Source organism: Argopecten irradians, chromosome 14 (assembly GCF_041381155.1).
Source record: "Argopecten irradians isolate NY chromosome 14, Ai_NY, whole genome shotgun sequence".
NCBI classification, from domain to species: domain Eukaryota; kingdom Metazoa; phylum Mollusca; class Bivalvia; order Pectinida; family Pectinidae; genus Argopecten; species Argopecten irradians.
This window is the reverse complement of record NC_091147.1, coordinates 26,664,930-26,809,108: the sequence shown is the minus strand read 5'-3', so window position 1 is coordinate 26,809,108 and position 144,179 is coordinate 26,664,930. Positions and strand designations below refer to the sequence as shown.

At 34.5% G+C, this 144,179-nt stretch overlaps 7 protein-coding genes across 8 annotated transcripts; 6 read left to right on the top strand and 1 right to left on the bottom strand.

Moving 5' to 3' along the window:
- The first annotated feature begins 54,685 nt into the window (after positions 1-54,685).
- LOC138307543 (beta-1,3-galactosyl-O-glycosyl-glycoprotein beta-1,6-N-acetylglucosaminyltransferase-like) lies at positions 54,686-63,424 on the top strand. Of its 2 annotated transcripts, none has more exons than XM_069248345.1 (4): positions 54,686-54,959; positions 56,404-57,327; positions 61,008-61,237; positions 62,075-63,424. In XM_069248345.1, the coding sequence occupies exons 2-4, from the start codon at positions 56,567-56,569 to the stop codon at positions 62,350-62,352; spliced, it is 1,269 nt and encodes a 422-aa protein (XP_069104446.1). In that variant the 5' UTR covers positions 54,686-54,959; positions 56,404-56,566; the 3' UTR covers positions 62,353-63,424. The 2 variants fall into 2 exon arrangements, with proteins under 2 accessions (XP_069104446.1, XP_069104447.1); XM_069248346.1 differs by lacking the exon at positions 54,686-54,959 and adding an exon at positions 54,969-55,817.
- Positions 63,425-63,539: 115 nt separating this feature from the next.
- On the bottom strand, positions 63,540-82,658 carry LOC138307542 (uncharacterized). Its single transcript, XM_069248344.1, has 7 exons — positions 82,401-82,658; positions 76,967-77,249; positions 76,148-76,225; positions 73,563-73,712; positions 71,949-72,305; positions 70,597-70,959; positions 63,540-65,383 (listed from the first exon to the last, which is right to left on the bottom strand). The coding sequence occupies exons 1-7, from the start codon at positions 82,503-82,505 to the stop codon at positions 65,235-65,237; spliced, it is 1,485 nt and encodes a 494-aa protein (XP_069104445.1). The 5' UTR covers positions 82,506-82,658; the 3' UTR covers positions 63,540-65,234.
- A 4,244-nt stretch (positions 82,659-86,902) lies between these two features.
- LOC138307767 (probable glutamate receptor) lies at positions 86,903-100,810 on the top strand. The gene is made up of 7 exons (XM_069248639.1): positions 86,903-87,133; positions 87,738-87,779; positions 90,514-90,690; positions 91,478-91,719; positions 95,501-95,583; positions 99,575-100,284; positions 100,624-100,810. Exons 1-7 carry the CDS (start codon positions 87,071-87,073, stop codon positions 100,681-100,683), a joined length of 1,377 nt encoding a protein of 458 aa, XP_069104740.1. The 5' UTR covers positions 86,903-87,070; the 3' UTR covers positions 100,684-100,810.
- Positions 100,811-106,363: 5,553 nt separating this feature from the next.
- LOC138307853 (uncharacterized) lies at positions 106,364-107,504 on the top strand. Its single transcript, XM_069248763.1, has 3 exons — positions 106,364-106,594; positions 106,850-106,936; positions 107,228-107,504. The coding sequence occupies exons 1-3, from the start codon at positions 106,382-106,384 to the stop codon at positions 107,378-107,380; spliced, it is 453 nt and encodes a 150-aa protein (XP_069104864.1). The 5' UTR covers positions 106,364-106,381; the 3' UTR covers positions 107,381-107,504.
- Positions 107,505-108,605: 1,101 nt separating this feature from the next.
- LOC138307122 (cdc25-like protein phosphatase twine) lies at positions 108,606-110,080 on the top strand. The gene is made up of 4 exons (XM_069247753.1): positions 108,606-108,620; positions 108,662-108,762; positions 109,069-109,186; positions 109,682-110,080. Exons 1-4 carry the CDS (start codon positions 108,606-108,608, stop codon positions 109,814-109,816), a joined length of 369 nt encoding a protein of 122 aa, XP_069103854.1. The 3' UTR covers positions 109,817-110,080.
- A 6,763-nt stretch (positions 110,081-116,843) lies between these two features.
- Positions 116,844-119,631, top strand: LOC138307507 (M-phase inducer phosphatase-like). Its single transcript, XM_069248293.1, has 3 exons — positions 116,844-117,347; positions 118,214-119,001; positions 119,485-119,631. Exons 1-2 carry the CDS (start codon positions 117,228-117,230, stop codon positions 118,580-118,582), a joined length of 489 nt encoding a protein of 162 aa, XP_069104394.1. The 5' UTR covers positions 116,844-117,227; the 3' UTR covers positions 118,583-119,001; positions 119,485-119,631.
- A 7,595-nt stretch (positions 119,632-127,226) lies between these two features.
- LOC138307506 (M-phase inducer phosphatase 1-like) lies at positions 127,227-130,542 on the top strand. The gene is made up of 7 exons (XM_069248292.1): positions 127,227-127,307; positions 127,602-127,745; positions 127,921-128,082; positions 128,734-128,832; positions 128,969-129,099; positions 129,410-129,527; positions 130,021-130,542. Exons 1-7 carry the CDS (start codon positions 127,305-127,307, stop codon positions 130,153-130,155), a joined length of 792 nt encoding a protein of 263 aa, XP_069104393.1. The 5' UTR covers positions 127,227-127,304; the 3' UTR covers positions 130,156-130,542.
- The last annotated feature ends 13,637 nt before the right edge of the window (positions 130,543-144,179 follow it).

The window sequence follows — 144,179 nt, the reverse complement described above, 5'->3', positions numbered from 1 at the left end:
GAGAGGGTATTTTCTACATTTCAATTCAAACCCAATCTACGATTTACTAATTTAAGTCAATTTTTTCACAATATCTAGAGAAAATATTTTTTTTTAAAATTTGGTTCGAAAAAATGGTGTCGGTAGTTTGTGATTTTGTGACCTATCATAATTTCATAGCTTTTTAAAAAAAAAAAAAGCATATCATCATTCCTTTCTGAAAAAAAATACTTCGTGGGGGGATACTTTCTATAGCGACATAAAGTAAACACGGGGTTGTAATTATTAAAGTAAGAACAACTCAAAAGATTATGACGTTTTGAAATATTTTTTCTCTAACAGCAAAACAGTCAATCAAGATCCAGAAAATAGCGAAGTGCTGGAGCAATACTCAAATAAAAATTAATGTTTATTTCTGACTTCTGCAAAACTTAAGAAGTGCGCAAAAGACATATTACATTAGACGCAATAATGGCTCCTGTAACAAGGCAGATGGTGAGTATTGTATTGTTTTTTATGGAAACAACTTCACTTAATGCTATATGAAGCTGATGTAGATCATGATTGAGATACGTCCAAGCATTGCCAGTTCAAAGCAATAACATAACTGGCTCTTGAAAAGGAGAAGGTAACAATGGACACAAGATGGAAATAAATGACTGTCAAAAGAGGAGTTGAATGGAAAAATACACTGTTGATACAATGCATTGAATCTGCAGAATTAAACTCTAAGTTGCTTGGTATATGGAGTGCCATAGACTATTGTCTCCGAATGAAATGAATATATATTTAGTCAAAATGTATGGTCAAGATATTCAATACATTTATAGAAAAGACTAGTATAGGCGCCTAGCCTGTTGTACAAACCAATATTGTTAATATGCGTAATACATTTGTTGTTGACTATAAAATATTCTGAAATGAAATCTATATGGTCAAGTCAAATCCTAATTAAAATATGCAGATGTAGATTCATAATTTACTTTGGGTATGTGTGTGTGTTGCAATATATCATTCAAATGTGCATTACAATGGAGTCTGTGTCATGACAAATAATAATGCATTTCAATTGTGCAACTCAAACTTAAAACAAAATTCTTTAGAGATAATATCTGAGAAAATTAAAAATAAATTTTTAAACAGCATGTAAAAGAAAATCTTAAAACCGTATAATAATATCGTTACAAATCATGATAAAAACTGAACATAACAAATATATACATATCTATATTGATATTTAATATTTTTATTTCTTTGAATGAGAAATGATTTAAATCAGCTTTATCCTTAAAGCATTAAGGTTCAAACATTTATCATATATCTGTCACTTCAATAAAATTATAAATAAGAAGAACATGTGTATGCATATCAATTTATATGGATATTCAATATTTCGAACGACTGCTGAGTGCACTTGTATCAATTTCCTTAACTAAACACATCGATGATACATTTTATCAATGAATAAATCCTACACTAATTTATTCAGATTAGTACTAAATCATGATGTTCCGTTTACATTCACTCTTTAAATAGACAATGTACTTAAACACGTAACTATTTATTTCTAACAGTCCGTCAATTGTACCGACACCTTGGGTATCGTCCCACCCCCGGGGCAAGACATTGAGGAGACGGCAGGACAAGTTATAAGCTACTCGGAGTGGTCGCGTCCTTGTCAATGTGTTATAAGGCAATCAATCAGCACTATTGTACTGACAGATACGACTAATTCAAACGACCTTTGTGTAAATTATTTTGTATTATATTGATAACTAATAATCGTTCTTTAAGGACGGTTGACTGCCATGTTCAAGGTCCAAATAGTATTTCAACGTTGTTAATTTATTCGATATTATTTGCATAACACTTTATCCTGGTATTAAATATTGTAAATGGTTGCTTGTCTGCTCCTGGACCAATACGAACTTGATTTTATTAGACAAAATGCGCTGTTTAGAATTTTTCTTAACAAAAATGTGATTTTGCTTCATTGTATAATTCAACACTCTCTACCGAAATCTTACACAAAGATCACAGGCAACAGGTAAGTTTGTAAATGCTTTATATCGCACAAGAAAACATATAATTTTATTTTGGATATATATATAATACTGGCCTTACCTTTGATAAACAATGACTGTTATGTAAAGGGTACTTCTTTCAATGACTAATATTTTCTAACATACTAAACCTTCAATATTTGTTTTATTCTGTTATAAAAGAAACGTATTAATCTACAATGGATATAGTTTCCCGACAATAGTGTTAGGATTGATATAATACCTCATATTTTTCCCACTCAATCTTGATTTTTGAAAGATTGAAAGAACAATAATTGTTAATATCCAAAAAGTTCAGGATATAGTGGTATTATTACAAGTTATCCATCAATAACAGACCAAATATTTGATCTAGAAGTAAGTGTGTCAAACATTCAACCAGCGGTCTATTTTCTGGGTACGATTGAAAGATGTTTGATGAAAGTTGCTAGATGATGCAGATGCAAATTGTGATAGTACGCAGATGCTGATTTTTATTTCTTCATTGAATTCGCGCGTTTATGTACTTAGCAACTGGGGAAAGTCTTCAAATGATCGCTGCGGATCGAACAGTCAACAAATCTGCATTCCATGTCAAAAAACAATATTTGCAGATATGCTTCACATTGGATCACTTTTAGCATAATAACTTTTATCATATGAACTTTTCTTATTGACCTTTGGAATGTTCATAAACCTACAACAAAATACGGAGACTCTATTAGAGACAGGTTGCTAAGATAAGATAATTAGATAAGATCATCAAATAAAACTGGTGAGCTTATTACAAAAAGACGCTCGGAAATGCTAATCGTAATCAACGCATCTGTAGTACTGTTTGGATCCTGGGAGGTATCTGTATGAAAATTAATATAATATCCAATAATTTCATAAATACTATGTATTGAATTCAAAACGGAATGAAGACTTCGATAATATTCATTTCTTTTTCTCAATTCGCACTTCATCAAACCTTATGACATCTACATGTAGTAGTTTTCATAATAATAATTATTGGTATATACTTGCGTATAATTCGAGAGAGAAACAAATGGAAATAAAGGGAGGTCGCATTCGAACTAATTTGTATCCATCGACATCTCCTTCCGCAGATTTCATTCTCTCGTAAATAATCAAATGATTAGGACATTATTGGTGAATGTACATTATTAAATACCGGAAATTATTAAACCTGTTCAACATTATCAAAATACTTGGGTATGTTTAAACAAATAATTGGTTTTCATGTTTTGAATATTACAAATCTGAAATTGATTTTCTTTAAAGATACAATACATGAATTCAGTGTTGAGCGTTTAGTCGTAAATACACAAAACGTTTTTCTTAAATACGACATCATATAAAACGAGTATTTTCTGATGAGCGGTTAATGTAATAAAACGTTCAATTTATGAAATAATGCAAAATATTTATTGAATAAATCTGCTTTCCTATGAATGTTTTAACCAGTATTTAAATACTTCTGCAAATAAAGCTAAATACAATTGATATTGATAATTACGTTTTGTAGATGGATTTAGTGCTAAGTTGATCAATTAAAATATGTCCTTCTCATTTTCTAGAGAAAATGGTAAATGATAGCAAAATTTAATAGATAGTAATATAGGATTATAAGACGAGGTAGTAGCAGTAGCAAACGAAAAAATATAATAGTTGTACCATAGTTTGTATAATACATGATCCGCCGAAACTTTGCTCGTTCATTCCTATTACGCGTACGGCAGATTTCGTATGGAACCTAATTATGCGACTAAATCATTTGTCTCTTAATTAAATAAATCGTCAAAAACTGATGGATTTGATGAATATTTGTTGTTTATTTAGTCATTATGTTTTTGGTTTTGTTGGAAGAATATCATTTAATGAATAGTTGCTAATTTGTGTCGTACAATTTATGTAAAATGAACATTTGGTAGACGACTAATATAATCGTATAGTCTCAACCTAACAAATAATTTAAATATTTAATAAAGTATAATTCTTAATGAGTAAATATTTACATCAATATACAGAATGCATTTTTCAAAATGACTTATTTCTTTTTTCAACCTTAATAATGTTTCTTCGTGGGTTTTTTCTTAGATAAAGAGATATTTATTAATTTATAAAAGCATTTATAAACTTAAAATTCATTTTAAAGCTTACCTGATTGACAGTGTGGGAAACATTCTGTATCTCTTGTTTATATCCACGGTTGTGTCTTTTAAGTGTCCAGAAAAAAAAATCTGTTGATTAGTAAAAGAAATGAAGATCCTGTGTATGATGTCTTCTTATCCCCTCTGGCGATTTAGTATATCTATTTAATTTTGGACGTTTCTTGTCCTATACTAATCTCAACAGATACTATAAAATATGTGGGCGGCCCTTTTAACCACGTGACAAAATCTATTAATCCCATTAGTCATTGTAAGCAAAGTTATAGAGAAATAACGCCTACTTCTGAACCTGATTTGCATATTGACAAGAACGTCGGCCAAATCGCATGATAAATTCTGAGACGGGTGTCGGTGACAGAGTCAAATCCGGAATTAAGTGGGCAATTATATTTAATTCACATTACGCTGAGTATGTCAGTGAGATCAGCACAGCAATATCTTTAAGCATTTTGTTAGATATTGCATACTGTTTGCTATATTTAGTTCGGGTTTTGTTGCTTTTACGTCCGTCCGGCAAACTATGAAAATTGTAAGGTTTGTTTTTCTTTATCTGCATGCCTATTTTAATATAATGTAAAGTTTCTTTTCTTTATATATACAGTCCGTTTTTCTTCTCATTTTTTTTCATTTGTTTTAGTTTGTTTCTGATTTTATAAATGACTTGAATACACGAATACACCCCCTTTCAGTTCATTCTTTATAATGACGCTCTTCCCCATCTCAAAACCCTTTCCGAATTACTTACATGGGGATTGGGGTTGTCAACTCAACACCATAAACAATAATACAAAGGCAGACGACGTGAAATATTATATGCCATCTTTGTCGTACTATCAGCGGGACAGTCTAATTGCTGGTCGATTAAATTAAATAAATACACTGATACATCCGCCGTGTCTTTCTGCGCTTTTTGTGGCGCTTTTGTGTTCCCCTCCTGGTAGGGCCTGCTCGGCGCTAGGACGAATCGGGAGACCGACATTTCCCAGTGATGAGTAAATTATATCAGTCATGCCCCTGTGGCGTTAATTGCCAAGCAAACTTGTAGAAAATCTCGCCGTTTTCTAAAGATATTATAAAGTAAGGGATGGAAGAAATGAAAACATTTTTATCGTCGTCCTTATTCAATGTATTATGGCGAGCAGGTGAGGCTGGCATCCACTATCATATAAGGGTATATGGTCTTAAACAAAGTTGTTAAATAATAAAAAAATGTTCAATTATACTGAGTGCTCCCGGGGCTTACCAGTGACAAGGATTAATTCGTAAGTTAACTTTCCAAGCATCCCAAGCTGCCATCAGGATTTCCCATAATGCCATGTCCCTCCCCTTCACAGCACGTGACACAGGCGAGACATGCACGCGCGTTTCCATGAATATTTCATTGCCATCATTATAAGTGATCTAATGTAAAATAATAATTTAGTGTCTTAGATTTGACGAAGTTAGGGGACAAATCACTGCCTAAGATAACGCTTCTAACCAGCAGGGAACCTCTAAAGGATACGCCCCCGTACATCTGCCCCTTTTAGGGAGTTTTGTGTTTAAAGAAGATGCGCTTTTGTTGTGGATCAAACAGTATCATTTGAAACATGAAAGCTGAGAAATTAGTGATTCTAAGAATACAAGAGATTTGTAAACACACAATTAATCAATTAGCTACCAATATTGACTCGATAATTTTAAAAGGATATGGACCAGTATCGTTTACAGTTTATTAATTTTCATCTGTTTGGAGAGATATTGCAATTTTATCGTTTACAGATATACGATACGTACGTGTGTCATTTTACTTAAAATCGAATTTTTTACCAGAATGATTTTTTATTGGTATAGCAAACACTACTTCTTGATTTAAAAACTGAAATGTTATTGATGTAGTTGTTGTCTAAATTGTACCAGGAAAGCCATATAAAGTTGAAACAACAAAATATACACTGCAGAATACAAATAATATTTTTTGAAGGAGAAATCATCAATTTAATGATATTTTGTAATCAACGAGGCGAAATCCACGTTCTCGCTTCTTTTCATGTTGTTTGGGCTTTACTGTTTTATGTGTTTTTGTTGTTGTTGTTGTTTTTGTCGAAAAAGATTATTGTAATGGTGGTGAAAGAGGATAATATCGTAAAATACATTATAGCGTAATGACCAAACATTCCTCTAAGTTGATAATTAGCATCAGTTGTATTATCTACCTATCTCTATTTGGTAAATTAAAAATTAAATGTACCTTTATTAAATTGAAATAGCAACATTTGTTTTAATTTACCATGCATTGTTGAAGGCCATTGAGGTTAAACATATTATATTATCTCACGTGGAGTGAGTGGATTACGTAAATAATTTTATAATACATTACCGTTATATGTTGGTGTAATTTAGAGTATAATCATATATGATAGTCGTGCTATCCCTACATATAACAAAATAAGTTCGAGGTAAAACATAGTTTCTATTGCAATAACGTAACCTTAGTATCACTTATGCGTTTGGATGGAAAAATGACTGTCTGAGATGTTTCACGCAAACCATACTGTTTATTCTTTTTCTTTTCGAGATTTAATTAAGAATTAGAACTACTCTTTTGTTGCATACGCTGTATATTTAGGTCACGATCAACCTTTTTCAAAATTCTACAATTTCGCTGCCATTTTTAATAAGAAGACAATACATGTAAATACTTACACGTTAAATTAATTATTACATTTATTGTAATTACCATGTACGTCGTATTTCCTGGACAAAGTACAACTGGATCCCGTTCATGGTTTAATAAGCAGTGATTTTTCATAATTGGGATTATTGTGTGAAATATCTTAAATGCCAATCGTACAACAGATGTGCATGTTTATCTATCAGGTTATACATGTGTTTTCTATATGATTCATATGTTATACCTAAATCTGTTTTCTTGTTCCGAGGTTTTAGTAAATGAATGAGTACAGTACATTCACTGTAATTTACTTGTATAAACTATGTACGAAAACTTGTTTGGCCAGACATATATTTAACAATATTATAATTTCAACATTCCGACATATATTCACACACGTCAAATATATTTTTGATATCTTGTGTCTGAAAGCCATTCGAAATTATCTGTCATTCGATCAAGATTAACAACCATGACACACCTAAAAGATGTGGAGAGGGAGAAGTCGACAGAGGAAGCGGAGCTAAGGATCACCTTGTTACATATAAAAAATAATCACAGTTACATGTATGTACATAGATATCTTAATAAAAAAATACACTGCCTTCCATAATACGTGCTTTTTTACAAACATAGATTAAGAACAGAAATATATATAAAAAAAATTAAGAATAATTAAAAAAAAACCAGCAAAAACAGGCATCAGTATATATATTATTTAACAAGTTATCTTCTTTTTTTTCTGAATTGTCAGGAAATTTTAACATAATTATGTAGCAGAACTTTTGAAAGGCACTGTACACCCTTAATGCATTAAAATATTTGTTTTCATCGCATGCGCAGTTGGTGAGTAAAAATTCTTATTATGTCACATTGGGTGTAGAATTGTTTTGATAATGTTTACATCTTACAGGTACATTACAATAAAATAAAACATTAGATTGACTACATTTACGGGTTTAGAATAAGTTCCAATTAGTTTTTTCAGCGTTTCGCAAAATTCTAGCTGTAATGTTGAAATTATATTATCTTACGGAATCAAAGATTTTTTTACAATGGTAACATGTTTATCCATTCGTGATAAATGAATCAGTGCACCACCGGATGTAAAAATATATATTAGTACTGTATTTCGAAAAATAGTATCTGGTATATATCTAAATACATACATGCTAATTTAAGATAGATATTTTCTTGACATTTTATTGATTTTTCCTGTTTTTCCTTAATTTCGTAAGCGTATAAATAGTATGCATTGGATATAATAATGAAATTTTTGCTTTTTGACATAATTTTATGTATGTACTTAATCTTTAATCTAAATGTGTACCTTCATTTATATCATTTAAGTAATGTCAATATAAATATTTTCTTTAATTTCATATTCCCTTTTTTATTTTTTGTGCTTAAGTAATGTATCGTTCTTGCCACACAATTGGTATCTCCATTATTCATCATCGCAACAAATGCAGATATATGAATATAATGAATCAGAAAACAATATAACAAAGCCTATATTTATTGTTATACTTGGAATATATGTAAGATGCCTTCATAAGTTCATGAAGCAGCGAATAAAATTTCAAGCGACATCGTACGTGTGTAAGCTTAAGTATCATATTTCCCCCAAATCATAGATCGTTGAGTGTATTACTACTGCATTGTTTTTATTGGCGATGGTAAAAAATCGATATATTTGTAGTCAAGATAAATTTCGTGAAATTAAATATGAAAACATAAAAAAATGAAAGGTCGGTTGAATTGTCTGTATGTATTGACTGTTTGATATTGTCGTGTAAAAAAAAATCCCGTGAATGGGACGAAAAATCACATTTCCACCCTCCCCCTCCCGAAGTTCAACAACTACACAGTTTGAATGTTCATTCCCTTTATATATAGATCAAAGATTTTATTATGTTTTTGTTATTTTATTTTCTAGTCAGGAATTGAAACAACAAAAACGTATCATTATATGAAGCATATTATTGCAAAACCTCATACAAATTGATGATATTAAAATTATGATTATGTATAAAATGACTTTTTAAAGAGTAATTATTCGTATACCTATAATTATCATTTTGATTATAACTGGGAAAGCTTTCATTAAAAGTAAAGTCTTCTGCGTCAGTTCATTTACTGGCTCCGGAAACTGAATTTTTCTGGAGGGGAGCCTATGGGAAACTGTAGCTGAGTATTGCTGGCTTCCATTTGATACTCGTGTAGGGTGGTGTGTTCCCGTGCCTGAGTGTTTGCGTGCGGCCCAGGATAAGGCAATCACACCTTTAATTACTATCCTGATACCTGTATTCGGAGCCGTAGAATGTCCTGAAAGGTAACCACGGAATATTGCCACAGACCACGAGACTTACAAACTATACTGAATCACTGATTATCTAAGGTTTTTTTCGTTAAAACGAAATTTGTATTCTAGATGATCAAAAGGAAAAAAAAGAGGTTTTTTTCTGTCTTATACACTGTATCTTACTTTCAGTAAAATATTCTATATACTAATACGATAATCCAATGTTGGATATTTATATCATCAAAGTTTAATTACTGTATACCATGAATTATTCGTGTGCACTTTTCATGATTCGGTTCGGAGCTTTCAAATCATTTCGTGGATAGAAATATGCGTGGTTTGCGAATGGAATTGCCACTAACAATGATGATTAAAACACTTATACTTCTATACTAATCACGAAAAAACCCGAAAATGTCTACATAACGAAAATTTCATTTTATGCAGCATGTAATTTTCCCGTAAATAAATAAACAAAATGATTTAGATAAAATAATAAATGCTAAAGAATAAATTTACAAAAATTAAAAAAAAGATATTTTGAAATAGAAATATAGATATGCATGTAATATTTCAATTTTGAAAGACGCCGTCATATTGATTACAAATAAATTTCTTTTTTTTTATATTTAACAAAAAGATGCTTTCTTTTATCTTTTTTGAATGCAAAATTAGTGCTAATACATATCCAAATAATTATAAAAACTGTAAATTATTCTTCTGCGTCGGGTATCCAAATATCAGGAGAATGTAAGTACCTTTTCCCTGATAGGGTACCCTACCGTATTAACTAACTGTAATTTGGTCGGTCGTAAACTCGTCAGCCGATCTGACATGCGTTTCTGTAGCCAGATTAAAGGCACTCTGGTTTAAATTATTCACAAGCTTTATCTTACGTCCAAGTACAGCGGTCACCTAGCACGCTCAGATGCATTAATAACGACGGTTATGCCCTCTAACGGGACACTAATTATACACGAGCGTTACCCGTGCTACTTACTGATTCATGCACCAGAAAAAAATACTTGTAAGAAAGCATTGTAGATAACCAATAGTGTCTTCCATTGTATTGGCTAGCGCCTTTCATCAGAGAAGATTTGACTAGGAACGAGACTATATAAAACATTCAGATTTGGTTAATTTTGGTTTCACATCCGTTAATGCGTGTCCATATAGTGTATACAATATACATATACAATCATCTCTATACCGCGCAGCCTGTTATATACGCAGCCCAAGATTTTAACTGGAAAAACAGAAGAAAACATATAAACTTAAGCGTTTGTCAATTTTCGCGGCCTGTTCTCATGGTATATATTACTCAATGATTTAATTTCATATGTTTTAAATTATTTTTTCATAGAAAAAAAAAATTGAACGTCACGTGTTATGACGTCATAAGTACAAAACGTTTTCGGGGGGAATTTTAAAAGTGGCACAGTCATTGGCCAAACGGAATTATTGTATAATATATCACTGCGCCACAACTCAATTTGTTTTATTTTAAAAGTAAGTAATATTACGGAAATTTATGTCTAATTAATAACTGAGTGAGTTATCTGAATTAGATTGTAAGCATTATTCTCAATATCTTTTGGTTTATGAAGTCATAGACAAAAAACGGACGAACATTCTTTTTCATAGACGCTTCGAATTCGCAAATTACATGTTCGCGATCATAGTAATGTCCCGCAAAATCGCAAAGTTAACAGACTATACGCTATTATGATGTTGCTAATCTAGTTGATTGTTAAATTGACTTGCCTATGGGTATCTTATGATTTTGGGAAATAGGTAATGAGGGAAAAAACACGGATCAGCATTGGGCAATGACTCAATATTTCCTGGGAAGGTCAATGTGCTCGTTAGATGTCCTTAATCAAAACTCATTTACCCTCTCAGAAACATACTTCTTAAACTCTTCCTTTTACATTTTTCTTCTCTAACGCACACGTGTATTCACTTATCACGTTAATGACACAAGAACATATTAACAATTACAAACATGAAATAGCTTACACACTTACTCATAGTTAAAACAATAAACGGGACATAATACACAGGTGCACTCATTAACATCTATTACAATTAAAATATATGCATTTACATTGTTTCATTAGGCACTGGAATAAGAAGTGTGTTATTCGGAATTAATACTGAATTGTGTATTGAAGTTAAGCATTGAAATCAGAATGTTTCGCATTCTACCTACCTCAAAAGTAGGTGTTAACACTGTGTGTTATGGTACAGTTTCTGACAAGAAGAAACGCAAAAAACTAGTATTCACATAGCCAGGTTAAAGAGGTAAAATGGAACTTCAGGAACGTTTTGGAACCTCAGGAACAGCGTACGTTTGGACCGGTATAAGAAGTAAAGAAATGCCGAAATTGCTGAGAAGTAAGTCAGATACAAGTTAACGGAATCAAGTAATACCTGCCAGCAACACTCATTAAAAGTAACAGACAGACAATTGAGGGATGAACAGAACTATTTTTTTTTCAAAAGGAATCTTCAAATGATGCTTGGGGATGCAAAGGAAATACATTTATGCATTTTGAAAGGCGCCGGCGATAAGGAACAAAGAAGTGAGACAGACAGACAGACAAGATAAAAGAGTAAATATAAAAATATGTTAGCCGGGATAATTAAATTTAAAAAATATTTTCAGGACTAGCAATTTCATTATATTTTGAATCTTCTGAACGTTAACAAAACTACATTAATATGTAATAGATTCATAAACTGAGTAGACATAATTAAATAAACCTTACGTGCGCATCGTATTTCGAAACTTTAATATGTAAATGAAAAAAAGATGACACCGTCGCTAAAGTTCATTAATTTTTAATTTTGAGGTAAAAATAGGTTATTCCTAAACTCAAGCCCATGTGAATTCGTTTGCGCTTGTGGAAGTGTTTTTATACCACACTTTCTGAATCTATGGTTTATTCGGCGTTTATTTACTCGTTCAGTGAACAAATTCACTCAATTAAAAATGAACATAAATCAATTAATCTAACAGGTACTCGGCTGGAGGGTTGGTAATTTATCGATTTCAGTATCTATTCACTATTCTAATTATAAGTCATACTCGATATGTTTATCTTCGTTAGAGAAAACATAAATGTAATTCGGACAAATCGGTCGAGTTCCGGTCGCCTTTGATATCTATTTACCTGGACGAGGTTATTAAAATATCATCATATTTATCTTAAATCGCAGAGTTGATTCTCCTAGGTCACGATGTAAAACAAAATGGCGGTAATTTGATAGCGTCACCACGTTAGGTAAGCAAAATTTTGTTTTTGTTTTGGAATACCAGAGCTATCACTGGTATTACACAAACAACCACCGACACGATTATGGACACATGCCAAAAGAACATCCACGGTTTGTGGCTTATACTTCCGAAAAAAGGCTGCATTGGTACTGAACTAGATGTGCTTCAATCATTTAATCAATTTCAATCAGCGTAGCGGATTCTCACAAAAGTTTGCCAACAATACTTATTTCATAACCCGATGAAATGGCAAAAATAGTGACATCATTAATTTCCCAGACTACTTAATCAAATCAAATACGTTTACATGTACGATTATATTTTCCGTCGGTTTTTTTCAAAGTGGTATGAAAAAAATGAATCGGCCAATCAAAAAGCCAGATTCAGTTTGAAGCAAAGAAAAAAAATAATTGTTTCAAATTGATCCGACTTTCTGAATTGCTAATTCAGATTTTTTTCTTGATTTTAATATGAAAACAATCTTTCGAGAAAACTTGACGGTACGTTTTGATTCAGAAAAAAATCTCTATGCTATGTTAAATGTCTTTTTTGTTAGTATTTTCGTAGTTACGGTGTGGCCCAAACGAAAGCAGGTTTTCGATACAAAAATCATTTGATCAGCTTAGAACTAGGTTGATGAAACGTGTATGAAGAAAATTATGTAAATAGAGATTTATAATAAAAATTCTACATGTAAAAATCATCAAAAGTACGTTTGTGCTACAACTATTATTTTCTAAAATTATAACTCAGTCTGCATTTACAGTACATTTGACCACATAAATTTCCTTCGGTCTTATCAATATATTGTGGGTATTTCATCTTCTATCTAGCAATGCATGGGTCTTTTGAAACTTCATTTTCAATGGAGGTGACATAACCATTTCTGTAGTGACACTTACTATCGCAAAACCGTTATACATTGAGATATCAAAGGGATTTATTTCTTCCGTCGATTCTCCGTAGCTGGAAATAACTGGAGTTACCTGTTTATATCTGCGACCCCCTCCTCCCCCGCATTAAATATTTAAAATACTTTTATTCTGCGACGAATTCGAACATTTCGAATTCATTATACAACATCCGCGATCAAATATTTAATGTCAGTTGTTCTAGAATCAGACACCAGTACTTGTGCAGTTTTATAAATGTTTATATTTTCAGAATAAATCTTTTGAATATACATATGAGCATATATGACATGTTTTGAGAAAAATCGATACGGGATATAAAAACGTGTTTTATCTCAATATTTATGTAATTAAAGAACATATATGAACCTAGATTACTTTTGTTTGGTAATTTCTAGTATTTAGACGAGCACACAAGCTGATACACTAGTAACATATTTTTATTTCTACTGAGTCATTCATCAATTAATGTCTATCTAGCGATCAGCATAAATGGAGTAGGACGACTGGTTCGCCCGTTGTCAGTACAATGTGACCGGGTGGGTGTGTTGCTTGGTGTCTTCGGCGGCATACTTCAGTGATACAGCACTATAAAAAGGGCAACAGTTCCACTATACAAGAAGACACATGAATATACCGCAGTCTCCTAAAACACGCACCTCGCACAATATACATGCAACACACCGGTTACATGGGAAGGCCGTCCGTTGACCATAGCTGTTAACAGGACGTTAATTAATCAAACAAACAACTCCATCTCCATCCCGCCTCTATTTCTGCTTTTCATATAAATCATCTTGATAGGAATTCCGTTCGTGCAATAATTGTTGCATTAATGATGTTTTATACTTTTTATTATATAATGTGTTATGGCGGGGACTAAATGAGATTTCATTGACCTTTTCGTCGTATTTAATAAAACATGTTTAGCGTATGTACTATTCAAAAAGATAATTTAGTGTGTGACTTTAGCGCAATTTTCTCTGCATCAGCTCTTTTCATTATACAGCATTATCAAGGAGACCCCATCGTTCTCGGCCACCGCGGCCTCTCTCTCTAGGGGCCGCGGTGGTTAAGATGTACCGACATATTATCACATGCCCTCCCCCTCTGGGTCGCGAGTTCGAATCCCATGTGGGGCAGTTGCCAGGTACTGAGCGCTGGTCGGTGGTTTTTCTCCGGGTACTCCGGCTTTCCTTCAACAACAAACGTGGCACGTCCTAAAATGACCCTGGCTGTTAATAGGACGTTAAACTAATCAAACCCATCGTTCTCGAATTTAAGCTCTGGTATAATTTGATATCATTTCTTATATTTTGTTTATTTATGCGACAGATTTCAAAAGTAATTTTCCGTTTTTATTTTTTTCACTTTGTAGTTTTTGGCATATGTCATTCTTTCATTGTTTCTTAGTTTTCTGATTTATGAGTAGTCATAATTTACTTGATAAAATAAAAGTTAAATTGCGCACTTGTTTTATTCTAACAGTATATTTGTTTATAGAAATTCCGAATCACTAAGTGTAATGTTTCTTAATTTGTTATATTATGCGCTTATGATATAATATCTTTACTTTATAGATTTTGGGTGTTGTCATTCAATTATTGTTTGTAAGTTCATTTGATTTATGAGTGATTCCAATCTACGTGATATAGAACAAGAAATAAAATACACTGATTTTATTTTACTATTGACTTTCATATTAAAAATTGTGTCAATTCGACAATTATCTATCCCATTTAACATTTGTAAATGTTTTGCACAATGCCGTTATTTTTTCTTATTATTTTCATTTGAAATTCCGTGCGGAAATGTATAATGAGCTTTTCGATTAATTGATTAATGACTGTATTTAATAGTATTTCTAACTAAATATTTAAAAAATATATCTTAAAAGCTACATTTGCACACAATGTAACTTTAGTAAGTGGTGGCTCACAGGCATTTAAATCTCTTTAAACACTCATTGAATTCAACGTATAACAAAGAGAACTTGGGTAAGGCTACATTTCAGCTGAGTCGCGGGGACGAGCCTCGGGCTAGACACACTCATGCGATTCTTGATCTTCCAAAGAAATGCTATCTGATCTAGGTAAACATAGAAATTTCTTGGGTTGCACCGGCAAATTATTTAATTGATGGATATATACAGGTAACATAAGGTCGATGTTGGTATTGTCACCTAGGCGTGGAGCTGGGATTTGAGAGTACATCTTTAATGTGCCTCACTACGGGAGTCCAACAGTTGAGTTAACATTCCGCCATCTGCACAATGGCCAGGTATAACGTTACAACATGCCTGCCAAGCTGAGGGCCAGCTCGGGACCTCCCGCCCCAGGTGTGTCGGGGTATGTTGACAGCTCCCATTAATGTGAGGCGATTTGAGGTTATGGACATCATGTATCAATGACCGGTAAATACACGTCGCTTCCATCTTTGTAATGTATTTAAAATGTAGCTACTTTGTAGCCACACGCGTGGTCAGACTATCTTAAGCTGTATATTTAAGTATTCCATGCATGTTTAATACTAGTCTGATTTTATTTTTTCTCTTTTCTCTTTTTAGAATGTTTACTACTCGTGTATTTTTTTCTGTCATCCAATATTTGATACATGCTGCATATGGTAAATGATCATTAAAACGTTTTGATTACTCACAAAGTTCCTGATGTATTTGATTAACACAAACAATCAGAAATTATTTCATGATAAATTTCCTTTTGAAAATTACAATCGAAATATAAGATCATGTTTATTAAGAAATAATCAACGATTGTCGCCTATTAATAATAACCCAATGGTGCATGAATGTTCTGTAAGATAAACGAAAGTCTAGAAGGACATTACTCGCGTCTAAACGTTTCGAATCTCAAACATTTCCGACTATCAACAGAACCTGCGTCTTCCCTAATATAAATACTAAAAATTTGAATAGGATATATTGAACATTTGTATTGTTACCGTAATTTTATGTATACCATTCGAACGTACAGACGAAACATTATAATCAAATTTAAAAACTCAAATTGGATTTACATGGTTATATGTTTTCTTGTTATATAGATATTACACAAATATCAGAGTTTTCACTATATCGAATCATCACGCCGTTTTATCAGCCAACCAGAAGCGTCGTTATTTACGTTATGCAATGACAACATAACGTTTAAACCAATAGAAATGTTTGTTACAAGAAGGTTTTAATTATTTATGGAAAGCGAAACTAACCATGTGATTTTGTGGAAACCAAATCGTTTGCTTAATACGAAGACATGATAGAAAAACAATAACCAATAGAAAGTCGCATTTAACCAAGTAAAGTACATATATATATAATGAACACTGTGTTTTTGTCACTGCTACACAATGTTAAAACACATATAGGTCCAATACACACTAAATAATGACTGCTTAGTGATCAATAATACCAAGGACGTATATCTCACTTATAAATCCTTGATAATACATAACATTTTTTTACCTTTTTATTTTCCTTTAGATTATACGATTATACACAAGGATGTTGAAATTGTTAATATGTCGTATGCCATACCAGATGACAAGTTACAATATGACAGATTGCTTGTTGCTGTTGTGGCTGAGGGTGTGACGCCGTGTGGTATGTGTCCAGCGCTACCCTAGCATCCTGTCATATATAATTCACTAGTGTTATGTGTTGTGCCTGTAAGAACGGCGCTGACGGGAGGCGCTGCGTGTGTTTAGCCTATCAACACACCTGTAGTTATTCCGACAATGTCACTACCTGTTATTAACCTTCTTGGCATTTCAGCTGATGATTTCAGAGCCACTTTGAGCTGTCATACTTCCTCGACCAGTCATTGTTATCATACTATCCGATACTCGTGGAAAGTGAAAAGACGTCGTTGAAAACCTCATTGACCAATGTTCCGGCCATATTCCAGGTGAAAATACTCCCGTGTCAGGTTACAAGTAAAATGTGAGAAAACTACAGATCAATCACTGCAAATTGTCATTGACTTGTTCCCTGTCATGCGCGTGAGTGGCAGACGAGCTTTAATTCCCGCGCCAAGTCGTTTGATGTCGTGTTACCACGTGATGTTCGTGTCGTCTGCTTCCACCGTGCTCCTAACCTCTGCCAAGAAACTGTCAACGATCTGAACCTTGAAATGGAAGCAAATCACAGGTCGGGGCGCAGAACTGTCGCTTAATCTTAAATAAATAAGGGTCTAGATTAGAAATACTTCACCATCAAGCACAGGGATTCGGGGTAACAAAATGAGAGAGTTAAATTCCAATGTTTTTATTGCAAGGGCCAAAGCGCGCGACGTATCATTGTGATATGTTACTATGCACAAGTGAAATAAATTTCAATTCAATATTATAAATTCGCTTATATTTTATTACTACTATCAGCTTCACTCATTTATAAATAAAAATATCAAAATATAAATATGAAAAACGGAGCAGACGAATTAGTATTTTTCTTCAGTTACAAAATTTACTTACTTTACACCATTGCCCAATGAGAAGTTTGAGCTTCTTATTTTACTTCAAGATGAAAACATTAAAACTAATGAATTACCACCCGAACAAATCCGTGGCAATATGCCCTATATGGAATGAAGTACTTATTGCACATGCACCAAAAGCAAAACAAATTATTTTATATGTATTTGAGTGATTAATTTACAATTTCATACATAATTTAGCATCAGCTATTGTGCAAATTATGAGAATTGGTTATGCTTTGTCGGCGATTGAGCGCCTTCACAAGTATCGACATTTAAAACGTATTTTTAACTTTCACTTAGTGTTTCAGTGAAATAAGATACATGTTTCGGGATCTGCTTAATACATCTATACAGTCTGCATAATTAATGCAAAGCACTTTATTTTCGCGTATAAAATATTTCGTATCTTTACAATATTCGCCAATACATAAATTCGCACGATCAATAATGACTATCGTGCATCTATATACATACATTTTGATAATTATTTGCGAAACATCTGAATTCTTGTTATCAAGAGATCTCCAGTGCATTTACGCGACAATTTACATCTCGCGAGAAAAAAAGGATTTATAGTAATCAAAGGTCCACTACCTTTTAGAAACATTTTTTTTTATTTTTAGAATGGGAATGTAAAACGAGATTGATAATTTTGTAAAGTTACATAAAATGTTAGTTTTCCGCCTATACTACATTTATAATCAACTTCTTAGCAATGTAATGTTAATAAATTAAATGTTAATATCCATAATGCGGGTCGTTTTATGTTTCCCGCCGTCGTTCTCAATACCGCGCGTTAGTTGCCTATCATTGCGCCAGACGGCAAAACTGCGCCGTTCACATAGATTACGCAGAGAATTTTGCATTTGTTTTATTTTGGTCATCGATATCAATTTTCTTATGTTATCATTGCGTTTTTTTAATTTTGTTTGTAATAGGCCTTTAAGTGTTTTGTCATTACTAAAGCTTCGTTTATGGATCTACAATATCCCATTTTTGTGTCGCCTGCAACGCAAGGGCGACACTTAGGTATCACTATTTCGGCGTGAAACGGTTTCCGTGCGATAACTTAAGTATTTATTGTCCGATTTCAACCAAATTTTGTATATAGCTTTACTATCCTATGAGATGTCGAATGATGTTTGATAATGGTTAAAATCCGTCATTATTTGCAAGAGGTACAGGACTTTGAAATTGTCAAAACAGATAAATCTATTGTTTCCGCTCGATAACTTAAAATATTTATCTAATTTCAAACCAAATTTTATAAATTGTTTTATATCAATGAGATCCCGGATGAGTTAAATAATGGTTCGAAATCCGTGAATATTTGCAAGAGTTACGGGACTTTAAAGTAGTCAAAACAGATAAATCCATGGTTAACTTTAGTATTTATAGTGTGATTTCAGCCAAATTTGGTATGTTGCATTATATCAATGAGATCTTAGATGGCTTCAAAAGTGGTTAATATTTGCAAGAGTTACAGGACTTTGAAACAGTCCAAACATAGTTTCCGCTTGACAATTTTAGTATCTATTGTCCTATTTCAACCAAACAAACTGGTTATTAACAATATTTTCAACTGTAAATAACTATTTTATTGTGATGCTGTGCTGACAATACATACACTTCCGTGGAATTCTTGTTTATCTAAAGTTGTACAACTACTTCTGATGATAACATAGAGAAGTTTAACGTAGTTAATCGAATTGCCCGTGTTGACCCGTGTTTTAAATACTGTTAGATAACGTAACCTTATTGACCCGTAGGGTTATCAAATAACATGGGTTTCAGCACCAGGACCAAAGTGTAACATAAGCTTCTATAAAAGCTTGTATTTCTTGATGAATAATACCAAAACAGCAGGGTTATTTGGAAACAGTTGAACATATTTACTCTTACAGAATATATTCTTGTTCTGATAAGTGCAATTGTTTTGCAACCTCGACTTAAATGATAATTGAAATTACTATCATTATATATGAAACTATGACGTGGTGTGATTTTAGAAAATATCAAATTAAATTAAAAGATAGCATCAACCCATGAGGTATCTACTTAAGGATGTACTCATCTAAGAAGTCAAAATGTCTTTTTTTTACTTTTTTTTTTTTTTTTTTTTATTTTTTTTCTCATAGGATGTTCATGAAAAGAGGAGTACATACCATGGAAAAAAATGGAAGAACAAACACATAACCTGTGTGCTCGTTTTTGAGCTATTGTCACTCAAAAATTCCTAGTTGACAAAATATTGGATTTTATGGGACTTTTGCCGTATACATGAGATATGAAAGATATAATTTCCTGATGAGGTGTTTTATATGTATGAAAATTTATTTTTCATGGTTCTTTAAATTTTGAGCAACTAAGTACTATTTTCAGCCATTTTTGTCAAATTCAACATCCGAGAATGGTACAAACTTTATCGAGACATTGACGTTGTGTATTGATTCGAAAAAAAATCCCTTGAAAAAGCACCAGAATGGTACATTTAAACCTACTTCATTTTATCAAATATATTATGAAATTAATTATAAGCATTGATGTTACTATTTTTTAATTTCATCGGGTAATGAAAAAAAACCTGTTTGCAAACTTTTTGAGAATCCGCTATAAAGTGACAAAAGTGTGGCATTTCACACATTAATATGTTCAATATTATACTTAATACGAATCAAGTAAAGATTATTTACAGCAAAAAATATACCTCTATAAAACTTATAATGGTTTAATAATTATTTAAGTAAAAAATAATTGAAGTAAAAAAAAATGATAAAACCTTGGCTCTACCCAAAGCGAAAAAAGACACATTTTTTAAAATAGACGCCAAATTGATCATTTCCTATTGAATAGAAATGTAATGTTTTGACAAAATTTGCAACTGGCGACTACAGATAATGATAAATTGTATTTGAAAATCTCATAATTTCTTTCATTAATGTCGAAACGATACTTGAAAGGAACTGAAATCTCAGAGCGGTGCATCCTTAGGCATAGCGGATTCTCGAAACGGGTTTTTTTTAAAGCAAACTCTATTTCATAACCCGATGGAATAAAAAAGTGACAGTAATATTGTGATTAATTTTGTTAACTACTTTATAAAATAAAACACGTTTACACATACGATTCCATTGATTTTCCAATGGATTTTTTTAATTCACTCCGTACCGTCGATGTTTCTCTTGTGACGTCACGATACGTCTGACTTATGAGGCATTCTCGTATTTTTACTATAAAGAATAAAGAAAAAGAATGGGCCAATCAGAAAGTCGATTTAAAAAGAAAGAAAAAAATTGATAAAATTAAAAATAAAATATGATATGCACTTAGACAATAATACAAACATCATAAGCGGAAAATGATTTACACATTTTAACAAACTTTCTTTTTAAATATTTCCGACGGTAAAGTGTGACGTAAAATGACATTAATATTGTGTAAAATATTTTCGGTATGTGCGACTATTCCATAAAACGATAAAACAGATATTGTGTTGAAATTTATCCTGATTGAAATTTTACCTCGGCGAGCCAAAAATACACGCTGAACCCATTATACGATAGTTTACGAGAAACACACGTCACCAATGTAAGTGATATCGCTGTCCCCATAGACAGTCACAGACGCATGCATGCTGGGAAGGAGTAATCGGAGTACCGCCCCCTGGTGAGAAGAGGATACCGGAAGACGATCGCATGCTGCGCATAAGACGTATTAATGTTCTTCTATGCATATGTGGGGTATTCGGGTTATCGTATTCAGTGTTAAATGGGTACAAACGCTAGTCTCTATACCATCATATTACCGAACAGTTTGCTGACAAATTTATTGCACCTCATTTCAAATCTTATTAACATATTCGGTGCCATCTTTGTTTACTTGTACTGAGTACAGAGACTTGGGAGATGTCAATAAAAGTCACAGACGTTTGCATAGTACAGACAAAATAATATATATCTATATCAACTCATTTGTTAATTTAAATATCCATTCATTGTTACATTCTCAGGCTTTCCCCGACGGCATAACCTGGCAATATGAGTCCCCATATCTGCTTTTAAAAGAAAAAATGTGCAAGAATCAATAGCTTTTAAAATACATGTGTTATTCACCACTTGGTATCAATATTTTTTAATCAAAATTCTTACATGCATAGGGCTTACTTTATAAAGTAAAAAAATCAAAATGAACTGGCGACAAGTCCATTTCAGTTTTTGTTATTAAACTAGAATTATGTTATTTGCCCGTATACCCACACAAGTTTACAGGTGACAGAAAGATCAAATAATGTAGGTATATTACAACCATATGCATAATTCGAATTCCAATTAGATAAACCATCATCAATTCATTTATTGGAATACATACATATGTATGATTCCTCACAGCGGCTTATAATGAAAGACTATGGGAGGCCAAATGAGTTGCGTAGATCATTTCTAAAGTTTTGATGTTTTGAGTTATGTTTTTTTTTTTTTTTTTTTTGCTAGACATCATTGATGTTGTAAAAAGGTAACGTAATCACTTTGATATATTCCGTCTTTGCATATTACAGAGTTAGCTCCCTTGCGGGTAGGTATCGATTGTTACGTCATTATTTTGTGAGCGCAATTCACGTCATTTTCTCCGAAAAGTATGACGTTACGCTCGCAAAAACATGACGTCACAATCAATACCCATCCGCAAGTGCAGACAACTCTGTAATATGCAATTCCGGAATATGATCTTATAAGAATATTGGCATGTCAAGCACACACTGTAAAAGGATCCGTTATTTTAGATCATGCCAATAATGGTCTCCTAAAGCTTAGTTTCCAGCCACATAAATGTTATCTGAGTAAGAACACTAACACCATAGTACGCAATCACAAATACCACAAACATATTGAGCATATAATGTACAACTCATTACTTAAAACTGAAAAAAATAACAACGAATCTTCCTAACTTGTGCTCTTAAGTTTCTCAAACTTCAATCATAAAGTCGTTTTGACAACATTTTCCAAAACAATAAGGTAACACTTGTCGTTGTGTAAAGGATAAGTTATTTTCATGACGATATCAATTTAACGTTATCTTAGTGTTTTAGTGAAACAATAAGTTTCTTAATCTTAAAAGCATATATGTGTTCTTTAATGAAAATCGTTGCTAAGGTTACCGATATTTTTGTTAAGCTGTTTTTATCGCAAGCATGACATTTTCAAGTGCATGTGTTTTTGCAGTCAAAGTTCTGGTCATTATTTTCTGAGTTTAACAACTTTTATCGAAATTTTAAACTCTAGCGTTATTCACGGGATACTCTGTATAATTAGCAGCTTCAACATCTAATCCATAAATTGATTTATTTTTCCTTCTACATTACCTTGTTCAAAGATTGTGAACTTTTGAATAGCATTGTGACACTTTGCACCCGTGCAGCATCCAGCCTGATCTCTAATTAATTTCAGAGACATGAACCCAAAATGAGTTGTTCTGTGTGTTTATATTATTTTTGATGGTCATGTTTATTGATTATTGTTTTACAAGGATAGATTACATGTATCTTTCTCGTCGGGACAAATAGGAAATGCTTACCCCAAGCATTTTAAAAATAGACTATCATATTCTATTTTTAGAACACACTTCTAAAGCCGTTTGCAAGCGAGGCAATGATGAACATCAAAGTTTTCGGATACCAGCTTCACGGTGCGGAACATATTAGTTTTCCATGTCCTTAGAAACCCTTCAAATTCGATCGATGGCATATGGAGTGTAAAACATATTCTATATAAAACAATTAGGTTTCAGCAGCAGAATTCGAAATTCAAACGAAAGGTTTTTGTTTTATTCTTTGGTTCGCATGTGTAGGATATCATGAAAGTATAAAGTGGGAAGTTGCTTCCATTTCTTTCATTTCCTTCTCTATTGCGCGGATAATTGACCCTTATAAAACTCGTATACACATTTTTAACCACCATCTTGATTTTGGAAAATAGTCTCTAATCGATTTGTAATTGACCTCCATACACCGTTTTTACCCTCCTTGTTTCTGAACATTTCATTCAGAGACAAGTCAAACGTACAAACGTAAAAAATGTGTTTTGTAACTAAATACAGCCATCCCTACCTTTGCGATCACTTCTGTATAAAGACCAACTCTTTAATAGGACCATTTTCGTATGGTGATCAATGTTCAATTTCAACATAATTTATCGTGTGTAGAAATACTACCGGTCAATCAATGACACATTTCCTTGAACCTTTGTGTGGTCTTTTTAGACTGGATTTACTTACAGAAGTATATGCAATTGCAGTTTAGAAGTTTTCCCATAAAGATATGTAGGTGCAGAGTCATTGCTTAACATCTGTTCAGTCAGCTTATGATATCGGCAATAATTCATTAGGTTATTTGTCAGCTAGGCTCTGTTTTCATGTTTTGATTTATCACCTCTCTTCATAAAAGAGTTCCATGGGGGTGGCACGAGCGTTGAAAATAGGAACCAATGAAATTACGCTACACAAATGCCCAGTCATTTGCATTGTTCTGCTAAATGGCAGCCGTGCACTTCCATAATGTGCGTTCGGAGACAACCGCCAGAGGAGTGACAATGCCTCCTGTCAAAATCACTCTTTCAAAGACGACCTCCGGAGAAACAGAATCCAAAGCAAAAGCATTGATCCCTTCAACTGTTATTATGGGGCAGGACCTTTGATATCTCTCTTGGGACGAAAGTCGTGTTTTTCTTCTCCGTTCCGCTAAAGAGTTAATCTGATTAAGGCTAGTGAGGCTGTCGCCTTCCCTTGAAGCGGATGGTCGGTAGTCCTGTTTTCTGTTGTTTTTGAACTGTTATGACAGATAATCTCGGCAGATCTCGTTAAATCCCGTATAACGTATAGTGTGAAGTAACAGACGACTGACCAATTTCACCAGGAGTAAGATGATACGTCAGTATGTGTAACCTTTTGTCGACAATAGTCCCAGTGCGAGATCCCAGATCCGAACCTCGTAACTCTTGTAGAAATGCCACGCTTGCTACATCCTTTAGATATGTGCAGTTAAACATAAATCTTTCATAACATATTCAACCTCATATCTGGCGCTTTTACCCGTATATTTTTTTCACATATGTCACTGGTGTAATATGACCTAAACCAATTTTCATTAGCTGGATATCCATTGTGACGTCTTGGCATAAACAATAAAATGACGTCAGGAAAAATAACACGACGCCAGAATTTTGCGAACGCCGGAACAAAATTGCGGCTGGATACATTTTGACGTGAAATTGTTCTAAAAGTAGGTTACTGTACCTATGAGATAAAAAGTAATCTCAAAATGTGTTCATTTCTTATAATATTGTATGCAACGAGTCTAAAAAGTTTAAACTATTTTGCGAGGCTTGGTGGAATGAACATCTCGTTTAAGATACTATATAAACGTTTGAAATATGCCATTAAAATAAACACGCAACATCAACAGAGTGGGAAAATCAGCCGAGGATTTGAAGTTTTGACTTTTCTTTCTCCCACCATTCACTGATATGTCACCGGTTTTAGCCGTGGGAGATTTCTCTGTCAACACTTAGGTTATGACAGATTGCGCGCGCTAAACTTTTGAACCTGAAGACAGTTACGTGACGTCATGACTTCAAGCGGTGTGACCATGGCGTGCATTTGCGATAACGTCATCAATATTGATGCGCAGACAACGAAACCACGTTCATGTTCGCAGTGAAAATGCTTCTTTCAGGCTATTATATATTCCTTTTTTTCTTTTGTATGTGGGAGAAAAAGCCTCGGGTTGGACGTTTATGAATAACCTCTCGGGTTGTGATTTCGTTATCACACCCTTTAGGTTAGTCCGCTAAACCTGCCTATATCATTAGGCTTTTTTTCTTTTTCATTTTTTTCCTTATATATAGTCAGCTCGCGGTACCTCTTAAAAACGTGAAATCGAAAGACAGATTTGGCCTACGCTACGTCAGCGGTATATTCCTAATATATCGTCCATGCAATGCCTGGAAAACGTACACATACCTTTATATTAGGATCTTATGTACTCCACTGCTCCCATGTTACATCCCATTTATGACATTAAACAACTTTGCACAATGAAATACTTCCGAGACCCTTCTATTTCACACATTTGTAATTGCCGCCGTCTACACATTTAGTTGAGCAAACGGCAGCCAATCACCGTCGCTTCCGGTTTTATTTTTAAAATACCACGTGTAGTTGAGAGGTAAACAAAATGCCAGCCATTTAGAGCTTTTATAGTGGAATCATGGTCGACATACAAGACATGTTGTCAAATATTCAAAATGAACATGACCATCGCTGGTACCGCATCACTTTCGCGATATACACGTTGCATATATACATGTAGCATACACGTGGCTAGCATTTTGTTAGCATTTTGACGTAGCGTAGGCCAAATCTGTCATACGATTTCACGTTTTTAAGAGATACCGCGAGCTGACTATGTATTAGGCAAAAAAAAGCCTAATAATATAGGCAGGTTTAGCGGACTACCTTTAGGTAGGCAAAATTATATTAGTCTACCGAGGCAATTGTCGACATCATACTTTGACTATGGCATATTATTTACCTGTGACGTCACATAAGTGTTATATCATTATACGTGGGTCTTAAGATATTTATGGCATGAACATGACCGAACGGTTCAGATACGTGACCAGCTACATTATATCTACAGTATGAGTGACCAGGAGTGATAACTGAGTGAAACCGAGAATGACAAAAGAGTGAGAGGAAGATATGTGTAATTATGTTATATGCTTAATATGAATAAACTTTAATTCGTGATTGAATATACAGGGCAAATGAATATGGGTGGGGCAATTATTTTCTTAGACCAACAGAAGGCGTTCGATAGGGTCGAATGGGGATGGTTAGAAAAATGTCTGAAGAAATTTGGTTTTGCGACAAAAATGATTAAATGGATTAAAATGACTTACGAATATTCTAAAAGTTGCATACTTACTAACGGCCATCTTTCTAAATTCTTCAATATATCCAGGTCAGTAAAACAGGGAAGTCCAATCGCCCCAGAACATATTACAAGCGGGGCCCTAGCATGTTCAATAAGGAATAACGTAGCTATCAACGGTATTGATTTACCAAGAGTAAATAAAAATATATTCAATTAAAGCTAAATATGTTCGCAGACGACTCTCAATTCTTTGTTAGTTGGAATAGTTTACCAAATATTTTCCACATTCTATCTAGACATGAAAAAGCATCTGGTGCAAAGATTAACTTAGAAAAAAACAAAAGGATTATGTATGGGTATTTAGAAACAGAGACCTACAAATTTTAGAAAAAATTTCATGGGTGAAAGAACAACATCAAAGCACTCAGTGTATATCATGGGTATAATACATGTATCAATGAAGAACAGATATGGGAAAGTAAACTTTTGAAAATTCGAAACATAATAACACAATGGTAAAAAAGAAACCTTGCACTTGAAGGAAAAGTTTAAAGAAAAATGGAAATAAAATCTTTGATCTGTTTCCAGGTAACTTATGAATATTCCGAAAAACTACAAAATTCAAATAAACGATTTAATTTACGAGTTCCTATAGAACAGCTAAATAAGGTCTCCAAACAGTTACGTTATCAGTCAAGAAATCAGAGTGGATTGGATATGTTGGATATAGACGTTATTGATAAAATAAAAAAGTAAAAATGATATATAAGCTTATCCATAGTGAAACATAGGTATGGAATACTTAGGAAAATACTGGCTCCAAACTTACGATAAAACGTTCAAAATTGATTAATTTCTTTGCAAATGTAGCACCACAAAAGAGTTAGACCTTCGGAAAATACCTGATATATTTCAGCAGGCCTTAAATCAATGGCAGTTCATTACAGAATAAATTGTTCTAATCAACAGACAAGGTAACTGGATATCAGAATTTTTTGCTAAATAAAGAAGGCAATACCTAGTAATATGGTTACAAATCTTAAAGGAAGGCTTCACCGAATGAAATAAAAAAGACTACGAAAATAAAGTTTATGTGTATAGATACAATGTTAAGATCATTCTCAATGTATAAAGCGAACAATATAGGTGGTCAGTTGCTCAGCTTGACCAGGGAAATACTTCCCTAAAAATAGAGCGAAGTCAAGTTTTTTATATAGAACATATATTTTTTTTTCAAAAACGAGGCCGCATCAACATATGAGAGCGTGCAACAAAATGAAGCAGGGACATATTTTTTTCCAAAACGAGGCCGCATCAACATATGAGAGCGTGCAACAAAATGATAGTAGGGACAGTCTTGACACTGGTATATTTAGTTAAAACCAACAAATCGAAATGCGATGTATTTTGTATACATATCATATAATCTAAAACGATTCATGCTACTTATATTTGCTCGCGAGCTTAGTACATGTACATGAAACATTTATTGTGGTTATTCTGCTGTTGGTCCGCTGGCATTGTGTTGAAATCTAACTCACCACGTGCAACACAAGTCCAACATAATCCGGGCAAGTTCCGCATAATATGTGGCATCTGTTTCTTCTTTTGCTACATGCCATCTCTGGCTTCCATTCCTTAGTTATATCCTAGGGTGCTAACGATTTCATTCTAATTTCCTCCTCTATGTTGCGGATTCAGATTTTTTTTTTTCTTACACGCTTTCGTTCAGCCATTTCGTTTACTTTTAGTTCACAACAATGCGCAAGTGCGAAACTTCGCCAACCAAATCCATCGCAGCTTCATTTGCATACTATCCGGTCAGTCTGACATCGTACAATATCATGGATATCCTTCAGTTTTGTACTAAAGTCACATTTGTTCAATCTCATATGCACACAGAAATTCAATTGAGATATTTCTAAAATGTTTTTTCATTTCTTCTTCCGTTTATTGAGCTTTTCAAAAAAACATTTATTTGGTTGGGCGAAACCTACCTTGATATAATCAACAAGAAGATGCCCAAGAAATAACTATGATCACCGATGATCTATGTCTAATGTGCAATGAGAAAATTATAAATACACAATGGGGACAGCCTACGTCACCGGAAGTGATATTTGGCAAACAAAAAAACAATGAGAAAAACGCCCGCTTCAAGATAAAAATCGGCTGAAATTATGACATAAAAGCAATGCATCTTCTAAAATTATCGTGCGTCAAAGACAGTGTATTATTAGAGACTCTGTGAAATTATTAGATATCGTCAACCTAGCTCAGATTATACAAACACCTCGACACAATATTTTTCAACAGCAGGGATTTCGGTCACATTTTATTTACTAAAACGTTATAAATTACAAATAAATAAATTTTGCTGCCACAAAATCGTCCCGTTTACTAATATGTAATATATGACTGTTGGAAGAATATATTTCATTCATCATATCTGCTAGTGGAGAATCATATACGGTGATTAATTAAAAATTATGAAAGTGATATCGGTCACACTTAGAACTTTAGGGGTAACGGTCACATCCAAAGTTACGAAAAAATGTGGATAAGACGCCAAAATACTTTTATTGGATTTATCTGATCTTGAAAGACGACTTTTAACCCCCTGTCAGCAAATAGTTAACGAGCTATTGAAATCGATTTCCGTCTATTGCTCGTCATCCGTCCGGTGGCAATTGGTTTTTTTATTCACAGTCAAGTGGCTTTATTGGTCACCTTATATTTAAGTTATTTATCACCGACATAAATATGTCAACAAAGTGTATTTTTTTGAAAGGTTTGTGGCTTCGTACAGCGTTGTTTTCCCCTAACTAATCTTTCACTGAGAATACATGATATTTCATTTTATAACTATTATCGTAACTATTTTTTTTTTGCTGAATACTTTGGTTTTTCGTACACTGTACTTATTGTTTCGTTTTGGTCCTATACTATATACTTGTACCACACCTCTTGTTTTTGCTTGTCTGTGCGTGGAATGAGTAGAACTGAGGCAACCCATTAACAAGCAGACTAATTACATCTCATGGGATAAAACATTGTTCTAATTTTAAAAGTACGTGTGCGTTTCTGTGTTAACATGTAATTATAATTTAAAAAAAACTTCGCAGTGACAATATACATGAATACTACATTACTCTTAAAGATGCAAAAAAGCATTCCGATAGTAAACAAAAGGAAAATCACACTGATCTATAAGCTTCAGAAATTCGGCCGATACATGATAGATAGGATCATTGAGGGTTTTTTTTTAGCTGATAGCAGTTAGATACAGTCAATAGTGTCAGTTCACTAATAATTTCTCCACAGATTTAACACACAATAAACGATTGAAAAGGTACTATTAGAATTATTATCTTACAAAATAACAAGCACAAATGATCATATGCAAATCTCAAATTATATAAAGCAAATATAGTTGATAACAAGAGGGCCAAGAGATATCGTGACGTTTTCCCATTGATTTACAAATCGTCAGTTACATGTCGGTCCAATATCTTTAGCGCTTCTGTTGAAGTAACAGATGTCTAGTTGGCATTATCATCTCCACCAATATTGTCAATGATGTAATTTAATGAACTATATTTTCTTTGATTAACACTTCAAGTAGGAATAACATCCCCAAGATATTTGTATCTATATAAGAATAAACAAATCAATATCGTCAAAGTTCGAAACAGCCATTTTCTGTGATCGTATGGCATCATAATATTATGTATCCACATAAAAATATGCGGATAACAGATCATTGCAATCCTGAATGCCAAATGAGCTTGGTAGTATACATATTAGAAAAGCAAAATGTATGTATATGAATTTTATAAAGCACCGTGGTAGTCAAATAATTTTAAAGATACCCAAATATTCATTATTTTGAAATCTTATCTGTCCTCAAAAATGAGCATTAATAAATACAATCCTATGTAAAAAATGATTATCAATATATCTACATCAAACAAAATATTTGATAATTGTATGTTAACATGGTAACGAACTTACTAGTTTTCAACTACTGCTTTTCCCATTGGTGCATTATGCACAACAAGAGTAAAGAGAGAGATACATGTAGTACTTTATAAAATTCCAGAAAGGTTCGTTTAGTATTAAGCTCACTTGTTGCTTTTGAAACATTAGCAACAAGGTCCATCTATTAGAATCAAGATAAGATGAACTTTCTAAAACAGTGAAAAATTAAGTAAAAAGATCCTAAATACTTTTTTAACTCTGGCAGAATACATGTAGCGGTATCGAAAATACATCGATTTCGGATTGATTCCACGAAAATCATGTTTGTACATAAAATGGATCTACGTATGAAACCTCAGTTACTTTCAGGAGAATAACAGAAATAATAATAGACGGGACGGATGATGGAGAAAATTGGGGGAAGGCGATTTTTATAGCTCGCCCATCCATTTGCTGTAGTGGGGTAAAAAGATCAATTATAATAAGTATCCATTGGAGTGTTGCATGAAGTGCATTAAATAACGACTACGGGTTTCAATGCTGTTAGTATTCAGTTTTCGTACTTTGGACTTAAAACCGGTTACCCCTAAAGTTCTAACGTCTCGTGACCGATATCACTTTTCTATTTAATTCTATTAAGCACCGTTCTATGTTTTCCTCAAGCAGAATTTTAATGAACGTAAATATTTTCTTTCAACTGTAATATATATACATTATTAGTAAAGGAAAACGATTTTGTAAACAGCCAAAATGTTATTCTTTTACAAACTTTTAGCGTTTTTTTTATTGAAGAAAATGTGACGGATATCCCATGCTGTCGAAAAATATTTTGTCGAGGTGTTTTGTATTATCTGAGCTAGTTTGGACGTATATCTTTATACTAATAGCTTCATTGATTGCTTCTAACAATACACTGTCTTTGACGCGCGATAGGTTTAGAAGATGCATTGCTTTTATGTCATTAATTTCAGCCGATTTTCTTTTTGAAGCGGGCGTTTTTTCATTGTTTTTGTGTGTCCGATATCACTTCCGGTGACGTAGGTTATCCCCATTGACTTAGGGCCTCAAAAGTTTTTAAACACATTTTGGTATAGCAATCAGCTTCAAAAACTAAACAAATGAACAATATGGGAAGACTGCTTTAATATCGAGGAGTATATATCGGCAACTTATTTGGCAAAAAACAAATATTCAATTAGCTGAAAAAAATGTAAGGATTTTCAATGGAAAAACTTATACAAGAATAGTAAGGCACAGAACATACACTTAAACAAATGAATAATCAAAAAACGTTCATTCTGATAAAATTAATGAAGAAACCTTAACTCAATTTATTTTGTATCATGCCCACAAAATTGAATTACTATGTCACAAAAAAAATTAAAAAAAAATGTCATTATAAGGCTATTTAACTTACCCCCAAGTTATTATTATGGGAAGAAAAATACATTATGGTTAGGACTGAATACTTATTTTCAACAAAGAAACAGTAGTCACTTAACCAATTTTATTTTATTGACAACGAAAATTGTGGATTTGTAAAACCATATTGATTATTAATGAAAATGTTTTTTGTGGACATAAATTATAATTTCTAGCAGAACAGCAAAACATTTCTTTGCGAAGATGGGGACATTGGAAAAATTGACTAATATAGGATTCAATGAAAGTGGATGTAAACAAAACTATGCAACATAATAAGATTTAAGGAAATATTAGATATTATATTGACATGAATGTTAGAACGAAAGTATTAGAGTCACAACATAAAATTGACGACAGAAAGTTATCAATAATACTACAGATTGGTTGCGAGTGTGAATAACGGAACTACAAGTTCTCGGAGCTACTAAGGTGTTGCCAGACGAGTTCGTTTAATCCGAGAATACACGTACTGTCGAATCATCTCAACGCGAGTTATATCAGCTTACGTCAATTACAACACGAACTCTGTCAACGATACAATTTAAACACAGATTGCTTAAACGATGTGATATAGACCTCAGTTACGTTTAAGGCAAAAATATTGATTTGTTTACCTCACTAATTTGTCAAAGAAAATTGATATTCTGAAAAAAGATCTGTTTCGAGTATTATTTTCCAACTGTTGCATTACGATTACAATTGTCTACGCTCAGTGAACAACACGAGTTTTACAGGATGTAAACAGTATCCCGATAGCTCAACAAATAAGGGAGATATTGTGATTTTTCTAACACCGACATGAAAATGCGTAGACATGCGTAGTTGGGAGTTAAGGGGTTAATGAAATGAAGAGATACTGAACACTGCTCAAGAAAAAAAAATGGGATTGGAGGAAACTACTTCCTTTCGAAATACATTTTATGTTATTATTACTGATACAAAGAACCTTGTAATTTTGGTTTCGGAAACGTAGGTGATTCCTTTAATATATGATAACTGCTTGGGTTGTTTAAGGGGGTTGTGTTGAATGTGTGGATGTGTTGTATATTTCGGGAGACTGTGGAATATTTGTATTGTGTCTCCTTGTGATGTTAGTGGAATGTTTGCTGAGTTTATAGTATTACATTTGTTTCTGATAGACCCATGATGTTAAAGATAAATGAAAGCACTCCCAACCTGTCACATAATTCCGAAAACGGGTAAGTCAAGCTCAGCCGATACATCCCTTTTTTAAAACTGAACGATTCGACAGTAATATACACTACTAATCCTATAGACTGCAAGAGTGGAGGATTGAATGCAGAGCCATCATCGCAAGGAGAAATACTTCAACTCCAAACATGATGGGTGTAAAAGGAGACGTTAGAAGCAAAGACATGATAGATGCCTCTTCACAGTCATACGATGAGGACTACCGCCTCACCTTCAGGACAGTATATTGTGCATTGTTTTGATGTATTACTTAAATTTATCGGATGTTAATAACACATATTCTATTTCATTCAACAACTAAATAATTAAATAATGGTTAAGGTAGGTGATAAAAACCCAACCACTCATATGTAGTGATCTGGCGAGTAACATTCAAATAAAAATATCGACAACAATATGGAAATTTGTATACGGTGTCTCTTTCCAGAAAATCAGAGGAGTAACCGATTTCTACTTCATCCACCGTTCTCATTAAGGTAAAGATTGCTGCGTTTGTTAGTCTGAAGAAAGTCAAATAGTGCCATGGTGTGTATTAAAAAGCCTGAATAACATCAAGGCAGCATATTATAGACTTTATTTACCACCGCCACCGACCCAAAATCCCCTAAACCCCCACCAGAAAAAAAGAAAGATGAAAAAAAAAAAAAAAAAAAAAAAAAAAATACAAAGAGACTAAAGCATAGAAAATAAATGCAAACAAAACACATTTCCATTCTTAAATGATAAAAGTTAAAAGAATACGAGTGCGGGAAGTTCATTGAAACAAAATTTATATTCAATATTGGCAAACAACAAATAAAAATGTGTCTTTTTTCTCTCATTCTCCCTGAAACCACACAAAAAAGATATAAAATGGCGGCGAGTTGATTAGGTACATCCGGAAGTGGCGTGCACCCCAGTTACGAGACTTAATTTAGTATTAATAGTCATTTGTAGGGATGTTAATTTAGAATTAGTCGGTGTTTGTGCCGAACGGACTTTGTGATGATATGTTTGCACGAACGTTCGGTCGTGCGGCTGCGCGTGACAGCCAAGCTGTGGCGGAATCGACTTACACAGAATTACAAATAATTCATACAATTTGTTATTAAGATGAAACGTAATCCGGGATCTGGGAGGCTGAAAAAGATAGCTGGCGAGGTGAGGATCCACTGTAATTATTGCTTTAGATGCAGTGGGTGATGTTAAAGAAATATATTGGGTTATGTCAGAGTACTGCAGATCTCCTACAAGAGCGTCTGTTGACAGTAACATTGAAATCGCAGTGACATGACGTGTCGTCTTCTGTAGAAACACACAGATACTGTAAAAGACAGTAACGTATCTAGTCAAATGTTCTATTTGGTACATTAATTATAACATATGTACACAAAATGGGACGTGATGGCCGAGTGGTTCAATGTTGGGACATATCATAACAAGCCCTCCGCCTCTCAATCGCGATTTCAAATCACTTCTGAGGTAGTTGTCAGGTACCGTCCACTGCCAGTGTTTTTTTCGGGGTACTCCGGCTTTCATTCACCACGTAAGCCTGACAGTCCAGTCATGACGATAACTGTAAAATGGATGTCAAAGTTTGTGTTTGGGCTCTTTTTGGTTATTATATCTTAATGCCTTATACGTTGGTTTTTCAGAAAGTTGTTAAAAATCTATTATATCCCAGTTGCATTTATTATTTTGTATTTATGTTTGCCAAAGTACATTTTAGTAGCAACAATTATGTCAGAAATATGCATAATTTATAGGTTAACAAATATGAAGATTGTTCAAGAATTGATGAAGAATATTTTCTTTTTTTTCTTGTTTGCGATTGATATATGGGAAATTTCAACGAAAGTGACCAATATTGAAAACATGTTCACATGTCGATAAGATCCGTGATAATATCCACCTCTTATATCAAGCATGCATACTCTAAATGCTATAAGTCAATAAATCAATACAGTGCTAATTAAGAAGGGGGAGGGAGTCAAAATGATCGAAGAGATGTGAGAAGGATATCAGAGACAAAAAAGGCATTTACTCGTCATTTAAACAGATGCAATGGAAATAATGTGATGTTAAAGAAATACTCAAAATCTTCAATGGTGGTAATATTGGGTTATGTCAGAGTACTGCAGATCTCCTACAAGAGCGTCTGTTGACAGTAACATTGAAATCGCAGTGACATGACGTGTCGTCTTCTGTAGAAACACACAGATACTGTAAAAGACAGTAACGTATCTAGTCAAATGTTCTATTTGGTACATTAATTATAACATATGTACACAAAATGGGACGTGATGGCCGAGTGGTTGAATGTTGGGACATATCATAACAAGCCCTCCGCCTCTCCATCGCTATTTCAAATCACTTCTGAGGTAGTTGTCAGGTACCGTCCACTGCCAGTGTTTTTTTCGGGGTACTCCGGCTTTCATTCACCACGTAAGCCTGACAGTCTAGTCATGACGATAGCTGTAAAATGGATGTCAAAGTTTGTGTTTGGGCTCATTTTGGTTATTATATCTTAATGCCTTATACGTTGGTTTTTCAGAAAGTTGTTAAAAATCTATTATATCCCAGTTGCATTTATTATTTTGTATTTATGTTTGCCAAAGTACATTTTAGTAGCAACAATTATGTCAGAAATATGCATAATTTATAGGTTAACAAATATGAAGATTGTTCAAGAATTGATGAAGAATATTTTCTTTTTTTCTTGTTTGCGATTGATATATGGGAAATTTCATCGAAAGTGACCAATATTGAAAACATGTTCACATGTCGAGAAGATCCGTGATAATATCGACCTCTTATATCAAGCATGCATACTCTAAATGCTATAAGTCAATAAATCAATACAGTGCTAAAAACTAAGATGGGGGAGGGAGTCAAAATGGCACGAACTTTGCATAGATCGAAGAGATGTGAGAAGGATATCAGAGACAAAAAAGGCATTATCCTTAAAGATGCTCCATCGCCGTCATTTGATACTCGTCATTTAAACAGTAATTAGTGTTTAATCATGTACATATATGTCTAATTAACACACACAAAAAAATAATATGAAATAATGTATTTTGCTTTCGGTGCATGCTCAATCAGTACTTCATTCTATATAGGACATAGCGCCAAGGAATTCTTACGGGGTGCAATTAATTATTTTTAATTTGTTTATCTTGAAGTAAAATTAGGGGCTCAAAATCTTCAATGGTGGTAATGGTGTAAAGTACTTTTGTAACTGAAGAAAAATACTAAATCATCTGCTCCTGTTTTTGATAGTGAAATAATATCATTTGTCAGCGGTGAAGCATTTTTAAATATGAAACAAGAAGACCATACAAACAGTTATTTCTCTCATATCTACAAGTGTAATATTGGGTGGTCCAGGGCAATACACCCATGTCGACTGAATCTGTATTGCATGGATACCCATAATACACCCATGTCGACTGAAGCTGTATTGCATGGATACCCATGCAATAAAGTCTCGTGACGTCACAGCGTCAACAAACGTACTTTTTTCTAGGCACAATTTTAACTATTTCTTTATGAAATTAAGCTGGATTTACTCTAAAAGATAAAATTAAAATTGCAAGAAAACGTCGAGGTATGAGAGAAAATACTCTTTCATTAGTGGATATGAAGGAAAGGGAAATTCTACCCTCGGGATCACGAAATGTTGTAAAAACCCTCGGCAAGCCTTGGGTTTTACAACATTTTGCAACCCGAGGGTAGAATATCCCTATCCTTCATATACACGTATGAAAGAGTCTTATATTCTTAAAATCATGCAATAGCACATGTACCTGTAAAGGCTCTGAAGAGTTAGTAAGCTAAAAAAACCGGTAAATATGCATGTCCATTGGAACCAGGAAGGTTACCAGATTTAGGATGGAAACTGTACAATAACATGGAATGAAAATGTATATATTTCCATTTTCTGATGATGCATGGGAGTTACATCTTTAATTAACAACACTTTTTAAAGTAAATTACATTATTCATGTTTTTCACTATATGAGTTTTTTCAGGCTTATTGTCTCATATCTAAAGGTCCTCTACCGCTAACAAACACCGGTATTTTTTCTCTATCAAAAAACCGGATTCGACTAATTTGTAGTTTCTTAAGCTATTAAAGTTACTTACTTTATACCATGACCACCATTGAACAGATTGAGCTTTTTATTTTAATTCAAGATAAAATATAACAAAAATAATTTATTTTATACCTTATATGGAATTAAGTAATGATTGTACATGCACCAAAAGCAAAATAAGTTATTCTATATATTTCGTTCTATGATATAGACACATACATGTATATACACGATGATCAGTTATGCTCTGTCGGCGATGGTGCATCTTTAATGCGAATGATGGATGTCTAAATAATTATTATTTAGATATTTTTGTATGAAGTAGACATATGTATACACGATTAAACAACAATTGTTGTTCAAATAATTGACATCGTTTATGCTCTGTCGGCGATGGAGGAGGTTTGAAAATACACTAGGCCTAACACGAGAAAATACTCCTCAATGTTGAAATTCGTCGTCGGTTTGGATTCGATTGGTTAAGATATTTCCACCATTGTTGCTGTGTTCAATTTTCTTTATTATTATACTTTTTACATTCTAAAATATATTCTATTTATTTTTTAATTTGCTTTAACTAGCCTTTTCTTATATATCGTAATAAAGATAATTTATGGAGCTTTGTTGAGGTCCATTTGGTGTTTTATCTCCCGCATAGAATAAATAATTTCCGAGGGCGTAGCCAGAGGTCATTATTTTTTAAATTTCTACATGGGCAATATAACACCATATGAACCGAAACAGAGGTCTTAATTTTTTTTTATTACATGTACATATATGTCGTTCCGTTAACAATTGTCAAATACATGTACTATCTCCAATGTGTATATGCATTACAAGAAAATCATTGGTCAAAGAACGTCACAACGAAGAATGCAGCGTTTGGGCAGAGGGATATTGAATCGGTGTTTCTAAAACTGGAAACACCGTGTCAATATGCTATATATTGAACGTCACGTAACCATGTATTAAAAAATAGAATTAGTGGAAAAATCAGAGCATATATAATATACCTATTTATTCACTTCATTTATGTATATATTTTGTTACCTAGGAGTGCACTTACAAAGGCATCGGCTTGCTGTAATGCATGTCAAACGTTGCATTATTAAACAACTGAATATTTACATTTAAAGATGCCCCACCGCTGACAAATGGTACTTTTTTCACTATCAAAAACAACAGCAGACGATTTAGTATTTTTCTTCGGTTACAAAAGTTACTTACTTTACACCATTATCACCATTTAAAAGTTTGAGCGTCTAATTTTACTTCAAGTTAAAAATATAACAAATAATTAATTGCATCCCGAAAAAAATCCGTGACACTATATCCTATATGGAATGAAGTACTGATTGCGCATGCACCAAAGGCAAAATAAATTGTTTTATATTTTTTTTTGTGTTAAGTAGACATATATATACACGATTAAGCACCAATTGTTGTTTAAATGATGAATATCATTTATTCTCTGTCCACGGTGGAGCATCTTTAATATATTTTCATTTAAATGGTATAAATTTCGTTTATATTTAATAATTCTAAATTTGTATTGTATATCGTTTGTTTTTATATTAAATATTTAGCATTTGTATTTAATATTTCGTATTTGTATTTATTAAGTTATTTTTATATGATAAATTGTATTTGCATTCTTAAATGTTCCATTTGTAATCTAATAGTTATAATTTATCTGGTAAAAACGACATTTATATTCCACAACAGCCATTTAAATTGCATCCCTAATTTAACTTGAATCATGGGAAGGATTTGTAACCACTACTTTCATTGGTTGAAATAATTCACAATGGCCGAACACAGAAAACAGCAGCAAAATTACGAGGCTACGTATACAGAACTGTCTCGGTATTAGTAAGCTTGTATTCTTACTGACACAGTCAGGTAACTTCGCAGCTTCGTAACTTTCTTCTTGGTGTAGCCATTGTGGAATTATATCAACCAATAGAAGCCGTCGTTACAAAGTCTTCCCATGAAATTAACAGTCTATAATTAAATCGTTTGTTTTCATGAGTGTCGGTCCTTACGTTGTTTAGTTGGTGTTGTCATGTTAATGGGCTTTGACAGATATATCATCCCTGTAAGTCTAACTCTTATGCAAAGCGAGGTAACTCCGACATATATTAAGGTAATCCGCGGCCGTCATCTCTGATGTTTTATCGTGTATATGTGTGTCTTACTACCATAAATATATTTTGGTCATTTATTTTGCTCTTTGTGCAACATGCACAATCAGTACTTTATTCCATGTGGAATGGATTTTTTCCGGACTTAATTAATTATTTTTAATAACTTTATGTTTAAATAACATGATAAACTCACACTTGTCAGTGATATCAATGCTGTTAAGTAAGTAACGTTTGTAACTGTAAAAAATACTTATTCGTCTGCTCCTGTTTTTGAAAGAGAAAAAAATCCATTCGTCAGCGCTAGAGCATCTTTAACACAAAAACAAAAACCACACTTTAGGAACAGATATATCCGTCAATTTATAGAATTTTATTGAAATAGGACGAACTGTATACATGTACAATGTACTTATAGCCAAGAATGTAATGTAAAAGTGCAATAATTGTGTCTTGGGTATGAAATTATACACAAACAACTTTTAGCTATACAAATTTATGTACTAGCGATTTGGGATGAGGGTCTCAATTTTTGTCTTATCATGGTAAAACTAGGTTGATCTACAGAAAAGAAATTAAAATCCCAATATCTGTATCTGTCTAATTGTTTTCATAATTTAGAGGATTTTTTGATAAAAAAAATAAATAAATATATTTACATTTTGAGTGACAGTTTCGTCACTTTATGAATCAACCAATTATAACTGACGAAAACAAACATTTGACTATGACAACACTATGAATACACTATGAATACAACGATTCTCGTGTATCGATCTGTTGATTTCAAACAATGAGCTAGTTTCATGTCAATAAAAAAATGTCCCGCACATTATTTTAATGTCTATAGCCTCTAATGTATTGTGTCTTAATATAGAATCAACTAAGGTTTACTGTAATCAGTCAATCAAATCTTATTCTCATTATATTTCTTTGTTATCGTTTGTCATTGCAAAAAAAGGTCGACCGGAAGGCAGAAGCTTGAAAACGCGACGTTGTGGAACGACTTTGTCATCCAGTTGTTCCATTTATGTCGTTTCTCGTCGTATTAGGGTGTTATAATAATTTTAAATATAATATAATAACCTGTCAATAATTTTTATTTTCATAAATTATTCTAATATATATTGATTGAATATGTTTTTTCTAATAATCTTAGCTACATATCTTCCAAGGAGCCCTAACGCGCTCCATGGGATGTGTAGATAGCTTCTGCTATTCATAGCCGTCATGAAAATTAGAAAAATACATGCAATTCCTATATGAACATCACAAGGTGGGTCACACTTAGCCAAAGGAAAAACGATGTTAGCCGATGTTGTAACGTCGTTATCGAGAACGTCATGTGACTACCATAACTAAGTAACGTCTGTCTGAAGTCTTCCGGGAACGGGTCATGAACTTTCCGATACTATATAGGCACTCAGGACAATCCATTGATTATAAAAAGTGGCCAAATGGAGATACAGTTGGCTGACCTTCAACACCACATGTAAACGCTTGCAGACAAATAGGTTGTATCTCCATTTGCCCACTTTTTATAATCTGATAATAAGCAAAATGTTGTGACAAGGATTATAGTCTATTTCAGAGAAGTAAGCCTGGATTAACTTGTGCTTTACCTGTGATTTTCACCTATGCCTCTGTACTTATATTATTAGAGTTGAACAGTGTATTGACATATCCTCTAAATACATTGTAGCTGCATAAGTGCACATGTTAGTATTACAAGCATTGCTATTGTCTTGATTGATTTCTCCTAATAATGACAAATGTAGAAGTTTTTAAAATACATGTAATGATAATGGAATATGTGTATTACTTAATTTTGTTTTAACCAGTTCTTGAAATTGCAACAGTTTACAAAAAATAGATTGTTTTTTTAATTTTTTTTCTGAAAGAAGATGTAACATAACATATCTCTTGAAAAATCATGCATATTTATCTGTCAAAATGCATGAAATACAGTACTCTGCCTATACACAGGTAAAAATAATATAGAACTGACTATATTTGGCCTTCCGTTGTTCTCATATACCAACACTTTTCTTTATTCCCTAAAAAATGGGCAAATTGAGAACACACTAGTCAGCCTCGGTAAAATTTTGGGCTCACCAAGGGGTATTTTACGCGTAAATGATTGTTTATGGTGGCGCTGAACTTTTAATGATGGCGATGTATAATTTAACGCTGGCTGCGCGCCATCATAAAATGTCCAGTTAGATTCGGCCCCGATTTTGTTAGTATTTGTAAATGTTGTTGAAATTCAGTTACTTAATTTCAACGACGTCTACAAATACTGACAATTTCGGGGTCGAATCTAACTAGACATTTTGTTGATAGTTATGCGTAGTGTGACTTAAAGGAGATCTATATTTTAGGTTTAACAGAGAATCATCGTCATTTTGTCATCAATGCACCATAACTTTTCAATTCAAATCCTATGAAAGTAGGGAACTTGATTTCTCATCAGAAGACTTTCGTAGACACTCTTGTTGATTGGTTGATTTCATTGTGTATCAACCAATGTGAGCAGTTTGAAGTGAATAGTCGGGCAAAGTAAACCAGTCTAAATGCGTTCTTTGGCCTTCCAAAAGTTATTGCATACCATAATGATAGTCAAATTCTGCTTACGGTGTCCAGTTTTGGCCATTGAAATTATGGGGAAGCCCCGTGTAAATTTAGCACAGTTCTAAATATAAATTCGCCTAACTCTTTGAAAACGAGGCTGCGTGGAAATGTCGTTAAGAGAGAACTGCACTGATAGCCGGTCGGGAAGACGTATTAGGATTCCCATAATATATATTAATTTCTTCGCATACAAAGCAATTTTGATGGGAGATTTCATTTTTCTATTTCATAAGAAATTATACTGGATATATTAACACCATTTTTACCGACTTTAGCCTTTGTTTGTCCGACTATTCGCTTTAACAGTAGTGCCGATCAAATACAGATACAGAAACTTTATATAGTATCGAATATGATACATCTTCAATATAAGCTGAGCAGAGCATGCGTGCCGACAAGCACTTGATTGTATAAATGAATAAACTTAGGAGGTAGCAAGCACATAAAAATAACGTAACTATGATTGCAGAGATACTATATATTACAGTCAACATATAGGTCAACGAAGTAATATCAACAGCTGTTTTCCATATGACACTTGATCCGTATAAACGTATGTCTATTGGATACGAATTACTTGAAGTATTAAACATGGGGGAAGCATTGAAGTATAAAATAAGAAGTCATTCTAACAAAGTGTTGATAAAATATTGTCGAATTTTCGAGGCGATCTGCCCTTTTGTCAAGACATAAACAGAACAAATAGATTTACATATTACAAGGACGGTAACGAATATTCACAAAAACATAAACACTGAACACATATAGTACATACAGATAAACTATAGGGACAATGGCGATGTGTATTATCTGGATGATCCCTTCGATTACCAATGTATTTTTGTCTCTTGTAGACTGGTAGCATTTATATATAATCCGATTTCCACCCAAGCTATTCTGTATTGAAGCTATCAATGTCAGTAATTAAACTTTGCATTTCAAGTGTAAAAACTCAGATTTTACACTTCAATTGTATTAGTGTATAATGGAAGTAGGCTTTCATTAAGTGATTCAATATCGGATAAACGAAAATTAGGCATTTTATACCTATGTTTATTAATCGTTAATAATATCAGGTATTATGTGCGGGTTTCCCTAGGGAGAGACATATGATATTATGTTCCAGGAACTTTAGGTGAGTTGAATAACTGCATTAAATTCGGCTGTGACTTTATCTTCCCTGCCTTCAAGCTAACATATTGTCCCCCTCCAAGTCTCCCCAGCTTTAGCCCCTCCCCATCCCTGACAATGAGTCAAGTACACTTCGCAGGGATAAGGTGTAGGGGCCAGCTTCAGATGTCAGTAGAGCTGAGAAACCATTGATCAACTTTGTTGAATTTATTATCAATACATTGTATGATTGATTAGGTTACTGCAATTTGTATATGGATATTCTACTTAAAGGACACTTAATTATATTCGTTCTTAGACCGATACATACATGACAAACATTCAGCAGCTCAACGGTCATACCACCAATAGGCTTTATCACAGTCACTTTCCTCGGTTGAAAATCAAATATGGCGGCTCGCTTCACTTCGGACCGCATCACTACCCTGACAACGATACATACCGGTAGTCGTTCCGCCTTGGTTATCTCAATTTTTATTCGAAATGGACATTATTAACATATATTATCAAATTGAAAAAAAAATATGTTGAAAATAATTGAAAAGTGTCATTGTTGTATTTCAAACCAAACTGCAGCTATAACATTCAACAATCGGAACTATATCTTCGGTCATCCTGACTACCGTATTACCCAACTTAGCAACCATCACCGTTTTAAATTGTACGTAAAGGTAGATTTATTATGTAAATATATAGACTGAACAGTGTTTTGATTGCGTTAAAGGTGGTATGAACGCAATGGGATACAGACATATTCTACATGTAGCGCTAACGCGCTACATTGAATATGTCTGTATCCCATTGCGTTCATACCACCTTTAACGCAATCAAAACACTATGGATACAGACATATTCTACTGTAGCGCTAACGCGTACATTGAATATTCTGTATCCATTGCGTTCATACCACCTTTAACGCAATCAAACACTGTTCAATCTCTATATATATCCAATTTATATTTATATGCAATATACCTGAAATTACATTGACTGTTTAGTCTCTGTCATTTATTTCAAGTATAAAGCTGACAACGTAATTCAACCCTAATAGAAAGTAGGACCCCCAACCTAGAATCAAGTGTAACAAAATGTATTCATACTCGTCACACATGTTTCTGACCAATTAATTTCAATATTGGGATAAATATTCCATCCTAATTCATGTGTACAATGGCATGTCATAAACCATTTCATACCTGCTTTCTAATTTTACATATTATGCCCGGTAATTCTTTTTTAGCTTAGAAACACCCAGGACTACATTCTGTCGCGCATGTTCACATGAGTGCACAATAATTTCGGGACAAAAAGTAGATGCGATCCCAGAGGTGGAGACTATCACCGAAAATACCTAGTGCAACAACTCGCCCTTGGTAATTCCACTAATTCGACCAAGATTGCCTAACTCCTTGATGTGGTTATCGAAGGGCAACTCATCACTGGCATTACGATGTCAAACAGACGATAGGAAAACTCAACAGCAGCTGAATGGTTGTAAAAAATATTGTTAGCTAGTACAGGAGGTCAGAGAAGAGGTAAAAGAAGAGGTAAAACCATTAATGCTCGTTCATGCCTTGGGTCTGCAGATCCAGAACATTTCCCTTGAAGACGCTTTGTATCTCAAGGGAAAGTAGCCGGTGCATATACATATTAACTTAATATTAAAACCAAGTAAAACAGCATGAATATATACAATCTATAAACTAAACCAATATATAAGACAATGACAAGACATATAAAAGTATAAATAATCAGTACTTAAAAATAAATTAACAAGCAATAGATTGACAGCATACGATTGTAAATAGCAATTTTGTTGTTTCGGGGCTGCAGTTTTATCACGAACCAAGTGTCCGTGTTTGTCTTTATCAACTATATTTATTTATATGCACAAATAATACAAGGCGACATTAAAATTTACTGACATACTATGATCTGATGCATGAATGTTAAACACATTTTTGAAGAAACTGGTTTGAATTATATATCGGACTACCAGAATGTAACTATGTACACATAATAGAGAATATTTAAAATCTATCGTAAAACATAGATTACAAGATCAATTTGTACAAAAATGGTGTAATGATATAGAGAATCATCAGAAGGTCGTTATTATTCTAGTTTTGAAAGTAATTTTGAATTTGAAAAATATCTTGTGAAATTAAAGCCAATAGATAGACAAATCATCATAAAATTCAGAACTTCGAACATGCACTTACCTATAGAAACTGGAAGATGGATTTAGACCCCTGATGTAATTAGAACTTGTAATCTATGTTTTACTGACTTTGGAAACGAATATCATTATTTGTTTCAATGCAGTAATGAAATGCTGAAACGTTTCCGAGAGATATGTATACCAAATTACTATTATAAAACCATAGTGTTATCAAAATGAAAGGCCTATTTACTATATGTAACATAACTGTTCTGACAAATATATGTAAGTTTTTGAGAAAAAAAAAATGAAAAACTACTGATTGAGCATGAACATCACTAATACATATTCCAATGCACTGTCCGCTATGGGCCCAATATACTTGCATGTTTATTACATACTCGTATGTCTGAGAGTGGAATAAAATCTGAAATCTGAAAAAAAATCTGTATTTATTATTTTTTTACCAGCATTTCATTCAACAAAAAAGAACAAAAGAAGTGGATAACATTGATATGATTGCTTTAAAGTTCTAATGTACGGTTCATTTGTGCTAAACAAAGACAGGACCGTCCTTTCAAAGCAAACGTGCAAGTCACGCTGGGACATGTACATTTTATACCCCTTAAGTTATAAACGGTACATGGCTGATGAGCGTTCCTTTCACCTAATTCGGGGAGTTGTATATGAAGTCCAAATATAGGGTGTGGTATTACCCGATAGCTGAGTATCGATAGCAATAATAAATACTTTTGCTATCTACACAGAAACCAAATGACCAAACGGGCCTCCAAGGACCTAACAAGACAGCGGTAAAGTAATAACTACCGCTAAACAAATATTTTCAAACCAATATTTCAATTTAATGATACACATATCAATATTATGTTTTGAGATAACTGCACTAGTAATATATTAACATAATTGTAAAGGATTTGAAAATAAGTTTTGAACGATTGTGAGAATGCCTCCCGATTATTGATGCACATCACATCGATATTTTAGTCTCGTAATTAATTAATTTTCATTTTAATGTCAGTACAGCCGGCTTCCTCTAAGTCGAATGTAAGTTTTTGTAATAATTCTATCCGTTTCCTTTGTAATGTTGTAAGCCAGGTAAGGTCAGCCCTATGTCGAATATATGTGTGTGTAATGTTATCTCCCACTTTTGTAACTTTGTAAGGACTGTCATTACAGCCCGCTCCCTTTAATTTGTTTGTAAAATGTGTACCCAGGGATGTTTAGTGCTTAGATTTTTTTAAAGTTTGAATGTATAATTTTTTGTGTATTACTTTTTCTGTCATTATAAATTCAGTGTTAATTTCGTCTTGTGACTAATGTTTGCCGAGTATGCACAACTATACTTACTTTTTGTCACAGAGACTTCCATTACTCTAATGATAATCGTGATCTCTATATACATGAATGGGAGTCCTGTTTACTGACACCATGTTAGTCCGCGCGGGAAAAATGACATTGTAGTTGAATGAACCAGTTTGGTTATGGAACTATACAAAACAAATCTTTTAAATGTCTGGATAATTAAAAGTAAACTGAAAAGCTATAGAAAAACCTTGACATTTTGTTGTCTTTTAATTTTTTTTTCTAAAATGAACAGTGTTACCTTAGATCAGAGATTTAAATAGTCTCTGCTTAAATACACTCTACAAAATGTTAATGTATACATATCGTGATTTATTACCACGATTATATCGCTTATTGAACCAACAGAAAGTATTAAAAATTCACCGCCACCTAATTATATATAAGTAGATGTATACGATATAGATGTAGGTCGCTATATAATGACCACGCATTGAATTCAAAGCACGCACGTGCTTTCCGACCACGCTAACGACGCCACCTGACGGCTCGTGATACGATAGGAGAAATTAATTTCGTTGTAATTCCGTTTTCAAACGAAAGAAATAATATTTTCATGTGACATTTTCCAAAATGCGACAAACAGCAAAAAAAAAAAAAAAAAAAAAAACACAAAAAAACAAAACCCCAAACATTATTCACTTGTATCTGATTTCCTCCAGATACTCCTTAATTATTCAGACAATATGATTTACAGTTCATGCACGATAAGTATCTTCATCATTTCATAAACAATACTTTTTAATTATAGTTAAAAGTAATAAAAATGCTAATTCAAAGGCTCACATAAGCCTTATCATTGATCGTAAAGTAATGTACATGTAATTGTACAACCAAATCCCTCTTAGCGGTCGCCGTTATATGAAGAACACACGCATAATAAGACAACTTTCCCGGAATCCATAAATTTCATCTAAATTACATCTGAGATTGTGGATTTGTATCTCGCATTCCCCGAGACTCTCGTCGCTGAACGAGAGTCTAGTTTGGTTCGTTTTTTTTTCAGTTTTGTGATTTCAAATTGAGGCTTAATACCGAAATATCGGTAAAGCCTTTCATTGGCTGATGGAATTGCATCCCCAAATATTACAGATACAAGTTTTATAAAAGAGCTGTCTGCTCACTTGAACATCGCAAAATAGATTGTCAATTAAAGATATTACATATCTTTAGAATACCGTTATGTACAAAGAATATGCACGCGGTGTACTTTTCGTGTGCAGCCGGCTATGTTCTGTTCAGCGCGCCATCTCTAGCGATTGCAAAATTCAAACACGACCCAGACCAGGCTATCGTTTAGCTGGTCTCGTTCAGCGGCGATAGTCTAGGGAATGTGAGACTAGTACTTTATCCACGTTGTTTTGGGATTCCAAACCCGTCGTATTAATATTCAACATCCCACAATAGCCAACTGAATAAATTTCAATACTTAATATTCTTTGCGCGTAACTATTTATGACAGGAACTCGACATCACGGTGGAAGAGTGCTGAGCGACCTCCTTTTGGCATCCGACCCATCAAAGGATCCCTTCATATTGTAGGTAGCAAACACTTTGTCGATTATGTGCTCCACAACGGAACAGCTATACAGTTTCTCAAGTGGTGTAACAAAACCGAAAATCCAGATAAAACGTTTTTCTCATCCCTTAATTACAACAGGCATCTGAATATAAAGGGTATCCATACAGGAATGTTCTTTTATTGTCTCATAGAGACCGTTTCAATCACAATTAATTGTTTTAATCTCAGTTTAGCGTTTCAGTCACATATCAGTTTTTCAATCAATCACAAGTAAGCGGGTCAATTACATTTTAGCGTTACAATCAAAGTTTAGCGTTTTAATCACAGTCTAGCGTTGTAATTAAAGTGAAACGTTCCAATTACAGTTAAGCGTTTAATTTAATCACAGTTTAGCGTTACAATCAAAGTTTACTAATCATAAAGTTTACCTAGGTAATCATACATTACTTCAGAGTCGAACTATTAACGCTTACTGTAATTATATTATATGTGTTCTGTGTGCATCTAGATATGCCCCTTCCCTTTGAAGAATGTTAAGGATGGTTTCTGAGTGTTAGACAATGAAGTGGAATCAATGCAGTTTTATATGTCTAGTCCAGGAACTGACTATTAACTGGAATCCTCGAGAATGTTGTACAAGAATTAACACGCGATCTAATCAAAGCCAAAAGACAACGATACCATCTGTAACATAAGATATTGTGCTTGCAATGCAATTGTCAGTGTTTCTAAAATGTTTCTAGAAATAAGGTATCTATACAATTGAATATAAATGCGAGAGATGAGTTCATAAATATCCCTCCTATATATCTGTCTCGGTTTGCTCATGTAGTGTATTTAATATTACATTTTTGTTGGTAACATTTATAATAGTACTTCTTTTAAAACAATATATGAAGAACTGTATTATATATTTTCAGAAGATCAGAAACATCGGAATCAGGAGTTTATTGCGAGATTCAAGATTTGGAATCCGGATTGGTTTTCATGTAAAGGCGAGGTTCTTAGATCAATTTGTATATTTGATGTAGAGGATTTGCCTTCCTTTACGAACAAAACAGAACTATTTGCAAATAAATTTCATCTTGACTTTGAACCGCTGACACTAGAATGTTTAGAGGAAGACATTTATCAGAGATTCCGGAAAGAATATCTTCGACGTAACGATAAAATCGACTTCATGATTATGAATAATACCAAGGATGGACTTTACATCAGAGCTCAATATCCCTTCAAGGTTGACGAATAAAAACAATATTATTTGTGAACAGAATAATCTAATTTTGCAGATTTTGTAGATATCTTTAATAATATCGATTTCTTCGAACCACCTTGCATGTAATTCCTCATCATCATTTCTTTCAAATAGTGTGTATCAATAATTCTTTCGAAGCCCTTTCAACCACGTGCACAGTGCACTTGTTTTCAATACTTTTAATTTACATCAAAACACCAAACAATATGTAATTTCTGTTACCTTCAGTCCTGGTATGATATGTCAAAGAGCTAGATATACGTAATATAGAATCAGTGATGATGACCACAGATGTATCGATGATGGCACCCTACAGATCCATATTTTTAAATCAATAATCATGGAAGCTTTAGAATTTGATAACTATTTGTGTCATAGTTACCTCTCATTTATTGTTAACTTTACCTAAATGTTTATAGCATGTGGACTGTCTTTCCCTATCCTGATGAAAACTAGATATAATTTTTCGTTCGGCTTGTTTCGTTCAGCAGGAAAAATAATGCAAATACGAGACTACGATCATAGGGGAGATACATTTTCTCGTTTGCCATCATTAGTATTTGATCACATTAGAAATGTAAATCAGAAAAACACAGATATATTTCTTCTCCCATACGTCACAGGATTATCCCGTGGTTGCTAGGGAAAAGATATCTCTACATGTATCTTACACAGGGGGTGTAAGACAGCTCACATGCGCCAGACAATAACGTGACGTCATCAATACATGCGGCGTAACTGCGGCGCGATTGTAGATGACGTCATCAATTTTGACGCATAACGACGTTCCTGCGATAATGGCGCGATGAAAAAGCTGGAAACCAAGTGGAATTTCATCATTTTTTTCTACTAAGTATGGGAGAAAAATAATTTTACATGGGTCTGTGAAGAAGACAGGGATATCTCAACCCGAGTGAAAGATTTTGGCCGTCAACCCTCGGCAAGCCTCGGGTTGACCGGCCAAAATCTTTCACTCGGGTTGAGATATCCCTGTCCACCGAGGGTTGACGGCCAAAATCTTTCACTCGGGTTGAGATATCCATGTCCACTTCACAGACCCATGTAAGATTATTTTGTAAGCTGTATGCTTATAAATCAGTTTTCTAAAACATACAGATGTTCACACATAGACAACAGATTGCAAATATTGCAAACAGAGGTGCCCATTTTACAACGATGTTATAATACTAATAGAAGGTGTCATTTGAACAGGTTTTTTTCAATTGATAGCAACGGATGAAATATATATCATAGTTTCTTAGTTTTGGTACGCGGTCCACCGACTCGTCGAACCCTGTATTAGGTATAAAATCCCAGTGCCATATTAGAAAGACAAAGTAGCCAAAGTTTTATTCTTTTATTATTGAGACCAAAGATAGGTTACAGTAATTTGGTTTTTGGTAAAGATCTACGTCACAAACAAACTAACCAAAATGAAACTATACAGTACATTATAAATACTAATGCTTCATTGGATAAAGTCCATACAATACAATATACGCAAGTAAACGATAAAATATGAAGTGTTGGAAGGACGAAAGTTCTGACAGAGTGACGAACAGACTGAAAGAACAACACGACACAAAAATATACCTTTTTCAAGGTTGAGGACTTGAACCCTTAAAGTGCCGTATGGACGATTTGGGCCGATCTTTGGGTTTCCAGAGTGACATATGGCCGATTGGGCCTATCTTCGGGTTTCTAGAGTGCCAGAGGGCCGATTGGGCTGATCTCAAACATACCAGACTCCATTTTGCTTTACTTTGATATTTCCGTATATATGACTGAATTAACGTAATGATTTCCGTATATATGACTGAATTAACCAAATATGACGTAGCATGACGTCATTTACAAAGGATAGACGTCATCTTGATCCAGACATTTCCACCGATTTGTAAGCCTATTACTTGTTTTTCTTTCAGTTTCATATGCATTAGAGAGACAATTCCATAAATGTTATATCACTATATTCTAATTGATATACCGTATACTATGGTGCTCTTTTATCATTTATATGTATAGGAGAAACACCGAAAACTGTAGATTAGTCAAGATAATGGACAAAGGGAGGCCTGCAGACAGAACAAATACTTGAACAATAGTCTAAATAAAGTACTGGGGACAACAAAAGATGACATCATAGCCATGTTTTAAACATAGCATTATATTTATTCTCCTCGTCATCTCTTCAATAAAAACGACATAGGAGAACATGTTTACAGGACGACCGAGATCGTACCGAAACATGCGCCTGCTATATAATTATTTTTAAAGCTTTGTTTGCAAACAAAAAGGTATTCTCCACTTTATTTGGTCACAGTACAACAAACTAATAATTCGCGGCCTTAACACACATATTTTATAGTTCATGTATTATATGGATTCTCCAGAGCGTTAACGGCACACATTCTTATACATATGTACATATATACCAGTCAATATTTCGGTAGATAAATGTCACGTCACGTTTTTGAACTCATAAAAATATTACAATATTGCATGTCCATGTCATTTTTGTACATAATTATGATTTATGAAGTTTGAGTTACACTACACTTGTACATGTATATAGCAATAAGAAAGAAGTTTAATTGACTGTCCACAGAATATGATATCTGACTACAGACCAACAAAATGTGACATATAAATGTGAAACTGCCAAACGGTACCGGCCACATATGAAATTTGGTATGCATAATCAGTTCACTTTGTCAGTATAATGACCGAGGGGATGTGTCTCAGCCGGCATGTTTCAGTGAGATAGCACTATAAATGGACAAGAGATTCCACTTTTGCAAAAATACACAGCACGAATAAAAACTATTAATTAATATGACATAAAACCTAATCAAACAACTGTTAATTGCGCCCAAAATCATTTGGCAACACATGGAAATACTTTAACAACACATTTACGGTAAAAGAAAAAAAAAAAAAAAAAAAGACAGAAACTTCTAGGAGTAAAGAAGAATATGTCCTCGGGAGTCTTCGTAAGGAGATGCCATTCGCAGTATATTGGAGCACTTTTCTGAAGTCTGTCTAGTCCAGAAAGTTATGTCGAGGATCAGAATGTCAAAGAGTGGGTCCAAGAGATGCGTCTCAAACTTTATATAGAATCAGTAATGTTTAAATTTGCATTCAGTTACCCTAAAAATATTCCGTCTTTGCATATTACAGAGTTAGCTCTCTTGCGGGTAGGTATCGATTGTTACGTCATTATTTTGTGAGCGCAATTCACGTCATTTTCTCCGAAAAGTATGACGTTACGCTCGAAAACACATGACGTCACAATCAATACTTATATGTTTAGAATAGATATTAAAACTTTTCATCATTAAGTTCGCAAAATTTTTGTGGCGACCAGTTTGCAAAATGAGCGCTATGGCCATCAGCAGCAAGATCCGCATGGAGGCCCGTTCTCAAATACGTTGTCAGTGGCGTAGCTACCATTGACGCAAAAACACAACTGCGTGCACATCAATCAATCTCTAAAAAAAAAAAAAGATTAATAAATAAAAATAATCATATATTATTTTTTTTTAATCAGAACAACACGTAGAAACCGAAACTAACATTATTAAATTTGTTATCCGGCTCGCTTTTGATTTTTAGGTTTACTTTTTTTCGGAAAATTGTATTTCCGTTCCGTTTCCACGCTTGATATTTTCGATTTGCAAAAACCCAGGAGGATTTTGTTACACTGAACTTTGATGTGTGACTATAGTCTTTGTCGCTATCACAATGAAATTGTGTGCAAATCAAGAACACATTTATACATTCAATTTTCATTGGGTCCTATGCGTTTTCATGCATACAAATGATCCAATGGAGTATCACCACTTACATGTCCTTTAACTTAAACTCTGTTTTCTTACAAAATTATCAAAATTGCTCTACCATTATTCGCATTGTAGTAGGAAAATTACCAAAGACACAGCCGCGGTTGGCAAAAATAATATGTAAACATATGCTTACATACAGATATGGCGACATTTACAATTAGAATTTCTAAATATAGGTAATTTTCAATCTGCAATATGAATTAATCCAGTTCAGTGTTATTTTTTCTTCGCAGCATTACCACGTTAAGAACGCTTTAAAATCATAAAAATACATCGTAAAACTCTCATCTCAGCCATTCTAAATTGTATTTTTTTCCCGGGGGGGGCAACCCCCACCCCCCGGACAACCCACCCCCCTCCAACAATGATATTCTCGCGCCTGAGGCGGTCGGACTCATTACTTTCCTGCTAGCGACGCCACTGGTTGTATTAGGTCATAGGAATGGTGTACCAAATCTTATTATTGTTTCACAAAGTGCACGATTTTATGCTTTAGCCTCCGGACTATAGGTTCTATATAGAGACGTAACTACGTACTGCCATATGATCTGACAACTCAATCCATTAAAATACATTCGTGTATGTCTTGTATGCACATAAGCAATCCGATGATTCAAATAGAAAAGAAATAATGTTGGACTGAAATTGTATCGTAAATCGCTTCGGTTCAAATATATACATCTTGCTATGTTTTTCTCTAGTGAACTGGTATTCTGGCGATAGTCTTCATTTCAAATCAGGATACAAAATATACCTTAGTGAATATATTTAGTTATGGATAGTATAATTCCTTGTAGAATCACTATCGTTATTAGGAATAATAAGGAATTTTCGTTCGGATGAGTGACACTCGAAAATCAGAACGCTATTCTGATATTCCTTTAGGGAATACATTTAATTTATTGGCATAATACATTTGTATATATATTCATGTAAGGAGGTAATACTAGAAATCCTATATAAATATTTGATATACATGTACAGGCACACAGCTATTAAAACGGAGCCGGCCGGTGACTAACCGTAGTGTAAGTCCACCCCTTCACGTGATCACCGTGTAGTACGTACGTGACCAGTCAGCAGAAGCCTTTCTAATTTAAATGTACGAAGCAAATGCAATGCACTAGTCATATCTATTGTCCGATATAGGTTATTGATCGGAGCTTTTTAAAAGGCATTTCAATTTAAATCCTTAATGAATGTATTTATATGAGATATGGATCGGTGACGTGTCCATTGTCGGAATGGAGAATATTTGATCATATATCAATAATCTTCTTTCAAAGAAATGGAGATAACAGAAGCGAAACGACTATTTATCGCTGAGTGGTGATGCGGTTCGAAATGGAGCGACGCGCCATATTTGATTTTCAACCGAGGAAAGTTACTGTGATATAGCCTATTTAGTTCAAGCTTCGGTAAGATTTTGCGTCATATGGTAATCTTAATCAGTTTTAAAAACATTATTTCTATTTCACCTTTTCACAGATGGCAGGTTTGTTTTTAATTCGTAATAAACTAAAGACGTTATCGGTCATTTATTGATCTCAAAACTGACCGTTAGGGGGCGCAGACAATGCTGTGCTTGTCAGTACTCGGTTGAAAGTAGGACATTTAACAATTAAATGTAAACAAATTGTGGGGGCTTTTCTCAGGAATGTTTGGGTAATTACATATTCCATAGTTACGTCACTATACGTGAAGGGTCACTCCTCTCACGTGAATACCTGACTGGAAATCAGTTATGGGAGCTTCTAAGCGAATAATTGATTACGAGATCACATACAGGTTTCCAGAGAAAAAAAAACAAATTATTTGAAACAATGCGTTCAAAATAGGCCTACACATACAATGTACCATGCTAACACTTGTCTATCCTCCGTACAAAAAAAATCAAAGTTAAAGTTATGACTATGAGGAATTAAGTCTTCAGATCTATATCGTGTCGTTTTATACATCCATGACGAACATTCAATAGCTCAACGGTACTACCCGTTTTACAGTGCCTAGTATCATGATAACATCAAAGTTTAAACCAAGGGTTACTGTCATGTACCGAGGGGTGATGGTAGGCAGTGTTCAGGTTTCTACTCGGCTATTTCCGTTTAACCAGTCAGATTCGAGGTGGGCGGGACTTGTTTCCTATCAACTCATCAGTTGCATGCGACGTAACAATTGGACGGGCTAGTTCTCGACCACGCCATCTCCGTTGATGTAATATCGATAGGAAACTTAGTCTACCGGACACGTCGTCATGTTTATCTTGTAAATAAGAGGTATGTGAAAAATGTAATGGGTTCAGAGGACTATACCTTTTATTAGCACATGTACGTACAGTTGTTAAGTACATTTTAGCTTACCTGTAAGTGATTAACGTCTCGGAATTTCAATTATAGCATATATTTATATAAATTTAGTATTATGCCTAGTGGTATACAATGTTGAAATGGAGAAATCATGGCGGAATCAAATTATAACCTGCGGTTTGAATAGAACCAAAACAAAACGAACATGCCCCGAGAATCACAATGATCATCTCGAAATAATTTGAATGTTTTAGCTAAGTTTATGTAGATCTATTACAATGTAAAATTATATCAATCTCTAATGACCATGGCCTACGCGACAGGAATATAAGCTTAGCGTATGAGAGATATAAAATTTAGTCTAATTACAGCTTCTATTTTAAACATTTAAAGTACAGGGGTGAGTGACATAGCAAGTTTCTAGTTTCCCTCGGAAATAGAAAAGTCTCGGGAAACCAGAAACTTATTACATCCCTACACCCCAAAATTTAACTGTATAACATCAAACGTTTAAAAAAACAATACTTGTTTTCTAATATATTCATTTTTATTTCAGCCCATTAACCGAACAGTGTCCCGTCATGCCCCTGAACTATATCTCAAAGCAAACTCCGATTTCTGACTTCAGATCTTAACTATTCAGATATCATTTGCCAAGCGGGATCAGAAGTAGTTTACACAATACTATCACGACTAATTCAAGGCATCCAGTGACAGTCATGATTTGTAATGTGTTTACGCAAAGTATTAAACGCAAATATTTAGTGCTAGCGTTCGTACTTGTGTGTGGACTTACCATAATGGTTTCATACTATAAACCAATATCCCACCGGTATATGTTTTTACCTGATACTCAAGTTGCCAACCTTAACTTTTACGATCAGAATGTGATATCTGGGTTTGTTTTCGGTAAAGGAACTCCAATGGCAGTCAGTTGTCCTTTACTGCTGTCTGGAAATAAGCAGGAGATGTTGGTTGCACAATCGTTCAAAAGAACAACACGTATTCCCTCTTTTTACTATTCATATCTTGCAAAGAACTGTAGTTTGTTTAAAAGTCGGAGAAATTACATAACAAGTTCATTGACTTTAGAAGAAGAGCAGTTCCCCATTGCTTACAGTATGGTGGTATACAAAGATGTAGAACAAGTGGAACGACTATTAAGGTCCATATATAGACCCCAGAACATTTACTGTGTCCACTTGGACAACAAAAGTGAACCAGAATTTCGGGAAACGTTAACAGAAATCACCAATTGTTTTCAAAATGTTTTCGTTTCAAAAGAATCATTAGACGTTCGATGGGGTACCATGTCTGTACTTGAAGCCGACTTGATATGTATGCATGAATTATGGAAATATAAATCCTGGAAATATTTCATAAACCTCACGGGACAAGAGTTCCCGCTTAAAACCAACGCGGAGATTGTTGGAATCCTCAAAAATCTCAATGGGAAGAACAACATCCGCAAATCTGTTTTGTAAGTATCATTGCCGCAACCTTTTGAAATTTTATTTTGATGACATCTTTGAAAAAAAAAACCAAAAAAAAACAAAACAAGACATTGACTATTACATTGCCTAAGAAATCGTTAAGTATATCATTGGTCGAACAATCCTTTATCAATTTTGAATATGGTGAAATAATATTTATTGAAATAATATAATGACTCAATCACTATGTTTGCCAAAGGAGATGTATCACTTTCGGCCGTTTTACGGCTACACTGTGACAAGCAAAATATTTTGCATGAAGATACATTAGGGTCAGCTGCATATTGTATGCTGTTCAGAATATCCATTTTTGTTCTACGCAGATGGTAATTTCAGAGGTCAAAGGGTGAAAATTCACATTTGCATTGTTAAAGTCCTAATTAATTAAATATTAGAATAGAGATAACATTTTTTGCATTTTTTGCCTGTAAATATTGGGTTTGTGAAGTTCAGTGCAGAAAACTGATGAAAAGTTCATAAAGTAGGTCACATTGACCTTGTTAAGCATAAATGCCATTTTAGCATTAAAAACTCTAATATTTTTGCTGAAAACTAGAATTTTTCAAAGACTTCATAGCTTGAAATTGATGTTTAGTACTGCATGAATCTTGACATGACCTGCTTAAGATGATTACATCCTAGGGTCAAATTGATTAGGTCACGTGCATAAATCAGGTCATATTCAAGGAATGGTATCATCTGTGTATTAAGGATATGCTGTGTTCCAATGTTTAAAGTAGGGTTTTAAATTATTAAGACATTTTTTATGAGCTTAATTTCAAGCAACGCCTTCACTAAGGTAGGATTATAGGATTATGCCTGTTGTCCCACTGTATGATAGAGAAAGGCGATCATTCATTAAGGCAGCATGCAGAATTGTAATATCATACTTGCAATGTAGGTGTTGCTTAATATTTTCTCTTACAACGAACGTAAATAGCTTAAACACTTGCTTTAAACAGGGAAAATCCAGAAGATACTTAGATGACAGACAATAACTTTAATTGAATGTGACCTAATTTATACATGTGACCCAGAAAATGTGACCCTAGGATGTAATAATCTAAAGAAGATCGTGACAAAATACAGATCAAGTGCTACACATTATTCCAAAGCATTGAAATGCTTGAAAAAAAAATCAAATAATTTCATCTCAATATCTGTGAAATAACATTCCAAATTTAGTCGTCTTTTACGATCATGCAGTCGGGCAGCAGGCATGATTTTAAATTTCTACTTAAGTGTAGGTGTTGCTTGAAATCAAGATAATAAAACAAGTCTAAATAATTTAAAATCCGACTTAAAAAATGGAAAACAGCTTATGTTTATTGGACAGATGATGATACCATTCATCGAATATGACCTAATTTATGCACGTGACCTATAACCAATAGGACCCTATGATGTAATCTTCTTAAGCAGGTCATGTCAAGATCCTTACGCAGTACTAAACATCAGTTGCAAACTATCAAATCTTTGAAAAATCATAGTTTTCAGCAAAACATTAAAGTTTTTAATGCTAAAAGAGAATAAAAGCTTAACTAGGTCACTGTGACCTTCATTTTGAATTTTTGATGAGTTTTCTGAACTGAACTTACCCAATATTTACAGGCAAAATCTGCAACTTTATAATTACACTTAACCTTACACTTACACGTACCTATTCAATAACGCTAGGGTTAGTGTTAAGTGCTATCTCTATTCTTATATTTATTTGAATATTACTTAAACAATGAAAATGTGAATTTCGAACCTTTGACTTTTGACCTCTGAAATTAACATGAGCGTAGAAAAAGTAGGATATTCTGAATAGCATACGATGATCAGCTGACCCTAATGTATCTTCATGCAAAATATTTTGCTTATCACCAAGTGTCCGTAAAACGTCTCATAGTGATACCCCTCCTATCAACTACACGACTTTATCGTAGGTTATTGTTTCATAAAAAATCAATGTCTTGGCAACGAAAAATCATCCAAAAAGAAAAAATGGTATCTGGAGAAAAAAAAATGCTATGATAATACCCCAAACCCATTGTGGAACTGGAATGACAATGTCCTTATCAAATGTCCAAAATTTAGTCTTGGTTTGTACCGATCATGTTCATTGGCACAAATACTTATACCTTAAAACACTCAAGCTAACATGACTTTGCCGTTCGAAACGTCACGTCTGATTGGTTGATTACACATAGCATTGGGTAATGATTTAATAGGGAAAGAATATATTTCCTTAATGAATTCGTAAATTTGAAGAGATTATCTATTTTGTAAAGTTATAAGGATAGTTTGCATATAGTTTTTTATATGGTTTGACGCGGTTTAATTAGAGTGCAGTAAGATATGTGTGACAAAAGAGAGAATCATACGTTTAAAAGGAATGGATTACAGCAAACATGACTTTGTTACCGCTTATAAACGTAGTTTAGTTAGTTACATATGTAGTTGCGTGAATGTTCTTGGGGATGTTCTCGTCTGCAACCTATAGCTACAGTACATACGACCGATCGCTTCCGGTTACGTCAAGAATCAAATTATATGGTCTAATTACACGATGATCAGTCGATGCCGGTCATTATATGACATAGTCATTTTCTAAAACAATACATGGCTTCGGCTTCTTCATACAGATAATTTACGTTATCCGACAACTACATATGTAAATAAAAAAGAAACGTGTGATTTGAATACGAAACTTTCTCTTTATTACAAGCTCTGCTTGTTTTCCTACAGTAAACAAACCGCGTGCACATGGTAGACTTTCGTTAGATATCTAAACAATAGGCATGATTAAATAATTACACCACCATCTCGGGTATAATTACCGTGTACCTATAGCCTTCACATCTGCATACATGCCCAAGGACATGGCATGCAACAACTATGGTACAGGTACGTGTGTATTTCACGGTCGATTGGTCAGACCTCAATGCAATCTATCGGTGTCGCTCAGGTAAGGCCGGTTTTCAGAAGTGTATTTAAGTTACATTTGACTATTCCGATCTCAAAATTGGTCCGGTATTCGGAATTGGGAGGGATCGGTTTTGGGAAGTCTTATATACTATTAATAAAGAGGAATTCATTCCGTACATGACATTCATGTTCGGTTTCTAGAGGTGATCGGTTTTGAGAAGGTTCGGTTTTGGGAGGTTCCACTGTATATACAAGTCAATACACAAGTAATTTTCTTAAAAAAGTTTTTCCTTTTTTTCCTTTAACTATAATGGCTTTAAAAAAATTATATTTATTGTTTAAATTGATGTATGCTGTGCGAGAGCCCTCCTGTACGAGGACTTTATTGTTCGGGGAGTTGACCCCAGGGCACCCCAACCCTGGCAGCTCTCACCAAATTACCGATGTGTATATACATTTGTTGCAATGCCACAAATGTATATACAAATCATACACAGCTGGGGGGATAAAATATTTGTACTGAGAAAAAAAAGATATCTGTTCCATACAACCATAACATTAAAATATGTTCAATTTATTCCTTAAGAATAAGGTGAACATGGAAACACCAGTTTATTAATTTAAAGTGTTCTATGTCATCGTTATGTATATGTGCAGATAAGTTGTGTCAAATATTTGATTATAATATCGATATTTTAGCATGGATGTTTCCATAATCGATTCTAAAACTTTTTTTTGCTTGCATGTGTCATAGGAATAGATGGGCAACACGCTGGGAGAAGGCAGGGAAAGCCCCTGCAGGTATCATACCAGTGAAGGGAGATCTTCAGATCGCTGTTAACCGAGAGTTTGTCGATTATGTTTTACATAATAAAACAGCGAAAAAGTTTCTGAAGTGGTGTAGCAAAACAAAAGTTCCTGATGAAACGTTTTTTGTTTCTCTTCATTACAACAAGCACCTAAAGATTGGGGGATCATACACAGGTTTGTTCTTATCATTTTATAATTTAAGTCATGCGATAAAAAAAATAAAACTTATCCACTGCTAATTGCATCATCAAATATCAGTCTTACAATGTTAGGTAGATTCGTATTTCTTGTGTAGTATCTTAATTCACAATAACATTTTTTCGTGCAATAAAGCGTTTTGTCACAAAATGTTGGAAGTGTTGAATATTCCATTACGCGCTCTGAATTCTCTCTATATTGAGTAAATAATTATATAATATAATAAGTCAATATAATTCCAACACAATTCAATCTAATTAAAATTCTATGTTCATTATCTACTCCGTAAACCCCGTATGAACACGGAGTTTACGGAGTAGATAATGAACATAGAATTTTAATTAGATTTAACGTGATGAAATGTAGAAATATAAAGAGTCTTTCATAAGTGGATATGAAGCAAGCCTCGGGTTCATTTTGTGACCCTCAGGAAGAATACCCCTATCATTTATATCCACATATGAAAAAGTATGTCACTTTCATACTTCGATATTTAATTGCAGTTGTACGATTTCCACCATTTTGATATAAATTCAATTCCCCATGCATGAAAAAGTGCGTGATATTTTCAACGGAAATCCCGTTGTTTGCATCTTTTAAGTAAAGCCTGCATATATACCGAGAGTAGTAATTTTGTTTACGCTGTGATGTCACAAGGTTGTATTGCATGGTAGCCATGAAATACAGCCTCAGACGACATGAGTGTATTGTTCGAGACTAGCCAGTATCACACCTGTAAGTATGAGAGAATACTGGTTTGTATTTTAAGTACTTTGGGCGATTTTAATTTATTGTCGTATCAAATATTTTCAGACGATCAAGGGAACTCTACCGACCCACCCTACATAACTAGATTCAAGACATGGGAGGGTACAGCGAAGCCTTGTCATGGCAAATACGTTAGACGAGTGTGTGTATACGGTGTCGGGGACCTACCTTTGTTGATTAATAGAAAGGAACTCTTCGTCAATAAATTGCATCTGGACTTTGAACCATTGGCACTAGACTGCTTAGAGGAGACGTTATATAATGTAACAAGAAATGAATATTTTCAAACCTTAGAAGGCAATGGACCACCAAAACACACTTAATCTTTAATTGGAGGTATTAGCACACGGATTGAAAAAAATAATTGAATATCGTCCCAAATTACAACTGTTATGGTGGTATATATGCTTTTTTTTAAATCCGCCAGCAGCTTGCATTATGGCATATATAAGAGTTATTCCCTTTACTATGCACTGCCCTATTAGAGTTACTTTCCTTCGCTTCACTGTCTCAGTACTGACGGAGTGACTATATAAAAAGTAACTCAGAATGAGATTGTTAAGTATATCAATTGGAAAAATAATTTTCGATCGTCGTAAGAAATCACATTTGCATCGAAAAAATTATTATTTATGTAATCAAGCAAATAGCTGATACTTGGCTTCTCATCATGGTATCATCCTTCTCAGCTATCCATCAAACGCATACATTTTGATAAAACACTTGATATTTCAAGCATCATTATATTTGATGTATCACCAAGTCAACAGTGAGCATTAATCATTGTGTTCTTTTCACTCAAATAATTGTCTGAGGGACATATTTTATAGAAATATGTACGAAAAATAACTTAAGATATATTTATTATTTCTATACAATTTTAAATAAATTTAAACATTTAATGGAATGAAAGGTTAAACATACGATCTCCAATGCAATACATACATCATTTAACTGTTTCTGAGTAACAATAGCACACATTTGTAATCCATATTATGACAATGCGAGCGGTTATTTGGTATTGTCCGACAGGTTTAGGGCCTACCGTCTCTGAAATCTAAACTGTTGTCGTAATGTAAAAATATCAATGCTGCTAAAAATAATGCATCAATGCATACTGCAATAATAAGGTTTGGACTATTTGTGTAAGGACAATATCATAATATTTATTGAATTATCATTTAATTATTACACATGACCAAATGAGTTCAACATCCGACCTCCTGAGAGTAACAAGGGAATATAGATCTATATTTTCATATTATATAGTCTTACCATGAAACGTCACTATTCAAGCTTGCTTTCCTAAACATTTACATATTTGATTCTAATAATGAACCACTGATGTTTTCAACTGAAGTTGGTTTCTCGCCTAATAAAAGAATTACTCAATTATTTAAAGTGTCATTATGTTTTTGACAGCAAACACGGAAGTTGTAAATAGTTAATAGTATCTAATAAATACTAAAATAATAATTCTAATTAATATATATTAAATTAATTTTGCTCAGGTTCAACGAACAACGGAAATAGTATACGTTAATCCGCTTGTGTAAAAGTATACTATGTGACTGTACATTCAAAGACCGTAGAATGAAAAGGTTTACAGTCAGGTCATTCATCACTACTTTTGAACAAGCCCTCTTACACATGTGTGAATATGAATTATTAAAGAAGTATCATCTTCCTATACTTTAAGAGGGTAGCTATATTTATGTTCCATCTTGTGTTGATTTCCGCTATAAATATCGACCATAGTTTTCATACAATTGCAATCTTGATTATATCCGGTGTCAGAAACTTAAAGGAACCTCAATATTCCTTTACACAGTTACACCCACATGTATTGCATAACCCACACATTAGACATTTGAAACTGTTGCACCCTGAATACACAACCAGCAGGCATCGAAATTTTCACCTCTCCATAAAATCTTTTGCCCAAAAGAAGATTTCTAGAGATCTATTTTTGGCTGGCAATCTTCAAATATTTACAATTGTTATGTTTCCGAGAAATAAATGTTGTTTTAAAAGACTATATTAACTTAAAAGCATCATATTTGATAGGGAATTGCCAATGGAAAAATAAACTTTTGACATAAAAATGGTGATTTTCAAAATATTGATCCTACATATAAAGGAACATGTATAATAGATTTCAATATCATATATTGTCATATTTTTTGTATTTATTTTCTAATATTATTATTAAATTAATCTTTAAGAACACAACTTCATCTTCGATATCTGCTATATTACACCGTTTTAAACGGTTAAATCAAAGTTTAATCATCAAACCGTCCTTATCTAGTAATGCAATGCATCTGAGATGTTAAATGTAATCCCCTTTCAATAGTAATAATAAGAGTACACTTTGGCAGTTTGAAATGTTTTCTGTGATTGAAACTTACCATAAACAACACATTGTATTGCGAATACGATCTCCATTGATAGAAAGTATCGATACATGCACAAACAGTGCTCGTAATTATTTGCACTTAACAATTTATTTTAAAATTAGCTTTAGCTTTCTTTGCTTAACAGAGTCCAACGTATGGGGAAAATCAATTCCTGAATATACTCGTGATTACAGTGTCAGCATTGAATCACGTGTGTGCACGATAAAAAACAAATGTTGTCACCGCTGTTCTATTTCTAGATGCATATCAGTAAAATAGCCTGATTTTATATAATATTGCCAATCTATGTGTTGTCTTCTTTGGCGTCTTGAAAGCTTTACCACTATGTAAAATACGCAAGTGAAAAGCACTTAACATAAGTCAAATAATGTAACATTATTTCTTTCTTATTCATTTCGTTTCTTACCGACATCTTGAAGACCATTCGTGGAAACTTTTAGAATATGCATTTAATGCAACGTTAGATTTGCGGCATCCCTATCTTTGTAATATATCATAATAATAATTCACACATGTAAAACCGGATGTGAGGTAACAGTATGCCTATTGATGTAGCATTTTGCATGGAGATTAAAATCGAATTGAACCTCGTCAACAGGAACTCACCAACTCGAATGCCATGCTTAATTCGTAATTCCCTGTTGCTCACAACTATATTTTCACTGTATGTTCAAAATGAATTAACTCAGATATTCGGATAACTCGAATGGAAACCATGCTTTCTATGGTGTCGCTGCCCTCGGATTAACGAGGTTTACTGTACAACTAGGTACGAAAGTCGCCAATTATTCACATTGCTTGGTATTCTCCTGGAAGCAGGTCTCCTCTGGACATGGATAGATGAGCATTTTCTCTGGCATACAGCGGACAATCTTAGTACAGGTGTACGGATGGGCAATCCTTGTATCGTTGGTGAAACCATCACAGTGATCAGCTGCAAAAAAAAAACGAAGAAATGTATTCCGTCTTTGCATATAACAGAGTTACTTCCCTTCCGGGTAGGTATCCATTGTGACGTCATTCGTTTATGTGCGCAATTTACGTTGTTTTTTCCGAAACACATGACGTCACAATCAATACCTACCCGCAAGGGCAGATAACTCTGTAATATGCAAATGTATAATATGGGATGATATCATTTAACATTTTTTTCCTTGGTTTGAAAGATTATGTTATCAGCCAATAACATAAAATGTTTTAACGTGGCGTTTAGAACGTCATATTTGATAAGTTGATACGGCAGTGTAATATTTTCCATACTCACATTTTGACGTTTTATCTCCATACAATAACATATTCAACTTGATACTCAAACAGTAAGTAAAGATTAAAATGAAAACTAGGTCTATCTCATAAGATGTTCTTACGGATAACGCTTGCACTTACGAAAACAAGATTTCTGATTCAAAGCCCGTGCATGAATATCATCTAATATGTTCCTATACAATTCATACAGGGGATGAATATTGTAAGATTATAAGAAGGATGTGACAATAAATTTAAATATTCATTGATGTTCTCATTATATCATAATCGAACTTTGAAGTTGATTTCAAAAATATATTATGTTCCTGCCGGATTCCCTCGTCTTCACTAGATACATGGGAGATTTTGCCGATTTTATCTTCGGTACTATATTTTTAATTACTGATTTTATCTTTGGCTAAGTTTAAGCTGTTTCTCGCGCTGTTTTCAATGTATATGACATCAAATACTTTAATAATTGCATCCGATTTTATCATTGGTACTTTTTTCAAATATAGATTTTATCTATGGATATGTAATAGTTTTTCCTCGCGCTGTTTTTAATGTATACGACATAAAAATACTTTGATAATTGCAGTCGGTTGATACATTGTTCATCGACTCATTTAATTCCAATTTTAGAAGAACCTTTTCCTTTTGCAAATGAAGATGTCCATTTACATACACATAAGAAAACTTTATCTTGATCTTAATATGTAATTATATGATATATGTTACAAACAGTGTCCAGGGGATTCGAATATCGTTTCATATCACGCGGGTTTTCATATTAAACGATTCGTACTCAACGGGTTATAAAAACAAGGATAATGAATACAATTTACAATTTCCAATCGTATACAAGAGGCCCATGGGCCATAACGGTCATCTGACTATTAGCACAAAACAACCTAGTCGCTAAAAGATTTAAGCCTATTTGACCTCTGTGACCTTGAATAAAGGTCAAAGTCATTCATTTGAACAAACTTAGCATCCCAGCATGTCAGAGGCCCAAAATCAGGTCTAGGCATTCTTGTTATTGTCAAGAAGTCGTTTGAAGATTTGAACCTATTTGACCGCTGTGACCATGAATGACAGTCAATGTCATTAATTTGGACAAACTTGGTAGCCCTTCATCCCAGTATGCAGCAATATCAATATAAGCATCCTAGACCTTTCGGTTCTTGAAAAGAAGTCGTTTAGAGATTTTAGCCTATTTGACCCCATGACCTTGAATGAAGGTCAAGGTTATCATTTGAACAAACTTCTTAGCTCTTCTTCCAAGCATGTTGCAGCCCAAGTATGAGTTCCCTGAGCCTTTCGATTCTTTAGAAGCAGTCGCTTACAGGATTTTAGCCTATTTGACCCCTGTGACCTTGAATTAAGGTCAAGGTTATTCATTTGAATAAATTTGGTAGCCTTTCATCCCAGCACGCTACATGATGACCCAAAAATGGGATTTTGTACTATCTGAGTTCCTTGGGTTTGACTGTATACTTAAACAATTTGTAGTGTAGTCTATGAAAACAAATGCTCTACATTTAAGGAAACGGTCATACGTTGAAAGCAGAAGCGACAAGTAATGATTGTAATGGAGGACCATTACAGATGTCCCCCAAACGAACTGTGCAGTAGGCAATGATCACAAAGATCAGGTTTTGTGATATATGAACAAATAAGATTTTATGGCAATGAAAACTTGCTTTGAGCGAATTTGTGTAAATAACAGGCAATTTGCTTTCGTTTTGAATACCATCTTCTGTATGTATAATGAAAAAGTTCAGGAGAAATATGATACACGTTCACTATCTTACAATACAAGTTTTATTTTGGTGTCGACAGTGAAAACCGAAATGACTCTGCAAAACCTCCTCATATCATCGCACAAACGATAGCAGCATCGATATTAATTATAGCAAAATAAAAATGTCCAACGTTGGAAATATTGCAAGTACATTCATTATTTACATAAATCAGTAATTAGAATAATCATTTATTTCATCTAGACTAAATAATTTGCAAATCCCATATACCGCCTACAAGGAGACGTCCTTGGCCTATCGCTACCCACGATGCTCTCGATCGTGGTCTTATATTATGTAACTTTTCATGGGATATTAATTCTAGATATATCTGTTTTCGACAGTTAAATTTCTATGAACATGTGTAAAACAAGCAGTTTCAACTGCTATTCCGAGACCGTAAAATGCAAATCTTGGTCACCTCAGCCAAAACACAGGGGCACGCAAATTATGACAGAAACGTTTACTAGTAAATTGATACGTATGTCATTTAAAAGTATTGGAGACCTTTTGATATGCACGTGTATATCATGACGTTTCATGTGGCTGCCCGTATTATTTTTTGTGAAAAATGAATTATACATATATGTTATAAAATTCGGTTAGCTTTTTTTATCATCATTATTGTTATATACACTGTATGTGAGTTTTAAACGAAAACACATATTTTGCCAAAGAAGCCAATGATATATATAATGTAAGTATCGGTTAGCTTGTAATAACAATAATAATGAGAAACGGAGCAAAAACAACATGTCCCCCAACTTCGTTAGGGGGACATAATAAGCCATAGAAGTTTGCTATTCAAAGCGTTGGCTAAGCTGGAGTGGACATTTTGTATGTCATGTCTTTGTTAAAGCAGAGTGCATGGAAGCTAGGGATTAACAATGTTCTTGCGCGACCACAGTGAGTGACGTGTCCGCATAGAAATTCGCTACCAAAAGCCAGGTGTATATTTGATGAAGTTAAATCTAATATCTGACATATGATTACAATGCCAAAGGAATTTTATTTAATGTTTATGATGAATATGATTAATATATAACCCAGTTCAAATTCAATTCCATAAACGAGTTCATTCCATCAAAAATCATCGTTCACTTGCTGAGATATTTTGATTTATATTTAATTGGGATTTGTGGCCGGCGACTTACCACACGACCATTCTGTTGACTAACATATTAGTTCTTTGCCCGGCCTCGCTTAGTTTTCCTTCGTCTTGACCTCCGTCTACTACGCTTTTTCTTTCCGCCTACAGTGTGAGTCCAGGAAACATGGCATGAATACTGGTACTAATGCTTATAACAGATGGTATCTCAGACTATTTGTCTAGTCAGAGTTATCGAACCTGTTTCTCCTTTGAATATAAATAATATTTCCATCTTCAACGTATGAGTTCTTTACACTGACAATAGTTAACATGTTCGGTGGTTAGTGCGGACTACACACAGTTTAGAGGAGTCATGCATACCTTTACCTTATTATACAGCTAGTGTTATGGTAGAAACTAATTGGAATACTAATATCCATTCTTCCTTTTTGTAAACTTTGCGAACAACACGCACAAGGCATACCCCTGCCTAGCAATATAAATCTATGCATCTCACAGATTACAATTTCAACGTAAAAAAGACAATAATGTCCATCAATGTTGTAAGTAGATGTTAATCATGACATATAGATTAATAAATTGATCCATAAACAGGCGATTCACTTCATTCAATGGTCAGCGTATATGTAAAGGACGGGCAATGAACAACTTAGGTTAGAAATAAACGCTAACAAAGGTTTTTCAACTGTTTTGGGTTCAATAAAGGTACAGCAAACCCCATGGAAAATCAAATCCTCCCATGGCCATCCTCGTTTTCGGTTCAAATTCAAAATGGCCACCATAATTATACGTTCAATGTTCATATTTTTTATCATAGGCTCGTAATTGGAACTGATTGGAAAGTAATGTGGTTGAGTTGTCATATCTAACTAATTTCAGGATAACAATAGTTTGGTAACAACTACATTATAAAGCTGTTTAATACCATTTTTCGGTCATCTGTTCTAGGTCATGGTGGCCTATATTTGTATAGGATTGTGTATTTTATCCGTCATTTCACGTTGTAAATTAACATTTCCTTGTAAACACGATAACTTCAGTATATATTAATTGAGCTTAATGATATATCTTATTCCGCGCATGTTGCTCCTGACCCTGCTAAATGTTGTTTTATCTACATCTGTCAATAGACCAAGTCTGTCTACAAACCGATCGTCAATGCCTTTTTTATGTTTCGCTAAACTAGTATTTATTTTTTATTAAATAATTTTCTAAACTAGTATTTAAGCAAGTCGTTGGTTCAATTAGCATTAATCTGTGAAAGCTGAAGTATAAGGAATTAATAAGGTCGTTTTGTCTTTTTAGCTTATTCTTAACAGAACATATTAGATAACGCAAAGATGAATTACGTTTGGTTTATGTTACCTTGTACGATACACATGACTGATCATAGCGTACTTAGGCACCAGTAAAATACCATTTGTTCCTGGTTCTGTTGGTTTGTAAAGATTCTGTACCATGTTTAATAATGATAAATTGCGCATCGGTCACCGCTCTTCTGCTTGATGTAAGGCACGTATGGGTACAGTATGCATTAAGTTTGGAATCAATATAACAAATTCAACTGAATATTTATCACTACGGAATCATTTTGTTGGCGTTGAATTCGTATTTGACGTAACATAGAGCATATAATGTGCCAGGTATGTACATTAGTAGATAAGATAGCGTACAACTACTTAAAGAAACGGTGCTGTGCGGAGAACAGAAATTGCAGTGCATAGAAAAGCTTTCAGTTGTGTTGTGAAATCATTTAAGCATTAGAGCATGAACTCAACTTAATCTTAACAACTTAGCAGTCATGCGAGTCAAATGCAGGTGCTTAATTCAAATAATTTATTAATGTTGATTAAAGAAAATTCGTTCAGTTACGTTTAGAATTAAACCAGTTTATCAAACGAAATAATTTCATTAGACAATAAGCTCGAAATTTTGTTCATTTTTTTCAAAGAGTAAAATTTGAAAATTAGGCATCACAAAATAACTCACCTGGAACGACATAAAGGGTTTCCCTTGACGACTCTATTTTTAGATCCGGAATATCCCCTCCTGCCACTGGCGTTATTTCCGGTTTGACGATTACATCTGTCCCGTTCCAATTTAATTTGGGTTTAAATGTTGTTTGAGTATCTATAATAGTTTTACACTTGCTCTCCTGACGTTTTAATGTCCATGTCGTTTGAGCACTTGAGAAAAAATCAGAGGTTTCTGTTTCTCCTGGCTCGATAATTGCCCAGCTTAAATTTCCATGAGGGGCAGGGTAACCTGCCATCCAGGAAGCAGAAATTCGGAGTTTTTCTTCCTCAATAACCTGTATTGGAATTGTCATTTTCACTTCCGGATCGGGGTCCACTGTGTAACAAAACGAAAGTCAGTCGATAAACAGATTCGATTTTATTTGGTCCACTTATTTGTCGGTGATGAATTGAACGTTTGCACGTTGAATGTGAACGGCATTAAAAATGTGTTGATACTATCAAGATTTATGAATAAAAACAAAATATGTTGTATAAATTTAACGAACCCTGTACGTGTCATGTAGTTTCTTTCAGTCTCGTTATAACAAGATAGCCTACATGTTTCCGTATAAATGAACGCTAACATATACAATAGATTCATCCTAACGACTAGAAGCACTTAACCCCTTATAATAATTATATAAACAAACCTGAAATTCACTCCTGATGGCAAACGTCTTTGTCGTTCATTTTTCAAAACTTTGTTGCCAATATAATAAAGTTTCTGATAGCTTATAATACTTATAAATCATTCTAGATTTGTTCCATGCTGCTTCTGCGAATGAAAACAAGTGTCATACGTTCGTATGGATGACACCGTACAGCCGATATTTTGATATGTTCGCGATTTCGCGGCCCATCACATTGGTTAAGAAAGTTTGGTTCGTGAAATCCATTTATTAAGAATCGCTTGGATTTCATAAATTCTTCAAGCGTAATCGGGAAATTTTGATTCGAAAAAAATAACTTTCTTTTTTAGGTCCCAATCGCAATTTTTTGGGCTGCGAAAATAACGGGATATACGGTACGTACTAAAGACATCAAAAGGAAAACAAAAGCAAATTTATTTTACACAATGCGTATTTGCATTAATATTAGGTACATAAATCATTGCATATTCTGTATTTGCATATTACAGAGTTGTCAGCTATTGCGGGTAGGTATTGATTGCGACGGCATGTGTTTGCGAGCGTAACGTCATACGTTTCGGAGAAAACGACGTAAGAAAATCATGACGTAACGATTGATACCTACTCGCAAGGGAGCTTACTCTGTAATATGCAAAGACGGAACACATGTAACACGCAGCACGGATTTCTTTACCTGTGATTATGACCTTTGCCGTCCGACTATCCGTCTCTCCGCCCGCCTGGACGCCACACGTCAAAGTGTCTTGATTTTCACATTTAACGTTAGTGTAGGCTATATAAACTAATACATTATCCAGGCTCAGATTTTCAAGATTTTTCTGTTTATTGTGTCGTACAACCATGTCGGAGTTATTTCCCTTTAATGAAAATTGTCCTGATGAAGTCAAGATGAATTCAAAAATACCAGGTGGCTGTGTTTTCCGTTTTCCGCGTATGAATACCGATGTCCAGTCTTTAATACCATTGATATTACACGTGAAGATACCACTAGCTCCTATAGTTGTGTACATGTCCTTTATTTCAATCGATACTGTAAGAAAAATAGAATTATCTAAATAGTATATTGAGTATAATAGTATAAATATACTATTGACTTGAAATTGACTAAGAACTGATTTTAATTTACCTGAAGACATTATGCCAGTTTGCAAACTTTTCTGATAAATTATCCCCTCCCAAAACCCCCCCCCCCCCCCCCCAAAAAAAAAAAAAAAGAAAAAAAAAAGATGTAGTGTGATTGTATGCAGATTCCATGATAATGTGAAACATTAATTTTGTTATATCAAAGATATGGAAACTTTTTTATCAAATTTATTACACACCTTATAAATGTTCGCTCCAAATGTCAATACAGACCTGTACAGGTGTTGTTAATCTTACACCTGATCTCTTCGTCAAAATCGTGATGCGTAGCTCTGAACATAGTGCTAATTGATTATACAAAAATACATTGACTCCATTTTCGAAAATGTTATTCAATGTTAAAGATCATTTACCTTTCTATTTCAGTTTCTCTCATTTCTCTTCCTGTTACTATGGAACGTTTATGCGAGTGAGAGAAAGTACGCTATCCTTAATGTGTATTAACACGTACTTAGTCATTCTATAATGCACATTTGGTCAAACCACTTAACTGTGTATTAACTTCAATAAAAAAACTATTTAACACATGTTTAATATTTAATATGATACCTTAAATTTAAATCATTACGTCTACCTTAAGTTTGTATGTGAGTGCATGTATGTATGTTATATGCATATTTGACCTAATTAGTTACCTCCTCTATGTTTTTTTTTTTTTTTTGCTATATAATTATCAATTTCACAATATGTGTAAATACAATCACTTTATCAACATAAGAAAATGATTCATACAGTCTTCGCCTGTTATTAAATTCTTTTGACGTCAGATCAATAAAATGTGTTAAAATGAAATTTGCCATCGCTGGTCCAGTCATTATATAATAAATCAATTAATGCTTAGTACATAATTCATGCATCCTTATCATTTGTTAAATATTTTCTATGGTAATTTTACATATCGTAAGTGATTCGAAGCCCTGGAGTATCGTGGATGGGTTAATGTATGCTATTACAGTACATGTATAATACATGTAACTCATATGAGGATGTCTTAATCAATAAACTAATCTCTCTCATCATTTTTGATAAAGCGTGAAACGCTTCTTAACAAATTCTTAACAGTATATGTTCACCCTAAAATTTGTAAAATCAAAGAAAATCCACATTCCAAAAATAAATAAAATTCCATCTGCCAAATACCTACGTGCCAGTTTTGGTGTGTTTTGAGCTGGTTGCAAAGGCTTGAGAGGTATAAACTGAGGCTTGCCATCTTTCTCTGTGATGGTAGGGATGTTCTGCAGTTGTGGTATACGGGGGGATATCGTAGAGAGACCATGGCGCCGAGAATCGTTCACTGCAATTCAATATTAAATTGTTTTCATGAACCATATTTTTTAATTAAAGAGGAGTTCAAGTGACGTTCTCCGTAAACATGTTTATTTTTTGACATCAGCTGTAAGCTTATCGCAAACGCAAACTGTGAAGTTGTTTGAAGCATAGCAAATAGCTATTATTTACTGCAAACCATGCTAGATATACCTTTTTGCGTGTAAATTCACTAGAGAGCAACTGATAATCAAACGAATTCGTTCAGAAATTTGCCAAATTGTGCACATTTGGTTTACAAAAGTGTATAACACATCAAGAACACACCCAGATGAACCGTATAAGGACCAGATCAACTTCAAAGCCTATGACATGTCATGATGGCCATTTTCCATAATTATGATGATAACTATCAATATATCAAATGCAATGTTCATATAATTCAAGGTAATATTTGCCTCTGGGGTTTCTTTTTCAGGGAAAATTGTATTACACGTAACGTGTTAAATAGGGCATATGTCAATGAGTCTAAAACGCCAACGCAAAACATTTGTATTAATAAACAAGGAATCTAGTGTTATGTTTTGATTCACTGAACATTGTTTGCTGGCACTACGTAACGATGTCACAAGGTTTGGTCAATATTTGATCAGCTGAATCACCTGGATGTCGACATCTGAATTTCTCATTTGCTGCAAAACATCTGAATATTGCTTACATCAAAAGGGCAGGTAGGTAAGGAAAGTAATAATTCAGAATTCTATAAAAGTCTATCATGTTAGTTTGACAAGAAATCATTTCATTTGGATTTGAAAATTACAGTTAATTTGTAATTAGCCTTACCATCCATTAAATAACAAGACATGGGTCTGTTATTACAATTGCAATTACATCATTTTGTAATGATCGCCAAAATGATTCATTCCTCAATTCATTAGATTATTCATATATTAAATCGCCAACAATGTTATAATCATAATGCAAAGTATGTTTTATTAATAATTAATACATCTTTGAATGTATTAAACATTACGGGCATGCATGGATATTTGCTAGATGTCAAAAGAATGTAGAAAAAACAAATCATTTGAATTGCAAGTCAATCGCTAAATGATGCCCACGCTACTCCTGATATGATATAATGACAACCAAGGGACATGCTATTTTTTCAATATAACCAAATGAGCTCACTTATAATCCAGACACTTTAATTTGTGTTCATTTTGGCGTTTGGTGTGGTTAACATGGCAACCAAATGATATATGTTGCCTTAAAAACTCTAACCACTGTATTAAACCTATAAACAGCAATTGCAGCTTGATCGTAAAATATTTAAATTATTACAATTCCAGAGCCTCCGTTGTACATATATATGTCCGTAGTGACCATGTGATAAAGATATGCGAAACATAAAGCGTCTATATGTTTTATCATTTGTCTAAATTTGAATTTTATACAGGGACTACATAATCATTTATTAACCACTTTACAACACCTGTGTACTGTGGCCTTGTTACCATGGCAACCGATCCAGTAACATAACTATTAGGAACTATTTCACGTTGCATTTAAATATCTTGACAAAAATGTATTGCCCTCAATAATGTAATAATATAGCCTTTTAAACCATTTGCGAGTCAAATGGATAAACAGTTTTAAGGTGAGCTTTATTTTAAAGGTACATATATGTACTTATGTTAAACGCACTCCTAAACCACTATTTCACATTTACCATCGTAAATACATATATGATGTACTCATTTCAATGCAGTGCTATCTTTGAAGACTAGTCATTTGTGAAAATATTATTTGTATCTGTACAATGCATTCAAAAATTATAGTAATTCTTGCATATATATGTACGTATTTGATACCTTTTCAAACCTAAAAGTTCTTAATTCTGCTGTGAAACGATTTTTATTTGGTGGGCTCAGTTTTCGTGGGAGACAAGTTTTCTGTATGGATTTAAATATAACAGTAATTATATTAGATTGACTTCGATTAAAGATAAACTATTATATGATTGCTTTGAAAATAAGTCTTTCTTCCTGTTAAATAACATTATACCATTAACATGATAATTTCCGAAGTTTATGTTCATACATGTATATATGTCCTTTTAAACATATCAAGTTCTGTACGGATAAATTTTCGTTTCTTCTGGTTAAATACGAATACCACAAAAATGAACCGCCACAAAATGATATATAATTATTTCACAATTGTATTGATAAAGTCTTGCCAAAGCACTTTCAGTAATATAACTACCGTTTTTGGAACGTCTTACGGATAAATTTAATCTTCACCGGACTCTGACAATGACAGCGGCTCAACACGGATGATATTTTATTACTGGAATACTTTAGGGTTTACAAAACAGTGATCCAAAGGGGTTAATTTTTATTTATAAAATCATAGGTAGCACTACACCAAATGTGTGATATATACTGGTACAATACTTACCTAGGCCGCTTAGGTTCTGGTGATGTGTGTCACTGCCTGGGATATGGATAGGGGCACTGTTCGACACGTGTTCTTTACCTGGTAAATGTAAAATATATATCTTATGTCGTTATCTGAATTTAGTGATGTTCTAGAAAATTGCTAACGATGGTTGCCAAGAGGTAAGCAAAGTGTTGCCAAAATATGGGTTCATAGCCTGATATTAACAACTGTGCAAGAGGATTTATGTAATAGCTAGCCAATAAGGATATGTATTTTAACTGATTGTTGCGTTTCCATTAATTGATACCTGAAGGTTTATACATTAAAATTTAAAAATAATCAAAATAGCCTCGTGAAACGTCAGACACATGTCTTTAATGATCAACCAAAAAGGCTACGTCTAGTGTTTGTATATATATTGTACATTATACTTTGTTAGTTGATACGTAAGTGATAGTAGTTTAATTCAACATTTGACTTTCATATATATGTCTAAAACAGATTATCTTACAATAAATTAATATGCAGCAACTCAATTATTAGAGGAACCAAGCTCAATATATTGCATCACAAAGCTAACGATACCCTTTGAGACCACTGCTCATAAATTTCCATTGTTAGATAGTACTGTAAATAAAGCTATGACTTTAGACATATCTTTTCGAGGGATGCACCCCCCCCCCCAAAAAAAAAAAAAAAAAAAAAAAAAAAAAAAAAAAAAAAAATTATACTTAAAAATTTTCATTTAAAAGCATATTACATATATGAATGATTTTAAAGGAAAATAAAAATGTTCTTTACATGAAAACATTTTTAAAAAATAAACAAAATACTTACTTTTTACAAAGACGAAATGGATGATAAGGGCTACGGCAGCGGCTATTGCTCCTAAACAAAGAATACCTAACACGACACATCCTGTAGTCCGCCTGGTCCGTCGCTTCTTCTCAACTGCCGTCAGGAAATTCTCAGAATTAGTTGACGTCATCCGAGAGACAGGCGTTGCGCCATTGGTGTCCTTACTCCCCATGGGAGGTAGCCAGTTTGTCTCGTCATTTAGTACCGGGGGCTCAGACGATAAAGAGTTGTTACTGATGACGCTAGCACGGCTGTTCAGGATCTGAAAAATGAAAAATTATTGAACAAATGGTGAAATAATGAAGCTCTTAAAAAAACAAACATTTACCACATGTAGCTGGTTATTTACGCCAATTAAGATTTTCGTTATTTTAATTATATTTTAGCGGTAATCTGACTTACAAGATGCATTAGTCCGCTACATACCAACCTCCCTTTATAAAATATTTGTTAGACTTTAAAAAAATTCCCGATTGTTTATAAAATGACAAAAGTTGTAAGCATTCTAACATTTGATCTATTTCCATAGAATTCGAAGTTAGTGCATGATACCCCTTTAATTTAAATATACTAGTAACTGGACTACAGCAGGGTGCAATTTTAGTTCCTTCTATGTCTATATTTTAAGGCAATACATGCTGTATAATTGAAAATTCCACTTCCTCATGTTATATTAAAACTAAATTAAGCAATGGAACAATTAACTAGATTTGCTATGATATATATGACATACATAATTTGGTTTATTCATTAGGCGCTAATCATCCTATTAAGAGAGTTATTAACCGCCAACCATGTTTTTGGAGACTACGGTTTAATAACAATTTTGTCTTTGTTCTCCCTTTTGTAGTGTTAGCTCACCGACACATGCAGCCGAAGACACTGAGCAACACACCCCACCCAAACGTTACCAGCCCATCATCTTAATGCTGAACACTAAACAGGAACAGAAACTATTACGTTTATAGGCAATGGTATATGGTTTCGGCGAGGTGACAGAAACTAGAGCCTTCAACGACTGGCAAAAATTGAGGCAGCGTCAATGAAAACGAAAGAATGAAGTCACTTAGGAAGACATAGATAAAATCCCTCATTAAGCCGTCGTTTAATTTCTCTCCGGATGTTAAGATAATAAAATATCAAAATTATGACGCCACCAAGGATGAAACATTCATTTGCATTTTTCGTGTTTAAATTAACTTTACTATTTCTATCACTTTACATCATAATGAAGCCACGTTCACGTAAATATTAGTCTATAAATATCATGCTATACATGTATGCATTGGCTGCGTTCCGAACCAGTGAGAATTAAGGTTATTAGAACATGACAGCATGGAATTGTATCAACGGCAAATCGACAGTATAACCTAAATGTGATACTGATCTACATTGTAGCAGAGTTTTACAGTGCGTTTTAAGTATAGGGAAATATTCCCTTTATTTCATTAAACAAAAAAATGTTTTGTTTACGGTTTCGAATTTTTGTTTGTTTGATTGTTTGTGTGAAAGTTTTGTTTGTTTGTTTGTTTGTTTGGGTTTTTTTATTATTTTTTTTTTTTGGGGGGGGGGGGGGGGTGTGATGGGGGGTTAGGGTGGTTTGCGATACAACAAATCATGTACACGATAAGCTTGCTTATATTGTATTGTGTATCAACCTTTATTGCAAAATTAATACACCATGAAGTTGTTTGTATAAACATTAGTGTACTTTCAATAAGTTTTCTAATTTGTAACTATGCAAAACACTTTAATGTTAATGCTTGTTGTCCTTATAATAGGCAAATAAACCTAGATAATATCTATTGGATAGATATATGTAAAATAGACATGTGAACTATGTTCATTGTTAACTTTCTTGCGACACATACCAACTATGAGATTATGTTGTGTACATATCACAAATTCGCTGACCTTATTTTGCTCGCTGAAGCCTAAATTCTTTACAAAATATAAATTAACCGTTAAATTATACAAATGTAAATGTCATTGAAGAAATACAATGAACATCTATACATATTATGCAAATAATATTATGCATACCTTCCCGTGTCGTTTTGTCGTTACCTGGTGTAGTTTCCCTGTGCGCACTAATAAAAAATATATTTCCGTATTCACCTATGTTAAGTGATTCCCGTCACCTATAATTAAGTTGTAATTCTCATTCATCGACAAAGTCGTTGTTAATGTAAGTTGTCTCTCCCAGGGAGTGACGTTAGATAGTGACATTTATGACTATATGTTCCAATTGTTTACGAGTTACACAGATCAAACATCATTATTTCTATCCTTCCTTGCCTGTTTTTTTATCGATCCAACCTTGTTTCGCACATGAAAAATTCTATACAATAACTTGTCGATAATGTCACCTCTAAATAATGAAATTTTGTCCTCATTAAGGCAATTAACCTTGATTGTAAAAAAAATAAACCTGAAAAATGTAAATAAAAATAAAGACTTTGATTAATCACGTTTACTACATTTGTAGTCATCGCTTTAGTTTCACAAACCTCCCGTTACAGAGGGAAACTCATTAACTGTAAATTCATCATAAAAAATATTACCGAACTAATAGGTGCGAACACTAGATTAAGGTTAAAGTGTTGTTGAGGTTTAATGAGAGGTGTTAGGAAGAAAACAATATCCCAAATTCAGTCGCATTTAATGATCATGCAACTTGAAAGGAGATGCAATTTAAAGCCCATCCCGCATAGCTTTAACATTATTGAGAATGACGGATGGTTTTGTCTGTTCTCCGTGTAATGTGAATGGATAGGTTGCTCCAGTGTGATAGCACTGCAACGTTACCATTTACAAGAGGTGCACTACCACAGGAAAAAACAACATGAACATTCCACAGTCTGCCAAATCAAACAAGTAAGGTCTACATATATTACAAGGCACACCGGGGAAACCTTCCTTAACGGTTTTGTCAGCCTAAAAGGACCAATTTGTATTGCATTTACTTCTTAACAGGATATATACTTAAAATTGCTTCTTCTTGCTAAATCAACCAGACATTGATTAGGAAAAAAATTATAAACTTTTATATTGAACGGACTAAATTCAGAATCTTATAGCTTCTCTTCCGTGACACAGCTTAAGGTTTGGCCTCCAGTTGAGCACTTGTCATCGTGATGAAGGCTCTAGGCTCTGTCCCTAGGTCGGGACACAATAATCTATAAATTGGTTGTTTCTGCTCCTGTCTAGCAGTCAGCATTAAAAAAGTGGGACGACTGTTTTGCCAATTGTCAGTATGATGTGACCGGGTGGGTTGTCCTTGTTTGGTGTCTTCGGTAACATACTTCAGTGATATAGTGGTATAAAAAGGGCAACAGCTACACTTTGACAAGGAGACACAGCCTTAAAACCATACATTCACATACCGCAACACATTTCACACACAGGAGGTCAGCCTTTAAGGTACTAATTGTTAATAAGACGTTAAACTTTAAAGATGCTCAATCGCCAACAGAGCATAAACGAACCTCATCATTTTAACAATAATTGGTGTTTAATCATGTATACATGTGTAAACACAATTTGGTGCATGCGCAAACAATAATTCATTCCACATAGGCAAAGTGCCATGGATTTTATTCGGGATGCGATACATTATTTTTAATATTTTTATCTTGAAGTAAAATTAAAAGCTCAAACGTTTCAATGGTGTTGATGGTGTAAAGTAAGTAACTTTTGTAACAGAAGAAAAATACTAAATTGTCTGCTCCTGTTTTTGATAAAGAAAAATACCATTTGTCAGTGGTTGAGCATCTTTAACAAAGCAACCAACAGTAAGCGTAATTAAATGACCTTGTATACATGTAGCTGTTAAAAGGACGTTAAACTACATCAATTAACAAACAAATCCTAATAAATGAAAACTGATTTATACATGCATAACAGCAGTACGAGTTGCTGGGATAGAGAAGCTATGAAAAATGCAGCGTAATAAATAGGGTTTTTCCACCTACAGATGACATCTTCTTATTGTTCTGTTTTATTATTCTTTTGCACAGAAATTTGTATAAAAAGGATTTCCGAAATGGTAAGCCAATGGACGTGTCACCATAGTGTAGGGCTTGAGTTGAAGGTGTGACAGCAGCATTTTTATGTTGGTCAAACATCCAATATGGCCGCTATGACCTCACTACCGGTTTTTAATTTATGTCAATTTCTCGTTAACGACTTTGTTTTGGATATATTATGTATAATTAAAACCGGAACAAATAACTAATGTAACACTTTTCTGCAAAACGTCACCTTTCGGTTAGGAATAAGGGTCAAAGTTCAAAAGTGCGATTTTTAAAAAATCTAGACCTAGAGAATTAATATTAGGCCTGTAGCATGAAGACATAAATGGCTTACAAATTGTTAATATGACTGACTTTGACCCTCGTTCAAGGTCACAATGGCCAAAAATCTTCAAATGACTTCTTGTGAAGTTCTAGAAGGTCTAAAGGCCAAATGTCTGGCAGCTAGCATTCTGACATAAATGCCTGCTAAGCTTTCAAATATGATTGACCTTGACCTATATCCAAGGTCATCGGGGCCAAATCAACCTGATATCTTCAAAGGACTTCTAATGAGTTCTAGAAGTCATAGAGTCCTTAACATGCTGATGTAAATTGCTACCGACTTAACTTAAATAAATAAATTGCAAGTTTGTTAATATGAATGACGTTGACCTTCAATGAAGGTCAAATAGGCCAAAAATCCTTTAATTTTCAAATGACTTCTTGGGAAGTTCTAGAAGGACTAGATACCTAATATTAGGCCTGTAGCATGCTCACATAACTGACTATCAACAGTCTGTTAATATGAGTGACCTTGACCTATATTTAAGGTCATAGTGGCCAAGTATTCTAAAATCTTCGAACAACTTCTTGTCACGTTCAGAAAGGCCTAGAGACCTGTAGCATGTTGAGATAACGGGTTACCACGGTTGTTAATATGAATGACCTTGACCGAAATTCATTGTTGGTGAAAAGCCCGTCAAACTGCACAAAGACAATTTCTAGTATACTTTTGTGACCGTAAATTAATAAGATATGTCCAATTTGAATGAGGCTACGTACTCATTGTCTCCATGCCTATCACAGATAAGTTTTTTTTGTTTAATAACGCAAACGTACAGTAATCCCTGCTTGCAATAGACATAGTTTGTTGATTACCAGCTGCTTCGTTTTCTAGATCGTCACATGCCTGTATACATTTTGATATATATACGTCATTGTCTTCATAGGATAACGCTGAATATAAAATTATTTACATGCACTATACAACATTTCAATGCAGACGAAGCACACGCGCTAGGTATATGTTATGAATGGACATTCCAACATACTACGATAGCCACGCTGACAGGAGAAACCATTAGATGTAATTACACACATAACGTTTTAGGCGTTACCTTAGTAAGGTCATGACTCCGGAGGTAGTCTTGGTAACGCTTGAAGAGTGTTCCGTCGAAAAATAGCGTCCACAATGGCCGACCATCAGGCACCGGGTTATCCATCCAGGAATGGCGGAGGTTTCGGTATTTTTTCTTAAAAAAAGTACCGTTTCCAGAAAATCTACACCATTAATAAATCCTTAATACCTTTGTGAATTAGCCATGTACCGATCGGTTAGATCATAATGGTGGTTCATCTGGTTTCTGTCTGGGACGCGAGTTCTACAGGTGTGGCGTCGATGTACTGGTATACAGTGATGCGATTCGTTTGTTTAAACACCTGAATTTTTAATTAGATTTATTATTTTACCTGTGTTTTACCTGTGAATGTCAAAGTCTGTCATAACTCATCCTTGTCGCTGTGAGTCTGACAACACATCACGTCTCGCCTCCATACACCGTGACAACGATCGTCACGGATCGTGTGGCCCATTAATTCATATATAGACATCGCTCATTACAACGTAACGTCGTCCTCTCCACTTCGGTTACCATGCAAGCTATTAGCGCGTGAGCCATCGGAAAAAATGGGAGAGGAAAAAACTTAATGCAATAAAATAATTTGAATTTGACTCAATGCTTAAAACTACCAAAAAATATTTTATATGAAATATGCAATCGAGTTTATCTTGGAATTTAAAGTTGAAATCTAAATGACGTATATGCTGATACAGTGTACGTGGAATGTCATAAAAATGAATATGAGTCATGGTCATCACAGCACATTACAATGACAGTCTTCCTATGCTTCATAATGTCTTAATCAAACGATGTAGCAGGTTGAGTTATTCATTGATCGATGATCGTTTTTGACAGGGTGTATCAGCAACATTTTAATTGAAAGTAGGTCAAGGTCATTTATTTTCTCAACTTTGGTCGCACCTTATCCCAGCATACCACAGGCCAAATATGAGTATCCTGAACCTTTCGGTTAGTTAGAAGAAGTCGTTCAAAGATTTTAGCCTATTTGACCCCTGTGACCTTGAAAGTAGGTCAAGGTCATTCATTTTCGTAACTTTGGTTGCCTTTTATCTCAGCATATCACAGGCCAAATATGAGTACCCTGGACCTTTCGGTTAGTTATAAGAAGACGTTCAAAGGTTTTAGCCTATTTGACCCCCCTGTGACCTTGAAAGTAAGTCAAGGTCATTCATTTTCACAACATTGGTAATTCTTCATCCCAGCATACCACATGCCAAATATGAGTAACCTGGACCTTTCGGTTAGTTAGAAGAAGTCGTTCAAATATTTTAGCCTATTTGACCCCTGTGAGCTTGAAAGTAGGTCAAGGTCATTCATTTTCACAACTTTGGTAGCCCTTTATCCCAGCATGCTACATGCCAAATATGAGTTCTTTGTATTTTATAGTTAATGAGACGAAGACGTTTGAATGAAAAGTTTATGCACGGCGGACGGTGGACGGCGCACGATCATCTTAAAAACCTTGTACATTACATAGTGTAAGTTACCATGCTGAATGTAATAAACAGCTTTAAATACCTTATGGAGACTTACACATTGTACAATATGTATATAATATCGAGTAAAAATCATAATTTTATACACATATATATACGTGGTATTTAGTAGACTAATGGTGTGTTAAATAGAATTTAGTGTACACGAGTGTAAAATCAATATACGCATGTCATTGCGTGGAAAGTCTGGTGAATATCATCAAACAGATGTGCATCTTGTGTGGAACATAGCCGTAACTGGCAGTTATGTGTACGTTAACCTTATGCACATGTGTTTTGTCTCTCAAAGCGTCTAGCATCTTAAAGTCTCCGAGTCGTACGTACGTATTAATAACTTCAATAGACTGACGTCGTATCAGACTCACAGTTTAAGATAAATACAACAGCGCGTGATTGACCTAATTATACATGGTAATTGTATCCAGCCTTAGGTTGTCACTGCACGTACACATACTGCGTATACTGTAGGTGCAGCAATCGCCGTGGGCTCATATTTTAGCGGTTATGCTAACAAAGACATGTACATGTGCATGTGTACGCCTTTTTTTACAATCGCAACATCGCGAAGAATTTTACGGCATTCTCTGGAAATATTTCCAAAGATTGCCGGAAAAATACTCTGAGAGGTTGCGAATGGCTTACAATGTAATCGTATTGAAGGCATAATTAGAATTTTTCTGTTCGAATGGTACGTGTAATACCTAATTCCTATAAAATGCTGCGTACGAATGCAAGACGAAAAATGTGTACACTTTCAAATTTCCGTCTAGGGTTATTTATTTTACTGATGGTAATTTTTTAAGTTTACATATTTTTCTTCTTGCACTACGCAGCATTTTACCAATGTATATATATATGAATCTTGCACGTAACAAATACGCACACGGTATATATAACACATGGATTAACATGCGTGACATACTCAATATATTAAGAAATAAAGTTGAGTAGCCCTTGGTTGAAATGAACGGAGTTTATACTATCAATTCAGTTCTGACTGTCAATATACAATGTATATATAAATACAAGATGAAGTGTGGTATCTGCATGTACTGTTTCCATTGCATGATCGTAGAAAATGACTAAAGGAGTAGGTTTGGTTTGGTTTGTTTAGTTTAACGTCCTATTAACAGCCAGGGTCATTTAAGGACGTGTCAGATTTGTTGATGGAGGAAAGCCGGAGTACCCGGAGAAAAACCACCGACCAGCGGTCAGTACCTGACAACTGCCCCACATAGGATTCGAACTCGCGACCCAGAGGTGGAGGGCATGTGGTTATATGTCGGTACATCTTAACCACTCGGCCACCGCGGCCCCCTAAAGGAGTAGGTGCGGTAAGAGGGGTATATGACCCCAAAACCCTGTGAAATTAAATCGAATAAAATCTTTTTATTATTAATGTGTAATTGGATAACAAAATATTAATTTATAAACAAAACAGTCACGATAAGTGTCCTGTTCGCCCGAGAAATGTGGCGCGATAGTGGGACGTTGTCTGGTTACACAAAATGATGTATTTTATATTGGTCGCAACGTTGTATCAACTTCATATTTCGCGTGAATGTTTCATAAGGTTAAAGATGCTCAACCGCTGACAGCGCATAAATGATATTCGTTATATGAACAATAATTGATGTTTAATCGTGTATATATATGCCTAATTAATACAAAAAAAAATAATATGAAATGATTTATTTCGCCTAAGGTATATGCGCAATCAGTACTTCATTCCATATAGGATATAGTGCCAAGGAATTTTTTCGGGATGCAATTAATTATATTTCATATTTTTAACTTCAAACTTTTCCATGGAGGTAATGGTGTAAAGTAAGTAACTTTTGTAGCTGAAGAAAAATACAAGATCACATGCCCTTGTTTTGGATAGTTGGAAAAACAATCCTACAAATAAAGTTTGAATTGAAATTGGCCGTTTATTACAAAACGACAGTTTAAAATTATGTTGAAATGCAAACATTTCAATAACATAAAATTGTATCTAGCATTCTTAGGTCCTAGGTGCGGATAATAAAAACCTCCCACCTAAACAATGAATTTGAACAAAACAATAGGAGGAAGCAGGGGAGGAAGGCGGGTTCAAATAAAATCATGCAACAAACTGACCTTGACCAGTGTCCATATTGGTGAACGCAGAGGGTGAAAATTAGGTTATATACCTAGGCAAATTAGTGCGCGTGACCTATTACCTCCTTAACATTGCGTCCTACTTTTGTTTACAAACTGTACAATGTAAAGTACATGTACATAGCCTAGGGACTACACTAACAAATGTAACCCCTTCAGCATGTATAAAATATATTAAAATTACATTTTAATTGTTAATTATAAATTCAAATTTGACGATATTGTTGCGGTGATTTTCTAATTTGAAAAACGACTTCAAGTCCGGAAGCACGACATAATTAAAACGGTTATTTTATGTTCATTTTTCGGATGTTAGTAACGTTTAGTATAATACAAAAACAATACATATGTTACTGTATATTAGTGTAGTTTTTAAAAGTGTTTTGGTTGCATTTACATTAGTTTTAACAATTTTAACAATCCGGAAATTTTGTTGTGTCGGCATTAGTCTTTTACATAAATCTCATATATTGGTTAAAATATGTCAAGAAAATAAAAGGAATTTGTGTTGAGGCCAAAAATGGCCCTTATTGCACCTACTCCTTTGGTGTGTCATTTTTTTCTTTCTTACTCATTTTATTCTACCAATTAAATGATCCTTAGGGAAAATGTATGTTTAAATTGAGTTGTAGTACCACTATGCATATGGAATCATTACGTACATGTATAGCTGTATTTTACTGCACAGTCTTCATTATACGTAATGCGATACCTCCCTCGACATGCTGATAAGATCCTCATAAGAAAATTACTGTAATTAATGAATGACCCGAACTTTCAATTAAATCTAATTTGATTACGGAGGGTCATATGACAAACCAAATCACGTGATTCCTAAAGAGGTGTGTGTGTAAGTTTCGAGTCGACGGATACACGTGTATTCGGGTAAAGACTGCGTTCCGGGTACCAGCATTGGCTTGTGAAATACGGACGCGGTATTGTCCTGGACCTAAATTTAGAGAATACAGCCGTACAGTTGGACGGAATTTATTCTGCTATAATATTACCATGGCAACAGGTGAAAACACGTGGTTTGTGGTAATGGTGTCCATCACTACTCTCGTTTCACAGGTATGTACGGATGGATGACAATCATGTGTAAAGCATATATGTAGGTAATCCTTAACCATAGTGATTGGAGAGAAATGAATCACTGAAATTGCCTTTAGAGACAATACATACATGTATAAGTTTATGCAAGAGCTTTTGAGGACCCACTTGGCTGCCCCAATATCGCTCTTTTGAGTGTTTGGTATCATGCATCTCCTACCCCCGCACAAATCCTGAATCCTGAATTCGCCCCTTCAGAGCTTATTTAGAGGGAACCTCTAAATGCCCGTTACGTTAATCTGTAAAAAGGATGTGTCGATGGAAAGTTATATACTACTACCAATAGACAAGTGTCTAGTGATGAACAATTTAGATATGTAATTATGCGTTCGTGGTAGTTACGCTATACATATTGTATTAGCATATACAGCTAATTGTAACAACAAACGTAATACACGTGCAATTACAAGATCACAATATGAAAGACGAGGGTCTCTGATAATTTTCGGCATAATGATCAATAAAACGTTGTTTGAAATATATTTAGTGTAGCGAGTATCAGCAGTTCGATGATAATACATTTGGCATATTTTCATTTATCAAATGTTTTATATCTTGCTTACAGGTCATGTGTGATGGCCCGGTATACAGAGTCACTACCATATTGGTAAGTTTTCCTTATTTAAAATTCGAACACCTTTGCTTCAGCTCAAACCGTCCGGATTTCGGTTTACCGGATTCTGTTGACTTATTAGCTCATTTTAAAAACCGTTCCTGATATTGCAACAATCCGGATTGTTTTTTGGGTTTTTTTTATGCAAGACTAAGTTGTACTTTATTAGCGGATAAGCTGAAACAGCTACGAAAGCGATCAGAAATTCAGCTTTATTATAATCTATTATTAGGACATGCAACATTTACATGTATATACAAACTATCTCCTGTATTTATAAGATATGCTATATGTAATAAGTATTGTAAAACGAACGCACCGATAGTGTCATTGAGTTGTACATTAGACATGTGTTCCGCCCCAGCCATATTGGTGGGCTGCTGTACGGTACTATGTTTAAAATAAACAACACATGAACCCACAGAGGCAACCATCGTTTATTACAATTGGCGACGAGCAAGTGGATTAGGTACCCAGAACACAAAGGATGGCTACTTTTAGGAAAATCGCCGGACGAGTTTAAAAGTGAAACGGAAGTTTGGAGCCAATACGTTGAACGGTTGGAACATTACTTCGCAGCCAACTAGATTACCGATGCAGGAAAAACAAAGGTCAGCTTTGTTATCGTTATGGCGGCAAAACGTATAAACTGAAAAGAAGTTTGGTAGCCCCGGCTAAACCGGGCGATAAAACATTTGATGAACTGAAAACTCTCGTATAAAACCATCAACATCCGAAACCTTCAGAAATCGTACAAAGGTACAAATTCCATAATAGATTCCGACAAAATGGCGAATCAGTTGCTAACTATGTAGCAGAATTACGTCGCTTAACAGAAGACTGTAATTTTGGGGACACTCTTGAAAGTATGCTCAGAGATCGATTGGTATGTGGTGTAAACGATGACAGGATTCAGAGGCGTCTGTTATCGATGGGCCAATTGACGTTCAAAATGGCACTGGACACAGCCAAGGTAACGGAAATGGCTAGCAAGAATGTGGCAGATCTACGGCAAACCAAATCAGCGACCACCCAATTACATAAGATTAGAAACAGGTCTAAATGCAAGCATGAACATGGTGCTAAAGTTATCAAAAGCAATGATGATAAGTATGAGTGCTCAGGGTGTGGGGGTAAACACCCAAGGGCTAAATGCAAATTCAAGGATGCGGAATGTTTTTCTTGTGGAAAGAAAGGACTCATTGCCAAGAATTGTCGATCAGGGAAGCAAAAGACACAAAAGCATGTGAAACACAAAATGACACGGAACAGTTTCGGGGATAAAAACGCTCAACTGGAACACACTACCTAAATGATAGTGATGATGACCACGGGGTTTATTCCATGTTTCGTCTATCCGAGGGTAATATAATATAAATTCTTTCATATGTGGATATGAAGGATAGGGATATTCTACCCGAGGGTCACAAAATGTAGTGAAACCCGAGGCTTGCCGAGGGTTTTGCAACATTTTGTGATTCCTCGGGTAGAATATCCCTATCCTTCATATCCACTTATGAAAGAGTATTTTTCTTTCATACCTCGACGTTTTATTGCAATTTTTCAACTATAATTTCCCGCCATTTTGAAATAAATTCAAAGAAATCCACAACCGGAAGATAATTTTCAATATATGAAAAATCACGTGATACTTTCAACAGAAATTCCGTTGTTTGCATCTTTTTTTTAAGTAAAACCAGTCATATTTGTGGAAAAAAATGTGGAAATAGAGATTTTGTTAACGCCGTGACGTCACAAGGCTTTACTGCATGGGTAGTCATGCAATGCAGCCTCAGGTGACATGAGTGTATTGCCCTGGACCAGCCAGTATTACACGTGTAGGTATGAAAGAATACATCGTATTAAGATATTCTATAGGTTTTTGAGATATTTCATTTATTTATACTATTAAAAAATGTTTCTAAAAAATGACAATTTGTCTTGTCATAACAATGAAACAAATATTGTCAACATTGTATGCCAATCACTATCGAGTCACGTGACAAACTAGTACATTTCTTTTGTGCAATCAAATTTCATATTTGCATGTATATGTTTTCCAAAAACAATCTGGATTTCCCTTTGTTCGTTAAAGATGCTCCACCGCCGACAGAGCATAAATGATATCCATCATTTGAACAATAATTGGTGTTTAATCGTGTATAAATATGTCTAATTAACACAAAAAATAATATGAAATAATTTATTTTGCATTTGGTACATGCGTAATCAGTACTTCATTCAATATAGGATATAGTGCCACGGAATATTTTCGGGATGCAATTAATTATTTTCCATAATTTTAACTTGAAGTAAAATTAGAAGCTCAAACGTTTCAAAGGTGGTAATAGTGTAATGTAACTTCTGTAACTGAAGAAAAATACTAAATCGTCTCCTTCCGTTTTTGATAGTGAAAAAATACCATTTGTCAGCGGTTGAGCATCTTTAATTTGGCAAGTTTAAATGACCCGGGGAGTTACATGTAAAACCAATGTGGCTGATTTCGGAAATATTGTGTTGACACATTGGCGGGCTGAGATCAGTGATGCGATAGTGCCAGGTTCGACATTGCGAGAAACGGCAGTTCGCAGAACGACAAAAATACGCTGATAATGTGTCAAAGTAACTAACACTGCACATATTGCTCTGTGGCATTATACGATGGACTGACATGGCCGAAATCAAGCCATTGTGTCATAATGAATTACAATCTATCTTTTTTTTGCAGCATGAACCTTATTTGGTTGGTATTTCTCCAATGAAAGGTTTTATTCCGGATTTACTGGATGAGATGTCGGCCATCTCCAACGCGACCTTTGTTGTAAATCATGTTGCTGACTACAAGTTTGGCACGAAAAACCCCGCAGGAGACTGGATCGGAATGATCGGAGAACTCACTTCAAATGTACGCTCTAAGTTTTTACATTAAGTGCAGGCCAGTAACTTAATCTGCAATCTTTCGTGTATATAATGTCTTACATTCGATCGGAAGTACTTCATTTCTTGTTTCTTATAGCAAGTTTAAAAATTGGCCGCTAGTTACTACTTTGTAAATGTAGTTTCGAGTTTACCCTGTTCAGCATAATGTAGTTTTTTTAGTCGCAATCATTTAATCTGGAAGTCTAGGAAATATGTGTCACATGTCGATTGAGCTGTCTCCCTTACCATAAGAATGCACGGTATCATCTGAATTAAAACAGATTTCATGACCAGGAACTTCGATCACAACTAACTTCCTGCTCCGGAGTTCTTTTGCTGTGTCACATTATACAATTGCATCATCTACGGAAGGGTAATTGTGAGTGGATGCCATCATACAGTTATTAGTTTTTAAAATAGTGTATGTGATATTCTACCACTAGCCTACATGATTATTTGTCGCACACTCGTGTAATTTACGAGGCCTTGACTTTCGTTTTTTTACCCTTAGATATTATATTTAATAAATAAAAACTATTGCTATAAGACATGATACACAACCAAATATTAATAAATGATTATGCATATATGCATATGTTATGCGGGTAACACCTTGGCATACTTTGTCATGTTTTATATGTACATTATGTCACAAAACGTACACCTTGATATCTGAGTGTTGCGGGTGAGTGTGTATACAAGTGTTTGTGTGTTGGTGTCCTTATATGCATACTGTGTTAAATGATAATACCATGTGATTGCTTTTGTTTCAGACAAGCGACATAGCTGCTGCAGCATTAACACTAACTGTAGAAAGACAACGTGCCGTCCACTTTTCACATCCTTTTCAAGAAAATTCGTTAAAAATTCTTGTAAAGAAACCGTCCATGGACATTCTATCAAAACTCATGAACGACGATGCTGCGTTGTTTTTCAAGCCACTTTCCGCCGGAGTGTGGATATCGGTGATCGCAGGATTTGCGGTTGTCTGTATTGTTCTCTACATCATCGGGAGGTGTGTGTCCTAAAGAATAATCTATGTAATTTTCTTATAAAAAAGAAAATGTATATTTCTTAAATATAACCTAAAATGGCATCCTTTATAATCCATGGGTTACCATCACTTCTGTTGTATATTCACCCCTGGGATATGTCATAGCATAACTGGAGGCTGTTCATGATGAGATAAAAATGGCCCATCAAAGGTCTGCAAAGACCTCCTTTAAAATTACCACACATTCAACCATAGAGTACCGTTTTTAATTCTTTACATGTATATCATACATCACATCCATATTTTTGTTCCTGAACTGTCTCAGGTTTTACTATGAGATAGTTTAGAATTCACGGAATGTACGTCATAAACATCACTAAGAGAACAACGTAATGGCTGCCGTGAGACCCGCCTCGTGGTAAGTTTTCCTCGGTTTGTATCTTTATCAGTCAACTTATTAAATATCAATGCCGTCTAAAGTACTTTGAATGTATTCAAGATTCATCGGCTGTTAGTGGATTTCTTACAGAATGTGTCATTATTTCAAACATCCAAGGACATTCATCGTTCGCTCGCAGATAAACATGGCTATCGTTAGGACTTCTACGTTGAAATACAACAAATTACACCTAAATTCACTCTTCTAGCATATTTCGATATTATAAATTGATTGTAAGCCATACCAATCTCGTTTGAACAGAGCTTGCTAAATGCCATGCAGGAACAACTTGTAGAACTTCAACAAGGGGGATATCATTAGGACAAAGAATTGTGCGGCTATCGATAGAACATAGCTTACTTAAATAATATAATTGTGTAATCAGGATGCGTAAAAGATGTAGGCAGTGCTTAATGAACTTTGGAAAAAAACCCATAACTGATGGTCCATCATGGAATTAGCTTACAGAACCAGACTGAATAGTATGTATGCAGATTCCTTAAAATGGAACCAGGAAATGTCACTTTTAAATGTGAAAAAAGTCGTATTCCAACCAAATTCTCGGGCACGTTATAAGAAAAGGCACGAGCAGAAACATGGCTCATGTAATTCATGGTTTAAATCAAAAGACATGTCATAGCATAGCATCAGAATGAATTTATGTTAAACCTCTTTTTATTGTCAAAATTTAAAAATAAGTATTAGGTACAAGTTTCCACAACTTAGAGAGCCTTTTCCTCACAAATAATTATTTACATAAGTATGCATGTACAATATAATATAGCAGTAAAGATATTTTCATATATAAATGTTGAGACATGGAAAGGGAGACAAAATGAATAATTTATTGTCAATTTATAATAAAATAGAGAAAAACAGAGAGAGGAATAAGGTAAAGAGAGAGGGAGTGATCATTTTTCACCAAATTTTAGTATTTCACTCGCGATTCATATAGGGAGAAGCACTCGTGAAAATATCAAAGTTTCTACCTCACTCGATTCATCAAGAAGGAATATTCTATTTAGTAATTATCGATTTCTCGTTTCCATTTACATTAGACTATCACTGACACTACTACTTCCGCCGAAGGTTATTCCATTCCGCCATTGTATGGTACAGAGTAACTTGCCCTTGCGATTATTTCTTCGCATTTTTGTGAGCATAACGTCATATTTCTACACAACAATATGATGTCATTTTCGCGCTGAAACTAATAATGTAAAAATCAAAATGATATTTTCACTGTCAATGCTGCATTCCGATTGGTTAAAAGCGTGTGAAAATATCACTGGAGTAAAGTATATTGCTTTTATGTTCACCGTAAAACCTTATATTTCACTCCGAAAGATTTAATAAATATTGTTCTAAGACAGAAATCACTTCCGATGGCGAAGACAGTGGTTACACATCACACATTCTTTATCCTGCTACTTTATCGATTGTCCATCATTCTATTCTTTAGTTTTTTTCTCCTTGTCACTCCAAGGTTGCTTTCTTTAAAAATACATTTCTCCAACGCCGTCAGCATAGGAAGGATGTTTTTATAACTTAATCAATATACGGTGAATATTATAATGGAACAATAAATGTGGTATAATGCATAGATTGAGAGATATATAGAGAATGAGTATAGTGTATGTAGGTTCTCTTGGTACCTTTATGTGTCGTATGTCATTCCGGAGTGTTGTGATAAAAAACAAAAACAAAAAACAAAAATAACACATACATGCCCGCCGGACAGCCATGTTGAATTTTGTCAATTTGAGTTTGCTACTGGTATTCCAGAAAGTACTAAAAGGGATCGTAGTACCCTTTCGTTCCATGCGCATATGCGGCTTTGATAGTTATGTTATTTCCCAGAAAGAATTTAAGGGATCATATTGCATATAGGTCCACCTTGGACCTTCTTGTTGTTCATATTTTTTTTTATTTTTTTTTTAATTGTGATAAAATTACGAGCACAGAAAAGACGAGAAGACAGAAAAGATAATTAATTTGACAGAAATATATGTGAGTATCAAGAATCTATATAATCTGTTGTTTGTTCTCTGGTGGTTCACGATCTCGTAAAATAACCAGCATTTCTTTTTCTATGTAAGCATTACAAAAACATATGATGTTGACATATATTTTAGAGTTTGTAACATACATTTCTTTGCTTTTACGATTGATATGTAAGTTTATGTATGTACCGTATATTCACATGTTCAATGTGCCAATTCTGAGTTTGTAACAATGATGATAGACTTCAGTATCTATATAAGTTACAAATGTTGGATTTACGTGTCTTTAAAATTTGATGATTCCTTGTATAAGAGTCGTTTCCATAATTAAGAAAGCCAGAGTGATATTTTGCCACAAAACACTTTTATTTTAGTAAAATACAAACCTTTTTGTTGCTAATTAGTGGGCTATAACTTTATGTTATGGATGAAACAAGTATAGAATACTGTAAAAATACATGAATATAATATCATATAGTAAAAATAAAGATATCAACACGGAATTCTATTTCGCTAACGTGTTCAGACCTTTCTTACACATATTTATTATATATGTATTGTAAATATGAGTGAATTTTATTTTTTCAGTAACTTCGTCAATGGCAGTCATTTACCCTTGCGCCCTCCAATGGTATTCTTTTTTCTGATTCTTGTTTTCAGAACGGTTCCAAATTTGGACTTTCTCAGCAAATTCCATCTCCATGTTTGCTGTAACAGAGAACTCGTTAAAGTGTTTTCTATGAAGGGATGTTATAAAGAAGTATTGTATGATAACGATATTTATACATTAATTGGACATATGGAGCACAAATAAAACATTTTGAAAAGATCCTACAAAAAAGAATATTCACTCATGAAACATGTCCTGACGTCAACACTGTTTTGTGTGTGTCCTAACGATATCCCCTTCTCTAAAGTCATTTATACAAGTTGAGTTGTTCCTGCTCGACATTTAGCAAACTCTGTTCTAAACGAGTTTGGTATGGCTTGTAAAACAATCAATTTAGAATATCGAAATATGCTAGGAAAGGGGATTTAGGGGTAATTTGCTGCATGTCCACATAAAAGTCCTAACGATAACCACGTTTGATCTGCGATCTGTTTGGAAAAAAACGGCACTTTCTGTATGAATGCCATTAACAGCCGATGAATCTTGAATACATTTAAAGTGCTTTAGACGGCATTGATATTTAATAAGTTGACTGATAAAGATACAAACCGAGGAAAACTTACCGCAAGGCGGTCCTCACGGCAGCCATTACGTTGTTCTCTTAGTAATGTTTGTGATGTACATTCCCTACCGTGGAATTGGATATAAAGTCAGTGATTGTAACTCTTGGAGGATTTTTATTTTGTACAGATATAGTCCTATACAAGAAAAGCTGTCTGAGGGCGGAGTCACGTGGGCAATGTGTGTCACGTGCGGAATTGCTTCGCTTCAAGGTTAGTACTTAGTCTTGTTCATTTACCCTTCATTCCTGTTGCCAAATTTGGTAGTTGCACTGATACACACCGACTAATGCGAGTACGCTTCGAATTCAAAAACTAATTCTATCTTAAATCTGACAATGCAAGTTAAAAACATGCATTTGAAATTAAAAAAATTATTAAAGATGCTCCACCGCTGACAAATAGTATTTTTTCACTATCAAAAACAGTAGCAGACGATTTAGTATTTTTCTTCAGTTACAAAAGTTACTTACTTTACGCCATTACCAACATTGAGAAGTTTTAGCTTCTAATTTTACTTCAAGATATGAAAAATAATTAATTGCATCCCTAAAAAACTCCATGGCACTATATCCTGTATGGAGTGAAGTACTGATTGTACATGCATCAAAGGAAAAATAATCTTTTTTATTTGATTTTTTTGTTAATTAGACATATATATACACGATTAAACACCAATTATTGTTCAAATGATGAATGTCATTTATGCTCTGTCGGCGGTGAAGCAACTTTAACGAAATATTTTTTTTCAAAAATTGTTTCTGAGACATCCCCTAGTTATGACAGTGTGGTATCTAAGGATGTGGCAGCCATTTTTCTTTTGCTCTGCTTAGTAACCTTCACTGACCAACCCCCTATATAAAGCACGGGACACTTGACACAAGTGTGTTATTCTAAACATTTCTCAGATACACATGCCCCGATATTGCAAATAACAATGTCAAATTGAAAATCAACATTGCACTCACCTGGCAATATTTCATTGAAGTAATAGGTGAATGTGTTGTCAGCTATATCTCAAAATATGTCCAATACGAACTAATAAAACACTTCAATATACACTAAGTTTTACACGTACATGTACATCGACACGTGTGTGTCCTTGATAGTTGTCGCTCTTTCATGTCAGGTACGTAGTCAGGTGTATATGGTCAGTTGAGTGCAACAAGTACGATGACATACGTGGAGATATGTGGACGGATTATTGTTTGGATTTCTATTCACTTGCGTTGAAATTTTATTTTGAGAAACTTCTAAATGACAACTTAGAGGAGTTGACATGTTTTCTTGCTAAAAAAGTCCCATATAGTTTTACAGGTGAGGGTTTGTTTAGCTATTTGTAGGTGATATATACTGTGGACTGCTAGGTGTATAGGTACATGAATGAGCGCACGTGTGTCGATTCACGCGCTTTATATAGGGGTCGGTGAGTCGTCGGAATGTAAAACAAAAATGGCTGTCCTCAACCGGGGAATATCTCATAAACGATTCTTGAACACTATACTTACTTTAAAAAAAATCATTTTAATAATTTTAACTTGCATTGTCAGCTTTAAGAGCATTTCCTAACAAGTTTCATAATGCATATTAAAGTTATATGTGCCGTAATTTTCATACTCACGAATTAAGGAGCGCTTTTAATATGTTATTCACCTCCAAAAGTTACCAACATTTTGAGAATTCCAATACTTTAATTTTGCAAGGACGAATAAATGCTAAAAATGACTTTTGGCAGTACTGCTAAAAATCATTATATGTTCATCTACATTGGAGTGAAATGAGTACATACAGTAAAATCGTGAAGCCATTTTTTGGTGTACAATTTCATGCCACATTTTTACAGTGTTATTAGTACAATGTAATTTTAAAGTGGTCTCCAGGTCTGTTTGATTTTAAAAATGCATAAGTCACAATTTATTTGTCGTGCATAAATTCTGTGTGCTAACTATTGTTCATTAAACATCATACATGTTTGTTTGTCTGTTTCAATTCTTTTCAAAGCTTAATTAATCAAACCTATGGTTTTTGTGTCGCTTGCAACGCAAGGGCGACACCTAGGTATCACTATGTCGGCGTCGGCGATAACTAAAGTATATATTGTCCGATTTCAACCAAACTTGGTATATTGCTTTATATCAATGAGATCTCAGAGGAGTTTGATATTGGTCAAAATCCGTTCTTATTTGCAAGAGTTACGGGACTTTAGAATCGTCAAAACAGATAAATCCATGGTTTCAGCTCGATAACTTTAGTATTTATTGTCCGATTTCAACCAAACTTGGTATATTGCTTTATATTAATGAGATCTTAGAGGGGTTCGATACTAGTCAAAATTCATAAATATTTGCAAGAGTTACGGGACTTGATAACTTCACCTAATTATTAACAAAACATATTAACTGTAAATAACTATTTTTGTGATGCTGCGCAGGCGACACATCCACTTCCGTGGAATTCTTGTCAATAGATTACTGAAGAAAAAAACAAGATGTCAAATTTTTCGCTCAGTTACGCCACATATAACTTTAAATGAAAGATAAGATATCACTTTAGGCCATTTTACGATCACTCAGTGTTAAGCAAGATACAATATGAGGATACTTTAGAACCATGTGCATATTTTATGACTTTTGATATCTAAAATTACCATGAGCCCAGAAAAAAATCGGATATTCTAAATAACATACAATGTGCAGCCGACCCTAAGGTATCTTCTGCAAAATATTTTGCATATCACTGGATGGCCTAAACCGTTCAAAGTGATAAGTCTCCTTTGGAATCTTAATTTAGTGGTTTCAACCATTTCACAGATTTAGAGCGACGTTTAGAGTAGAGCTTTATGTGGATTTGACATGTTCTGCTTTAGATGATTGTATCTTAGGGTCACATGAGCTGGATGAGGGCGATTAATTAGTAATATTCAATGAAAGGTGTCTTCTGTAAACTGTGTGTTTGGGTTTTCCATGTTTAAAGCAAGTGTTTAAGCTTTTTAAGTTTTACTTATGAGAGAATCTCAAGCAACACATACATTGCAAGCGTGTTGTTAGAATTGTGCCTGCTGTCCCATTTAATGATCGTAAAAGGCCACAAAATGTGGAACCTTTATTTCACGACTTAATAATAAATAATACCATGTATTCAAAATCCACTGTTCACCACAGGAGAGCATTATTTTGCAAATAACTGGTTGATAGTGACAGCAAAGCCTTCCTGAGAAAGAAACCTTCTCTATGATGTTTTACTAGGTACAGTAGCCACTACAATTGAGTTCCCAGATTAAGTCGCCTTTTCCGATCATTCAATGAGGCTGCAGGCACAATTCTAACATCATACCGGCAATGAAGGATGTTCTCTTTACATCTAAACACAGACGACAACAGCTTTAAAGTGACCCAGAAAATGTGACCCTAGGATGTAATCAACTGAAGTAGGATAATACAAATCAAGAGCTAAACATCATTTAAAGATTTGTAATGGTTGAAAAATTAAAGTATTTGTCTGTGAAATTCAGATCCAAATTAAGTCGCTTTTTACGATCATTTAAAAATATCGGTAACAAATAAAAATACATAGGGTTCTCTCTCTTGGATCTAAGTGGTACACTTCAAAAACGAACCACTTGCACAACAACGTGCATTGATATCGTCTATGTTAACTGAATGTTAAATATCAAAGAAACACAATTTAACAAAGCATGACAATTTATTCACTCGTGCCCTATTCGGGCCTCGAACTCACGATCACTCACGGGAATGTGGCGCAGTGGTAGAAGGTGCAGATATGTTTGGCTAGGCGATTGGGTGCCGTAGATCGTGAGTTCGAGGCCCGGATAGGGCAAGAGTCAATAAATTGTCATGCTTTGTTAAATTGTGTTTCTATGATATTTAATTGAATGTTAGATACAAATAAAATGCCTTTGGTTGTAACCTAGCCAACAACCGGTCATTATATCTTAACGGTCCTTTAATGTATGCAGATGTACATAACTTTCTTTTGAAAAGGTCAAAAATATTTTTGTTGCACTTTTTTGGTTTTCGCATCAATTGATAACAAGTTCCCATTCAGGACATATATTGATAATGACACTTTAGTAGAAAATCTCTATTGCTGGCACATTATTCTTGTATTTGAAGATTGGCACAACCTATATCATTACCTTTTTAATAAAGCATACAATACATTCAAATGGCATTTATTTTTATAGGAATGCGAAATATGCCAGCGTCATTCTCCGGCCAAATCCTGGTGTCCTGTTCTCTCCTTTTTACACTCCTTCTTGTATCGATGTATTCAGCATCGCTGGTTGGATTCGTCTCGGCACAGAACAACAACGGCAAGCTACCTTTCAGAACATTTAGGGATTTAGTCGAGCAGAGAGAATATCAATACGGCACGTTCGGTGGAGGTAGTACCTATAAATTCTTTACTGAATCGAAAGGCAAAACTGAGATGAAGATCGGAGCCTATCTTAGGCTAAATCCTAACAACGTTGTGGCAAATACACAAGCGGGTGTAGAACGAGTACGCAATGGGAAGTATGCGTTTATAATGGAATCGGGAAGTGCCGAGTACATGGCCTCAAAGTCCTGTGATTTGATGGTCGTTGGGAATCCTATCAGAGAGACGACGTATAATTTCGCCTGTCGACAAAACACAAACATCTGTGACCAACTGAACATAGCCATTCTACAGTTGAAAATGAACGGGAAAATGGACGAGTTAAAGAGGAAATGGTGGAGCGGGCCTTGCGGATTTCCAGAAACAAACTCGATGGATAGTTCCGACAGCGGGACCTCTTTGGGAACCCCAATAGATTTGAAGCGTTTTACCTTTCCTTTGATTATCTTTGTCCTAGGTGTTGTGTTGAGTGTTGTGATGCTACTAATAGAAATTTATCTTCCGAAATTTGCAGGGGTAAGTACATACAATTTCCTGAATAAATTCTTATAGTCCCTGGATATCATGTCGGAGTGTGTCTCCTTGTGATAGCGTAGCATTTTATAGAGCATGGTACCGAAGACACCGAACAGCACACTTCACCCAATCACACTATAATAACAAGGGTGAACATTTCAGTAATATCATGGAATATTTTCTTTAATTTTACTCTTTTGGACATTACTTAATTTTTTTCAAAACATTTAAAAACTTTACCAAAAGCCTTTTAAACGCGATCGTTTCCAAACATACTGATTCCATAACAGAATAAAATGGTTTTGTATGATCTCATTTGTCAACGTTTATCTTTTTCAGCAACTTCACGTAAAGAGAACGTCTGATGACACATTGTTCGCCGGACAAATGCATACATGATCGTGGTTCAGCCATAAAGAGCTTCCGTCATCCATCATCTACATACATTGGGTATTGCATTGGCTCAATCGGAAGACCTCGCCCACTTCTGAACGTTCGGAACATCTCGTCTTATACGTCTAGCAATGTAGAAATTTCGAGAAATTCAAATTTGGACGTTATTTGGATGCTGTAGTATTCTGTAGTTCAACCTCCATAAAAAAACTATTGCTCCATCATTCACTGTTCCCGATACAAAATATCGCTTTTATTGATTTAGAAAATCAGTTCATACATTCATATGGTTATATACTGACAAATAAAATAGTTCTTGTAATCATCACAAAGTTTGTTGTTGTTTTTAAGCGTTATGATTACCAAATGATACGAGGAATCTCGAAGTTATGCAGGAGCACAAACACAGCAATAGCGACGAATGGCTCTCAGGCGCCAGTACTGTATCGCACGAAATATTCGCTTTGTAGAACCTTTCGATGTTTTCCTGATTGCTGTGAAGCCACGAATATAAAAGCAACAAGAATTGCTTGATGTAATATGGTCAGCATTGGTCAATCGGCTAACAGTCGATATATATATATCCGCAACAAAATATAAAGGTTTCTTAAAAACATTTATATTAACATCAGAATATATATATATACCGATATGTACCGGTATATATACCGATGGCCTTCGATAAAGTTACAACACCAAACATATGCTAGATTTCCTGCGTAATATAAGATTCAGTGAAGAGTCATTTCACTGTTGCCGCCTGACGCAATGATAGTCAACTACGTATACCGCGCGGTATTTAGGACGACAGCAGAAAACATAAGACGACCCGCGTTATGAAAATTAATATTTTATTTATTTTCATGATATTATTCAGAAGGTGATGATAAATGTAGTATTAACTGTAAGTTAATAACTTTTGCGACTCTACAAAATTATCGATCTCGTTTTACATTCCCATTTTAGAAATTAAAAGCCAGTGGGCCTTTAATCCGAATCCCCAAACCATGGAAAAACTTATTCACGAATATTTCTTGTTTTTGGGCTTTATATCGGATGACAATTCGATGTACTTACAGGGTGTCCCAAAAACATGTCCCGACTTTGACGAGTAATAAATTTTGCAATACTAAACTTTTTTTGAAAATTCAAAATGATGTGGAAAGTAGGAGAATAATTTTGATGTTTGAGGGGTCCAGGGGTTTCCCCCGGGAAAGAAAATACGATTTAGAATGGCTGAGATGAGCTTTACAATGTATTTTGTTGAATTTGCGAGCGCCGAAGACGCAAGATTTTGTTGTTTGGGGGGGGGGGGGGGGGGGGGGGTCCGGGGATCTCCCTCGAGAAAAATATTACGATTTGGAATGGCTGAGATGAGCTTTAATTTATTTTATTTCAAACCATCGGCACATTGTTGTGTAACTCAAAATAACAACGTTTTCAACCCTTCAACCTTTCTTCAATGCTAATGTTAATTCTTTAGTAGTCTATCAGAACTGGACCAAAAAGTTGCCGGTCAAAGGACCAGTTGCATAGCAAAAAATGTCTGCCCTACTTTATAAAGTTGGCGCTCATGGGCAGACGGACAGGCGTTAATTTCGAACGCTGGTGCAATGGACTAAACAGGCTCATAACATATACACATTGTGTACATATAGCTGGGTTTGTTAAAACAATATCTTTTTAATATTTATTTTTCGTGAAGGAAATGTTCCGACAAGACAATAATAATACAGTAAGAATTGTATTCCGTCTTTGCATATTACAGAGTTAGCTCCCTTGCGGGCAGGTATCGATTGTTACGTCATTATCTTGTGAGCGCAATTCACGTCGTTATCTCCGAAAGGTATGACGTTACGCCAATCTCTCCCAGGGTTCATTGTGGTCCCCACATTCACCTCAAGGTGATATTTTGGGAACCGCAATGCACCCTCGGAGAGATTGGCGTTACGCTTGCAAACTCATGACGTCACAATCAATACCTACCCGCAAGAGTAGATAACTCTGTAATATGCAAATACGGAATAAGGGAGATCTAGGTCCTAGAATACACACATAAAAAAACACCACTAAAGAATAACGATTAAATTTATTATTTTAAAAGACGTTGCGTGAGGTCGACGAAATCTGATAAATATAATGTATTTGATATCCACATTGTCCCGGTAAATCTACTCTCTTTGACATATTGATATATAAAAGAGAGTATATGTTTACCGCGGAGGGATCGGAGAAGTAGTTACCATTAATATCAATGGACCCCCCAGAGTGTCGTAAGACCATTTAAGGCGTTTTATGGGTCTCGGTCAAAAATCGGTAAAAATCATTTTCTACATAATAAGGGCGCAGCCCTTCGGGCACGAAGTGCAAAGCACTTCTAAGGTAACGCATACATGAAAAAAAATAAGAAAAATCACTATCTTCAAAATTCAATCCTACACACTGACAGCTTCAGTTTGCGGCCGCCATTTTTTTTTTATCCGCTGTAAAAAAATCCCATCGATGCTTGAAGTAAGCTGATTATATAATCAAGCGATTCAAACGCTTTTAAGATCCGACGAACGTAATCTTCATCCGGCAGAAGCTCAGTGCTATTGCTCTTTATTTGCAAGCGTAAAAGTGATAGACTGCCGTCCGATATACTCACTTGACCAAAAACGGTATATCTGTTACTGAAATAAAAGTTTCTTTCTTCTCTAATGTTAGTTTCCTTCTCAAATGGGGGGTTTGGGACAAAGATAATGTGTGAACATATGAATAAAAAATAAACAGAAAATTCGGTTCTATTATTTTAATAAATTGAGCTTTTAAACATGGTATAATTAATGCTTACTGAACCATCTGGCGGCGCCCTGTAAGGCCTTGCCTTCAGTCATATTACTATACACGTATAGTACTATACACATTTGTAACTGGGATGGCGGATTTCAATGTTTTTCGTAAAGTCGGCTAAAAGTATATCATCGATGGACAGTCGATATTATAACATAATCATGTTGCTGATATAAGTATTTCTTCACCTTCAACAGCATTTATGTAATCACGTACATTATCACGCGAAAAAATCACGTGAAGAAATATATGGTGTGCGTGTAGCAGCCATGCACATTTACATTCCTCTTATAATTCATAATTAATGTACATGTGTACACGTAAGTGTTTAGAACATTTTTAGTTTCGTTGCCGTGGCCAATATCTAAATCCCCGTGCCCAAAGTGATGCCACACGTTTATTGTATGTTTGGCCTGGAGTAGACGTTACATTTTTGAAACTAATGATCTCGTTTTGTTCCATGTAATCAAAACTGAGCAAGTACAATTTTATTCTTTTAATTAAAACTGTAACAAATGACTGTCAAAAAACTATGTCATCCGCCCATACTAAAGAATATCACACTACACACTAACAGAAGTCACTTGTCACAAAAACTCTTGGTAACGTTTAACTTATTCGTGTCCTTTATACAAGGGGAAGTAACTCCCAGATGTTTGTTAAACAAGTAGTATAGATCGACAAGAAACACAAGATTTAGAGTTACAGTTGTATTTATGGTCTATAACAGTACTATGAATTTTCCATACTATTTATCGTGTTAACTAGCTGTTCACATGACTCAGAACAATTTTTTTTTCTGTCTGGAACATTATTGATATTTTCCTGGACATTGGTACAAGATACAAGATACCAGAGCTTTTACTTAACGTCGCATATTCAGTAACAACATATTATCTCTGTAGAACTATTATTGCCTCAAACAAAGTAAGAATACAAAAAAAAAATAAAAAAGTAAGTAAGCAAGCATGTATTATAAGACAATGTTAGTAAAGACAAAATAAGGTACTGTGTATCACAGAAAAGCAGGTTAACGGGTATATAGAATTATGTATGACCCTTTCGCTACATTGCGTAATGTTAGAATACGAGAATAAAGTCATTGCTACTACAAGTATTTTGATTTTGAAAATTGATTTTAAAGTTCACTGTCAAATCAAACGGAAACAAGTGTCTATAGACAGTACCGGATCAGGTAAGACAGGCACGGAACTAGTAAACATGATCTGACAGAAAGACACAAAGATACAAATGTAACAAAGAATTTCAATTCAATACAACATATGTACATGTATGCTAATGAATAGATACAATTGCAACACATCAATTGATACCTTCATTATTTATTAATTTTGTTGCCTCATACAATGTATATATATTTTCCTAAACAATTTAAGTCTTTTATATTTCTTACTCTTAACAAATCTATTATCTTATAATCCAGCAGTACTTCTTTGTACATTTTCCGTTACATTTTTATATTTAGCGTATTACGTTGAAGGATATATTCGTCTTAAATTTCACTTAAAGCACACTTACTACAAAAACCGTCTTATTCTTGATAAGGTAAAGATAATTAAGAATTGCTCTGAATTATTCGTAAAATAAACTCTAATTTCGGCAGTTAGTCTAGGTGTGATAAGTGATTAACATCGCTTACTGATAGTGTTAACTCGATATCGAGTTCCCCGGCGGCGGTAATTAATTAGAAATCCAATTAGTGGCACGCGCTCTCCCGGTCGATACTCGTCATTAACAATGTTAATTAATGCCTAAAGGTGAGCACTGGTCAGTTTCACAGGTAACTTGACCATCACTGGTAGTTAAGGTAAATGTCTGTGTTACTTAGTGAGGGTGTCAATCGACTGAGTAAAATGTATTTCCTTCCTATCATATATACGAGAAACGTTCAATATTTTAGTATCAGACATCGTGTACATTGCAATAACTTTCAAAAGAGAAAGCGAAAGAAATTACGTCTACGTTGAAGACTTCAAGACCTGCACAAAATCAGAGAAGCGGCAGACAAGGTTTGTCAAAATTCCATTAAATCAAATGTACATTTTATCAAATGAGTATAATTGAAAATATTTAAGATTACTCAATTGAAATAATATCAAAATCCGTGTCTTGTAAAATGAATTGAATTACATGTATTTTACTACACTGTGTATTTTGAAGGGACAAGGGGAGTGAGTGGTAGATAATGAAATGGTAAATAATAAATTAAAGGAATGTGAATTGACAAGAACCCTTCCTGATTCACGTATTACCTGGGCATTTAAGTAGGAATATCTAAAACTCACAAGAGATGTGAATTATTGTTTGACAACAGACAATTTTATATGCATTTCCAATTACTTTGACAGTTTGTCATATTCAAACTATGAAGGGGCGTGGCTACAGATCGGCCCCGCCCCCTCGCATAAATATGTATGTACAGGCAGATGACACTGATTAATCCTAACAGTGACAGTCTCTCAAAAACAAAATAACCAACTCTAAATCATAAACATTTAAACACAATTCTCGTATCAGTGTAGTCAGCTTGGGGTTTAATGTCAGACTTACGATGTTTAGTAACAGAACTTAACATGTCAATATTCTGGTATTATGTTTTAAGACATGATTAACAAACATTAATCTTTTACTGCAAATTAAACCTCAAACGGAGACCAGACAAACATACAAACAGATGCAAGTTAATTGTAGAAGACCCTGTTATTCATTCAAAGAAATCTACTATTTAAGGTAATATATATAGGAGCTTTCTATTTTCTTAAAATGGGAAAACCACCTTTCGCAAAAAAAAAAAAAAAGAAGTTCAATAATTGTTGTGATTTGATTGCAAAAATGTCATTTTTTATAACAGATGGATTCACCATTGACCTTTAGCCCATGTGGTATACCATTACCCTTGACCTTTGCCCCTTTCCGAACTCCATCACCTATTGCATTCACCCCGTGTCGCAGCCTTGACTTTAATGATGATGAGGTGGAATCCGAGATGACCCCGGAAGTGAAAAAGGGGTTCCGTCAACTTTTTAATGGCGAGGATTCAGGGTTTGGAACGGATGATGAGAATGTAAGTAAACATTGATATTGAATATAATTATGTTGTTTAGTTTTGTGATGATGGATTTGACGTATTAAAAATCACAAACAATCTCGAACATCATGCTCTACATGCTGTATTGGTAAAACTAGATGTATAAAAATAACAATAAAATAACAATAATGCAAAATGGCCGCCATCTTGCATTTAGAAAGCAAATCAAAGTTTTTTTTTTAATTTGATGAAACAAAAAGCATGCCATTATAATTCTTATAATTTTTACAGCTCTCGCCGGAATACGATGAATTACTAGAGTTGTCGCCCCTGAATTTCAACACGCTGCTCAACCCCGATTCATCCAGCAATATAATGGTATGTAAATCTAACAAAAAGTCGTGTGTTTTAATATTACAGAGTTGTCTTGGCGATACGCAAAGTAGGTCATTAACTTTTTTTTTCACATATATAGATAAGTAAGAAGTGGTGTGTCAAGCCATTTCGTCGTAGAAAAAAAAAAGTTTCAAATTGGGTCCCAACATAAATTTATGAATGGGTATATAAAGTATAAAGTGCGTGTATATTGTTTGCTGAATTGTCATATTTGTACAAATTGTACAAGTTGTTTGACATAACAGTTAATGGGAAAAGGTATAACATTTTCAGACCAGGAGGGAAAAAGGCAATAGTTTCACAAGGCAACTGATTTCTGGCAAGCGTCCCAGAGATGAAGAAGATGATTCTCCAATTCCATCATCAAAGTCACAGAGAAAGGGAGAAGCTGTTTTTACGAAGTCTCTGACGTTTGGGGTAAGCTAGATAATTGATAATGATAAAACAATAACACAAACAACAACAAACAAATCACACAAACAACAACAAACAAACAAATAAAAGCTCAAACTAGGAAAACGTTTAATGTACGATTTCCAAATGGATTAATTTGCCGAAATGTGTATACTCACTCTCTACTTTCCTGTTTTAGGCTATATCTGTGACGTCACCACCAAAGAGAGCTGATGACGTAATGGATATTGTAAATCGTTTTGTAGACGAGGAGGATTTGATAGGTGACGGAAGTGACCAGTTTTGTTTACCGACCGTCAGGGGTAAACACCAGGACCTCAAATCTATATCGCCTGATACGGTATGTGGTATTCTTGTTTTCTGTTATATGTATATTTTCATATTTATCTCAAATATGTACAAGAAGTAACAAAGTCAGGAGTTGTTTTTTTTTCTTAGGTTTTTTACTTAGGTTTTTTACTTAGTTGTTTTTTACTTAGGTTTTTTACTTTGGTTTTTTACTTAGGTTTTTTACTTAGGTTTACTTAGGTTTTTTTACTTAAGTTGTTTTTTACTTAGGTTTTTTACTTTGGTTTTTTACTTAGGTTTTCCACTTACGTTTTTTACTTAGGTTTACTTAGGTTTTTTTCTTAGTTTTTTTACTTTGGTTGTTCACTAAGGTTTTTTACTTAGGTTTACTTAGGTTTTTTACTTTGTTTTTTTACTTAGGTTTTTTACTTTGTTTTTTTTTTACTTAGTTTTTTTACTTAGGTTTTTTCATAGGAAGGTTGAAGTTAGTTGCGAGTTCCTAGTTCCTAGGTCCGTTTAAATTAAACGGAACTCGGGTCTGGTTCCTAGTTCCGTTTATTAAACGGAACTAGGAACTAGGAACTAGGAACTAGGAACTCGCAACCAACTTCAGCCCTCCTTTTTCATAGCATTATTTTGTTCCTGCAAATTAAATGATTAATTTTGACCGGGACAGAAATGCCTCGTGCGATTTATAAGATAAAATTTATTATTATTTTTTTTTATATATATACATACAGATGGTTAATATCTTGACAGGGAGGTATGATGACGTCATCGGCAGTTTCCGCATCATTGACTGCAGATACCCATATGAGTACAACGGAGGCCATATCAAGGTTAGTATAAACTCAGCAACGAAGAAGCACAAAAAAGTAAGAATTTTGAGAAGAAAAGGACAAAGAAGCATTTAAACTCTCACTGTACCAATTTTTAGCTATCTTTTGTAATGGCAAATATTGTTGTAATTTGCAGAACGCCGAGAACCTTTACACACGTGACCAGGTCCAGCAGCTGCTGTATAATAGTCGGAATTATGACGTCACCGGAAGAAGAAACATCCTCATCTTTCACTGTGAATTTTCGTCAGAGAGAGGACCTAAAATGTAAGCGTATCTCTTAATGTTAAGCCAACGTAATGCGGCGTATGACTAGCTGTTAAGGGTATGAAATTACATAATATAAAGCTGTACTTATTTTCATAGCTTTGATAAGCTAAACGTCGTAATGACGTAATTATTGTGAATGCCTGGGCACGGACTGCCCACGATGTGTATCTATACATGTCAATGGTGTTTCATATTAGAGATAAAATAATGATATTTACATAAATGTATTGATATACATGTTATATAAAGTAAGGTAAAAGTGATCAAATTTTTTATTTGAATTATATTGTTATTTTTTGTCAGGATGCGATTTTTGAGGACACAGGACCGTGCCCAAAACGAGGCCAACTACCCGGCCTTGACCTACCCCGAAGTGTACCTTCTGGAAGGAGGATACAAGGCTTTCTACCACACAGAAAAGGTGATTACCCGCTAATAGGCCTATATACATATGTATTGCATTATCATTGTTCACAGAGAAAATATTTTAGATTACACTTATATCATCATTAATCACAATTCCGTGCGTTTGACAAGGCGAATTGATAAAGCATACCGTATTTGTAAATTATTTTCAGTATCTTATTTAAAAGAAATGCAAATTGGTTACAAGGATTGGCGAAATGACACATTCCGATCTATGTTACGACAGCTGTGTACTTATCACCTGTTGTTTGTCAGATTCCAGGAACCATGTCCATCTACATATTTTGGATATTTAAGAAAATCATTAGATATCAATTGTAGACTATTTACTTTCTTCAAGTGATGAGCATCTTTCATCCACAATTAAATATTGACTACAACACCCAAAAGGACAAAGTGTAAATAAAATTTACCAATCCTCCTGTAATTACGAAACACGACGACTTAGCTTGCATTTATTAACACTGTGACGTAATTCATTTTCTTGCAGACTTTATGCCAACCGATGGATTACAAGCCAATGCTACATCAAGGTCACTCAGACGAATTACGTCACTTCCGGGCTCGATCCAAATCCTGGACAGCAGGCGAAAAGCACCAGAAACAATCCAGGCTTTATATCTAGTCATGAATCTACCAAAGGATCGTTCAAATTAATATAAGAGATCTAGTTACTTTCACAATGACAAACGACAAACTTCTTTAGTTTCTGGTACAGCGCGTTCCATTACAGATACAGCGGGTTCGTACCAGTTGTATCTGCAAATGGAACGCACGGATCTTGATCGATCCAAGTATTTACTCAAAAGGAGGTGCCTGTATGACTATATAATTGATAGCCTGTGATTTTTGATCATTTGACAAGTGTATTTATACCGTACTAAGAAGATCACGTGACATTATTATTATGTAGAAGTGCTATGTATTTAAGTGCTATGTAATGTATATGTAATGATTATGTATCGTTGTGTTACTGTCATATATGTAGTTTTGTGTGATGAATGCAAATAAAACATCGTAAAAAATTTTGTCAATTTGGTCATTATTTCCAATGTTAACAGCATTTCAAAATCGTGTAGAATTTTCCTAGTCGACATTATATCGATTAGGGCTGCAGTCTGCAGTACATGGCTGGATTTTACCGACATGTTACCACTATAGGACTCCATCTCTTGGCCACGGGTTCGAAAACCCTGCAGGTAGGGCGTAAGAATTGTACCTGCTGCCCCTATTGCAGGATCGTAAAAGGCGACTAAATTTAGGATCTTATATTTTCTCTTCTTCCTAACTAACTTTATCATTCCTAATGCCTCCCTTGGCACCGCCTCACTTTTTGCCTTGAGTTGAGCGTTCGCCCCTGTGAGGAAGGCTCTGGGTTCTGTCCCCTGGCCGAGACACACCAAAGTCTATAAAAGTGGTAGTTTCTTCTCCTGCTTAGCGCTCAGCATACAGGGAGTGGGACGACTGGTTCGCCCGTTGTCAGTATAATGTGACCGGGTGGGGTGTGTTGCTTGGTGTCTTCGGCGGCATGCTTCAGTGATATAGCACTATAAAAAGGGCAACAGTTCCACTATACAACACAACATGAACATACCGCAGTCTCCCAAAACACGCACCTCGCATAACATACACACAACACACCGCATACATGGGAGGCCGTCCTTACATGACCATAGCTGTTAATAGGACGTTAATTAATCAAACAAACAAACAAACATCGAAATACGTATGCTAGGTAGATCTGTGATATGTTCCTCTCGACTGAAAATCACAGCTTTGATATTTGGACTCTATATTGACAAATCGAAACACAGTATTTACCATGAAAATGCTGTTTTGACGGTAATACATTTTTTGACATATAGAGCCAAAAATGTCATATTACGCAAACTTTTCATTTCCCCCCATTTTACCTTGATTGCAAAACGCGTTTGGCTTAGAAGGCTGGTTGCGAGTTCCTAGTTCCGTTTAGCATGTTGCTGATATGAATATTTTTTTCACCTTCAACAGCATTTATGTAATCACGTACATGAAGCTCACGTGAATATCACGCGAAAAAATTCACGTGAAGAAATATATGGTGTGCGTGTAGCAGCCATGCACATTTACATTCCTCTTATAATTTATAATTAATGTACATTTGTACACGTAAGTGTTTAGAACATTTTAGTTTCGTTGCCGTGGCCAATATCTAAATCCCTGTACCCAAGGTGATGCCACGTTTATTGATTTTTTTTTTCTTTGATGTATGTTTGGCCTGGAGTAGACGTTACATTTTTTAAAAAATGTTCTCGTTTTGTTCCATGTAATCAACACAGAGCTTGTACAATTGTATTCTTTTAATTAAAACTGTAACAAATGACTGTCAAAAAAACTATGTCACCCCTCCTTACTAAGGCCCGGTCCCACTGAAGAGCGGATTAATTTCGAATGAATTTAGGTTACAAATTTTGGCCGTTCGTTGTCATCCGCAACAAACTTGGCTAAAAATAACAAATTTTCAAGTATATATTACGGATATGTTAATAACATTCTGCGAAGTTATTACGAACAAATGCGGATATTTCACGAATAAAAACGAATACGATAACGGATGCTCTCCCGTGAGGGTTATGAATATATAACGCATATATTGAGAAAACAGATCTTCAGTATTGCGATTGTTACGGAAATATTACGAATCTATTAATAATGCATTGCGCAGATGTAGCGGAAAGAACGGTTGTATTGCGCATGTTGGGCATCTGAATTACGGTAGGAAAAGAAGTGCACTCGGGCCTTTGGATATCGCTTTTCACAACAACACGACTGCTACAAAGATAAACAAGCTGCAACTTTCATCCCACATCCCCCAAATACAAAGAACGTCCATTCTGCTTCAAATTCAAATCAAAGCAAAAAACTTTTTTTCTTCTCTGTCTTTGAATTAATTTCATGATTTGAAAAAGTTGATTGATATGTTGTTGGGTACCATTGTTATGTTGCATTGGTATTATTGCCGAGGACCCATTATTACACCTGTACCTGACGGACTGAAAATAATAGATAAATATGTGAGTTTTTGCCATATTCATACAGTAGTTTTGGTTTACGCAACACGTTTGTTATACATTCGCAAATTATTCTCAAATCAAATGCAAAACAGACGCAATACAAACGATGAACTCAAAATACATTCATTACAAATTATTTTGATTCGTGATGTCAACGTGATAGGTACGCTATATATTCGATTTACACACTGTCCTACAAATATACATGTAGTTCGCTATAAAGCCGCAAAACCCTGTCATTTGCGGATATACAGCGCATATAATAAGCATGTATCGAGTATATATTGCGAGCGAATAGCGTATCTAAAGCGAATGATTTCCGCAATCATAATTTTGTGCAGTTCAAAAATCCTGGGAACGGAAAAACACGCCATTGCGGATAATTACGGACGTGTGCGGATGTTGGGCGACAGATACAAAACGATTTACGAATGTTGCGTATGTTCAGCAAATATCAGCCAATTTTGTGCGCAATGCATTCGCAAATCTTCCTAAACGCCAGTGGGACCGGGCTTTTTAGAATATCACACTACACACTAACAGAAGTCACTTATCACAAAAACTCTTGGTAACCGCAATGCGATGTTTACCTTATTCGTGTTCTTTATACAAGGGGAAGTAACTCCCAGATGTTTGTTAAACAAGTAGTGTAGATCGACGAGAAACACAGTTACAGTTGTATTTATGGTCTATAACTGTCACTCTTTTTGCCATAGTGAAAACTGTTTAAGTGTTGTACACATTTTTGCGTCTGTCTGAGGTTTAAAATTTCTTATTTTTCCAGTTATAAAGTTGTAGCACTGGAAATAGCTTTAATTACAAATGTTAAGGTGTATACATGTAAGCTCGAAATATGCCGAATCATTCCGGACTCTTCCGAACATCGTCGCGACAATCTCGAAGTAACACGAGAGTTGTGAAACCAAGAGAAAATATCAACATTTTTATAAGAAAAAAAACCCCATGTGATCGGCCTCAGCAGACTGGACCTACAAAGAAAATATTACTCGCACATTACAATACACCACTACGTGCAGGTCGTGTCGACGTCAGGCGCTTTATTCAAAACCAGGAATATATGATTCCTATATTTCGGCTCTCTTATAGACCGACATAATTATTATGCTTTTGGGGAGCTTTATCATCAAGTTACAGTCAATACTCAAATATCAAATGTTTAAGCGACTTATCGTTACAGTGAATTTAGCATGAAATATAACTTTACTACAGATAACACTGCCGTTTATACGATTGGCATGCATATCTAGATATAACGCATTTTGTGCATAGCCCCCCCCCCCTTTTTTTCTCTCTCTATATGTTCTAAGTAGTTCAATAGAGGAAGACAACTTTAAAAAGGTTAATTCAGTTATTTTCAGATGGTGTGAAAAAATAATAATTTAGCTCATAAATATTGACAAAAAAGAACGCATTTTCGGTTTTTAATATATGATTTTCGAGGGAAAAAAACAAGGACATTTTCTTATTTTTGTGTTCTCAAAAATCATATTAAAGCAAACATGCCGGACCACCATAATATAATATTTAAACTTTATTTTATGCAAAAAATAAGTGCAGTACATTATAGATTTATGTAACAATACTATGAATTCCCCATACTGTTTATCGTGTTACGTAACTAGCTGTTCACATGACTCAGAACAATTTTTTTCTGTCTGGAACATTATTAATATTTTCCTGGATATTGGTACAAGATACAAGCTACCAGAACTTTTACTTAACGTTAACGTTGCATATTCAGTTACAAAAAATATTAGCTCTGTAGAGCTATTACTGCGACAAACAAAGTAAGAATACAATAAATAAATAAATAAATAAATAAATAAATAAATAAGCAAGCATGTTTACTAAGACAATGTCAGCAAAGACAAAATAGGGTACTGTGTATCACAGAAAAGCAGGTTAATGGGTATATGGAATTATGTATGACCCTTTCGCTACATTGCGTAATGTTAGAATACGAGAATAAAGTCATTGCTAAGACATGTATTTTGAAGAAAAAAAATGATTTTAAAGTTCACTGTCAAATTCAACGGAAACAGGTGTCTATAGACAGTACCGGATCAGGTAAGACAGGCACGGAACTAGTAAACATGATCTGACGGAAAGACATAAAGATACAAATGTAACAAAGAATTTCAATTCAATACAACATATGTACATGTATGCTAATGAATAAATACAATTGCAACACATCAATTGATACCTTCATTATTTATTAATTTTGTTGCCTCATACAATGTATTATATATTTTCCTAAACAATTTAAGTTTTTATTTTATATTTCTTACTCTTAACAAATCTATTATCTTATATTCCAGCAGTACTTCTTTGTACATTTTCCGTTACATTTTTATATTTAGCGTATTACGTTGAAGGATATATTCGTCTTAAATTTCACTCAAAGCACACTTACTACAAAAACCGTCTTATTCTTGATAAGGTAAAGATAATTAAGAATTGCTCTGAATTATTTGTAAAATAAACTCTAATTTCGGCAGTTAGTCTAGGTGTGATAAGTGATTAACATCGCTTACTGATAGTGTTAACTCGATATCGAGTTCCCCGGCGGCGGTAATTAATTAGAAATCCAATTAGTGGCACGCGCTCTCCCGGTCGATACTCGTCATTAACAATGTTAATTAATGCCTAAAGGTGAGCACTGGTCAGTTTCACAGGTAAATTAACCATCACTGGTAGTTAAGGTAAATGTCTGTGTTACTTAGTGAGGGTGTCAATCGACTGAGTAAAATGTATTTCCTTCCTATCATATATACGAGAAACGTTCAATATTTTAGCATCAGACATCGTGTACATTGCAATAACTTTCCAAAGAGAAAGTGAAAGAAATTACGTCTACATTGAAGACTTCAAGACTTGCACAAAAACAGAACGCGAGAACCGGCTGACAAGGTTTGTTAAAATTCCATTAAATCAAATGTACATTTTATCAACCGAGTATAATTGAAAATATTTAAGATAATACAATTGAAATAATATCATAATCCGTGTCTTGTAAAATGAATTGAATTACATGTATTTTGCTACAATGTGTATTTTGAAGGGACAGGGGAGTGAGTGGTAGATAATGAAATGGTAAATAAGAAATTAAAGGAATGTGAATTTACAAGAATCCTTCCTGATTCATATATTACTTGGGCATTCAAGTAAGAATGTTTAAAACACACAAGAGATGTGAATTATTGTTTGACAACAGACAATTTTACATGCATTTCCAATTACTTTGACAGTTTGTCATATTCAAACTATGAAGGGGCGTGGCTACAGATCGGCCCCGCCCCCTCGCATAAATATGTATGTACAGGCAGATGACACTGATTAATCCTAACAGTGACAGTCTCTCAAAAACAAAATAACCAACTCTAAATCATAAACATTTAAACACAATTCTCGTATCAGTGTAGTCAGCTTGGGGTTTAATGTCAGACTTACGATGTTTAGTAACAGAACTTAACATGTCAATATTCTGGTATCATGTTTTAAGACATGATTAACAAACATTAATCTTTTACTGCAAATTAAACCTCAAACGGAGACCAGACAAACATACAAACATATGCAAGTTAACTGCAGAAGACCCTGTTATTCATTCAAAGAAATCTACTATTTAAGGTAATATACATAGGAGCTTTCTATTTTCTTAAAATGGGAAAACCACCTTTCGCAAAAAAAAAGAAGTTCAATAATTGTTGTGATTTGATTGCAAAAAAAAAATGTCATTTTTTATAACAGATGGATTCACCATTGACCTTTAGCCCATGTGGTATACCATCACCTTTGACCTTTGCCCCTTTCCGAACTCCATCACCTATTGCATTCACCCCGTGTCGCAGCCTTGACTTTAATGATGATGAGGTGGAATCCGAGATGACCCCGGAAGTGAAAAAGGGGTTCCGTCAACTTTTTAATGGCGAGGATTCAGGGTTTGGAACGGATGATGAGAATGTAAGTAAACATTGATATTGAATATAATTATGTTGTTTAGTTTTGTGATGATGGATTTGAGGTATTAAAAATCACAAACAATCTCGAACATGATGTTCTACATGCTGCATTGGTAAAACTAGATGTATAAAAAATAACAATAAAATAACAATAATGCAAAATGGTCGCCATCTTGCATTTAGAAAGCAAATCAAAGTTGTTGTTTTTTAATTTGATGAAACAAAAAGCATGCCATTATAATTCTTATAATTTTTACAGCTCTCGCCGGAATACGATGAATTACTAGAGTTGTCGCCCCTGAATTTCAACACGCTGCTCAACCCCGATTCATCCAGCAATATAATGGTATGTAATCTAACAAATAGTCGTGTGTTTTAATATTACAGAGTTGTCTTGGCGTTACGCAAAGTAGGTCATTAACTTTTTTTTTCACATATATAGATAAGTAAGAAGCGGTGTGTCAAGCCATTTCGTCGTAGAAAAAAAAAAGTTTCAAATTGGGTCCCAACATAAATTTATGAATGGGTATATAAAGTATAAAGTGCGTGTATATTGTTTGCTGAATTGTCATATTTGTACAAATTGTACAAGTTGTTTGACATAACAGTTAATGGGAAAAGGTATAACATTTTCAGACCAGGAGGGAAAAAGGCAATAGTTTCACAAGGCAACTGATTTCTGGCAAGCGTCCCAGAGATGAAGAAGATGATTCTCCAATTCCATCATCAAAGTCACAGAGAATGGGAGAAGCTGTTTTTACGAAGTCTCTGACGTTTGGGGTAAGCTAGATAATTGATAATGATAAAACAATAACACAAACAACAACAAACAAATCACACAAACAACAACAAACAAACAAATAAAAGCTCAAACTAAGAAAACGTTTAATGTACGATTTCCAAATGGATTAATTTGCCGAAATGTGTATACTCACTCTCTACTTTCCTGTTTTAGGCTATATCTGTGACGTCACCACCAAAGAGAGCTGATGACGTAATGGATATTGTAAATCGTTTTGTAGATGAGGAGGATTTGATAGGCGACGGAAGTGACCAGTTTTGTTTACCGACCGTCAGGGGTAAACACCAGGACCTCAAATCTATATCGCCTGATACGGTATGTGGAATTCTTGTTTTCTGTTATATGTATATTTTCATATTTATCTCAAATATGTACAAGAAGTAACAAAGTCAGGAGTTGGTTTTTTTCTTAGGTTTTTTACTTAGGTTTTTTACTTAAGTTGTTTTTTACTTAGGTTTTTTACTTTGGTTTTTTTTACTTAGGTTTTTTACTTAGTTTTTTACTTTGGTTTTTTACTTTGTTTTTACTTAGGTTTTTACTTAGGTTTACTTAGGTTTTTACTTAGGTTCTTAACTGTCATTTTTTACTTAGTTTTTTTATTTGGTTTTTTACTTAGTTTTTTTACTTTGGTTTTTACTTTGTTTTTTACTTAGGTTATTTAGGTTTTTACTTAGGTTCTTTACTGTCTTTTTTACTTAGTTTTTTTTACTTTGGTTTTTTACTTAGTTTTTTTACTTTGGTTTTTTACTTTGTTTTTTACTTAGTTTTTTTACTTAGGTTTATTTAGGTTTTTACTTAGGTTTTTACTGTCTTTTTTACTTAGTTTTTTTTACTTTGGTTTTTTACTTTGGTTTTTTTTTACTTAGGTTTTTTACTTTGTTTTTTACTTAGTTTTTTTTACTTATGTTTTTTCATAGGAAGGCTGAAGTTAGTTGCGAGTTCCTAGTTCCTAGTTCCGTTTAAGTTAAACGGAACTCGGGTCTGGTTCCTAGTTCCGTTTATTAAACGGAACTAGGAACTAGGAACTCGCAACCAACTTCAGCCCTCCTTTTTCATAGCATTATTTTGTTCCTGCAAATTAAATGATTAATTTTGACCGGGAACAGTTCCGATTTTTGACAGAAATGCCTCGTGCGATTTATAAGATAAAATTTATTATTATTTTTTTTGATATATTACAGATGGTTAACATCTTGACAGGGAGGTATGATGACGTCATCGGCAGTTTCCGCATCATTGACTGCAGATACCCGTATGAGTACAACGGAGGCCATATCAAGGTTAGTATAAACTCAGCAACGAAGAAGCACAAAAAAGTAAGAATTTGGAGAAGAAAAGACAAAGAAGCATTTAAACTCTCACTGTACCAATTTTTAGCTATCTTTTGTAATGGCAAATATTGTTGTAATTTGCAGAACGCCGAGAACCTTTACACACGTGACCAGGTCCAGCAGCTGCTCTATAATAGTCGGAGTTATGACGTCACCGGAAGAAGAAACATCCTCATCTTCCACTGTGAATTTTCGTCAGAGAGAGGACCTAAAATGTAAGCGTGTCTCTAAATGTTAAGCCAACGTAATGCGGCGTATGGTTAGCTGTTAAGGGTATCAAATTACATAAGATAAAGCTGTACTTATTTTCATAACTTTATTAAGCTGAATGTCGTAATGACGTCATTATTGTGAATGCCTGGGCACGGACTGTCCATGATGTGTATCTATACATGTCAACTGTGTTTCATATTAGAGATAAAATAATGATATTTACATAAATGTATCGATATACATGTTATATAAAGTAAGGTCAAAGTGATCAAATTTTCATTTGAATTATATTGGTATTTTTTGTCAGGATGCGATTTTTGAGGACACAGGACCGTGCCCAAAACGAGGCCAACTACCCGGCCTTGAGCTACCCCGAAGTGTACCTTCTGGAAGGAGGATACAAGGCTTTCTACCACACAGAAAAGGTGATTACCCGCTAATAGGCCTATATACATATGTATTGTATTATCATTGTTCACAGAGAAAATATTTTAGATTACACTTGTATCGTCATTAATCACAATTCCATGCGTTTGACAAGGCGAATTGATAAAGCATGCCGTATTTGTAAATTATTTTCAGTATATTATTTAAAAAAATGCAAATTGGTTACAAGGATTGGCGAAATGACACATTCCGATCTATGTTACGACAGCTGTGTACGTCTCACCTGTTGTTTGTCAGATTTCGGGAACCCTGTCCATCTACATATTTGGATATTTAAGAAAATCATTAGATATCAATTGTAGACTATTAACTTTCTTCAAGTGATGAGCATCTTTTACACACAATTAAAAATTGACACTCAAAAGGACAAAATGTAAATAAGATTTACCAATCCTGTACTTACGAAACACGACGACTTAGCTTGCATTTATTAACACTGCGACATAATTCATTTTTTGCAGACTTTATGTCAACCGATGGATTACAAGCCAATGCTACATCAAGGTCACTCAGACGAATTACGTCACTTCCGGGCTCGATCCAAATCCTGGACAGCAGGCGAAAAGCACCAGAAACAATCCAGGCTTTATATCTAGTCATGAATCTACCAAAGGATCGTTCAAATTAATATAAGACATCTAGTTACTTTCATCAGAAACATATATACATAGAGATTGGAAACTCCTTCTTTGTCTATGTTGACAGGCAGAGGGACCTCCAGTTTATAGGCATTTCCCCTTGGCTTACTACATTTAAGTGTATTCTTTTAAACATGATACTTTTGCATCAACACAAAGTTTAAACATTATATTATGGTTTGATGTGATCAGTTTTCCCAATTGATGTTATTTAATATGATTTTTGAAAGTATCAAAATGAGCAATTTTCACCTGGTTTTTCGAAAATCAGGCATTCAAAACCGGAAGTGCATTTTGTTTTATTAACATATAAGTTAAAATATTATTTTTTCTTTCCAAAATCGTACTCAAACCATCGGAAAATTACTTAACTTTTATAACATATAAAAGTTATTCTGCTGTATTTAACTATTTAAGAGTTTATGTAAAAGCCCCTAGGGACATAGAGAGGTACATCTGCCTATCGTAAAATTGGCGAAGTTGCCAATCTCTATGTATATAAGTTTCTGCTTTCACAGTGACAAACGACAAACTTCTTTAGTTTTTGGTACAGCGCGTTCCATTACAGATACAGCGTGTTCGTATCAGTTGTGTCTGCAAATGGAACGCACGGATCTTGATCGATCCAAGTATTGACTCAAAAGGAGGTGCCTGTATGACTATATATTTGACAAGTGTATTTATACCGTACTAAGAAGATCACGTGACATTATTATTATGTAGAAGTGCTATGTATTTAAGTGCTATGTAATGTATATGTAATGATTATGTATCGTTGTGTTACTGTCATATATGTAGTTTTGTGTGATGAATGCATATAAAACATCGTAAACAATTTTGTCAATTTGGTCATTATTTCCAATGTTAACAGCATTTCAAAATCGTGTAGAATTTCCCTAGTTGACATTATATCGATTAGGGCTGCAGTCTGCAGTACATGGCTGGATTTTACCGACATGTTACCACTATAGGACTCCATCTCTTTCTTGGCCACGAGTTCGAAATACAGTGGCGTAGCGCCCGTGCATGCTTGCATGCTCAAGCATGCAAAAAATAATCTGCCTTACATTTTTATACAGTCAGAAAAAAACACAACATTTGAATAAACGTAACGCTGCAGAATATAAATTACGTATAAATACATATGATATGTCCAACTGTATGCCTAACTTGAAGATTGGCCATTCTGGAAATTTATTAGAATAGTCTATATATTTCCGGTTACCACGTGCATTTAGTTCTTAAATTTGGTTCTTTGAATCTTGTCGATTATCTTTGACGCCATTCTGCAAAAAACAAATACACACTTAATTCACTAAAAAGTCTAACGTATGAAAAAATATAGCATGGTTCTAAAAAAAGGTTGTCACTGAACAATGTACATACTGAATACAGAATTGTAGTACAAATTATGTATTCGTTACAGTAGGCTTACGGTATGTTTACATTGTAACTGTGGGCGGATAACCTTTTAAACCCCTACGCATCTCCTAAAACAACGTCAGTCTAAAAAATTATCTTAAAATGTATCAGCCACAATATTTCAAAAATCATATCCAATCTTGGTTTCATAGAAAAAATTCTTTAATATTGCGAGAAACGCTACAAGTTTGTACTTACGTGTAGATCCCGCCGTACAAGTTGATGTCTACGTGTACGTGTAACAATCAGCAGGAAGTGATGACGTAATTCACGTAAAAAGTAGGGGAATTCCCTCTACGCGTACACGTACACGTATTATGAAATCTTAACCTCTCTAATATTAGACTTCTTCACCAAAATCCCTCAAGCAAATGTGGATTTTGAATCGGGAAACACTTACGAATACCAAAATAAACAACATCGCACGAAAAGTTAGAAATATTCTAAAAACATATAACTATATTAAAATGATAGCAAATAAACTAAAATAGCAGTTGCAACATGTTCTTGGCCAAAGTGAATTTTTCAATTTTTGTTCACTTCCCGCCCCGTTAAAACGCGTGTTAATCCATGATTTTCGTTGTCTACTCACGAAATAGTTGACTTTTATTTTTGTCGAATATGAACAGATTGTTGATTTAGAAAATAATTTTTGTTGTTGTAGTTGTTAGAAATAGAACAGAATAGGTAGAAAAATAGGTCATAAATACTATGCTTAATTTTTTTTAATTGAGGTGGTCGAGGACTGGTCCCTTCTTACGCAATTTACGCCATTTTGACAGTGGTCTTTGACTCGCTGTCATAAACAAACCAACACGTAAACTAATTTCAATTTTGTTTAAAATATTCGCCATAAGTTTTTCATCAGTTGAAATAACACAAAATTCTCCCATTGCTTACTATTTTAATTTTTACAGACAAAAATCGGTGTTTTTTGTTCGAGCACTTGTCAGTGCCCCCTACCGGGGCTTCGCCCCTGGACCCTGAGCAGAGGGCTGTCGCCCCCTGCACCCCCAGGCATGCAGGCCTATCCAGACCTAATTTTGTAGCTACGCCGCTGAAATACGTATGCTAGGTAGATCTGTGATATGTTCCTCTCGACTGAAAATCACAGCTTTGATATTTGGACTCTATATTGACAATTTACCGTGAAAATGTCGTTTTGACGGCAATATATTTTTTGACATATATAGAGCCAAAAATATCATATTACGCAAACTGTTCCATTTCCTCCCATTTTACCTTGATTGCAAAACGCGTTTGGCTTAGAAAGCTGAAGCTGGTTGCGAGTTCCTAGTTCCGTTAAGCATGTTGGTGATATAAATATTTCTTCACCTTCAACAGCATTTATGTGATCACGTACATGAAGCTCACGTGAATATCACACGAAAAAAAAATCACGTGAAGAAATATATGGTGTGCGTGTAGCAGCCATGCACATTTGTACACGTAAGTGTTTAGAACATATTTAGTTTCGTTGCCGTGGCCAATATCTAAATCCCTGTACCCAAGGTGATGCCACGTTTATTGTTTTTTTTTGTTTGTTTTATATATATATTTTTTTTTCTTTGATGTTTGTTTGGCCTGGAGTATACGTTACATTTTTGAAAATGTTCTCGTTTTGTTTTAGATGTAATCAACACAGAGCTCGTATAGTTTTATTCTTTTAATTAAAACTGTAACAAACGACTGTCAAAAAAATATGTCAACCCTCCTTACTGAAGTCACAAAAACGCTTGGTAACGTTAACCACAATGCGATGTTTACCTTCTTCATGTCCATACAAGGGGAAGTAACTCCCAGATGTTTGTTAAACAAGTAGTGTAGAGTTACAGTTGTATTTATGGTCTATAACTGCCACTCTTTTTGCCATAGTGAAAACTGTTTAAGTGTTGTACACATATTTTGCGTCTGTCTGAGGTTTAAACTTTCTGATTTACCACTTTTTTTTTATAAAGTTGTAGCACTGGAAATAGCTTTGATTATACATTTTAAAGTTGTATGGTCTATAACTTTCGCTCTTTTGATCATAGTGAAAACTGTTTAAGTGTTATACATATTTTTCTCCGTCTGCCTGAGGTTTAAACTTTCTAATTTTACCACTTTTTATAAAGTTGCAGCACTGGAAGTATCTTTAATTATAAAAGTAAAAAATCTTTTTAACGTGTACACATGAAAAATAGGCTCGAAAGATGCCGAATCATTCCGAACTCTTCCGAACATCGTCGCGACAATCTCGAAGTAATACGAGAGTTGTGAAACCAAGAGAAAATATCAACAATTTTTCATAAACAAAACATGTGGTCGACCTCATCAGACTCTATCTACAAAGAAAATAATGCTCGCACATTACAATATTTGATACACACAACATTTTACGGTAATGTGTAAATTGGATGTTTCAAATACTCAATCTGTGGACATATACCAGCATGATTTGCTCATATAGGCCAGAAGGAAAACGTAAACAAACACATGTGTGCTTACGCTAGTTACCTGGCTCACCACGTGCAGGTCGTGTCGGACGTCAGTCACGTGATACGATTAGGAATCCGACAAAACCCGAAGTCACTGAACATGGCGGTGATTGAAGGCGCTTTATTCAAAACCAGGAATATATGATTCCTAGATTTCGGCTCTCTTATAGGCCGACATATGCTTTTGGGGAGCTAAATCATCAAGTTACATGTCAATGTTTAAATATCAAATGTTTAAGTTACATATCGTTACAGTGAAATTAGCATCAATACAACATTAACGTGTATACGTGATAAATACATGTAAGCTCGAAAGATGCCGAATCATTCCGAACTCTTCCGAACATCGTCGCGACAATCTCGAAGTAACACGAGAGTTGTGAAACCAAGAGAAAATATCAACATTTTTAAAAAAAAAAAAAAAAAAAGCAAAAAAAACCCCTGTGATCGGCCTCAGCAGACTGGACCTACAAAGAAAATATCGCTCGCACATAACAATACACCACCACGTGCAGGTCGTGTCGACGTCAGGCGCTTTATTCAAAACCAGGAATATATTATTCCTATATAGGCCGACATAAATATTATGCTTTTAGGAGCTTTATCATCAAGTTACAGTCAATACTCAAATATCAAATGTTTAAGCGACATATCATTATGTACAGTGAAGTAAGCATGAAATATAACTTTACTACAGATAACAGTTTGAAATAAACACTGCCGTTTATACGATTGGCAAATCTAGATATAACGCATTTTGTGCATAGCCTCCTCCCTTTTCTCTATATGTTCTAAGTAGTTCAATAGAGGAGGAAAACTTCAAAATGGTAAATTCAGTTAATTTCAGATGGTGTGAAAAAATGATAACTCAGCTCATAAATATTGACAAAAAAGAACGCACTTTCGGTTTTTAATGTATGATTTTCGAGAGAGAAAAAAACAGGGAAATTTTCTTATTAGCAAACATGCCGGACCATAATATAATATTTAAACTTTATTTTATGCGAAAAAAAAATAAATAAAAAATTAGTGCAGTACATTATAGATTTATGAAACAATACTATGAATTTCCCATACTGTTTATCGTGGTAACTAGCTGTTCACATGACTCAGAACAATTTTTTTCTGTCAGGAACATTATTGATATTTTCCTGGACATTGGTACAAGATACAAGATACCAGAACTTTTACTTAACGTTGCATATTCAGTAACAAAAAAAATATTAGCTCTGTACGGCTATTATTGCCTCAAACAAAGTAAGAATACAAAAAAATAAGTAAGTAAGTAAGCATGTATTATAAGACAATGTTAGTAAAGACAAAATAGGGTACTGTGTATCACAGAAAAGCAGGTTAACGCCGGGTATATAGAATTATGTATGACCCTTTCGCTACATTGCGTAATGTTAGAATACGAGAATAAAGTCATTGCTACTACATGTATTTTGATTTTAAAAATTGATTTTAAAGTTCACTGTCAAATTCAAAGGAAACAGGTGTCTATAGACAGTACCGGATCAGGTAAGAAAGGCAAGGAACTAGTAAACATGATCTGACGCAAAGACATAAAGATACAAATGTAACAAAGAATTTCAATTCAATACAACATATGTACATGTATGCTAATGAATAAATACAATTGCAACACATCAATTGATACCTTCATTATTTATTAATTTTGTTGCCTAATACAATGTATATATATATATTTCCTAAACAATTTAAGTCTTTTATATTTCTTACTCTTAACAAATCTATTATCTTATATTCCAGCAGTACTTCTTTGTACATTTTCCGTTACATTTTTATATTTAGCGTATTACGTTGAAGGATATCTTCGTCTTCAATTTCACTCAAAGCACACTTACTACAAAAACCGTCTTATTCTTGGTTTAAGATAAAGATAACTAAGAATTGCTCTGAATTATTTGTAAAATAAACTCTAATTTCGGCAGTTAGTCTAGGTGTGATAAGTGATTAACATCGCTTACTGATAGTGTTAACTCGATATCGAGTGCCCGGCGGCGGTAATTAATTAGAAATCCAATTAGTGGCACGCGCTCTCCCGGTCGATACTCGTCATTAACAATCCTAATTAATGCCTAAAGGTGAGCACTGGTCAGTTTCACAGGTAACTTGACCATCACTGGTAGTTAAGGTAAATGTCTGTGTTACTTAGTGAGGGTGTCAATCGACTGAGTAAAATGTATTTCCTTCCTATCATATATACGAGAAACGTTCAATATTTTAGTATCAGACATCGTGTACATTGCAATAACTTTCCAAAGAGAAAGCGAAAGAAATTACGTCTACATTGAAGACTTCAAGACTTGCACAAAATCAGAGAAGCGGCAGACAAGGTTTGTCAAAATTCCATTAAATCAAATGTACATTTCATCAAATGAGTATAATTGAAAATATTTAAGATTATTCAATTGAAATAATATCAAAATCCGTGTCTTGTAAAATGAATTGAATTACATGTATTTTATTACACTGTGTATTTTGAAGGGACAAGGGAGTGAGTGGTAGATAATGAAATGGTAAATAAGAAATTAAAGGAATGTGAATTTACAAGAACCCTTCCTGATTCACTTATTACCTGGGCATTCAAGTAGGAATATTTAAAACTCACATGAGATGTGAATTATTGTTTGACAACAGACAATTTTATATGCATTTCCAATTACTTTGACAGTTTGTCATGTTCAAACTATGAAGGGGCGTGGCTACAGATCGGCCCCGCCCCTCGCATAAATATGAATGTACAGGCAGATGACACTGATTAATCCTAACTGTGACAGTCTCTCAAAAACAAAATAACCAACTCTAAATCATAAACATTTAAACACAATTCTCGTATCAATGTAGTCAGCTTGGGGTTTAATGTCAGACTTACGATGTTTAGTAACAGAACTTAACATGTCAATATTCTGGTATTATGTTTTAAGACATGATTAACAAACATTAATCTTTTACTGCAAATTAAACCTCAAACGGAGACCAGACAAACATACAAACATATGCAAGTTAACTGCAGAAGATCCTGTTATTCATTCAAAGAAATCTACTATTTAAGGTGATATACAGGAGCTTTCTATTTCCTTAAAATGGGAAAACCACCTTTCGCAAAAAAAAGGTTCAATAACTGTGGTGATTTGATTGCAAAAAATGTCATTTTTTATAACAGATGGATTCCCCATTGACCTTTAGCCCATGTGGCATACCATCACCTTTGACCTTTGCCCCTTTCCGCACTCCATCGCCTATTGCATTCACCCCGTGTCGCAGCCTTGACTTTAATGGTGATGAGGTGGAATCCGAGATGACCCCGGAAGTGAAAAAGGGGTTCCGTCAACTTTTTAATGGCGAGGATTCAGGGTTTGGAACGGATGATGAGAATGTAAGTAAACATTGATATTGAATATAATTATGTTGTTTAGTTTTGTGATGATGTATTTGGCGTATTAAAAATCACAAACAATCTCGAACATGATGTTCTACATGCTGCATTGGTAAAACTAGATGTATAAAAATAACAAGAAAATAACAATAATACAAAATGGCCGCCATCTTGCATTTAGAAAGCAAATCAAATTTGTTTTTTTTTTAATTTGACGAAACAAAAAGCATGCCATTATAATTCTTATAATTTTACAGCTCTCGCCGGAATACGATGAATTACTAGAGTTGTCGCCCCTGAATTTCAACACGCTGCTCAACCCCGATTCATCCAGCAATATAATGGTATGTAATCTAACAAAAAGTCGTGTGTTTTAATATTACAGAGTTGTCTTGGCGATACGCAAAGTAGGTCATTAACTTTTTTTTTTTCACATATATAGATAAGTAAGAAGCGGTGTGTCAAGCCATTTCGTCGTAGAAAAAAAAGATAGTTTCAAATTGGGTCCCAACATAAATTTATGAATGGGTATATAAAGTATAAAGAGCGTGTATATTGTTTGCTGAATTGTCATATTTGTACAAATTGTACAAGTTGTTTGACATAACAGTTAATGGAAAAAGGTATACAATTTTTAGACCAGGAGGGAAAAAGGCAATAGTTTCACAAGGCAACTGATTTCTGGCAAGCGTCCCAGAGATGAAGAAGATGATTCTCCAATTCCATCATCAAAGTCACAGAGAAAGGGAGAAGCTGTTTTTACGAAGTCTCTGACGTTTGGGGTAAGCTAGATAATTGATAATGATAAAACAATAACATAAACAACAACAAACAAATCACACAAACAACAACAAACAAACAAATAAAAGCTCAAACTAAGAAAGCATTTAATGTACGTTTTCCAAATGGATTAATTTGCCAAAATGTGTATACTCACTGTCTACTTTCCTGTTTTAGGCTATATCTGTGACGTCACCACCAAAGAGAGCTGATGACGTAATGGATATTGTAAATCGTTTTGTAGATGAGGAGGATTTGATAGGCGACGGAAGTGACCAGTTTTGTTTACCGACCGTCAGGGGTAAACACCAGGACCTCAAATCTATATCGCCTGATACGGTATGTGGAATTCTTGTTTTCTGTTATATGTATATTTTCATATTTATCTCAAATATGTACAAGAAGTAACAAAGTCAGGAGTTGGTTTTTTTTCTTAGGTTTCTTACTTAGGTTTTTACTTAAGTTGTTTTTTACTTAGGTTTTTTACTTTGGTTTTTTACTTAGGTTTTCCACTTACGTTTTTTACTTAGGTTTACTTAGATTTTTTTTTTTTTTTTTACTTTGGTTGTTCACTAAGGTTTTTTTACTTAGGTTTACTTAGGTTCTTTACTGTCTTTTTTACTTAGTTTTTTTACTTTGGGTTTTTTACTTAGGTTTTTACTTAGGTTTTTACTTAGGTTTTCCACTCACGTTTTTTACTAAGATTTACTTAGTTTTTTTTACTTAGGTTTTGTCATAGGAAGGCTGAAGTTAGTTGCGAGTTCCTAGTTCCGTTTAAGTTAAACGGAACTCGGGTCTGGTTCCTAGTTCCGTTTATTAAACGGAACTAGGAACTAGGAACTCGCAACCAACTTCAGCCCTCCTTTTTCATAGCATTATTTTGTTCCTGCAAATTAAATGATTAATTTTGACCGGGAACAGTTCCGATTTTTGACAGAAATGCCTCATGCGATTTATAAGATATTTTTTTTTTTTTTTTATATATTACAGATGGTTAACATCTTGACAGGGAGGTATGATGACGTCATCGGCAGTTTCCGCATCATTGACTGCAGATACCCGTATGAGTACAACGGAGGCCATATCAAGGTTAGTATAAACTCAGCAACGAAGAAGCACAAAAAAAGTAAGAATTTGGATAAAAAAAGACAAAGAAGCATTTAAACTCTCACTGTACCAATTATTAGCTATCTTTTGTAATGACAAATATTGTTGTAATTTGCAGAACGCCGAGAACCTTTACACACGTGACCAGGTCCAGCAGCTGCTCTATAATAGTCGGAGTTATGACGTCACCGGAAGAAGAAACATCCTCATCTTCCACTGTGAATTTTCGTCAGAGAGAGGACCTAAAATGTAAGCGTGTCTCTAAATGTAAAGCCAACGTAAAGCGGCGTATGGTTAGCTGTTAAGGGTATGAAATTACATAAGATAAAGCTGTACTTATTTTCATAACTTTGATAAGCTAAACGTCGTAATGACGTCATTATTGTGAATGCCAGGGCACGGACTGTCCATGATATGTATCTATATACTACATGTCAATTGTGTTTCATATTAGAGATAAAATAATGATATTTACATAAATGTATCGATAAACATGTTATATAAAGTAAGGTAAAAGTGATCAAAATTTTTATTTGAATTATATTGGTATTTTTGTCAGGATGCGATTTTTGAGGACACAGGACCGTGCCCAAAACGAGGCCAACTACCCGGCCTTGACCTACCCCGAAGTGTACCTTCTGGAAGGAGGATACAAGGCTTTCTACCACACAGAAAAGGTGATTACTCGCTAATAGGCCTATATACATACGTATTAAATTATCATTGTTCACAGAGAAAATATTTTAGATTCCACTTGTATCGTCATTAATCACAATTCCAAGCGTTTGACAAGGCGAATTGATAAAGCATACCGTATTTTTAAATTATTTTCAGTATATTATTTAAAAAAATGCAAATTGGTTACAAGGATTGGCGAAATGACACATTCCGATCTATGTTACGACAGCTGTGTACGTCTCACCTGTTGTTTGTCAGATTTCGGGAACCCTGTCCATCTACATATTTGGATATTTAAGAAAATCACTAGATATCAATTGTAGACTATTTACTTTCTTCAAGTGATGAGCATCTTTCACCTACTATTAAATATTGACTACAACACCCAAAAGGACAAAGTGTAAATAAAATTTACCAATCCTCCTGTAATTACGAAACACGACGTCTTAGCTTGCATTAATTAACACTGTGACGTAATTCATTATCTTGCAGACTTTATGTCAACCGATGGATTACAAGCCAATGCTACATCAAGGTCACTCAGACGAATTACGTCACTTCCGGGCTCGATCCAAATCCTGGACAGCAGGCGAAAAGCACCAGAAACAATCCAGGCTTTATATCTAGTCATGAATCTACCAAAGGATCGTACAAATTAATATAAGAGATCTAGTTACTTTCACAATGACAAACGACAAACTTCTTTAGTTTTTGGTACAGTCCGTTCCATTACAGATACAGCGTGTTCGTACCAGTTGTATCTGCAAATGGAACGCACGGATCTTGATCGATCCAAGTATTGACTCAAAAGGAGGTGCCTGTATGACTATATTATTGATAGCCTGTGATTTTTTATCATTTGACAAGTGTATTTATACCGTACTAAGAAGATCACGTGACATTATTATTATGTAGAAGTGCTATGTATTTAAGTGCTATGTAATGTATATGTAATGATTATGTATCGTTGTGTTACTGTCATATATGTAGTTTTGTGTGATAAATGCAAATAAAACATCGTAAAAATTTAGTCAATTTGGTCATTATTTTCCATGTTAACTGCATTTCAAAATCATGTGGTAGAATTTTCCTAGTTGACATTATATCGATTAGGGCTGCAGTCTGTAGTACATGGCTGGATTTTACCGACATGTTACCATCATAGGACTCCATCTCTTGGCCACGAGTTCGAAATACGTACACTATGCTAGGTAGATCTGTGATATGTTCCTCTCGACTGAAAATCACATCTTTGATATTTGGACTCTATATTGACAAATCGAAACACATTTACCGTGAAAATGTCGTTTTGACGGTAATATATTTTTTGACATATAAAGACAAAAATATCATAGTACGCAAACTTTTCCATTTCCCTCCATTTTACCTTGATTGCAAAACGCGTTTGGCTTAAAAGGCTGAAGCTGATTGCGAGTTCCTAGTTCCGTTTAGTAAACGGAACTCTGACCCAGGCCCGAGTTCGTTTATTAAACGGAGCTTAAGGAACTCGCAACCAATTTCAGCCCTCCATTTGGAAATTTTCTTCCGGTATGGCCGAAATACAAATACAGGATTCTCGGAACATAGTGACTGTGTCGTCACAAATTAGATTGATATTCGAGTACTGTAACGCATGTATAGTTTTCATGTGACAGGACGCTATCAGCCGAATTTTAACGCTTTAATCGAGGTGTCCCTCTCATTCATAGATGGCGGTGTCCACCCTTTTCTTTTTTTTTCCATATATTAATCGATACCATTTTTTATTAGATTTTTCGCAATCGGTCGCCTGTGGTCCATCACTCAGGTCCTGATATCAATCAGATACAAAACCAACAGTTTGTAGAAGAACTTGATCAAACACTTTACAACCTTTCAAGAGATCCTATACTCCCAGAATTACAATGAATTGCACCACGGCGGAAACAGAAAGAGTTCTTTTCGAATGAAGTTTCGCGGCGGGAGATTGTTACACCATTCCGAAAGTTTCTTTGATGTGGTCACAGACCCCGTCACAGGTAACTTTCACCTCATTACCGACATTCTGTCGAGAATTGAAAGCCATCCCCACTTACAATTGCAAATCCATGGCGCCTTTTGATTGGTCTGTCACATTTTAAACTTGTGCCGCTGAACCTTTGATTGGAATTGGATTTCATCAAGCTCACTTGCATATTGTAACATTTTAAAAATTGAAATTGCTTGCATGTACATCATGTACCGTACAAGTACAAATCGATATACTAATACATCGGCAAAGTTAAAATATAATTACATTGTATGTACATTCAAAAGTCGAATTATGGATATATCACCAAGGATTTATAAGTGAGACCACAGGGACCTGGCACAATTTTTTTAACCAATAGTATATATATGTATATTATAGTATCAAGGGTATGAACTCGGCGGTCGAGAAAAACGGACCTATTTTTTTAAAACCGTGATTATTTCAATAAATGGGTTCTATACAACATTGACGGATATCTTACCTTAAAGAGAAATAATTAATCTTTCCATTGAGTGCTTGATGAACAAAATTGGCCAAGTATTGACGAAGTTATGGCTTGATGAATCGGGAAATTTACGAAAAATATGCTAGGTAGACATTTCCCTGTCCGGTCGAAATGTCGTCTCGGCTCTAATGGGCACCTCAAAAACCAAGCCAAAATCACAAAATCTACTCTTGTGGTGGTAAACAGTACCCATAACTGTGTTCATCCACAATCTCCTTTGGAGGTGTCATGACCCGTACTTTGTAGAAACTCCATTTAAACATCGTGTAGCTCACTTACTTTAACCGTCACCGCCATGTTCGTTTTTCTCTCGGAACGCTTCTCGACTTTACATATCGTGATTACATTATGCAAATTATGTTATGTTGTGCTTGTCGGTAAACTCGAGAAGCGTTCCGAAAAACAAATGAACATGGCGGTGACGGTTAAAGTAAGAGAGCTACACGATGTTTAAATGGAGTTTCTACAAAGTACGGGTCATGACACCTCCAAAGGAGATTGTGGATGAACACAGTTATGGGTAGTGTTTACCACCACAAGCGTAGACTTTGTGATTTTGGCTTGGTTTTTGAGGTGCCCATTAGAGCCGAGACGACATTTCGACCGGACAGGGAAATGTCTACCTAGCATATTTTTTCGTAAATTTCCCGATTCATCAAGCCATAACTTCGCCAATACTTGGCCAATTTTGTTCATCAAGCACTCAATGGAAAGATTAATTATTTCTCTTTAAGGTAAGATATCCGTCAATGTTGTATAGAACCCATTCATTGAAATAATCGCGGTTTTAAAAAAAATAGGTCCGTTTTTCTCGGCCGCCGAGTTCATACCCTTGATACTATAATATACATATATACTATTGGTTAAAAAAATTCGTGCCAGGCCCCTGTGAGTGAGACTACGTCCTTGATATCACATATTTTAAGACTCTTTCATATGTGTATAACTGTATATGAAGGAGAGGGATATTCTACCTGAGGGTCACAAAATGTAAAATCCCGAGGCTTATCGAGGCTCATACATGTACCGTGACGTTTTCCGCCATCTTGAAATAAATTCGGAAAAAAATCCCGCGACTACAAGTCAATTCTCCATATATGAAAATTGGGTGATATTTTCAACACAAATCCCGTTGTTTGTATCTTTTACTAATAAAGTAAACCCAGCCTAGTTTCTAAAAACAAAATTTAAATTTTACGGGGAAAATAGTAATTAAAATGTATGTATTACCTGTATATTTCAACTTCAGTTATGGATATCCATAAGTCATATATGTATCAACAAGACATTTTTTTTTTGAAAACTCTCATTGGCTTAATGCTCCGCGTACATGTGTCATTGAGTAATATTCACAAAGATATTTTGACGAAATCACATATTTAGTGATTATCGATGGCATAAGCAGGGAAGAGTTGAATTCTGATTTTTATACACTATAATCAGTATTATTTCTAAAATATATCAAGGAAATTATAGAAATGCGTAGGAATATGGGCGCTTACATCCTCGATACTCCAAGACTCAATTTTTTTGTTACAATGTGTTACAGAAGGTGATAATTTGCGATAGAAGGTGATAATTTAAAAAAACAAGTGAAAAAAGAATAAAGACAAATAAATAAATCCTTGACAGAGATAACTGATGCTGCATGATGACATTATCCGAATACATATGATGGAATTCATATATCAATTTAATTACATGCACATACAGTGTACATGCATGTAGTTACATGTATGTGCATATATGTCATGCATGTTACGAACAATGTACTTTTAACTGAGTATTTTAATAAGTCAACCAAAAATATTTACGGAGGTTATTGAGAATTACATAGAGAGTACATCCCTATCTTTCTTGTAAAATATAAAAAATTGGATTTATCATATTTCGGTATGAAAGTTTGTCTCAAAGCTAGTATTGACTCATTTTTACAAATATAAAATTAGCGAGGCTCGTATCCAGCACAATCAATACAAAAGGGACATATAATATGTTCTAGCGATTTGGTTCCCCGTTTTTGAAGGTCAGTAATCGAGGAATATCGATGATCGGAGTCTATGGTATACATGTACATGCACGTAGCTACTGTACATGTACAGGAATGTCTGGTTAGCGTTTTTGAAGGTCAGTAATCGTACAGATGTTATTTGACTTAACAGTACACAACCTTTTTCATTGCAGAAAATACAGAAGTAAACATGCTTATGAGCCGAAAATTCAATGTAATATTTGAGTACATTTGATTGTGTGTCATTTTTTTTAAATATTAAAAGAGTATTTACGTGGCTCTGCTGCTGTCGGACACCTTCGCCGACTCCAGGTAAACGACCAATCAGAATGCACGGGGAGGGCTTTCAACTAAAACCACAAACAAATCGTTACTTGTACTTTGTTCACGGTTACTTCAAAGGAACGGAGCGATCAGCAGAACGATCGAAAGGAAGGCAGTGCGTTTCCGCTGTGGTGCAATTCATTGTAATAGTTCATATATAAGTCTAGTTATCATGTTATGCTGGCAGAAATTCTTTAATAGGTCCTCTCCTGGATGCTGAATGCTATGGATGCTATGATTTAATCGTATTTGATCTGCCATGAGTTTCCCTTCATATTAGATTCAAGAAATGAGTTTAGAATTTTTCATTTTTCAAAATTGAAAAAAATCGAAACGAGTATCATAAATCTAATATGAATGATTGAAATTCAGACCGTATCACTAGAAAACAAAAGTCGGTCACGTACCACCGATGCGCCATAATAGCTAGTGCGAAAAATAGCCAGTTTATTTAAAGATGCTCCACCGTCGACAGAGCATAAATGATATAAATGATATTCACCATTTGAACAATAATTGGTGTTTAATCGTGTATATAATAGTCTAATTTAAAAAAAAAAATATATATATATAAAATAATTCATTTTGCCTTTGGTGCATGTGCATTCAGTAGTTCATTCCATACAGGATATAGTGCCACGGATTTTTTTCGGTATGCAATTAATTATTTTTCATATTTTTAACGTGAAGTAAAATTAGAAGCTCAAACTTTTCAATGGTGGTAATGGTGTGAAGAAAGTAACTTTTGTAACTGAATAAAAACACTAAATCGTCTGCTCCTGTTTTTAATAGTGAAAAAATCGAAAAAATCGTGGAGCATCTTAAAAGTATCAATATAGTGTGAGTATGTACTTCTTTATCAAACATTTACATGTAAATGCTTCATAACTGAAGCGACGAATAAAATGCAAAAAATGTTGAAATCTATTAATTTTGAAGCACATAAGTGACTACACAAGCGACATTTTATATTGGCTCGACTGTTACATGCATGGGGTAGAATTTACCAAACATCACGTAAAAGTAACAGACACATCTGACGAGATAGAAAAATCTAGCACTGGGTATTATGTGAGCTTTCCCTGTCCGAGGTGCGAGATTATCATATCCAAATAAAGGTAAGTAATGCAATCAACATGTTTATAAATATTGAGGCGGCTAGGTTAGTCTTGTCCATAGCATTGTTATTAGCCGTCTCATATTTTGACCTGTAGCGATCAAGGCAAAGAAAATAGTTTCCTGATATATATAAAACATCTGTTGATTTAATAGTCTTTGTGTTTAAATAGAATAACTGTGTGTGAAATTGTCCGTCTTTAAGTTCTCTACTCGAATCATTTATTTCATTTTCCCGAGGCTCTACCTTCACTGCTGAACACGGTAAAATATCTTCGTACAGAAATCTGTTTGCATTGTAAATCGGATTTTTCAGCGAGGTATTGGTTTGGCAATTAGATTCTGTGACGTTGTCCAATTGTTTCACAAAAACACCATTTGAAAGATTCCTTTGGTAATTCCTAAATGCATCGGCAATTATTTTTGTTTTATATTCCAAAGTCACATTACTTGCAGGTTTTTCGTAAATCCTATACCGTACCCGAATGAAAGAACACGGCATGGAAGAAATCCTGTCATACCCTCGTATAATGTTGAATCTTCTATGATTTCTCCACAGATAAACCTCAGTCATATGAGAAATTAAAATATCCAATATGGCCTGTTTGCTCAGTGTTTTATGAATTTCTGCAGGGAGTTCTCTAATATCGCGAGACACAATGTCATTGGGAGTTTCAAACAACAGATCCAAGATAATTCCGTTTGTTTTGTATATTATGGCAGCACACCTACTGCCGGTTGGTTCCATGTTAGAACGGCAATAGAGGGTCCGACAGCCAATCTAAATAGAAGAAAAACATTCAACTAATTAGATTGTTTTATGTTTTGAGGTATTGTTTTGACTTAATTGGAAATCGGATACCAGGTAATTTGAAATTGATTAATTTGAGATATCGTTTTATTTCTCATCGGCACCGAAGGGTTACCCACCGAAAACCGACTGTCACGCTCCGTGTGATGTACCAATAAGTACAAATTAAATCCTAATTAATACAATACCAATTACTAAAACAAATATGATTGTGCAATGTGTCATGTAAAAAAGAGTAGGTTACAAGCATAAATAAAAGTCGACAGTTGTGTTTATATATACATATAGAGTATTTTCTTTCATACCTACGAGTGTTATAGTGGCTGGTCTAGGGCAATACACTCATGTCGCCTGAGGCTGTATTGCATGGCTACCCACAGGTTTACGAGGGTAGAATATCCCTATCCTCCATATCCACTTATTGAAGAGCATTTTTCTTTCATACCTCGACGTTTTATTGCAATTTTACAACTATAACATCCCGCCATTTTGAAATAAATTCGAAGAAATCCACGACTGGAAGTCAACTTTTGTCTCGGCCATTTTTTGTTTGTCGTCTCCGATTTGATACAAGCTCTCTGATTGACTCCTAAGAGCGAGTGGACCAATCAGAGAGCTTGATTCAAATCGGAGACGACAGACAAAAAATGGCCGAGATCATCTGTTCTGCATGACAATAAATGGAGCGTGAGGATCGCTAAGGGATGCCAATATGTACTTTTTATAAGTAAGTGAGTTTATATTGAGGGTCTGCACTTCAGGGATGCATTCGTTGAATGGATGGCGATTTTATTCGGTCTGTGCTCATTAGGGAATTGTGACCTGGGGATGTAGCGTGTACTTTTCCGACTAACGATGATTTTTACACGAATCCTCGTAATTCAACTTTCGATATGAAATAAAATTCGCTCATAATTCCATCATATCATATACCATAGTGACCAGTAAGGAATTGTCTTCAATGTAAGCTAAAAAATATTCAGATCGGATGATTTTTGTGGTGTTCAGAGTATTTTAAAATCAATTACCCCATTTTCTGGAAATGGAATACAGGGCTAAGTAAACAACCTTTCAGTATTTTAAGTATTTTTTTTTTTTTTTTTTTTTTGCGCGCCGTAAACCTGTGGGCTACCCATCCAATAAAGCCTCGTGACGTCATGGCGTCAACAAAATCTCTATTTCCTCGGTAAAATTTTAACAATTATTCACAAAATTGACTGGTTTTACTATAAAAGATGCAAACAACGGAATTTGTGTTGAAAATATCATGTAATTTGTCATGTATGGAAGTTGACTTCCAGTCGTGGAGTTCTACGAATTGATTTCAAAATGGCGGCATTTTATAGTTGTAAAATTGCAATAAAACGTCGAGGTATGAAAGAAAAATACTCTTTCATAAGTGGATATGGAGGATAGGGATATTTTACCCTCGGGATCACAAAATGTTGCAAAACCCCCAGCAAGCCTGGGGTTTTACTACATTTTGTGACCCTCGGGTAGAATATCCCTATCCTTCATATCCTCATATGAAAGAGTCTTATATTACCTCATGGGATAGGAAGATTTCGGTGTCCCTACAGTGGGTAACACGTGCGGGTCTCGTGAACAAGGCAGATGTATCAACCAGAATGTTGAGTCTATCGTCATCGCTGTGAGTGATGGAATGTTTTGTAACACAGCGGTAACTACCCTTGTTAAAGGAGGTCATACCATGCTGATCGATGAAACTTTGTGTGTTCCTGAATAACTGTATGTCATAGGATGTGTAAAATGTAAACCAAAAGGGAGTAAGAACACGTGTTTTATGACCGGATGTTAAATTTACAGCACTTCCAATATTCCATAATGCATACTCGAACATATGCGAACAATGTCGCATGCTCATGGCATCAGATGGTTGAAACCTAACACTACAGTCTGAATTCCGTATCTTCAACATGATCGCCTCTTTCAGAGATGATGCGAAATTCGATTTTTCATTAAACCGGCATGATATATCTAAAAGCCAAGGCATCACATTAGAGACACCATGACACACTGCACATTGTCTGTTTCTGAATGTCGCGTTGGATGCGCCATTAAACACAGGGATAATGTCAAGCAAATCATTGTTCGTTTGATTTTCACATTTGAACTTCACTTCGGTGTCTCCTTCCCAACTGGCTGGACAAGCTGACACCATAAATGACCGAATCCTGTTAACATTGAACTCCCTGAATGACGTTTTCGCACATGTTGTTTCTTCAATGAATGGTAATGGCTCTCCAGATCCTTTAGACTCTTCTGATCTTTTAGATAGTCCACTTGAATCTAAGCAACAGTCATCATAGTATCTACATAAACGGTCGCAATGGCATAAACTTTTCTCATGGTTCAGACATGAGTGAAGCTTGGTATGACAGCTATTGATAAGTGACATATACGCCTCCATAACCGACGCTGCATACAGTTCAGATATCATATGTAAACTGACAAAGAGTATAAATCCCATTTTAAGTAACATTTTAACCTTCTAATAGTATTGAAAAGCTCTCTTTGAAGCCAGACGGGCAGCAATCGGATTGTCAGTCTCTGTATACACCAGAAATGATAAAATCCTATGTTGGTGCCACATATATACCGGTATATTATCTATTTTATTGTAATTTTATACGCGTGTCGTGATGTATGTTATTCTAAATCCGGATTCACTTGATGTCAAATGTCAATATTTATTAGCATTATATGAACAAGTGTATGGAGCCTTGTTAATCTTGGTAATAATAAACACGGTCATTATGACAGTGCTACAAACATTATGATAACATTGATATTCATAAAGAGCACATAGGTAGCTTATCATAAATATCGAGAAACCAGGAGACATTCGATATCCCTAGCGCCTGATGAAAATATTTTTAATATTTATTAAGTGGTACTCTATGGAAGACAAAATTAATTTGTTGAGATATCAATAGAAATCACTAGAAATTGGCGGGTGTACATTTGATATTTAGGACGGAAATCTATTTCTTTTTAATTCGTTCTATAAACCAAACGTATTATAAAGAACAATTATCACGTTCGCAACAAGGTATGATTACTTGCATTCCGAAAGATCGCTGTCATTTGGCATTTTTGTCTCTGAATAAATGTAAGTTTGCTTCACGTTATCTTTTTCTCGTATTTCTCGTTTTCAAAAGAAACACGGGGATAATTCCGATACTAGCATATTCACTACCGTCACTAACGTTGAGAAGGGTCAATTCTCATGTCTGTTGAAAAATGACCGTTGCAAAATGACCGTGGCAAACTCTAAACAGATGGTCTGTTGAAAAATGGCCGTAGTACATGAGCTGTTGCACAATTTATTTCAGAATATTTTATTGTCAGATGTTAAAGACAATAGGAATCGGGCAACATGCAAAATACTTTATTTTTAATTATATTATATAAACATTGTTTTGAAATACAATTAGAAGTACCCTTTAGTTTGATCCTATACTCCAAAATTCTAATTTTTCTGGTAACAAAGATAACCTTCCTAAGTCTAAATATACAAAATCATTACATGCTGTTTTATTGATGGGGTCGCTGGTGACCGAGTGGTTAAGATGTTACGACATATTACCACAAGCCCCCACCTCTGGGTCGCAAGTTCGAATCCAATGTGGGGCAGTTGCTAGGTACTAACCGCTGGCCGGTGGTTTTTCTCCGAAACTCTGGCTTTCCTCCTCCAATAAACCTGGCACGTCCTTACTTTACACTGACTGTTAATATGACGTAAAACAAAATTAACCAATCCTAACTAAGTAAGGCCTTGGTCCGATGTTTCTTTGCTCATTTCTGCACTTACTTGCTTCATAATATCACAAAATGAATATTGGCGTTTGAAAATATTAGCCTTGAATTTTGACATTCATTTTTTCGAAAGTTAGATCAATACATCGCGTCAACATTGAGTTATGCAAAGATAATGGAACCGCGGATGATACTCTAGTTCCGAACGCCTCAAGCTTCCTTTGCCGCTGCTGATTCAAGCACGTGTTCTGTGTTGGACGGTAAGTAATGAGAAATGCATTCTACACTTGACAAACTGTACAACAATGAGATGGTACATAGAGGAGAATTTCGTTATAAACAAACACATCCGGCTGATATTTTACCATGGTGCATTCAAGATGATAGGCAGTTGACATTATGCCCATTTCCCTTTACATCGAACGTTTGGAAATCCTACTTATCAATTGTTTATATTATATCTTCCAATAAGACTACTCAAGGTCTATTCTCTGGCAAAGGTATCGTAATTGCGTCAGACAATGTTCATCAATAAGATATCCATTTCTCCCTGCTACACCGCAATCAGCACTCGTCTTGTCTGGTAGGTAAGCACTACTGTGATCGTTGAGTTGGACAAAAGACCAGTAGGAGGTATCTAGTTCGGCTCCGTTAATCCATACCCATGATCCCTCAGTTTCGTGGTCGCTGACACCTAACCATGCTTTATCTTTGTAAGAATTCCCTGTAAACAACAAAATTAAAACCACTATCGTTTTTTTCATCAGAAAAAAACTTGAATTTTTTGGACCTAAACACAAATTGATGACACATCTTGATGACGATGTGTCCTCTTCGGTTAGTCCAGGCAAGTTATCATAACAAAACAAAACAGTATCATACCATTTATGTTTTCTTACAGTATCAATATCGGACGCCTATTTAATCTCTAGTTGTAAGAACACAAATCTTTAATATCTTGCATTCGGCAGCCGAAAATTAAATCAAGGTGATATCATAAAATTTACTATGATATTATTATAATACAATTACAACTATCAATGGATTTATATTTATCCATCATTTAGACAATACTTAACTATGTTTACATAGTTTGACAAATAATTCGTTTATCTTACGACTATACCTCCATAAAAGTACGCCTGGTATTTTTTAGCATTATCAAAAATTGCTAGCCGGTCATCGTCTTGTTCACATTGTGCTTTTGCGTTGTTCCAGGTCATTGTTTTATTGTACATCTTTGCACATAAAGGTCCATCCTCTATCCATTTATAGCCCGCGAGATGACAACCTACAATATGACAATTCGTACTTCAATTTTCCCACAATATACTTGATTCAATAGTCTAACACATGTATATCAAGCGATAACATTAATAGTAGAATTAATAACTTTATATTTCGAAAATATGCATAATAATGAATTTTAATTTGAATATTATCTTCATATGAATGAAATTTTCCCATGAAATCGACCAAAACAAGATTAAACCTTTAATTCATAATTTGCAAAGCGGCTTACATTGTGTATGTTTGTAGATGACCTTTGACTCCTCGAGGATCGACACCGGATTGTGTTCTAGATACCGGAAACCACGACAGGTTCCGGTGACATCATTGTACCCAAACATCAGGCAGTTCAAGTTATACTAACAGACAGCAGCACAGCCCCTCTTTGATAATTTGCTGCCTGTTAACGTGTAGACAACGCCACCTGTTGTGTTGCTCCAGTGATAAGCCGGATCAACCTCCCAATATCCAGACAACATCAGACATCGGCGACACATACATTGTAACTGCAACATATCAACATAAACAGACTGTACATGAAAGTGTGGTCTTACAACGTTTGTTTGTTTGTTTGATTTCATTAACGTCATTTTAACAGCTAAGATCATGTTAGGACGGCCTCCCATGTATGCGGTGTATTGCATGTATGTAATGCGAGATGCGTGTTTTGGGAGACTGCGGTATATTCGTGTTGTGTCTTCTTGAATAGTGGAACTATTGTCCTTTTTATAGTGCTATATAACTGAAGCATGCCACCGAAGACACCAAGCAACACACCACACCCGGTCACATTATACTGACAACAGGCGAACCAGTCGTTCCATTCCCGGTATGCTGAGCGCTAAGCAGGAGCAGAAACTACCACTTTTACAGACTTTGGTGTGTCTCGGCCAGGGGACAGAACCCAGAACCTTCCTCACAGGGGCGAACGCTCAACAAAAGGCCAAAAGTGAGGCGGTGTCAAGGGAGACGTTAGGAAGAATTAAGTCAGTTAGGAAGAAGAGAAAAGATAAGATCCTAAACTTAGTCGCATTTTACGATCATGCAATAGGGGCAGCAGGTACAATACTAACGCTCTACCTACAGGGCAAGGTCTTACAACGATGTGCATTTTCATCATAATCACAAATCACCACGGTAACCATTTCTTTGTTCGGTTTGTAACAGATAAGTAACCTTTCAGAATTTTGTTGTTCAATAAATCAAGAATTTTGTAATTTAAACTCTTTTTCATTTCTTTATATTGTCACTGTACAGTACTTACATCTTGGTACTAACCCAAATATGTGATGATTTCCAGTATTGACATTTAGCCTCTGTTATGCGACTTATATTACCGGTATTTGACTTCAAGAGGCCATGGAAATAATGGGTTTATTATTAATAATTTTTTTTCGATTAAAGTGCGTATTAATCTTTGTGTACCCAATTTATCTACTTTTTACTTGTAGATGAAATAGCACTCTTTCCTGGCAAACTGTTGATGTTTTTCTTTATTTTCATACTTTATCTTTTTATTTATTATCTTTTTATAACGGGAATGCTGGTTAAATTACAGCATAAGCATAAGTTATTATATGTTACAAATGCATGAGTGAGTAAAACATGCTGACTGTTTTATTTACATGTATAATAGTCCGTGTTTCTATTGATAGCAAAACATACATAACGTCACTGCTAGTTATCGATATTTTAGGGTATAGATAATAATCTAAACACTAACACTGACAATTCCAGTATGGCGTTAGAAAGTATAATTCCAATCAGCCAACAATGAAAACACATAAATCTTTACAATACGTTAAGAATAGACTATATATGCATATATAGCTACTCAATTTTGGTTTCGTCCCGTCGTCTGTTTACAACACCTCTGGGATGCGGGTTCGAATCCCATGTGGGGCAGTTGCCAGGTACTGACCGCTGGTCGGTGGTTTTTCTCCGGGTACTCCGGCTTTCCTCCACCAACAAACCTGGCACGTCCTTACATGACCCTGGCTGTTAATAGGACGTAAAAATAAATAAACCAAATAAACCAAATAAACAACATTAGTAACGTCACGAAGACCCTTAAAATCGCATGTCTTCCGTTCACCTAATCAAAAGATTACGCACACAAGAATAGACTACTCACCGACCAAGATGAACACGTAAACAAATAGTGACCTGAACAGGTATGTTTCCATTCAGCATCAGTATCACCATATGATTATAAATGTGTGTAAAAGTTTCAGAAGTACTGGTAAATGAATGCTACTTTATCGTTCTTCGAATATCTGTCTACATGGTGTTCCGACTTGTTCTGGATAAAGATACAACTATATGTGGCACTTGTGCTATAGATCACTTCGACACACTGTCTCTAACATATCTTTGAAGTATTCTTAATATGAGGCGCAGTCAATTTCATGGATTAATTATTAATTCTAGTGTAAAATTTAAATACGTGTTATCTATCGATTAAGCACTGTAACTACCTCATACTTGATAAAATATATATGTACATCCATTAACAGTGTCATACAAAATCAGCGGTTGATTAGACGTAAATCATAATAAATATTATAGGGAATTTACGCATCATAAACGAAGCAACATTCCAATAACTTCATTTATTTTATGTCATGAATGCATTTTTTTCTATATGCTTCGAGTTTCAACTTTACATCGACAGTTATGATTTCAAAAAATGCTTCGTGCTGTATTTGTAAAGGCTTTTCAATGGCACCGGATACATGTACTACCTTTTGCAGGTATATGTACGTTATTTGTAAGAATACAAGAAACGTAGAAACGTTTTATG

What these genes read in the sequence shown, in the direction of transcription:
- LOC138307507 (XM_069248293.1), top strand. Translation starts at nt 117,228, where the DNA reads ATGGATATTGTAAATCGTTTTGTAGATGAGGAGGATTTGATAGGCGAC. An exon ending in AATCTATATCGCCTGATACG is followed by an intron (nt 117,348 to 118,213) that starts GTATGTGGAATT and finishes GATATATTACAG; the next exon opens with ATGGTTAACATCTTGACAGG.
- LOC138307542 (XM_069248344.1), bottom strand. Translation starts at nt 82,505, where the DNA reads ATGGATAACCCGGTGCCTGATGGTCGGCCATTGTGGACGCTATTTTTC. An exon ending in CCATTTCGTCTTTGTAAAAA is followed by an intron (nt 76,226 to 76,966) that starts GTAAGTATTTTG and finishes TACATTTACCAG; the next exon opens with GTAAAGAACACGTGTCGAAC. An exon ending in AAACACACCAAAACTGGCAC is followed by an intron (nt 72,306 to 73,562) that starts GTAGGTATTTGG and finishes TTTTTCTTACAG; the next exon opens with TATCGATTGAAATAAAGGAC.
- LOC138307543 (XM_069248345.1), top strand. Translation starts at nt 56,567, where the DNA reads ATGATTTGTAATGTGTTTACGCAAAGTATTAAACGCAAATATTTAGTG. An exon ending in AACATCCGCAAATCTGTTTT is followed by an intron (nt 57,328 to 61,007) that starts GTAAGTATCATT and finishes CATGTGTCATAG; the next exon opens with GAATAGATGGGCAACACGCT. An exon ending in GATTGGGGGATCATACACAG is followed by an intron (nt 61,238 to 62,074) that starts GTTTGTTCTTAT and finishes AAATATTTTCAG; the next exon opens with ACGATCAAGGGAACTCTACC.
- LOC138307853 (XM_069248763.1), top strand. Translation starts at nt 106,382, where the DNA reads ATGGATTCACCATTGACCTTTAGCCCATGTGGTATACCATTACCCTTG. An exon ending in TTGGAACGGATGATGAGAAT is followed by an intron (nt 106,595 to 106,849) that starts GTAAGTAAACAT and finishes TAATTTTTACAG; the next exon opens with CTCTCGCCGGAATACGATGA. An exon ending in ATTCATCCAGCAATATAATG is followed by an intron (nt 106,937 to 107,227) that starts GTATGTAAATCT and finishes TAACATTTTCAG; the next exon opens with ACCAGGAGGGAAAAAGGCAA.
- LOC138307767 (XM_069248639.1), top strand. Translation starts at nt 87,071, where the DNA reads ATGGCAACAGGTGAAAACACGTGGTTTGTGGTAATGGTGTCCATCACT. An exon ending in CGGAATTGCTTCGCTTCAAG is followed by an intron (nt 95,584 to 99,574) that starts GTTAGTACTTAG and finishes TTATTTTTATAG; the next exon opens with GAATGCGAAATATGCCAGCG. An exon ending in ATCTTCCGAAATTTGCAGGG is followed by an intron (nt 100,285 to 100,623) that starts GTAAGTACATAC and finishes TATCTTTTTCAG; the next exon opens with CAACTTCACGTAAAGAGAAC.
- LOC138307122 (XM_069247753.1), top strand. An exon ending in TCAGAGAGAGGACCTAAAAT is followed by an intron (nt 108,763 to 109,068) that starts GTAAGCGTATCT and finishes ATTTTTTGTCAG; the next exon opens with GATGCGATTTTTGAGGACAC. An exon ending in CTTTCTACCACACAGAAAAG is followed by an intron (nt 109,187 to 109,681) that starts GTGATTACCCGC and finishes ATTTTCTTGCAG; the next exon opens with ACTTTATGCCAACCGATGGA.
- LOC138307506 (XM_069248292.1), top strand. An exon ending in CGAAGTCTCTGACGTTTGGG is followed by an intron (nt 127,746 to 127,920) that starts GTAAGCTAGATA and finishes TTCCTGTTTTAG; the next exon opens with GCTATATCTGTGACGTCACC. An exon ending in ACAACGGAGGCCATATCAAG is followed by an intron (nt 128,833 to 128,968) that starts GTTAGTATAAAC and finishes TGTAATTTGCAG; the next exon opens with AACGCCGAGAACCTTTACAC.